The following is a 143177-nucleotide window of genomic DNA, read 5'->3' as shown; positions in this document are numbered from 1 at the left end:
TTGTATGTGAAGAATCCAGAGCCTAAGGACCAGATCTCAAAAATGATTAAAATTTTAAGTGGGGAAATGGCCATTGAGTTACATCTGCAGTTTTTAATACGAAACAACAATACAGACCTCATGATCCTCAAAAACACAAAGGTAAGAGGCTTTGTCTTGCATTCATCCTGTGTTTGTTTTGACCATGTTGCTGTTATTTTACAACATTGTCTTATGTTTCAGCACGACCTCCTTGGGTTTTGTGGATACAAATATGTGTTTTAGTAATTTTAAACTTGAATTTGTGAGGCTGAAGAGCTGGTTGCACCCAAAGAAAGCCATATAATCAGATTGTTTCAGCTTACAGCTAGTATGATCTAATGACAGGCTGCTATTAGCATGTTGATTTTTTAAAATTTATTTTTCTGATAGAAACTAATCTTTTCCTGACCACTTTTTTTGGTGGGTTCATTTTTCATCCGTTCAGTAAGATGGGCAAAACTCACTTTCCAGCTCCATGTCTGATCCATTGCAAATGCTGCTGGCTGGGAGGAAAGGGAGGGAGTCAGCCAGGACTGTAAGTTACAGGTGTCTTGGTTGAGGTGTTACGTGGGCTTAAACCTACAGCTTGGCTAAAAGAATTCTGATATGTGCTAAGAGACCAATTTTTCCATGTTGGAGACAAAACCGGTCAGATACTGTAATGTAGGCAGTGCTAGTGAATTGAGTAACTGATTTGGTTTTGGAAGATGTTACTCAAGGGTGGGATAATGAAAACTTACAGGTAAATTAGATTCTCTTAATCTAAATGATTATTAGAAACCATAGGAGAAGTTTTTTATATGTGAAATAAGATGCACATCATCGGTAACAGTGTTGGGGGTTGCTTGTTAGTGTGTTCATCTATTTCGGGAGGCACTTCAAACGTATTGGAAAATCTTTTCCATCTACTGGTTAAGTGCTCAGGAGTGATCATACACAGTGTTCTGGGAATGGCTTGAAAACATCAGCAGCACACTCTGCAGTGCTCAGTTCTGGGAAACAGAAAGGGGGGATTCTCCGGTTAAGTTGCAATTGAAATAATCACATCTCTGACAGAAACTCATAGAAAGGATTGTTTTGCATGGGAAGGATGGGTTGAGGATATATTAAAGTGCATTAACAATCTATTAACTGATTAAAGGGAAATTGCTGGTTAAATTGAGGGTCATTGCAATCCATTTTTCTGGTGTACTGGCAGGCATGTTAAGCGACCTGAAGCATATCTTTTGCTGACTGGTAATACTGATTGTTCTTGTTCTTTCAGGATGCAGTGCGGAATTCCGTGTGTCATACAGCAACTGTTATAGCAAACTCCTTTATGCATTGTGGGACAACCAGTGACCAGTTCCTTAGGTAAATCTATGGCAAGGAAGCTCCAGTGTCATTCAGAGGTGTTTGGACAACATTGTTGCCCTGCTTAATTTGATACTTCCAAAACTGGGACTGCAGAAGTCTAATGGTCTTAGAGAATTGTTTCTTTTTCTCTGTACTCACAAACTGGCTTTATTGGACTGCTAACCATATGAACAGTTGGAGGGTGGAGATCTGGAACTTCTTTCTGTTTACCAACTGGAGAATTTCTGAGATCATGTGTCTTTTTTTGGTAGAGACTGACAGTGCTGAATGACTCTTGGAAGGGAAATATCGGGGCTGACCTTACAAGGGACTTGAGGAAAGCTCCAGAAGCTGCTACAGTTTCTCTCAGAGAGTTGGGCTGCCTATTGAGCAGTTGTTCTCCATGCCATCAATATCACTCATATCTAGAAGCTTGACTAAAACCAGGCAAAAATCAGAGCTGATGAAGGGGAGAGAGGTATAAAGTGGGGATGTGATTAACCCACTTTCCTTCTGGAGCTACTTTCTGATTTGAAAGCAGGCATCAGTGCTCTGAAACCCTGCTTACAGGATGAGGAACAGGCTGTGTGAAAAACTCTGTATAACCTTTCTCTTTTCACCTTCTAGAGACAATTTGGAGTGGCTGGCCAGGGCCACTAACTGGGCTAAGTTTACTGCTACTGCCAGCTTGGGTGTTATACACAAGGTAACCCTCCATTCAGTTCTCTCTGCTCAGTATAAATACTTGACTTGTGAACACTGAAAATGTGGAAATGGGGATTCTGAACGGTGCCTTCAGTGTACGTGGCACAGCAATAACATGTTTTGAGTCTTTGCACTAAAAATCTGTGCTTATATTATGTCATCTGATATCCAAATAGAATTAATGGCTTGTTTTGTCGAGAATCAAAAAGGTGTAGGATAACATGGCTCAAGGAGAGAGTCTTATTCCTAGCTCTTCTCTTCTTTTGTGAGTTGAAAGATTCAGTAGTTTCTTGCTATTAAAATTGCATTTATGTATTTCTTAAGTTTTTTGGGGGATTTTGGGACATACCAAAGTCTTTACTGCAGTAAGCTTCACTAAGGTTGAATGGTGACCCAAGTAGTGGTCATTTGCTTCAAATTGATTCACGGAGAGGGTATATTTAAAGCATTTTTGAAATAACAAGAAGTCTTTGTAATTGTTTTGTGTGCCTCAGCCCTCATTAAAGTGCCCTAGTGAATGAATTGGTGTAGCTTCAGGCCCAGTGTGTCCTGGTTTAGACCAGTGACCAAGTGATTGGTGAATACTCGTGTACTGTGGTTACTGGCAGTCCAGTACAGAGGGATTCTTTGCTGATTGTTCAGCACTGAAACACTGATTCTTGTGGAGAAAGTAATGGCTACAACATGTTTTCTCCTGATGTGTTTAGATATTATCGTGAAGTGTTTTTTTCACCTTTCACTTCCCATTGTCTTTCCTTCCTACTGGACATACAGGGTCATGAGAAAGAAGCATTACAGCTAATGGCAACTTACCTGCCCAAGGACACCTCTCCAGGGTCAGCCTACCAGGAAGGTGGAGGTCTCTATGCCTTGGGTCTCATCCATGCTAACCATGGTGGGGACATCATTGACTACTTGCTGAACCAGCTGAAGAATGCCAGTAATGATGTATGTGCCAGGTTCAGTAATGAGCCTTTGTTTTGTTGGGAATGTGCACAAGAGTGCTGGCTGGTTTAGAAATGGGGAGTAGAGGTAATTAAGACCGTGTTAGTAATGTGGTACTTAGACCTTCTCTGAGCCTTAAAGATTGGATTGGATTAAAGGATGGTTTTCACAACCTATTGCTTGACGTTTAGGAAAGATTTCTAGGAAATTCTTATATATTTGACAGTGACTGTAGCTTCATCATATTTACTACTTATTATATCTACTTTGTTTTGCTAGTGGACCTGCAGTATTCGGGTGCTTTTACTACTTAAGGCTTAGCTGTCAAGGAAATAAGCCACAAAATGTTTCTGCTGCCCTGCAGTTTTAATGCATCTTGTACAATAAGTGTTTTACTTCACCACTTGACTGTTTGTAGACTTCTACAAAAAATATCTTTTTAAGTTGGGAATAGATCATTGTCCCAGCATGTTCCCTTCTTCTCTTTGTGGAATTTCGAATTACTTTTTTTTAAATTCTGTGAACAAATCCCTCTTGTCTTATTGCAAATGTACTGCCTTTCCTGTATCCGTTGTTGGAACAAAAGAGGTTATAGACTGTTTAAGTGGGTGCTGATTTACCTTTCTACTTAAAAGCTATAACTAGCCAGCTGTTTTTACACATGGCACAGATTTATGGCTTTACATAAATCACTCAGTGGGAAAAAAGACCTTGAAGTTACTAGAAGGTCTCCAGTGCTATGTGTAAAGTTTGTGATACTCGTTTATGGGCTTTTGAACCTCTGTTTCTATTCTATTTTCTGCCTCTTTCATGGGACCTACTGCTTAAAACAGTGAAAGTGGTATTTATAGCAGGTCAAGAGATCAGTTTGGGTGGCGTGGGGATGAAAGTTTGCAGCAGTAAATGGAAAGATGTCTACTTCAGCTGAAGCCATATTGCTCCCTGTCGTGTGATGACTGAACTTGCATATGCTTCTCTAGATCGTGCGACACGGTGGCAGCCTGGGTCTGGGTCTGGCTGCCATGGGGACAGCACGTCAAGATGTGTATGATTTGCTGAAAACAAATCTATACCAGGATGATGCAGTGACAGGTAAATGTTCTGCTTTCAAAGCAAATAACCATCTGAGGCCTTATCAGGCATCTGGGTCTTTTTGGTGGTGGTTTTTTCCTCCCCCCACCCTGGTTTTCTGCTAGCAACATAGATTGTTTCTAGCTGTGTTTTATTTACTAACCTTTTCCTGATCAGCATGGTTCTTTAGTTATGTGTCAGTCATGTTCAAAGGTCCTGTCAGGACTGGTCTGTGGCACTACGCCCAGTATTGATAAGACATGCTAGGTCTTTAAGCGGTCCATTACTTTGCTCTATTCTTTCCTTTGTCACATGCTTTTTATTTAGTGTGCCTGATCTCCAGAGCCATGTGCTTTTTTTGGGCTGAGAGACAGACTTGGAGAAGCTTGTGGCAGCTAGTATTGCATTGGTAGGGACTCACAGGAAAATGATCTCAGCATCTCTTGGCCCAAGTAAGAGATAACTGAACTTGGTAGGGAAGAGCACTAAATTGTGGCTGGCAGGTCATTACAAGCACATTTGGCTGTGAATAATGGAGTTACTGGGCAAGGTGGTGTCCATAAGCAATCGGTTGGCCTACATCTTGTGGTTCTCTAGATCCAATATTTACTACTTTTGGGAACAGAGTTGGTTTGATTTTTTTGCTTTTCTGTGCTTTGCAGGTGAGGCAGCTGGCCTGGCACTGGGGTTGGTTATGTTGGGATCTAAAAATGCCCAGGCTATTGAGGACATGGTCGGCTATGCACAGGAAACCCAGCACGAAAAGATCCTGCGAGGCCTCGCCGTTGGGATTGCTCTGGTCATGTACGGGAGGATGGAGGAGGCAGATGCTCTCATTGAGAGTCTCTGCAGAGATAAGGCAAGTTGAACTGGGACTCAATCACTGAATCTTTGTTACATCTTTCTCTCCATTTGTGAAATCTCCAGCTACAGTGAGTTGGCTGTTTTGAGCTTTAGAAGTTCATACGTAAGTCTGAAGTGGGGCTGTTTCACGAGTTGCTTCACTTTGATGAAAAATACAAGAACAACAGAGCCTATTTGTGTATTTCTTTAGCCTCATGCTTGGTCTTCATCGTGCTGTGAGCAGCAGCAAGGAGACATAATGGTTAAAAACTGATGAGGGTTGCTGTGGGTGGCTCTAGTAGTGGTCAACAGCAGATAGCAAGTAAAAAGCAGAATGACACAACTGCCATATACTCCTTGGCAGCCTGTGGCATAGTCCCCCTGACAACTCTGCTTTGGTGACTGTCCCTTTACTCATCCCAGATAAACAATTAAGCAGTGATGCTACCTGTTTGCAGATTCCAGGCCCAAGAGTAGAACAGATTTAAGGTCAGAATTACTGTCACCGTTTGGATGGATGTTGAATATTGATGCTTTCTCTTCCAGGATCCGATTCTCCGTCGTTCTGGCATGTACACTGTAGCTATGGCATACTGTGGCTCGGGGAACAACAAGGCCATCAGACGCCTACTGCATGTGGCTGTAAGTACTGAGGGCTTAGGAGCACATAGGGAGAAATTTGTGGTGAGAAAGTAAGCACGTCACTTTGACAGGCTTTGTGTCTGCAGTGTTAATATTCTGGTCTAGATCAGAGATTGGGAAGTGATGAAAACTTTTCATAGTACAATGACTAAAAGAAAGCTTTTCATAGTACTATGAGTAGAACTAACAGGGCCTTCCAACATTAGGACAAGTAGACTTTCAGCAAGAGAATATTCAGCCTAGTATCACAGAAAAGGAACCTATTAAAATAATAAAACATGAACCTAAAGCAGTTGGTAAGAGGCTTGCGGTGAATAGTCTGTGTAATGATGGGCTGGAGAAAAATACAATTTAATCTGTAAAAGATGAGGTCTGTCTGCTCTTTGATCAGCTTACAGTCAGTGTGTGAACAAGAATAAGGCTGTTGCAGCTAAGGCTGTACATGATTGTTAACTAACTTTCTCTGTAATCCTTTTTTCTTGAATAACTGCCACCTGACCTGAAATGTTGCAGAGTCCTCAAGTGTTATAACTATATTGTGAATGTCCTGTTTTCCCTTTTGTAGGTGAGTGATGTGAATGATGACGTGAGGCGGGCAGCTGTGGAGTCACTTGGTTTCATTCTGTTCAGGTACAGTATCTTCCTTGGTCACTTCTACAGCCTTCAGTTTGATGTCTGTTACTTCTTCAGGAAATGTGTGCTACTGCTTTCATAAAATGACTCAATTGCTAACTGATTGAGTGTTGAAAAGTTAAAAAACTGAGAGAGAATAAAACTTGGTTCAGAATTAGAAACCTTCCTTAATGTTCAGCAGATGCTTAATGAGTCTTTCTGTTGGTTTCCAGATTTATGGCTTAATTGTCTGAACAGAGTTAGATGAAGCTGACAAATAGAATGAAAAATTAATATTTATAGGATTGAGAGTTAATGAAGAATTAAATATATCATGCTTGTGCCAGGCCTCTTGAAGGCAGCAGTACTCAGACAAATATATCTGCCTAATGGCCATCTAAAATGTTCCTGGAGGTTGTGACTTCAGGTAAAAAAACCTGAAGAAGGACATTGAAATAGATTTTGGTTTTTAAGTTTCCACTGGTAAACCCTGACAGGTTACTGGGATTACATTGAAATGTGAGCCCATCGTGAATCAGTCACAATGTTTGCTTTGGTTCTCTAAAGTGAAATCTGTTGCTGAAGTAGTATTTTGTACTGCTGTACAGTTCCCTAGCTAAGGGGCATTTGAGGTGGATTTTTTGTTTTTTTTAATTAGGTTGGGGAATTGGAAGGCTCCCCAAGGACTACACCTTCATCTGTTAATACAGTAATCTGTGTAATCCGAGCACTGAGCCAAACTGCAGCCTTTGAGGGTGTCTGAGAAGAGGTGGTGCATCCTTGGGTCCACACTTGTAATTTAAGAATCTGTGTTCACATCTCTGTGTTAGTGGCTGTCCTTAAAAGCAGGATGAGAGGTTCTTAAAGATGGGATTAAAAATCTGGGCTACTGATGTGAGAGGTCAATTTGTCATTTACCATTTGTTCCTCATGTAGAAGTGACTGTATCATCCCATTTTATCTGAAGGATAATCTGGCAGCAATGGGATGTGGTTTACAAACAGGATGGATTCTCTCTGTGGGCAGCAGGCGTCTCCCCAGCGCTTCTGCTCTGTTGTTTCCGATGAGCACAGCTTGTTCTGGGCTACACAGCAACCTCTGCCTCTCCTGAAGCCAAGGGGTCTGTTTAACTGACTTCTGCATCTGTGTACAGAATGAAAATTCCATGCAGGCCTTCCATAGTTTCAGGCATCTTTTTTCCAAACAGGTTGTGACAAAGCCCTTTTGATCTCAGATTTCAGTATAATTTTTCTTTTCAACAAATGAAAACCATAGTTGGACATCAGTAGCTCCTACCAAAATGAGAAGGTTTCAAGGCTCTGAGCTAAACCATTTACCGTGTGCTGGCATCTGGTTGGAGCAACATAGTTCAGGACATATTCTCTCCATATCCAGCAATGAGAAAATGAGGAAAATGAGTGCCATCATCTTTGACTCTTTCACCTGCTCTGCAGTGGTTAAGATATTATCCTACCTCTTCCCTTCCCTTTCTGGAGAGGTGCAGTCCAACACCTACCTGTACAGTAGGGAGGAGCATTTCCTTGTGAATTCCAGTGCCCACCTTACTTGGTAGCCAAGGACTAAAACTTTTTAGCTGATTATTACTGGCAAAAGGTTTGGGTCAGGCTGTTGTAGTTGCCAACACTTTTCACTCGATGACTTGCACAACATACATGATGAGTTGTTTGCTTTAAGACACTGCTCTGGAGGGAGCCCTTGGCTTGTCTAGCTCAGACCCCTGCATTCCCATGCAATGATGGAAGGGATTTTCTGCTCAGACAGCCCCACAGAGCACCCCTGGCATTACTCTCTCTAGTTGTAAACCAAAAGCTGTATTTCAGTTCCTGGAAAGAAGTGTCTGTCTGCGTGGAGATCTGGGTGCTGGTTTTACAGTCACCTTTCCTGTTTGCTGAAACTGCAAGTTGGTACTAACTGTGCTCTGGTCCAGCTCAACACTGCAGGTGTGCAGAGACATAAAGAACAAGTGATTGTGAGTCAGATTTCATTACTGAAGTGACACTTCTTTCTTAGTACTGTTGTTTGTTGAAGTCTAACTGCATTTGCTTGTCTTAAAGGCCACTAATACAGCATTGAATACTGTCAGCAGTCAGTTATTTGTCAACTGCTGGGTATACAAAGCTTTTGAATGAAGTGTTTTGTGATGGGAGGTGAGCAGGTCTGTGATGCAGTGGGCTAAGCCCCAGAAATTTATCTTCTTGTAGATGAAGAAACATGGCTGGAGCTCCTGTGAGAAGAGTTCTCATTGAATTCTTTGTATGTGGTTACAGAAAGGGAACTGTGAAGTCAGGATTGAAATAAGAGAATAAATTTGTTTAATGCATTCTAAGTTTTTCTTTGGGAATTCATGGCATTAGTGCAGGGTTGAACATGCTGGAGCTGTGAGTTCATCTGCTGGGTTGTACACTACAGCAGCAGGAGTAGCTCAGACTTGTCCTTCTGTCTGTTCCTCCTATAGGAATAATAAAATCCATGTAAGGGTGGAGGTTACCCAGTCAGAGAGTGGTAATTTCCTTAAAGCACCATTGATTGAACATGACAGAACTACAGCCCACAAACTCACTTTGTGGCATAAGTACCTAGTTGTTTTTTTCTCCTGCAGTTACAACTATCTGTGAATAAATGTTCTTCCTCTTGGATTTGAACTAAAAGTGTTGTAAGCATCACAAACCCGCTATTTTTAGGTAATACATTTGCATAGCAGAACATTCTGTAAGGCTTTGCTGTCCTTGTTTACTTCTGTGAGTCTTCCTTGCTAGCACATACATACAACCCTGTGTACATTCAAGAGCACATCTTGACTTTTATGGCTACAGTTAATGAAAACAGCACAATATCAGAGTAAAACGTGGTAGAACATAACACAGTAAAACATGGCATTTAATTTTTAGAGCAACAAGGTTTTGCTTGAACTTGAAGACCAACTTTTTGATATTTTTTAAGCATGGAAATTTTTTTTTCTCATGCTTTGAATTACTGGAAAAATCCCCAAAAGAATATGTGTGGCTTCTTCATTATTCAAAATTCATGAATCAAGGTTTAGATTGGATGTTCTAGTCCAAGTTTTTAAATTTTACGTAAAAACTACAAGCTTAAATTTTCTAGTGTGTTATGAAAGATACCAAATTACCCAGTTACAGCTTGGTGTAAACATGAAAAGTTGGTGAAATTCTTGCTTCTGCAACAGCATCAGTGGCTGTGTTTGCTCAGCAGTTCCTCTGGTACTTAGAGGGTCAGCCATGTAAGGAACACTTGATGTGCTCTGGGCATTGCTCAGAACATGAACTATGCTGCAAGACTTAAGAAAGGTTTAGGAGAGCAGGGGTTAGTGCTGCTGTACCAGTTACACTCTGGGATGTTGGCTGCACGCTTGCCTGGCTGTGGGAATGTCTGCAGGCAGGTCACCCAAGACAGCAGAGCAGTATCAATCATACTGCTTGAGTTTCAGAATACATTGCAGGGTCCTGTTCATATAGTACAAAAGTTACCTTCCTTGGCCTTTTCCTGGGCTCCCCAAAGCTTTCCAGGGAACCCTGTAGGTAGAAATGAACCTTGACCAGCGGTGGTGTTGCTGCCAATTCTTGGTGTTAATTGTTTAGAAGCAGTCGGTGGGTTCAGACTGGGGATGGAAAACACAGCTTGCTGGCTATAGGATTTGGTGTGGCTTTTTCCCCCCTTGGCTTAGTGCCAAACAAAAATTAGGCACTAGTTATATATTTTGCAACAGATCATTTTCATGCCGCTGTATTAAATTATCAGAAAATACTCTGGTGCAAGGGAATTGTTTCGAAGTCTCCTCCTCCTTTCTTCCTCTTCCCAACTAACAAGACAGTCAAAATAGTACAGCATAAAGACCTCTGACTTTACATCTTCCCTCTTTTAAAAATGGCCACTTCTTACAGGAAACACTTCAAAGTAAAATGTTATTGTAAAATGGTAGAGAGGCATGAGTAAAGCTTGAGATGTTTGGAGCTTGCAGGGTGGATGCAGGGCTGGACAAGAAGCTGTATTGTGAAACAGCAAGCAGAAAAGTGATGTGTTGACTTGGCTACTGTAATGTGTTTCTGTTTTCCCAGTCCTGATCCTTTTGCCAGTGATCATAGATGACAAATTTACCTTATTGTTGATATTTATATATTGTTCCTTTTTTCTGCTGAAGTGGTTTATAAAATATTTGTGGCTACTGGAAAACAGCATTTAAGGTGCTCGTGATTTCTGGTCAGCTTTTTTTTTAAGACTATTATGATGAGATGGAAAACATGATAAATTTAAGTGTTTTGCTTTTTAGAAATGGAAACAATTATTTTTATCTTAATTTTTACCACTTTATATCATGAGTTGATCTTTGTTGATATGGCAGAGTGAGATGTGATTAGTTTATGTAGTCAGCTTTATTTTTATGTTGTTAGAGCAGTGCTGCAGTGTATCTAAACACTTTAGTTTGTATACAAAATGAGGAGGTAAATGTTTTATGGATAGAACAAATCTGATTTGCGAGAAAGCCTCAATGTGGGATGCACCAGTGCTTCAAAGCACGAACTATAAAAGTTTAATGCTCTCATAGGAGTTGTGAAGTCCAGGGGAGTGAGAGTCATGGGGAAGTAGGACTTAAGTTGTAGGATGCTGCTTTTGCCATGGTGCAGTATTGTTGGGAAAAGCCTAAGGGCAGGAGAGGGAACAATGCAGCCCCTAGAGATTCCCAAAAGGAAGGTGTAGTCTCAACTGATAAGTGTAGACTATCCAAACATGGAGAACTCTGCATGGCTCGTGTTCAGTTTGTCATTTTAGGATGATGCAAGTGAAATAATAATGTTTCCTGCTTTTGTATTCTTTGTGTTTACATAGCCTTTGGTATTTTAACACTATATATTTGTTTTAAGACAAACAGATCAGATACACTTGGATTTTATTCCAGGAAGACTTGGACAGTTTGTTTTCTTTAACTCCTCTGGCCTGCCTTTATCCAGATGGCAGAGGATCTGGGTAACTGAGTATGAGGCTGACAGTCACTCTAATGTGATCTCTACCAGTGACTTCTTCAGTGTTTTAATTGTGAAGAAGAGGAATTTAGTGAAACATACCTGCTTGTTAATTCTTGCATAGGAAAGCTTAAAAGGGTTTTGTTTACTCTTCAACCCATTTTATCTTTGTCTTATTCAGTCTTCCTGGGAGAGGAGAATGAGAGTCCCTTTCAGTGAAAGGGAAGTAACAGAAATCTTATTATAATCAGAAGAAACCACAGACTTTCAATTAAGTCTTTTTGGTTTGAAAAAGCCTTTAGCTGCAGGTCTGAAACTGGAAACAAAGCTGTGTGTCTTTACTGACCAAACTGGAACATGTTGGAGAAGTCTCTTGGCATCTGGCAAAATTAATCAACTTCTAATGAGAATTATAACTGTACATTCAGATTGCACAAATACATTCATTGTTTCAAGGAATACAGTATGACATCTTGCATTGGTTCTTCCCCTGCCATTGTTTTCTCTTTGTTCTAGACTACTTATATGCATGAGATTTTATTTACTTTGGAATGTAGGACTCAGAGCCTTTTATCACTTGAGAGCTTTTGAAAATCTCAGAAGTGTTTCAACTTCCTCCTATAAACTGGAATGTCTACACAGATAAGTAAATTAATGATTGGTGCAAACCTGACATAGTTCCTTCAGCTCAGCTCGTACCCTACTGAAAACTCCAAAGTTAATCCTTCAGGAAGTTGCTTGCTCCATAAGGCCTAAAATAGTGCCTATAATAAACCTATAAGCTTCTATATAAAGATTTCAGATCACTGAATCACAATGTGCATGAGAAGAGAGAGAGAAACCAATCTACTATGTTCTCCCACTCTAATTGCAGAAAAATATTTTCCTTCTCTAGGACTGTACACACAAAGGTTTTCTAACTGGCTAACTGGACATATTAAGCAGTGAGAATTATAACTAATTTGGTTGTTTGACCAAGTCCTTGAATTTGCTTTAAAACTACCGTTCAGTAACTGAACTTTCAAATTAAGTAATCAAAAATGCTGAGATTCTTTGAGCCTTTAAATGAAGCTGACTAATTATTTTTTTATGGCAAAAACTTCCTGTTGGATTTTTAGGGAATACTGATATGTGTCTTGCAGAATAAAGGGCTCATTTGTTGTGTGGGGTTTAATGAATTTGAAAATGAGTTGTCAGTACCTGTGTAGGGCATTTGTAAAGAGGAAGAAGCTCCTAATTTTTAAGAGCATGACGTTGTTTTTCAGAGATTGGAAAGGACCTTGATACCTGGATGCAAGGAATCTGAGCTGTGGCATGTGTTGACATGAATGATTAAAAATAAGAGTAAAAACGGACACTTTAGCAAGCTGTCTTTCCTATTTTTGTACCTAGCTTCCCATTTTAAAATGAAAAGGCTTCCTCTTCTTCTCTGCAGGGCAAAACTCTTCTTTTTCCGTTGGAGAAAACAGCGTGTCTCCTGGGAATGGACACTGATAGTAAACACCATGGTGTCATGCCCAAGCAAAATTATGGGAGTTGCTTCTCTCCTGACTATTGTTTTTGCCATGTTGATGGTTGCCTAGAGAGGCAAACGGGTAGTGAAACAAAGGCAGGCTTCTTAGCAGTTGTATGTAGGCATCTTTATCAATATGAAGAAAGAAATCTAATGCTCCCTGGTAATATTAAGTCAGTGCTGAGAATTGGCCAGAACTCCGGGACTCCTGGCTCCAGCTTGGAAGACAGAAAGCCGGAAGAGCTCTGGCAAGTGCCCTGTTCCTTGGGCTTCAGTGCCCCACGTTGTTCAGTTGTGCCTTTATGAGGTTTACGGTCCTTACCTTACTTTGCTTTTAAGTCTGATGTTACATACAGCAGCCTAGAAAAAGATTTAGGAGAGTAATGCCTTTGCTTTCTTATACCAGCTTGCACCGATACGGATTTTTCCGCAATAGGAAAACAGTGTAGAAAAACAACACTTTCTGTGAAGCACTATAAAAAAATCAGACGTGCCTCTTGTGTGCTGGTGAACAGCTTTATGGCATCAGCCTCTCTTCTCAGTGCCTTGACTTCTGCTTGACACTGGGGTTTTTTAACTGTGTTTGCATTTGAAAATTGATAGTAGTATGGCCTAATGTGATATGGTTAGGAAGAGTTTTACTCTTGGAGGATGTAAGATAAGTGATTAATACATTTTTCTAGATGCCTGTAAGTTTTCTGATAGAATCTGAACTAAAGGCTTGCAGCATACAGAACCCAAGATGGTTTAGTACTGGCTTCGTGAAATGCATTTTCTACCACTTTTGAGATTAGCTGAATTTCTTGCTTCTCTCTTTCTCAGGGTAATTAAAGGCTGGGATTTTGTTTGGTTGCCTTTGCTTGGTTTTTTTTGATTGGTTGCTTTGGTGAGAGTTTTGTGTTTGGTTTTTTGTTGATTTTTGGTTTTGTTTAGTTTTTTTAAGATAATCCTTTCATTTGCATTTCAAGGCACTTATTCTATTAGTCTTTGAACTCCATTATTTTCCTCTCTGCAAGACTGCTGAGTCCTTATGTCCATGACTGTGCTGTAATTTTTAATTACATAGACAGCCAGAACATTGACTAAGTATCTCCTAATGTATTTTAAATAATTAAACAACAACAAAAACAGAGTACTTGTCCACCGTTCTTCTAAATTGTGTTCCTTCCCGTAGTGCTTGGATGTTGCAGATCAGCTTTGACTTTTGTTTGTCTGGCTTTTCTGTAGTTTAAAAAGAAATTAAATATGCCAGATAAAAGTTTTTGTGATAATGAGAAAAGTTGAACAAGGTAACTGTGTAAGTTATGGAGTGTATAGAGGCCACAGAGCTGGCCAGGTGGTTGACTTGGCATGGGCCAGATTCTGAAAGAATTGGGAGCATTTTGCTCCCAGAAAAGGAATCCCTTTTTGTTTCTTTTGTCTTAAATGGGAATTTCTCCTGTAAAAATGTCCTTGTGTTGTACTACCAAGTGACTGCAAAGCTTATTTCTATTATTATTTAGGCTGCTATCTTTATGAAAGAAGCTAGAAGTTATAAGAATACTCTCACTTCACAGCCAGTATGTAAAAATATATTTTACAAATTTGTGTTACCTAAAGATGGTGCTTTAGTCCTGAGCCGCTTGCCTCGCTTGTCGATACCACACAAAGTGTTGTCCTTAGTTACCATACAACAAACTTGTGCTTTCTTACAGTAGCTTGCAGTGACTCTGATTTTGTCTTGCTAATGAAGGTGACGTCTCTGTTCAGATCTGTTCTTGTAGAAACAGTTGCTAAAACAAGATCTCTGCCATGCTTTATTTTCTTGTTTCTTAGTTGTGCATCTCTCTTCCTCTTTCTTTTTGCTCTGTCCTTCTGCTTTCTAAGGCTGTTACCTGAAGTCTCAGCTTGTTTGCTTTGTCCGTGGACAATGTCTTCTTACACTTAGTGTGTTAATTGGAATGTTCTTGCATTCTTGCTGATGTGTTTCTGTCTATGGAGAAATTTCCTTTCTCTGTTGGAAGACTGGGTTTTTGATTAGTCACTTGTCCTTTTACTTGAGGTTTATTGTTGCTGACTAAATTCAGTAACTGGAACATGTTGAGCTTCTATTTACAGTTACTAGAATTGAGAAGTCAGTATACTGGCTTGAGGAGATACATCTTTGTTGGGTGAGACTTCTTCAAGGTTTATTTCCTGTTTGTGGAGTCTAAGCACTGATTACAGAGGGTCCTTGAAATTGTTCTCTGTGGGACATTAAGGGCAAATTGCTCCTCATGTAAGACAGATTGCAGACTGACAGCTGTACAAGAACAGGGTCAAACAGAAGAGAACTAAGTTACCACTTTCTTTTTTCTAGATGCTGTGAGGCAGCTGTCATGTTTCTTCTGGAAAGGGAAAAATTAAGTTTTTGCTGAAATTAGATGTTTGTTGCCTGCTATATGAACATTTTTTGTTTAATTAATGTGGATTTTTTTAAGTATCAAGGAAGTTTTCAAAGATGACTTCTTACTCTCTGACTGCTGGGCAATAACCCCTCAAGAACTGTACTGTACCTGTTTGCCTCTTGGTGTTATTCCTCAGGAAGGCTGGGTCCTGCATTGCAAATGATGCTTTTAAGTTTTTTTGCTGTGATCACTCTGTGCATGGATGTGGTCCCACCTTTACCTGGTCTCAGAGCACCTGCTCTAAGTTAAATAAGGCACTGGTCTGTGATGTTTTCAGCTATGTAGCTGGAAGTTTTGGAGGGTTTGGTGATTTTTTGATGCTACTCCCTCCCTGTTTGAGCTTCAAAGTAATCTAGGTCTTATCAAAAGCTTTTGATTCTCAAACATTTTTAAGAGTAGGTATCTTTCATAGCTATAGCAGTCCATCAGTTCTGGTTTTTAAATACAGAATCCTCCTAAACAAATTTTGGTTGCTTAAAGAGGAGTGAGAGCAGTTAGAGCTTTTTCTGACTTAAATGGCTACTGACTATCACCAAAAAGGAGAGGAAGAAGATAACTTTTACAGTAAGTACCACAAATGTATTTTTAATGCTTTCTCCTGGAACTCTCTGGCAGTTGCTCTGTTTGCAACTTGCATATGTTTTAAATTAAATATATAAAAATAGATGTTAGAAGGACACGTTATCTTTAGCACTTTCTGTTCTGCAGATGAAAAAAACCTAAGCCTTTTGCTCTACATAATTTTAGTGTGTAACTAAAGAATGCTGAAAACATGAAAAATGAAAACAAAGCCCAAGCTGAAAATCTTACTAGAAATGGAAACTATTGAAAAAATGGTGATCTAGGTGTTTGCTGTAAGAACTCCAGTACTTTGGGGAAATCTGGTTTCTTTTCCCAAAGAGGGATGGTCTGGAACTGTCAGAAGCTTCTGATTTCCCAAATGACAGACTTTGGTAGCCCTTATAGGTTGTAAGGACTGATTCTTTCTCTGAATTTTGTGCTCATATAGAAGTCTAGAGCACGTTGGAGAGCATGCAGATTGGGAGCTGTAATTCTGTGATTTTATTCTATGATTCTATGGCTCCAATCTTATGCCAATTAGTCCAATTAAATATTTTTGAGCTAAGATAAACCACAATGAACTGTTGTCTCTGCTGCCTCTTAAAACACTTGCTCTTATTTTCATTTGAAATAGCTATTCTGTCTGTGATTTTTGTACTTTCTGTGAGCTACATGGGATGGGGGAAAGCTTTTGCTGAAGTTTCCACAGTCATAAAAAAAGAAGTCTGTTCATATAAGTTATAGGGATGTTCCAGGCACTGCCTGTCCTGTTTTACTCATGATCATTGATCATCTATCATTCTGATTTTATTAAATATTTCATTTTCTTAGCATGAAAAGATAAAAGGGCAGTTTTCTGCAACAAATCTGACAATATTGGGCTTACGCATGTGTGAGTATAATGGAGATGGAATCCAGGTGGGTGAGAGATTCTGCCTGCCCCTACAGTAAAGAGATGATTTCTGCACATGGAATGTTTAATCATGCCTTGTGGAATGTGCATGTCTGGGAGCACATGTCACGGTCTCTGGGAGCAAGTGATTCTTCTTGTGGTTTACGTACCCTGAGAGAACAAGAAAAGCTCGTATGTGGATACTCAGTCTCAGCAGAGGAATGTATCTGTAGGAGGGAATGCAGTGAGCTTGTGGGCTGGTCTGTGGACAGAGATTTAAATTAAAACCAACGATCTTGCATCCTCCTGCTACTTGCATTGTAGACCATCAACCTACAGAGTTTTGTCTTCTTGCAAGAGTGAGTGTTATAGTAGTGTTTGTACAGAAATGCTTTTCTTACAAAGACGTGCTTTGAAGAGACTGAAGATGATGAGAACTGAAGTCACATACTCAAACTGATTTAGGTTTTATTTATTTCCCTCTTCCTTAGGCTACAGTTCTGCATGAGTCATTTTTCATGGAATGAAGTTGTGGTTGCCACCATGGCAACCACGGGGTTGGGGTTAAAGTAGAGGAGTCTTTGGAAGAGAGGAATTAATATAAATTTATAAGATATTGCTTGCATAAATAACAGAAAACAATAGTATTTATACCCTCTTATAGCACAGTTATCTAGAATAATACATACAGCAATGCTATATACAGACACAGCTGCAGTTCCACTATACGTAGCTGACTTGTTCTTCTGTTTTATCAGCTTCATTCTCAGTGAGCAGCAAGGTGTCCAGCAGAATGGCTGATGATGCCTGCATGGGTGAGCTCCTCAGCCTCATTGGGCTCTGGTACATAATGGGGTTAATCCCGTTTCTCATCCCGTTCATGACAAAGAGCTTGGAATTTTCTGCCACAGAGCTTCTGAAAGAGATCCTGCTGGAGCGCTTCCGCAGGGCCTTGATAGGCTTTATGGTCTGGTAGTTGCAAGTGATATACCTGCTGAAAGCCTCCCTAAATGTTTTGTTGAAGAGTGTATATACAAGAGGGTTCACTCCTGAGGATAGATATCCTATCCAAACAAATATCTCCAAAAGCTTTTGGAAAACCTCCTTGTTGCAGGAGTTGCACAGAACTGAACTTATGTTTGTTATGAAAAATGGGCACCACATCAGCAGGAAAAGAAAAAATACAATCCCCAGAACTTTTGATGCCCTTTGCTCATTGGTTATGGTTTGCATGGACTTCCTCCCAATTGTAGATGTCCTGCAGAGAGGCATGTCACTGGACAGAGTCTGGTCCTTCCTGGAGCCATTTAGCATGGCCACCTTCTCCGGTGAGGAGGCGGGTGTTGTGTCACGCTGGAATACTGTGGACACTGTTGACCAAGTGAAGCGCTGGGGCGGTTTGTGGATCAAATAGGCCTTCTTGCGCAGCACTTGGATTGTCAGAAAATAGGTGACAATCATGATAGCGAGGGGAATGAAGAACGCAGCCACTGAGCCGAACAGAATGAAGTCATGGAAACGATCAGGCATCAGGACACACGTGATGTTTGTGGAGTTGCCGTTTCCGTCTTCGATGCCTCTGATAGGGATCGGGATTGCAATGCCTACAGGAGAAAAAACAAGTACTTCAGCATGTGGTAATTGCTTGCGATCTCTTCATTGGGTCTGAAGCCTTGGGGTTTCTAAAGAAAGGTAATTCCTGAGCTCTGGAGCAGGCACAGGGTGACAGACACCACGTGAGTCAAACAGTACTTGTAAGACTTGGCAAGCTGAGCTTTAAGAGTGCCCTTTCTAAGGAGATTGGACCTAACCCTTAGTGATTGAGGAAGTGGTATAAAGTGGCCAACTTTTCAAGTGTAAAACACATGAATTGCTTTGTCTCTAGTTGTTGGAATTAGTATGGCTTTCTCCTCCAGTGAAATGTATTTCCATAATGCCATCCTTTTTTTTTCTCCAGAGTAACCTTTGCACTTTTTGAAGGGCAGTTTTGTAAATACATAAATCTTGTCTTTCCTTCTTAAATTAACCAAGTGACTGGACACAGACAGCTGATTTTTTTCACTCTGCTTGACTCTTTCATATATACAAGTAGTTAAATAGTTGCCAGAATTATGCAGTATGTGTTTGAGATGGATTTGTTGTTTAAAGTCTCCTGCATATTTAGGAGTGTTTAAATGAGGATGGCTAGCTCTGTAATTCACCACTCGTTTAAAAAAATGTTAGCAGTCTTGTCTTTTAAATGAATTTTTTATAACCATTAAATTACAGTCAGCACTTCATTTGCCAGCAGTCTGACATTACAACAAAAACAACAGGTTCCTTGCTGTCTGGTGAAGGTTATTTGTGCTGTTTTCTGATACCACTTAATGAGATCTAGGGATTTACTGTATTCCTCTGCTGCTCTGCTTACTGAAGTTGGTTGAAGGCAGTGAGAAAAATGGGTTACCCTCTAGCAACTTGATCCCTTTCTTAATTAGAGGCACCTTCAGATACAGCAAACATTTAATATAAGGATTGAACCAAATTAACCTTTGATTTGGAGAATCTGGCTCAGCTGCAGAGTAGGTTTGTGTTAGATAAAAAGAAATTGAAAAGTACAGCAGTGGTTAATGGCAATAAATCAGACATTAAAAGGTCAACTTGTAAGTGTCTTGTCATACTAAGTTTTCCTTTTTTTTTAAAGTCAGAAATTTTGGGTTTAGGCACATTTACCTCATCCACAAAGGTGGATGTACCCATTCTCCTATGTGTCGTATGCCTTAATAAAGAGAATAATTTTGTTTTCTCTTGCACAGAGCATACAGCACTATGGCTGCCTGCAGTGTGCCTTAACTTATTTGAATTAAATGTTTCCACATTTGGCAGATTTATTGTTTCAAAGACAGGTGAAGTGTTGCATGCACATCACAGAGATGCTAATATCATAAAGGTTTGTACATTGTTATCCTTTATATAACCTGTTCAGGGTTTGTTGTTTTGGGGGTTTTTTTTGTTAGATAATAACCTTTCTATATGCTGTATTGGCAGTGCATCTTAGTCTTCAGTGTGGATGTTCCCAGCCACTCATTTAGATTTCAGTGTTTGGTATAAGTAACTAAAACCTTTCTGTACTTGCTTCATGGGGCAATTGTAAGGCACAGATTTTACCAGCATCTAATCAAGGCTTAAAACTGTGTTTGGGACAGAATATACCACCACAGGAACATGAATCTTGCTTTCCTGGGAGACCTGTTATGCACATGGATATAGTCTTCTGATTTTGGAACTTTCAGGACTATGAAGAAAAGTGATGATTATCCTGACTCAATCCTTGGCCTTTCTGGTGAGCCTGATAAGGAGCAGCAGTTCAGGCAGATTTCTGTGATGTATCTATATGTGATCCAAGAGGTGGACTTAGGCCAACCTGGGTGTTGGGGTCTGCTAATCAATAATACTTGACTAAATTTTCCATTTTGCCCAGCTTTCACCTGTTGTTTTAGACATGAAAAGCTTCTGTGTTCCTTTTCCAGTCTCCATGTCTCACATACCTATTGAAATGAGCCAAACCACGATGATTTTGATGATTGTTGTAGCCCATGAATTGTACTGACTAGCCTGGATTGGCTTTTTTATCGCAATATAACGGTCTAGTGAGATGGCACAGAGGTGCATGATGGAAGCTGTGGAAAAGAGGACATCGAGGAACAGCCAGATAGGACACAAGGCAGTTGGTAAAGGCCAGGTATTGTCTGAAAGAGAACAGAAAACTCATTAGAATCTGAGCTTTTTGAGAATTTTCAGTGTGGCATCAGTGCCTTTGAGAAGTTCATAGTACTACAGGAACTGAGCTTTGCCACTGCCTCAGCTGGATTCTGTCTTAGGTTTTAGTTAGCTCTTAACTGCCAGGGTTGCCGCCATCGTATTGATCATCATATTGCCTTTCCCTGCCTTTCTGTCCCTTTTAGATCAGAAGTTCTTTGTGGCAAGGACTCTGGATTAAAAAGTTTATGAAAAATGAGTTCTTGCAAGCCTGCTGCTAAATGATTATATTCAGCTGTTTCTTCTTGATAGTCCTATGATTCAAGATTTTATTAAATGGAGAAGATAATGGGTCATAACCAGTGTATTAGTCAGTCATTGTAAAATCACGGTTGAACCTTAGTGGTGATTTTGAAGAGTCTAGTTCACACAGTTTTAAAATGAATTTGCTGTGTCACTTGAGCAGATACAGTTGAGCACTACAGTGGCAAAGCAGGCCTGTTCTACTTCAGTAATGATTTTATAAAAATTGAATGCTTTCATGAGTGTCCTTTTTTTTTTTTTCTTCTCCCAAGAGCAATGGCTTGGATTTTAAGTCTGACATTCTGTTTCTTACAGTAGTTATCCATCTTTAATGTTAATCTTTATAGCAAACATAGGGTCTGTCAACTGCATGGTGCCCGAGGTAAAGGTTTCATAGTGTTCAGCTTTCCAAAAGGCTCATATTTTTGAGAGCTGTGTCTCCCCTATCAATATCTACAATACCAAATGAAACTCTGATTATTTTTTCCTTAATTGGTTTATTTTCACTCGTTAGTATTGCAATCCAATGCTAGGAGTGTTCATTTTGATGTGCACTTCAGTGCTGTGTGTCTATGAGGATGTTCTGTAGTCCTCAGGAAGAATGTGTGAACAAGGAAGATTTTTCTGTTTTTAATGGTAGAAGTTGATCTACTAAATATATTCTCCTCCCTCATAAAATTCAGCCATGCTCAATCAGTAGGCACATTAATAATATTGCCAGAGAAATCAGTTCTTTGTTGAATGATCATAAAGGGAGAAAAAAAGAAGACATTTCTAATAAATCAGATTGGTTTTAATTTCCTTGCTTGGAATAAATAGATCTGTGTGCTGAGAGTGCCAAATGAGCTGGACTTTTGTAATGTCCAGCCTTACCAATGTGGTAACGTTGCAGTAGTTTGAGACAAAACAATTTTTCACAATATGACTGATAGAAATTATAATGGCGTTGCCTTGGCTTGAATTATAAGCTCCAGAGTACTGAAAATTTTATAAAGACACACATAACAAGTATTTGTCTACACTGTTACCTACGCTGGGAAACCTTCTGTGTTAAACAGAAGGGAATGGACAGATGGAGCCCTGAACTGATCCTCAGCCATCCCAAAGCAGAGGACTTCAGCTGAGGATGATGTAGGCAGTGAGGCAGAAGGTAAAGAGGCAGTCTGTTTTCAGTTTATTAACCAGGTAGATTTTAGTATCTACCATACCTATTTCCTAAAAATAAATTTCATTGTTGAAATTCTGCTTCAGAAAAATTTCTTGTCAGGCAGGTATGAGAAAGTGGTAATTAGTATATTAGGAAACACTTACTCATCTTTAATTTTGCTGTCTGCACTTTTAGCTGGCAGTAAGGTGTGGTGCATTTCTGAAATGGATTTCCTTTAAAAAGGAAAGCCAAAAGTATTCTGGCTCATGTAACCAGCTCTAATAATAATAATAAAAAAACAGTTAAAAGAAATAACTGATTTGATGGGCTTGAAATGTTTTTGCTCACTCCAGAAAATTAAGACAACTTCTTCTGAGTTTGTGATGAAGGATTAGTTCAGATAAAACATGAACAATGGGAAGTGTGGTCTACAACTTGAAGGATGGCAGATAACACAGCTGGACTTCCAAGTGAGCAGCTGATACTTCTTTTAAAGAGTACGTGGGTGCCACTCCCTTGATTATAACTCCTTTGTGTTCTGGAGAATCACAGTGTGATAAATTCTTTCATTTTTTAATTAATTTACTGTTTAAAGAAGAAAACCCTTGATTGCCTTGCAACAAAAGGCCCTTTTCCTTTATTTAAACTAGTTACATATAAACACTGATCTGATGCAAGCAACGTTGTATGTTTTTAAGTTGTAAGACCTTTTGTAAGTTGACAAGTGCAACTAAACAGAGCGACCTTATATTTTCTTTATTTTTGTCTAGTTTTGATCTGGGTGCTCAAAGCAGTAAGGTATCATGTTCATGATTATGGCATTATGTCCTACTATATTTGCATGTATGAGATGATGTTTCTTTTCCAAACAAAATCAAAGTAGACTTTAAATGATAAGAACTGATAAGTTCTGATAAGGACTGAAGATGATGGTTATTATTTAAATGAAACAAATATGAAACTGATACATCAAAGTCCAGAAGAGTCACATAGTTGTCTAGGATTCAATCTGTGGTGTATTTTGCTATAGCTTACTTTGATTTGTTGGTTACACCTGTGTTAGAAACTCTGTGCCTGGTGTTTGAGGGACTGCTCTGCGTTGAGTTATTGTGCTTTCCTGGTGCTGGTGGCAGTGTCTATCACAGTTGGCTTAGGAATGGGTAAAAGATGGAATATTAATTTCCCTTTAGGACTCAGAAAGCATCTCTGACCCTTGAATGTGATAGTGATGTGCTTGGTTGTTGTCCTACTTTATAACTCAGAAGGTAAAATGAGTATGTCCTGCAAGAGGTGATGCAAAGCCATTAGCAGGTCATGCTTAGTTTGGACTGTTACGAGTTCTGATTCTCCTGGTAGAGATCCACATTGTTGGAGCAGACCAGAGCATTTACTGGGCTGACTGGGATTCTCCGTCCCTGAGATTCTCTTGGGAATTGAAATGCTGATGTATGATTGGATTTTTTAAAATTTACTTTTAAATGCCATGGTTACCCAACATATGTGCCTGCCTGAAAACTTGTCTGATTTCTCCAACTGTCAGGTGGTATAAGTTAAAAAGAAATTCCTTTTTCCTACAAACTTTGCCTCATATCCTCCAAGTACTTCAACAGTGCTGCTGTTGCAGATTTTCCTTATTTTGAGTCAAAACAAGATAGAATACATGCTCTAAGATTTGTCTTGCACCTTAAGAGAAATAAGATTAGTTTTTACTGCAACTGTCTACCCTTGATTAATCTTTATTTAAGAAAAGCTTTATTTATAGGAAATACCTTAGAAATGTGTAATCCTTAAAACAAAGTACAGTGTAGAAGAGCTGTTCTTGCTGTAAGCCAAAAGGTTTTCGGAAAGCTTGAGGGAAAGCACTACTTGTGTACATGTAAAAGCATGATTAAGAGAGCTCTTTAAATAGACTTAGATACTGTTTGTTCTTCTGCTATAAGGGCTGCAGAAATGTGTTACCTGTAAAGAAGGGGCTGTGTTGCTGTTAGATAATAATGCTTTTGCTGAGACGGAAATGGATACTTTCAACCACCAGCTCCTTTAATCGTAAACTTCAGCATTCACATCGGGGGGTGTGTGTCTGTAGCTGTGTGTGGCATTCACAGTCATGTCACTACTGGGCTCTGTGGGCTGCCAAGGCTTTGTGTCTCCAGGCTGGTCTCTAGTTTTTTAAATTTAACTAAAGTAATGGTTTGGTTTTTTTAATTATATTTGCTTTGTGAGAAATAAACCTTTGTTTTCCTACTTACTGTCACTTATCTTTAGATTTGAGATTTCGGAAAGTAGCCCTTGATTAAATAGTTTCCTCTGGTAGTTTGCACAAGCGAGAAGGGAAGATTTGTTGTTGTGGTTCATCATCAGTAATGGGGGAAGATGATTGCTTGTGATAGATTAAAATAATGGTTTGCAGCCTAGGACAAGCAGCATTACCTTCTGATTTTAAATGGATGACTATCAAGAGTACAGAATATATTTTAAAATATGGTACATGTACTATCTCAAATCAATCCATTGCCCATCAAGCCAGACTTCTTCCTGGTGCAGGCTTTGCAAATGGGAGGATCTCTCAAGTTTATTTGCTAATTTCTCTATCCAGTGAATAGCAACATTTTTGCTTTCCTTCTGTAGTTCTGAGTGTTAGAAATTTGGGTAACTGTTTTGAAAGCTGGATTTCAGAGAATGAAATTATCTCCTAGTGGGCCCGCCTTTTTTTTTAAAAGAAATGAGAAGAATTTAGAAAGGAATAAAAGCTATGAAATGTTTATGTATTCTGACACTTGCGCTCCTAAATTAAAATTGCTGTGTGTGCTTGTACCAGAGTACATTTTGGTTGCTCTGCTGAGAATAAATAATGTGCTGAGCATGGCATTACACCTGGGAGTGAGTTACAGATTCATTTATTTACTTATTTTTAAGAGAGTCAGCTCTTTGTTACAGAGACAGTCTATTTCTGATGATTTTTCTGTAAGTGTACCGATATCTGTAGCAGGTTTTGAACACCCTGTGACACATTAATTTGTGCAGTCGGGATCTTAGTGTGACTGCACTTTATTTCACACCTTTTCCCTCAGATATTCTCCACATAATTAGATATCAATCCCAAATCGGAAGCATAATATTTGTACTCGGTATCTAGAAGCTGCACCCGGCTCTTTCATTATTATGGAAACATTCCTGTGTGGAAGTGCCAGGATTTAGTTTGCTGTCTGGCTATCAATGACTATTCTTTGTTCAAGTAGTTATCTGGCTAATGTAGCTTCAAGATTTAGACTTCTCATGTATTTAAATGTCTGTTCTAGCTTCATTCCAGTAACTCCTCGTGTTTTGCTCACACTTTGAACTCCTATAAACACCTCAGCATCTTCTCCCAGTTGGTGAAGAGGCAAAGCAGTTTTCTGGTTGGCTGCCAAGGAGAGACTTGTGTGTGAGAAATTTGAGTTTTAACCACTGTTATGTGGAAGGTGGGTTGCAGTCTTCATTAATTAGAACTGATTTTACTACCTTCTGGTAAATTTCCTGCATCATGAAAGATGTTTTTGTTTGACTTCTGAATTAAGATTCCTAGCATGCTTTAAACTGTTGTAACCAGGGCATAGCACTGGATTAATTGAGAGATTAAGGAGCAATAGTCTCTTTATAAAGTTATGAAGAAAAGATTGGTGAGTCTAGCAGAAGAAAATAATTAAAAAAAAATCCAAACCATAAAAACTCCTCCACCACCAAAAAAAGAACTCCACAAAATCCAGAATTTGCCTTCCCTTTATGTTGATTGCAAGTCCATACTAGTACTGGTTGTGATTAGTAGTTTTATTATTAACGAGACCTTTAGCAGGAATTAAGCAGTTACAGTATCTGTGTGTATATATGTAAATTCATATCTGCTCTTTGCCTCCTTATACATACTTAACATATCAAGGTTTTCTATGAGTAGCTGGGTTTTTTGAATTAAAAGTTACTGTCTTAGTTATGTACATTCAGTTTTCTTTTTAGAAACTGTTGCTTGAAAAAACCATTTTATTATCTCAACACTGAATTCTGAGCTCCAATTTACATTTCTGTTTAGGGAGAAGCAGTCTGTATTATACAGAAATTCATTCTCAAGGCATTTAGTGAATAAACACATTTGTTAATAAAGTGATACCAGTTTTCTGCAGCAAACAAAAGCTGCTGACAGCCTTTCTGAAATAAAGTTTATGATGTGTTTACTTGTTGCTCTGACAACTCTTAGAGCCTAGCCTAGGAAAAATGAACTCCTGCAGCCGTTCGTTATCTAGGGCCCAGTGGTATCTGTCTATACCTTAAAGATAATTATGTAAATCTGTAAGTTTATTGGAAAACCTGCCTTATTGGGTTTTTTTCCATTTATGATATGAAAATAAACCATTTAAAATGTATTCTAAAAGGAACCTTAGGAGTAAAAGAGAGAGACTTTCCCATGGAGCTGCCTCTGATTAATTGTCAGAAGCAATATCTGAAGTAAAGCTGGGCATGAGAGACTTTAGAAAAATCATACTTATTCTGTAAGGACTAGTGGGAAAGAAAATGTCACACCCAGTGTACATTCAGGTAGAAAAAAACCCCCTATTTTATTTCATATGAAACAGACTAAATGACAAACCTGAATTACAAACATTAGGTACATGGATTGAGACTTCCTTGGCTTGACAGATGAGTTAATTCTTTGTGATGCTTTACAGACCCGCTGCCTCAAGGGTGGGAGAAAATAGATTTCTCTGAAACTGGTACTGGTAAAGTTTGTTGTCACTGATGGTGCCAGGGACCATCTCTGCTCATGGAGCTTGGAGTCAATACCCAAGTAAAATCAGGTGCCTGACTCCTAGAAAGTTCAAAACCTGTTCAGTGTCCTGAACAGACACTTAGTCTTAATTTCAAGTTTTTTAAGAGAAGACTGCCTACAATTAGTATGATATCCAATATAAAAATACCAGCATTGTGTTGATGTTGTTAAAAATTATATTACACTGTACAAAATGTAATTGCCTGTGTCCAGCTCCTCTTTAAATCAGTTCTAAGTCTCGGGTGATTTTGGAATGGTTTGTTTCAAAGGAAGGAATATGCACAGTAGTTGTACTTCTCATAAAAGCATTAAGCTCTGTTAAGGTGAGAGGGAGAAAAGATTTAGCAGCTGTTATGCAAGTGATTTTTTAAAATTGTAATGGTGGAAAGCAAACAGTTTTTCTGTTTAAATTAGACCTCCCCAAATTGTACCCCATATGCAAACCTGATGAAACAAACATGCTGTACTTACCAAATAATATTATGAGGAGGGCAATGGGCATCACAAACAGACCCACGAGCAAATCTGCCACTGCCAAGGACGTCAAAAAGTAGTTGGTAGCATATTGCAACTTTTTCTCCAGGGACACGGCCAGTATGACAAGTATGTTCCCCCCAATGGTGGGGATTATCAGCAGGAGGATCAGCAGCGCTGCCCAGCGCACTCTGTTTCCTTGTTCGTCACTTGGGTCGTCCTGCTTGGGTGCTCCTGTTACTGAGAGAGCCGACAAAGATCCATTGCCAGCTCCAAACCCGTTCAAGAAATGTAAAGGATGGGACATTTTTGTGTCCAGCAGAATGTGTTCAGGAGCTCTGTTTTGCGCAGGAATCGTGTACGGTGCAAGAGTTCACTGTTCCTCTCTGGTCCAGGATGGTCCTGAAGAAAGGCCAGCATGGTCAGTATAGTGAGCTGGTCATCTGCTATTTTGAGATACTGTGACCATGTCCAAGCTGGTATCCAGTTTTATTATCCTGTGCCTTGCTGAGTGCAAAATAGACTTAAAAATGAAAGTCCTGTCTCGTGTCCATCTCTGGTAGGGTTCAGTGGTCTGGTCTCCCCTTTGTAGCGAGGTTCAGGTTTCAGAAGATTACAGGGGAAAATTCAGTAGCTGTGAACAGTAAGCAGTGCATTAGCTTCCTTTTCTTTTTCTTTCTTTCTACAGCAGTAAAAAAGTGATAGATGAATCTCAATGCCAGACAGTTCCGTTTAGATACAGCGTATGTAGATTTGCTCTTTGTGAGTACAAACTGATGCAAAGGCAGATGCTCGAGTTGTGTGTTTGCAACTCCTCCTCTCCCGAGTGTCTTGTCTCCAGCAGCGTGTGCGTAGGCAGGCAGCAGTTCCCATATTTCCCCTTATTAAGAATCCTATTTCTCCACAGAGGGTAACCCAAAAATACCTTCAGAAATTATGTATGAGATTTCCGTTTTAATCTCTACAGTTCCTAATTTATCAGGTGAGGGTCAGGAAGCTGCAGACAATAAAACACTGGTGACAGTCTCAAGGGGACCGTAAAGATTTATCGAACTGAGACATCTAAATTTACCCATTACTTGAAGGGGTGGGGGTGAGTAAAACGCTTGTTTTTGTAATCTGAGCAGGGCTTTTATTAAGCACAGCCTGTTCTCTTCCTTTCTCTTTCTTTCTTTCTCTGTCTCTTCTGTGTCTCTCTCAACTCTGCTAACGACTTAAGACTTGCATTTCCCCCTTCAAGCAGAGACTCAAACAGCTGTTCCAGCGTTAAACTGAGCAAATTCTCAGTTACTGAGAAGATTTGATGTGTTGCAATATTCAGGTGAAGAAAGCCTTACCTCTTTCTCTGCATTTTAGTAGAGTTCACTTTGCATCCAGGAAGATCCTTTGTAATTTTCTTTTTCATCACACGGTGAATTTCGAGATTTTTTACTACTTTCTAGAAAACAAATTGATCGTTTGCTTTTTGCTGTTATAATATTTCTGAAGCTTGTTTCTTCATGTGTTTTTGTTTAGCACTTATATTTCTTCTATCACCAAGATTAAGAATTTGTATTTTGGGAAAATAATATTTCTCACCAAGATATTTTCTCCAACTCTGAAATAGAGAGGAATCTTTCTTACCACATTTTAAAAAAGATAGAAATAAGGTTGTGTTCTTTTTTGCTGTCCTTTCTCTTCCATCCTTTGTTGACTTTATTGAAGTGATGAGCAGAGTCTGTGTGCAGTTTTATCTTTGTTCATAAGCAAAGCTCGCAGTTTGCTGCTGCCCTTGTTTGTTGATTGACTCATTCCAGCGTATCCAGCTTGAAAGGCAGGGAAGTGAGTGAGTGGGGGGTTTGTCTGGAAAAAAGCCAGAGCGAGTTGATTGAGTCAGTGCTCCAGTGCTATAATGTGTGCTCCTTGTGGCTGTGTTGTATCTCTGTGCACCGCACTGGGTGTCTGTGTCTGTCTGTGTGTGTGCTGCTCGCTCTCTGGGCTCTCTTGCTCACTTGCTTTTTGGACAGAAGCACAGTTAACCCTAAAAAGTTCTGCTGCCCTGTAAACACTCTAAGCTTTTTCTTGCCTAATTTTGTAAAAGCATTGTCTAGCACACTGTTTTAAGCATGTGCACTGTTACTTTAAAACTTCCTTCATGCAACTGCTTTTTATTATCCAGAGTGTTCTCTTTTGTTACCTTTCAACTTTCAGGCAGATCTGTGTATTGTCTCTATCGTCATCTTATAGTTCTGCATTAAAATGGAAATAGAGTTCACTTCCAAGGACATTAGCTGCAAAATTGGATAATAATTCCTTGAGTTTAAGGCCAGAAGAGACCATGAGATCATGGTCTGCCCCCCTGTATGACACCAGCCATTACATTCCATGAATTGCTAGTGCTCACCAGCCTTGAGCTGGAAATCAACTCCTCAGTGAACTGTGAATCAAAAAATTCATATCTTTAGGATGCAGCTACTGGGGGGCCAAAGAAAGAAAGCTGCTGCCAGAAATTAATAGAAATACTTTACTTGAAGTGTGTTCAGATAATACAAGAGAATTTTCAGTAGTTTTCACTTCTTTATTTTTCATGTTTAAAGGAAACCTTCAATAAGATTACATGCTGTATTCATTTACAATTGACTGTTATTCTTCAGAAAAGTATCTATTAGAAAAATAAAGATTCATCCAGCTATGGTAGTTCTGTTTTCTTATCTGGCTACATCCCTGTTGTCACCCCGACAGTACTGAGGGAGTAGAGCACATGAAAACATGTAAAAAGTGAAAATTGAGACAGGAAAATACCTTATTTGGCTAATGAGTATTTGGATTCAGTTTTTCTTAAGCTCCACTATGTCTAATCAACTTCTGGTTTATATTTTATAAATCTTGAAGGCTCTCCTGATGTTAATCTAACTGTACTTGAAGTCTTCACCAAGATTTCCATTGGATTAAACACAGCCAATGTTCACTCTTTCTGATTGTACAGATGAAGCTTGGTTTCAGTCATCATTGTCACTTGAACTGGTTTTTTACATTGTTGAAAGGTGACTGGAATTATTGCCACTTTGTGGAGCTGGAGCTATTGGCAGTGTATCTGCATCATAAACGGAAAGCAATGTTCCAGAGTAAAACCACTAAAATATAGTAAAAGACAGATTAATTGTTTATCTTCAGTAGGTGTATGCCACATGCAGATCTTCATGTCACATCTTTGAATTTAAAGAACACAAAAATTCTCTAGAAAAAAATTAGATAATGCATCTCTCGGGACTATCTGCTAATCATCAGCATCAGTTACTGCTGCAGATCTGTGTCAGAGCTGAACCATTATATTGAAAGAGTTTTATGGTTTTTTATTTTAACATTTTCACAATGCAGCAGACTCTATCCCTCCATCACTTCAGAGTGGAGGAAGTACCAGAGTTATAGAAGTGTAATTTTGTCAACTTGAGTTCTGTATTACCTCTTAATAAATTTTCTTCGCAGATCTTACCATCCAAGGAACAGCACTGTTGGCTACAGCAGGAAAGGGTTGTTTTGGTCTAAGTGAAAATCAAGTGTTTCTGCTTCTCTGGAATGCCTCAGTGGATGTTATAATGTCACCTATATAGCAAAATCGTCTTTTAGCCACTAGAATGACTAAATTAGATTGGGAAGAGGGAGGCATCTTGACAAAGCACCAGCTGCACTATTGCTTGCAGATTGTTCTGATGAAAGCTGTTGAATGCATTCATATCTAATTGAAAAGGAAATGATTTCTTTAAATACAGATAAAGCAGTTATCTTAGGAAGATATCAGTTATCCTTGCAGAGGAAGATGATATCATTTTAGTGGCGTGTAGGCTTGCATATCACGTATACCTGCTTGGTGCATTATTTAATTTTAGAGAGCTAGAAAACTTATCTGCCTTTTGTGATGTTTTTGGGGGTTTCCCAGGTTTGAATCATTTTTGAGAGACACGTCCTCCTCTATATCTATTACAGGTCTGCAGCAGGTCTTTCACTGCATGCTTCTGGCCAAGCTTTTGTGCAGGCTGCTGCTCTACCCCCATATCCAACTCTTCTCCTGTCTTAATGGTGATAAACCTTAGACTCACTCCTGGTCCACTGTAACCAGAATAATTGAACCATGCATAGATACTATTTTTGTTTCCCACTCCTTTTTGCTCCTTCTGTTTTCAAATTGCCGGTGCTATTTTATTTGAGTGGAGCCACGTCTCCATTAGATGTGAGCTGTCCCTGGTGAGTGTTGTTCAGGCAGTGCATATCCCTCCAGTTCGCCAGCTGTGGGCAGTGCTCAGCTTCAACCTCCTGGCAGTGGGAGGCTCCTAGAAGTTCTTGCTTAGACAGCTAGGAGGCATTTCAGAGAAGAGCATTGTGAAGAAGGAGGCTATGCTGCACATGAGATAGTTGTAGGAAATTCCTGGCTTGGGAATAACTGGGGTCATTTTTGTCCAGAGAGGGAGATGGGGTGTTTAGTCTACACTGAAATATATTGGTTTGTTGTGTTTTAATCTGCAGGGTTTTAATCTTCTCTGTATCCCCCCTTTTGCTACACACACCCCCTTCAGAAATGGCTGCAGTTAGATATCTGCATTCCTCCTTTATTAACTCATTCATGGATGAAATTAAACTTTTGTTGAGCTTTTTTTTTTCTAAATTATCACTACACTAATAAAGCAACTTGTGGAAATAGTTCTGTATAAAATAATTAATTCATGACCAATAGTTTAGAAAGTCATAAATATTTAGAATCTTTTGAATTATAACTGGGGACACTTAATGAGGAATTTAGAAGATATATTTGACATTGTTCTTCAATTCTCTGACATTTCATTTTTCAATGAGTTGTATAGTCCTTAAATATTTAGACTAAAAAATAAATGTGTGTTAGTGATGCTTCAATTTTCAGTCTCAGTAACAAGACCAATGTGATAGCATTTTTGCAGTATTCTGTTTATTTACTTATTGATGCTACCTTATATATATGCAGGGTTTCATGTTTAAATATTGCTGAAATATAAAGAAAAATTGCAATAATGCCTTAACCTTCAAGATGTACAGAATTGGAGATAAACTGCACAAAGGTATTTGGATGTGATTCTGACTGGACTGTGATATAAGAAACTTCAAGTGGAATATGCTCCAGGATATGGGAGTCTGAGTTTTTAGTTTGTCCTGTTGCATGCCTCTTGGGAAAAAAAGATTAAAGTGGATTGTTAAACAGAGTTGATGCACCCAACAGTGTTCCTCAACTTTCAGCAGCCTAAGGCTCTTGTAGGCAAATCTTACTAAGAACTGTGATATCTGCAGATGTTGCAGTTGTAATGACTTTTTAAAAAAAAAACAAAACAGTATTATAGACTCCTAATAATGCTACAGTAAGAAATGTATCTTGGTGAAAAGGAAATACAATTTCACAATTCTATGCAAAGTATGGAGAACCTTCTGTGGTCAACACCATGGATTGAAAGGGAAACTGTCTTCTGTGTCCTCCTGACCTGGGTGAGTTTGTTCTTAGTAAGAATCAACATCCTGGTTTTCATTTTGTTAAGTTTTGCATTAGAGGCTTAAGAAAAATTTTCTTTCCTCTCTCTTTAGAAGTAATGAAGATCTCAAAACTCTCTTTAGTTTCTCAGAAATTCTAGGGCACTTACAAGCGCTTTATCAGCTTTCATAGAGAGAATATGACATTTGTATATATATAAATGTCACTTATATTTAATTACATCCAAGGAATGAACATTGACAGGAATGAGTTCAAAGTTTAGGCTAAGGTTAAGGTAATTGGGCAGGAGTTAGGCAGCTTCTTTATGTTCTCTCTCTAGTTCTGGTTTCTAGGAAGATTTGAAATCCTTAGCAGCGTAGGGTGTTTGTTTCTTGTGGAGCTTTCGAGAGCAACCAGTTGATGAATAAAACTAATAAAATGCCAGTGATTATGTTTTGCCGAGAATCTCTTATTGCTGTCTTGGTGCATCTTTTTTTTATGGTTTTGTTTGACTTCTGAAACAAACCAAACTGGATCTTGGAGGAAGTCCTTCATCTGCAGTCCATTTGTCACAATGGTAAAACTTACCCTGGTGTAGGGTGGAAACAAAGCTGTAGCTGACTACTGTGTTAAAGTTCCATAGAATAAACTTTTAGACATTTTTGGCTTCTTGATTCCTTTAGTTTCCTGGTAACAGAACGAAGTCAAAGCTAGTTGTGAGGTAGGGTTTTTTTTTTTTGTAGACAGGTCTGGGTTCACTGACGTCTGTGGTTTCCTGGCTTAGGTAGGAGCAGCTGAGCAATTTTCACATGAGAATGAAGGAAATAATCAGGCCATTCTTTTGTCATCATTTTGCTGTTGTAGTAAAATGTAATTGCAAAAGCAAACTGCTTGAGCAAAACCAGTGTTAGGAAAAAAGGAAGGAACCAGTACATTAAAGATAATTTGGTTTTTAAAAATAGACATGGCCTATCTTTCTTAGATGCAGAGCCCAGTTTAGAGACATGCCTTAGGGTTTAATGTAGGAATTTTTAGATGAAATTACTGGACTGTGTTATGGGAAGATCAGACTAGAGGACTATGATACATTGCTTCTGTCCTCAAAATATATTAAATATACTCCAGGCTTAGAATTTTTACTGTTACTTTTAAGAGGGGAGGAAAAGTTTGGCTCTGGAGATAAAACTTATGCCCACAAAATCTCCAGATGTTATCCTGGTATTTCATGTGATGTTACTTTCTGTGTTTAGCTCGCAGTAATGACAGATGCCCGTATTAGGAGTAAGAATAGTTGGGTTACTGAGTGTTGGTTGTGACAAACCATTTATGTTTTTTAGAACTGTTTTTAAGTTTTCTCACACCCTTTGTTATCTCTCTCCCTCTCCCATATCAGAGGTTTCTACTCTTTAACCACATTGACTGAGCCATCAGCAGAGAGGCAGAGGTTTCCAGGAGGGAGCCAGAGGGGTGGACTTGGTTTGGGAACTTGCAAGGGGGTTGGTTCCAGTGAAGTGGAAACTTTCTCCATCAGCAGGAGGACCTGTGTCTCTGGATTGCACTGAATGTCAAGTCAGCAGCTGGAGGGCTGTGCTCTCAGTGAAGGGTGAAAGATGGGGCAGGGGAAGGATAATGTGGTCATGTTTTAAACATATTCCCCAACTAGCTTACCGGTTGGAAGTAATGCCACAGGAGCACAATTGCAGCCTGTGACTGCTTATGAGGGCATTCAGCTTTTCTTTTGATCACTTCACAGAATTGTTTTGGATTTTATAGAATTTTATGAAGCGTGGGTTTGGGTTTATATGGGCTGACCTTTGGCAACAGTGTGTAAGACTTTGTAAAGCATCTCAGCAATAAAAGAGCAAATGTTACTGCTTAGACATTGATGCCAACAGTGCTTTTGTGCACTAAAGTCCTATTCCTCTGATAGGCACTTTTGCAAACTCTTTAGCTTCCTTGACCCACTTGTGGACCTGCCTTCTAGATCTCTGTTATTTGGGAAGACACTTTTTGAAGGCTGAAGGTTCGAAAAAGGTGTGTTACTGGGGAAAGTGGTGGGACCCGTTAAGTAGCTATAACTCCTAAAGTGGATTTACATAAGGCCCCCTGTCATTTAAAATAATGGCAACAACTAATTTAAATCTGACTAAGAATTCTAAAATCAACTAGTGTACATTAATCCTGATTTTATAATAAAATCTGTGTTGAAACTGAGCCTGCAGACACAAATATGTGTCCAAGTTGATGATTCTATGAAATCCAGCTTTCTGAACAAGAATTTAATGATTAATGCCTCAGAGTGCATAATCACATCTTTGCCAGAAACTGTTTTTCTCTTCTTTGACTTACAATCTGCCTGTTTAACATTTGCTGTAGTAAAATAAACACAAAGGTGTTAAGAGTCTTTGTGCAAGAGCCAAAGTTGTCTGTGCAGCTGAATGCTTGGGCTCATTTATTATAGGATTTGTGTCTTCTGGTCTGCGCATCAGCTCATTTTTAAAAAAACATTGTCAGCATCCAGGCTGTTATTTGAGCAAGAGGCTGACAGGTAGTTTTAAATGTGTCTTTTAGTTTATAGTCTTCACTTATACTGCTTGATTGCAGGACAGTGTTGTTCTGTTGCTCAGCTCATCCCCCTTTCTTAACATTTGTCATCCTGGCTGCATCTTAGAGGGAGCAGAGTTTCCTGCAACTTTGTGTTTGCTCCTCCTTCTTTTATATGGATTTTTTTTCTGCTGTTTGGAATGAGGGAGGTGTGTTTAAGATGATGGCAGTAGGTGGGATTCTTTCCCCAGGTGAATGTTTTGGGAAAACATAAAAAACCAGACTGTTGGAAGCAGGGGTGAGGTAGATCTGGGCACTTGCTGCCATTACTGTTGAGGGGTTGAGTAGCCTCTGAAGCCTGGGTGTCTTTTCAGCAGTTCTGGAAGAAGACTGGAGCCTGTGTGGTTGATGGTGCTGCCTGTCTGTGATCAGCTGGAGTAGGAGAGAGGAATGTAAGAGGAGTTTAGGACTAGTTATCAGAGGAGACACTTTCCCAGTGTTGAAATGGGAATAACTAGAGTAAAAATTAATTGACTGTGTGTGTAGAGTATAACTGAAGTATGAGTGTGTCATTATATGGGCATGTCTTCTGTCCCCAGTCACAATAAAAGAAGAAATTAACTAGATTGTTGCTTAAAGTCTTTTTTATTTCTGTTTTCTACGATTCAGCTATTCATTTAAATAAAACCCATGCTGAAATGTACTTTATAATGGTTTTTCTCTCTCTTGAGTTGTTGAGTGCTTTGATAGACGCTTGATGGCCCTACTTGACACTATAATTCCTATGTAAAACAGGTGCTGCTGCCACCCTCCAGCTTCCATCTTTCAGTGTAGCAAATGTAAGAAGGGAAGCTAAAACTAAGGTGCTCTTGGCTTCTTCCTGTGTACATTTCAGTCTGAAATCAGTTTATAGTTGAAATAAATGGCTTGCAAGACTGCTTCTAGGATCGTGAATGTGACAATTAAAATGCTAGTCTGGGCTGCAAGACACAATGGAGTGAATAGCCAGATGATATTCACTTTGAAAACAGATATAATTAAATCACAGTGTATAGTTTCCCATCTTTCTTTTTCATGAGCATGCACTTGCCAACCACATTCCCACATTGCTCTTGTGTTAATGGTGTCATGGAACTGGAAATGCTGAAATTGGCAGTGTATGATATTTTCAAGTGGTTTGTGTGGCATCAATTTTAGTGGAGTGATTAAAATGACTGTGAAGACAGGAAGGAAATTAGTATATCCACGCCTGTGAGTTCTGCCCTACTTCTGAAATACTCAATATTTACAAAACTGTTTGCATTAGCAACATGTGCTTCTTGCTGTAGGAAATTAAGATTCCCTCTCGTCTTCCCCAGTGTGTGGCTGGAAGTTCTGTTCCTGTAATGACCAGGAGGACACTTCCCAGCTGGTGAGCCATGCAGCACATACACCCATTTCAGATCTCTTAAAAGGCAGCAACATCACAGCATGAAGGAGGCAACGGGGGACATTGCTCATAAACTGATTGGAAGTGTGTGTTGTGTCAGCATCTCCTCTCGTGGTTTGATTTACAGCAGTGGGGGGGTGAGGAGGAGTCATCAGAAGCCATGATTGCAAAAGGGAGTTTGAGACCCACTAACCTTGAAGGTTGATTGAATACTGGAGTTGGGTTTTGTATCTCCTGATGGAAGATTTAGTGCTGTCTCTCATGGAGAGTAAACTTCTGCTAGTGGAAAGTCTGTCACAACATCATGATTTCTAGAGATAAAGACCTCAATCTCAATAAATATATCATTCTACTTGGTGATCTCTCAAAGGCGTAAAATAAGCAATAAAAAGGAAGACCTCAGTAGTGGGAACTGTGTGTGATATCTGCAGTGATAGGGAAGTTTATTAATCTGTGCACATCCCTGTTCTTCTCTTAGCCCATTTGTTCCTCCCCTCTGGTTACATTTTGAAAAATTCAAAAGGATATGTATGAAAGGACAATATGAAATTTTCCAGTATGAACAGAGTGAAGTCTCTGTATTTTGAAGCACCATACCATATTTTGAAGAACAATAATAATAAACAACACTCTTTTTTTGCCTTTCTTTAGGACTCCTGAGCAGTGTCCGAGCGTGGTTTCTTTGCTGTCAGAGAGCTACAATCCCCATGTGCGTTATGGGGCTGCCATGGCTTTGGGGATCTGCTGTGCAGGCACTGGAAACAAGGTGAGGGCCAGAAGCATCCATGGCCAAGACTGTTCCTGCTCTCTCCTGCCACAGGCACATTTGTATGTTACCATTGCACACACAGATAGATTTCCTACACATGTACACTGCTAGCCAGCTAGAGTACAGCAGTACTTTAACTATTCTGGGCATAGACATTCTTTTCCTGCTTGTTCAGTATAGATAAAAGTAGAAGCAAGTTTTCATGCATTATTGCCACATTCTTGGAATTTTGTCTTCAAAACTTTTCTTAGAGTTTTCTTACTGTCAAGTTGCCACTGAACTTTAAATGAGTGTTCAGTACTCCAAAATCAATACTCTTTTGCCTTTGGAGTGCCAGTGACAGGAAAACAGCAGGTGTTTTGCATAACTTCTAGCTCCTTTCTTCTTTCCTATGATACACCATTCATGGAAGATCCATGTAGAAAAGACAAGTGCAGGTGAAATTTAATTAAATGTATTGTTGTTTCACATGTGTAATTAAAAACCAGTAATTTTATTCTCACTTTATAAGTGTCAGTGGAGGTTCATTCTCACAGATGGTAACAGGGACTTTTTATGGTAGAAGGATTCCCACTTCTGCTGTGGGAAGTGAGCACTCATTGGAACAAGCAGGAAGTAAACTTGGGAATAAGCTCCCTCTGCTTCACCCACATGTGTATGTAATCTGTAGTGGTACAGAATCACACTTCAGAACAGGTGCACAGACTGTCCAAATGAAATTGATATTTTATGCTTCAGAGTCTTCGATAAATCTGTTGCTTATGTGTCTCATCCCTTCCTCATCCTGCGTTAAACTCTTGCTCTGTGGCTCTTGCGTGAGCACTCCCCAGTGTGTCACTGGTGCTGCCAAAAGCACAGAATGCTGACGTGCACTGCCTGCCAGCTTCAGCATCTAAAGCATGCAGGCTTGAAAGCAAACTGAAAGTCCTATTTTTATCCAGGTCGCTTTATTCTCGAGTGGAAGGTGGAATCAAGGAGCTAGTTATTTTTAACCCACTGCATCTGACAAGATAATTTAGGTGGAAATGCTTTTAATCGCAAAAATAAGTCTTTTTATTTCCAGATGCATTGTGTGATGACCTAAACCATTTGATTACATGTCTTCCAGAGCTTATATCACTAGGTTTTGAAGGCCCAAATATATTCAACTTTGGAGGTCGGAAAGTTCAGCTCTTTGTTATAGTGGATGTTCCATCCATGGTACTGAATGCTTGCCAAAGAGTGAATGAGTCACCTTCAGGTGGAGAAGCACAGCCTCTAACATAGCTCAGATGGCAAAAGCAGTCAAAGCAAAGGCTTGATATTATTCTAGAAGTGGTTCTGTATAAAATGAGCTTCTTTTTAAAAGCCTCACCCTCACAGAAGTAACAACAAGAGGGGTCTTTGCTGGGAGTCTCATGCACTCAACTGCATTTGCTGGTGTCTTCAGTGTAAGTAAGAGCACTGTATGGACAGGAGAGATTTTCATAATCAGTGACTTCATTGAAAAGAATAGTTACTAATAGGTCATTGTGGATCATATTCCTGTTGCACTTAGCTGGGAAGTTACTGAATTTGAAGAAGCAGAAGAGCATTTTGAACTGTGCTAAAAACCTAGATTTACTATATGGGTGCTCAGAGATAGCCTTACTTGTTGTAGGTTTGAAATGTGTGCTGTCATGTGATGCTAAATGTTACAGATTCTAACAACAAAGTGTAAGGCCAAGAATTTGGATTCTAATGTGATGAATGCATTTGTTGCTTATACCTGTTGTTTAGCTGTTGCCCAACTTCTGCAGGCAGATCTTGTTCCATCCATCCATCACTTGTTTTTTAGTGTTTGGGTTTCTTTCTTCCTGGTTTTTAGATTAAAATCTAGAGAAATACAGATTTCTGTTTCACTTACCAAGGACAGGCAGAGTATTTTAAAAGTATATCTGATAGTGTCAATCTGATAACCTTCCACTGCAGTACTAAAAATAAAAATATTAACTTTGTGACTCCTTATTTCTTCACTTGTTTTAGGAAGCAATTAATTTGCTTGAGCCAATGACAAATGATCCTGTGAACTACGTGCGTCAGGGAGCTCTGATTGCATCTGCTCTTATCATGATCCAGCAGACTGAGATTACCTGCCCAAAGGTAGGGTGTCATACCTTACATACCAGCTTATCAGGTGGGAAAATGGTCTTGGGTGCCAAAACTTTGGTGCTTGGCACTGCACGTAAGCACTGGCAAGAGAGTGCACGTGCCTTGTAAAGAGCCAGATCTGGATGTGCAGCAGGAAGCTCCTGCAGGGATAAGAGCACGTGCTCTGAATGGGGGAGCCATGCCTGCTGATGGAAACATGCCTGATGGATGACTGCATTTTAACTCTGGACACTGCAAGAATAAATGCTCTTTCTTAAAAGGTCTCAAAGCATCCTGCAATGCTGTGAAAGTGACTGTCTTCCATTAGCGTGCACTGAGGCCTGTATGCTCATGATTTATGTGATCACTGTTATTTAGTAAAGACATTGGTTCTCATGATAGTAAACTTAGTTTTGGATGTAGTCACCCTGCAGGAAAGTCTTGTTATAACTGGTTTTTTTGTAGTTAGTCTTACACTTTTCAGGTAAAATAATTTGTGCAGTCAGAACTGGCTTAGTGGCTTTATAGCAAATATATTTTTTAATGGAGTTTTCTGCTCAGAAAGCAAAAAGGATTGTGTATGCTGTGTTAAGCTTTTAAAAGTAGGTTGCCCTGTGAATGTGTGACAGATGATGATATGCAAACATTTGTACAGACTGAAAGTCCACATTAAGAGAAGCTCTAAGGTTCCACGTTTCACCTGCTCTGGTGAGTGCTGAGGCAGAGCAGTAGCTGGTGCTTCACTACTCGTCTGTTGTATATGGGTTGCTTTTATTGATGTCATTTTAGAAATTGAACTGTGATAAAAACAGCCACCTTTTTTACTACATTCGAATGAGGAGAAAGAAAAAAAACCTCTTTGTCCAGTGGAAAATTTTACTTGGGAAAGTCCATGAAGGAAATCTACAAATACAGGTGCAGGTGTTTGGGTATTTCTAAGTCACGGAACATGAAGATTTGCTGGCAGACAGTTTGTTTTTTTTTAAATTATTACCAAAAAAAAAAAAAGGAAAGAAAAAAGTTTTCACTGAGCAGAATCTGGGAACATTGTTTATATTATCAGAATTGTAGTTCAACTGAATAAGCCAAGAAGAGCAGTTCCATTGAATGAGGCAGTGGAAAACACTAGACTTCTGTTGGATCCCCTCATCTTCCAAGATACACAGTATCTGTAATGTGAAGTTGAATTATCTCTCTATAAAAAGAAATTAATTGTTGGTTTTATTGTTTCTTCCTCGCTCAGGTGATTGGAATGCCAGGCCTCAGTATAGGAGATCAGGTTTAATTATTCCGCATTCCTCTAATGCTGCACAAATTGTATAGCTCTCCTGTGCCTCAGTTTCCCACCTGAAAGAATTAAGGATGAAACGTTCATCTATGAAAGGGCATTATGAGAACAGATTAATTTTAATTTGCAAAGTACCCTGATCCTCTTGGGGTCGGAATTGCAGACTGCTCTCAGTCAGTCAGACTTTTAAACTGCTGTGGGTCACTGGCTGAGTCTGACTGTTGGAGTTTCAGGCTTTTTGAGATGATAAGTGAAAGAGCCTGTTTGTCCTAAAGAAAAATGTAGATAGAAAAAGGGCTAGGAAAAATACAGATTACTTGAGTTGTGTAGTAAGGCAGATCTCTTCCCCCAAAGAGGCCTGGTAACCTTGACTTCCAAGGTACATGATACCTGGACTTGATAAATGGGTGGTTAAAATAGCTGGACAGCCAATACAGGATGAGATGTATCGTGTAGGGCTCAGTGGCTTGTTTCAAAATGGACAGAAAACTGAAACAGCTTTATGCCTGGGCCTTGTTTGTGCCAAAATTTGTGTGTTGTTACCTGATATAGATACAAAAGGCAATTCATTGCCCAGTCATAGAAGCACTGCAGGTATTAAAAACCAAACAAAAACAAACCCAAAAATTACAGATTATAAAATAATAAATAATCCCTGAAATATGCTGCCAATTTAGGAACTAAGTACAGAATATACAAATTTTACTTGTTTTAAATACCCCAAAAGTTAGTTATAACCATTGTAGTTTCTTGCCCAAAAGTAAAAGGAATATTTTGAGGATCCTGCTGCCAATTAAGTTATTTATTATCCATGGGAAACTTTTTTGGAGCTCTCTGCCAGTCTGAAAAAAAAAAAATTATTTTACTCCAGTGTGAAAGGGTGGAGTTCAGAAAAGGAGCCATTTTTGGATTGCAGGGACATATTTTGATCCGATTAGATTCCTAAGTGACACTCTGAAGCACTGTGTGCCAAAGGGTCTAACTTGATGGATGTGGGTATTTGCAGTGTTGAAAAACCAGCTGGGAAGAGGAGTGGGATGATTTTCATATCCCAGAAGCTGTACAAGTGGTCTTGATGGGGTTACAGAGAAGATAAATTTTATGTATCACCATCTCACTGCTCCTAAATACTTCATGGTGCTTTGCATGTGAGAAATGGTGATTTTAAGAAAGATTGTGGAATATGCTCTGACCAGCTTCCCATCATTACCGTTCAGTTTTTTCTGTTCTGAGATTTTATACTTCTTTTTGTAAACTTATCTGTGAGCTTCGGATTAGAAATACTTTAAATTCTCTGTTGATAATTTGGGGTGAAGACAGTAGCAAACAATCTTCCTTGAATAGATTTAGATATAAATATTATTATTTAGATATTTCCAGATGTAAAATACCGTCAGAGTTTTGAGAGCTGAGCATTGCAATGCTGAAATGCCAGGAATAAACAGAGATTTAAGAAGCAAAGTATTTTGGTTTAAAAGAAGCCATTTTTATTGTGAGAGAAAGTAGATGTATGCCTTTGAATCAACTTTGCTATAACCTTTCCTTTGTGTTCATTCTCCTCTTTGTTGTGCTCACTCTTTGTTTAAATGAATAATTTAAAGAGTTTATATTTAAATAAAGAGTTTAAATAAAGAATTGCCATTATATGGAGGCCCCTTGAACTTGCAGATTGCTTAAGTGCCAAAAGGGGTAGCAGGTGTTGAGTAGAGTTGGTTTGGCCTCTTTGGAGTTGAAACACAATTCCTCCGTATGCAGCCAACGTGATTTTTCCTGACCTCTCTTGATACATTTAAGAACCATATTAGTGTAGGATATAAAATATTAACAAGTTTATTTTGTGAAATGGAATCCTAAATTACATATGTGATGAGGTCATTGTAACCGAAATCAATGACAACTTCATTATGTGTTTGTGACCTGCAGGGCAATTAAGACAGCAATTTCAGAAACAAACTGCATGTCTTAACAACTTGAAAAAGTAAATTCAATTCCTGGTTTTGTGGTAGGATAGTCATCTTGGTAAAATGAGAAGATAAAAAACAAGGTCAAGCCTTTTCCTCCATCCTTCTTGAATCATATTGGCCTGTTATCTCTAAGATTTCATGAAGAAACCAGGACCATATTGCTGCTGGGATTTTTTTTGCCCATTTAGATGAAACACTAGATCTTTTTGGGGTGCAAGAATGATTTTTGCAATATTCTAGGAGCACCTTCGCAAAACCTTTATGTGAGCCTGTTACAGTTAGATGATTCTGCACATTGTCTGCTCCTTCAAGAGAGCAAATGTGTGCAGAATAACTTCAGCTTTTGAAGATAGAACATGCAACAGTTTAAAACCTGTTTTATTAAATTTTATTAATGCTCTTGTTCTTAAGAGCTTGCATTTACCAAAAGCATTTTGCACATCACCTGCCACTGTTTCCTGTAATTAACTGTTTATAAAGTCTTGTTTTTAACAATCTCATGGGCTTGATGTGCATGAAAGTTGACTGGTAGAGGGAGAAGTGGTAATCAGCCTGATAAATGACAGCTCTTCGTGTTTGTAGCAAATGGTGCTGTATCATTCTTATATCTTAAAGTCTGTGTTGTTTCCTCAGTGTTTCCAAGGTTCTGTGTTTGGTTTCATTTGAACTCACTGCCATGTCATTTTGGCCAGCAGAATGGGGTTGTGTATTGTTAGTAAAGATGAAATGAGTCACTGCCTTCATTTTAGTGTTCCTCCTGGAAGTTGCCCAAATAAATTTCTTGGTAGCATTTCCAAATGCAATAAAATTTTTGAAGTGCTTGAAGATTTCAAGGGAGAAACACAGCTTGTGGGTTTCATAGCATATAAATAAACTTATGCAGTAGTTTGGGTTGTGCTTGTTGCTGTGCTTTGAAGGAAAAATAGTAGCAGATTAAAGGGCTATGCTAGACAAACTCTGGCAAGTTTTGCTTCAACAGCTTAAGCAACAACTGTCTGTTGACATCTTGCTCCATTCTGTAGGATTTTGGTGCCCCAGCACTTTTTCCAAAGAGGTGGAGCAGTGGCTCCACATGAGGATAATACCTTCCTGAAGCACTACAGCCAGAACTGCCAAACCAGACTTTCCCCAGCAGCAAGGAAGGTTTTCAGCTGGGACCTGACCCAGTCAAAAATCCCATTCCTGTGAAGCATTTGCTTTATAGAAATAGCCTGAACAAGCATGCAGGCATACTGTGCATTTGAGTGTTGAGACAATCCCTTGATCTGGGTTTGCCTGGCCCTTTAGGCTGGGTGGGGTAGTCTTCCACCCTTTCACAGAACAATTTTGCTTCCACTGATGTTTAACTCTGGAAAGGGCATGGTTGCTGAATGCATTTTGCAGGATTGGCAGTGATCCATGGCTCACAATGCACAGGTATGCAGAATTTATTTGAACACAGAATGCTCTTGATACGGCACTACACATTTTGTATTTTTGTAAGTAGATGGTATAAGGACTATTTCTTACTGTAGCTGTTCAGTGCTTGTTCACTGAACGCCTGCTCGCAGCTGATCCCCTGCTGTGACCTGTCCCTGTCACCTCGAGATATGGCAATTGATCTGCTCAGGTTTGGCAGCCAGATTTCAGTTCCTTGGTCCCTTGCAGTTGTCTGTGTCCCGGTCACCTCACTGCCCTGCACGAGGTCCTGGTGCAAAGCAGGTGGGTTCCTGGTGGTTTTGTGTGCTCTGGACTAATGTCCATGTGAGTAGGAGCTGTGGAAGGCATAGAGGGAAAGGGTGCTCATAGGGGCAGTGCACCATGACCAGGGAGGTGGATGACTTCCCCTGCTAGCCCTGCCTCGCCTTTCCTGAGTGAGGCATTCCATCCCTCTGTTCTGAGGTGCTGCCCCATCAGACTTCAGATGCCAGCGTGAACATCAGCAGTTCTGCTGAACATCTTCTCACTCTACCCAGGGTTTCTCTCTGTGAAGATTTGATTACGGTGTAAATTCTGGATTACAGTCCAACGAATGAGCTTTGTAACATCCTGCTTTTATAAATATTCCAAACCCAGAAGCTGAGCCCAGAGTCACAGGAATGATGTGCTCTAAACAGAGGCACTGGAATCTACTGCTCAGCTCAGCTCAGCTCAGGAATAGTTTCACACATTGCTTTCTGTGTTTCAGTGTAATCAGTCCCAAATAACACCTGAAGGCTTTGGATCACCTGGTGTGCATGTGGCTGTCTTTGACACTGCATGAGCCTCCATTCCAGGCTGCAAATGCAAACTAAGATATTTTTCCAGTGTACAAGAGGTCAGGCGTAGGAACCAAACCATTTATATTGAACATGTAAACCTCAGTGTAAACTTTTATAAACAAAAATCAGGAGAGCGTGAAAATGCATAAATGGAGTGAAGCAAGAGCAGAGTTTGGTCTGCATATCCAGAATAAATCCTGCATTGTGTGTGAAATATCTCTCTGCCACACATCTGTCCATGTGCCTGCCCTGAAAATGTACGTTGCTCCTTTTTTTAGTTTTAATAATTTCAAGGAAATTTAAGTCACCTCCTTTTGGGGACAGGAAGTAGTAACTAAAAACTTTTTAAAGCAAAAGGGAATTAATGAATAGAGAACTAATATTAGCACACAAATTGTTGGATTTACTTATACTGAAAAATGGAAATAGCTGCTTTTTTTCCCTGCCAGTTCTAATAAATGCATCCTGCTCCACCAGAGAAGTGTTGTTTTGTTCAGCTTCACTGCTCCTGTTTGAAAGTGGCTGGTTACTCTGGAGCTTCATGGTGGTGAGGTTGTCCATTGGTATGAAACAAATAAAGTAATTTTAATGCAGTCATATTTAGCAGGCTATGACTTGCTTGTATGAGTATCAGTGTCTTCTGCTGTCACAAAGTGGCTTAAATCTAAGGTTAGATGCCATCAGTGCGGAAGGAGTTGAGGTGACAAGTCGTACAACTGGATTAGTGCCTGAAAGAGTGAAGTCAGGAAAAATGTCAACCTGAGCGTGTCTGTTCCTTTAGGATACCTGTGTTTTAAGTGGTGTGATGAGTTAACCTGCATTGAGAAATGCAGAAAACACGCAGTCTTAATCTGCCTCTGTCTTCTTTCCATCCCAAATATTGAGCATAATCTCTTAAAAGTCTGGTCTCAACTTCTTGCTGCCTCTGGTCAAAAATTCACACGTGAAATGTGGTGACATTCATTGCTATCATTACCTCAGCTGCAGGATTACCTCATGGCTCTGATGTGCTTTTACTGGGAATCTGATCTTGTGCCATGCTGAGAAACCCTGGCAGTTTGATTTGTCCCCTCAGACAGCTCTTCATTCACTTTTAATATTTTATTTTTTTTTTTACCTCGAGGAATTTTGGTTTAATAAAATGTTATTCCCAGCACAGTTCTCATGTCACTGACTCAGTTGTATGAATGGATGTTTTTTCACAGGTGTGGAAACTTTCTGTAAAGTGCTTTGAGATTCCCCAGTGCACCCTAAGACAGGCCATGTGTGGTAGGAGGGATGCTTGGACACTGCTCCTGGTTCTCTGTGCTGCCCACCCTTGGCACAGCTCTGGAACTCGCAGTGTCCTGCAAGGATGGGGACTGGCAGTTTGCTGGGTGCTGTCCTGAGTGTCGTAGTCAGTGTTAAAGCCTCTTTTACAGGTACAATTAGGCACTGGGAGCATCAGAGGCTGTGCAAAAGCACCTTCTTAGTGGTGGTGTTGCAGCCTGGCCTCTTTGCCTGCAGCAGACAATGTGTTTCACAGCTGGAAGGAAGGACCTTTCTTCAGGCGTTCGTCACTGAGCAAAGGTCACTGGTGTCCCTGGAGAGCACAAGCTCTTTGGATGTGAAAAGTGTCTGCAGGTTGTCTGGTATTAGGGTTTTATATTTGGAAACTTTAACTACATTTGCAATACAAGGAACTGGTCAGTCTCTCTCTACTGCCATGAGGTATGAGTTTATCCTCTCCTCTGCGGCTGCAGATGTAGGTAGAGGACTTTGAATAGCACAACAGAGTGGACCAGTAGTGAGGAGAAGCTTGTTCAAGATATCTTGGAAGGGCACCTTTTGAAAATACCTCCTTTGCTTTTGAGTATGTCAAGTGAAGGCTTAGTACATAAACAGAAAAAAATGAAAAAGAAACATCACATGAGTATCTGGATTAAAATTAATTTAAGGAAGAGGTATAAAAAATTCTTCCAGACATACTGTGAATGGAATGCAGCTTCCCAGGCTTTGGCTGGATTGCAGATTGGGATTTTCAGGTCTGCTTTTTCAGCTATATAAATTATACTTGAGCTATATTGCTGCTCCACTGCATATAATAAAAGACAAGTTATTAATTTACAGTAAAACTTTAGACATTGCTGAATATGATACTGTTCTCTCTCTTCAACCCTTAGTGAACCAGTGACAGGTGAAGCTGTTCAAGGCAATGATGATAATATAAGCGAAGGTTTAGCAGTTTCCCTTACTAATGTGCACTTAAGATACTGTGGTGAACATAAGCATGGCATAAACTGTTACTTTATTATATGTTTTCATTAATGGTTTTCACTTAAAAGGTAGGAGTGCAGCAGCAAATTGCTGATGATGCACCATAGGGGCATTATCGATACAGCAGAAATATTGTAAAGGAAAATTTGAATAAGTTTGGGGTTTTCAGCAGTAGGAATTGGAGGCAATTTATTAAAGTGCAGTGTCACTCACCTAAGAACATACAGTAGTTCTTGCTACAAACTCATCGATTGGTCTTTTATTCCAGTGTCACTTCAGGGATTCTCAGGGTGTTCCTGTAAGGCCTGCAGAATGTGGTTTGGAAATGAATGTCCATTCTGACTATTTTAAAATCACTATATGGGTATCTTCAAGTGGGGAAAATCTCTGTCATTAATTATTAGTGGGATGACTTGTAATACCAGTGACTAAAGCTGTTGAAAACATAAATGTCATCGTAGGATGCAGAAATCCAGGATTTCTGGGGAAAATCTCTGTCATTAATTATTAGTGGAATGACTGGTAATACCAGTGACTAAAGCTATTGAAAACATAAACATCATTGTAGGATGCAGAAATGCAGGATGCTTCCATTAAAGATGGAATATTTGACTTGTGCAGTCAGTTTTATAATCTCTCTTTTTTTTCCTTTTTATCATTTTTATCCAGGTCAGCCAGTTCAGACAGCTCTATTCCAAAGTGATCAATGATAAGCATGATGATGTTATGGCAAAGTTTGGAGCAATCCTGGCACAAGGCATTTTGGATGCAGGTAATTCCCCAAACATTTAAAGCTGTCAACATTTCTTAAACTTGTTTAGCTGCAATCGCTGTAATAGCAAATTTCATTTGGGAGATGAGGTGTTGGGTTTATGCCTGTTATGTAATAGTAGCAAGAAATCTCAAATTTCAAGTTATTTTAGCTAGCTGAAGAAATAAACTCTGTTTTGTAGTTTCTGTCAGGAGAGACTCAGCCCAGTCATTGGGGCAGAATTCATGTCCAGAAATCTGGAAAAATACAATACTTTTTGTCTAAGTGTGTTTTGGCACCCTGTATGTTAATTTATTATAGCATGATAGATTGCTTCTTTATTTTTCTCATTAAGCACCTACTCCAGAAATTTGGAAATCATGTGGTATCCAGCCCTCATATTTCGCTTTTTCTGTTCAATTTTACATAACCAGTTTAAAATATATATAAAAGTTTTTTATGTATATGTTTTTAATAACTAAGTTTTGCTACTTTCACGAATGCTAAAGAGGTGTTGTACAAAGGCAGCACAGTTAACTGCGTCAGTGTTACGTCAGAAGACCCAGTTATTTCACAGCATCCTACTACCTTCTTCTAGCGAAGGGAACATAATTTTCTAGTGAAGGAAACATCATTTTCTAGCGAAGAAAACATTATGTTAATGACTAAATGGTGAGTCAGGAATAGGATTCTCTAAAGGCATCAGCATTTCACAAGAGCTGAGTTGCAGGGCCAATTAAGGAAGGTTTCTGTAAGGAACAAGGACAGGCAATTTTTTGAATTTTTCCTTCTGATGGAGTTAAGACTTGTACAGTGCTGTGTCTGTCAACGGCACCCCTTTTCCAGGTTTCCAAATGCAGTTTCTCCCACCTGGCCCCTTGTGCTGTGGCCTTCTCTTGCCTTCTTATCCCCTGCAATAGGCAGAAACAAGCTGGTTTTTCCTGTACTCTGAGATCAGGGTTAGTACTGAAATCACATAACCAAGGGAATCTTAGAATTTGTCTGTGGTGTGGCTTGGGCACAGCACCCTGTGGTGTGTGTATGAAATTGCTGCATCTCCAGGCTGGGTGGTGGGGGGAGAAAGACTTAGGGCTGCCTGCACCTGTCTGCATGGAGGCATGGTTAAAAAGTGTGGTGGGCATGTGGCAGTCAGGCCTAGTCATCACGGGTGACTAGGGCTGCTTAGGGAGGAAAGTAATAGGAACCACCTTCTTGATCTTTTTTTGCCTCCTGAGTACCCCTTCTGGAGCTCAGACTGAGCAACATTCTTGGCACAACACTGTTAGAATAATTTTGGTCATTCCCATACTCATAGTCCGTTGCTGGGAAGCCAGAGCCCAGCTGGCTCTGAGATTTTTCTCTCAGCAGTACAGACCTGCTTTGAATTCTGACCTCTAAGAATTCATAAAATCATAAAAATGCAACTAAAACCTGATTTGCTTCCTGTGGCATTCATGTATTGTATAATGACTTGGAAACTAGAAACATCCAATACTAATAAACTACATGTGAATTTATGCCAACTTTACCCTCTTTATTTCTTGCTGAGTGGCTGGGGGAAGGCTGTAAACTCCCTTTCTTAACCTATTGCCACTTTCATTAGAGCCTCCTGAAAGAACAAATTCTTTTTATCTTTCCCATAGAACTGCAAGTGCTTATCTGGAACAATGAGTTATAGAATTTAATTATCACTGCCAGGAAGAAAAGGTTCTTTGTGTTATCTGCCATAGTTGGGGCAATTGAGTTTAGGGTTTTTGTTGGGTCTTTTTTTGTGAGGGGAGGAGAAAAGCGTAATTCTCTTCCAACAACAGGCTTTGATTAGAAGTGCAAGATTTCCAGTGCATAACTGGGAAATGATGCACTGCAGGTGGGATTTTTGCTCTGGCAATGAGGCAGCCATTAGACTGGTGGTTTAATGGAAGGAGCAGGGTACCTTGGAAACACTGAAGTGGAAATGAAGAATTTGGCAATTGTCTAATTGATAGGCCACAGCAGCTGCATTTTTACTTTAATAAAATAAGAAAATATAGACGCTTTAAATTTAACTTAGGGTTTGGGGTTTTTTTTCCCCAAAACCCTCTGAACTTTTATAATGCTTCCCTTCATGGTACAAACATGTTCTCTTGTTCCAGGTTTTCTGTTCTTTGCAAAATCATTATGCTTTATATTCTGAAGTGTGAGTTGTAAAGGGGATGTACTGATCTAATCAGATGTCAGCATTTTACTTGCTTGAAAACTATTTTACCCTCTGGAGTCTTGGCATCTTTGGTTCTTAATGCCACATTTCTCAATCAGTGAGAAGAATGAAGGAGCAGCGGTCCTGTGTGGAAAAAACCAGTCCTATCCTATCAGAAAAATCCTTTTCTTTATATTTAGGGAAGGTTTGGGTGGTCAGTACAGTGGTTTGAGGACAGAGAGCAGCACTGGGCAGTACAGACTGAAGACAAAAAAGCTGTTGACAGCCTGGTGGTGAATGTAATGGATTCCTCACAGTTTGGAGATATTTTTAATTAGTGATGAAAAAGAAAGTGTCATTCAAATTACAGAGGAAAGAGTTGCTTATCTCTTCATTGCCATCTCTTCAAAGAAGCATCTCACATGATGTTTTCTATTTTGGAGGTTAAAGACTTTAGTACAAAAAATAAACATGCAGTCTGCTCTCCCATGTCTTGAATTTGGTGTTACTGTTTCCCGCCTTTCTCCTGCCTGTCCCTGTTCATGAACTCTCCATGTAAAGTTGGGACTAGCTCTGTGGTAGTTAAAAAAAAGACATTATCCTGTGCTCATGTTTTTGTCCATTATATTAGAGCTACTTTGTGTTTCAGTGCCCATGTGAATCAGGTCACTGGCACATGCTGAAATCAACTCTGCTGGGGTTTTGATGGTTTGTCCTGTGAGATTTTGACATTCCAGTGCTGCTGTTCCCAGTCCAGGTTGTCTTCACTCATTACATAGATGAAGTGGATTATAAGGCTTTGCTGATAGAGAAAGAAACAGTATGATGCTGCTTGAAAATGGGATGCTGCCTAGGCCAGGGTTGGAAACTAGTTTCCAAAGTCTACAAAGCATCTTTATTTCATGACTGTTTTGCTGGTGTGTTGTCCTGGGCTACACTGCCCTAGTATGAGCAAGTGCCACCATGACTATGTAGAGTTTATATACCAAAGTATGTAAACCACCAGTGTCTGTTTGCTGCACTCCCCCTCCGGTTAACTGACATTCAGCTTGGGCCAGCAAACCCTCAGAGCCTTCAGAACAGCCACTTGAATTCCAGGAAACCTTGTCACAGTGGCAGTGTGAATTCTGGGAGATGGACCTTACAGTACTACCCCGGGATCCCTGAATTTTTTTCTTTTGTGTTTTTTGAAAATTTTTTTCCAGACGTCATGTCACAGCTTTCATTCAGCTGAATGTCTGGAACGTGTTCCCTTCCAGGCTGTCAGGGCTGCTGTTTAATCATGAAGATAAATCACAATTGTGCAGTATTATGTCTCCCCACCTTTCCTGCTCCCTGCAAAACTCCAGGAATGAGGGTGGGCTGTTTGTGGGTATAAGACAGCAGAAAGAAGTAGCATGACAGCATCTTTTGAATATGAAATCTGTTACTCATTCAGGAAATTCCAGAGATTGGATAAAGGTTAGAATTCTGAAGATTAAAGTGCAAAAGTTTGATAAAGTCCAGTTAAGCTCCTTGTGCAACGTTCACTGGGCTGCTTGATCCAGAATATCTGCAGATATTCAGGGCCTGGCCTGTATACAGTGATGCAGTAAAGAAAAGTTCAATGTGAAGATGGGGGAGAAGACCAGAAATTTGAGTGTGCAGTGCTTGATATATTTAAGAGTAGCACAAGACCTCAGGCAGTCCTTCCATGGTTCTGTGGCAAATTCAGGTGAAAGGGCAAGAGATTGGTGTCAGAGAAAATAATAAGAAGCAGAGCAGACTTAGCAGTAGTAAAAGACCATGTAATTGTCTTTCTCCAAAGAGGCAGCGGGAAGTTCTCATGTCAAACAGCAGGAGATCTATTGCTAAGCAAGGAAATAGGATGTATGCAGAGCATCCTACAGTAGGGCATCAAAATCCTCCATCTTCCAGTGCTTCTCCTGGGACTAACACTGACAGATACGCAAGATGAGATTACTGCTTCAGTCAGGGCTTTCATTAGTTTTGGCAGCAAGAAAATAATTTTGTTTTTCTTTAAAACTCAGGCAGTTCCATTGCTGCCTGGCCCTACTGAGGTGGCTGTTTGTGTGAGACAGGAGAATGCTGCTCCAGTTTGGGATTTTCAGCTACAAAGTGCCCTGAGTTTGCGATGAGTGGGTGTTTGTATTTTAACGAAGTTAACCTCCCTGCACCTGGTCTTGTCAGCGGTAATGGACTTGCCTGGTGCCCTCTTCAACTCAATTCACTGTGTTCATCAGAGGACAGAAGATCAGATTAACACTTTCTCACTCTGTCTGCAAGCCCAATCTTTCAATTTGGTTTCTAGCTGGATGTTTCTGCACTACATCAACATATGGAGTTGTTTTGGTCTCTGCTTTGCAAGTACAAATCTAAGACTTGGTTGTCTGGCAGAGATGTAATTTTGCTGCAAAGACTGCAGGAGCTTGTCTCTGTGCAGCTTAGATTGATAACCTCTAGAAGCAACTTCTGAAGTTGCTGCTGTTTACATTTTTTTCTACTGAGATGGTGTAGGATAAAAACCTCGGCATATTTCTTCTGAATAACTGATAGTTCAAAGAGGCAGCCACAGAAAGAAAAGTTTCTGTGTGCACTGCTTTATATGCAGTGTCCTCGTGAGCATTGTCTTGGGGATCATCTGTATGCTGTGTTTTAGAACTGCATATGGCAAAGGTTTGCCTTTTTCTCCCCCTCTCTTTGCCTTCTGCATTGTACTTCTGTTTAACCTGTATCCTGGTAAAATGAGTGTGGAAGGGCTATATTCACTGATGATATTTGGGTACTGTAGAGCAGTTTGGTCCTTACACTGCACATCTGTTTCACTGAGTAAGCTGAGCTCGCAGTAAGGGAGGGAGGTGTGTTCCAGGGGAGAAAACTGGCAGCACTGTGGCCTGGACTGTGCTGTGCAGCCCCTTCACAGCAGCTGTTTGAGATGCATTGCTCAGGTGTCTCTGGAGTACCCAGGAGTGCATTCATTAACTTCCTCCATTTTTGATTCCTTACAGGGGGCCATAACGTAACTATCTCACTGCAGTCGAGGACAGGACATACTCACATGCCTTCTGTGGTGGGGGTTCTGGTCTTCACCCAGTTTTGGTTCTGGTTTCCCCTGTCACACTTCTTGTCACTGGCTTTCACCCCAACATGTGTCATTGGCCTTAACAAGGATCTTAAGGTACGTAACGAGCAGTGATAGCTGCTTGGAAGGCTTGAGTGGTCTGCAAGGCTTGTGCATGGATTTATTGGTTTTCTTTGCCTGTTTCCAGCTTGTTTGTGCCAAAAAAGTTTCTAACTGGGAGAAATCTGAAAAGCAGGCTTAAATTGCAGAGCTGGTGGTGGAGATAGGGACAAGAAAAATGTGGAAAGCAGACTTGGAACACTTTACTTCAAAATAGCTTAAAAAGAAAGGAACTTTATTGAGTACATGTGGGGAGAGACCGCCCCATTATCACTCTTGAAGGTCAGGGTTATTTTTTAAAAAAGCGTGTTGCCCCCCTGGCCTCCCAAATAAATGATGTGATGTTCTCCCCTAGGAAAGCTAGCAGTGGGAAAAGAGGATTTGTTTGGATTCCTTGGGGAGTAAACATTAAACCGAGCAGTCAGTACTGCGCTTTACTTATGCATCTGTTCTTCCAGCCGATCAGCTGTGGTATGGCCCCTGTAAGCTGTGTACCATGCTGGGTCTCCTGTGCTGGAGAACTGAGGTCATAACTTCCACAAAAAGCTTCTGGATGTGGCACTGCAGGGGTGTGCAGATCCCTCCCATCATTGCCTTATTCTGGGATGCACAGAGCATGCATAGGGCTGGCTGCTCCCAGAGTCCCTCTTGGCCTCAGCCAGCTGGCTGGATTGCAGCCCCTGGACCAAAGCCTTAGGGCTCTAAGTTGCTTTTCTTCACCTGTCTCGGACTGAGCATCAAGTCCATGTACACACAGCACAGAATTCTCACTCTGTTTGAAGACAGAGGTTTGCATTAATTTTTTTTCCCCTCTGCCCTGAAAACTTTACGGGGGTTGCATTGCTGCTTGTCTCTGTGCCTTCCCAGTGGTGATTGGCTCAGCACCTTTTTGCCTGCTTGGCTGTACTGCCATTTTGACTCCCTCTCCTCATCCCTTAGTTCCCAGGCAGCATACCAAAGCTAGCAAGGAGCTGGCTGTATGTTATGGGCTGCACCACACCCACCTTGCTTCCTCAGAACAGTCCTGGTTCTATTGTTGCTCCATGATATGTCATGAGAGACGAGAGTTGAGATACTGCAGAAATTAAATCAATTTAAGAATTTGGATTGGCTGTCAAAAGATGCTTTCTGCCCTTGCTTCAGTAGCCAAGAGTAAGAATATGTGACACTGGTAGCTCACCCCTAAATGTGCTTTGGCAAGAGGGGAATGTCAGGCAGTGCTTGGTTTGCCCTTGCGTGCACTGACAGAGCAGATCTTCACTTAAATCTTAAACCAATTTTGTGTTAATACACACAGACCCAGCAACAACATCAAAACCACAAAACCTTCGAAACAATGAAAACAAAGCATGGTGTGAATAGCATGGAGGGTATGGAGAGGGCTAGGAGAGCTTGCCAGAGTCGAATTATAGAATAATTAAATAACATTGTTCTAGTTGAACTGTTGCCACTGATAACAGTTTCTCAGCTTCCGGAGGGGGAAAAGGGGAAGCTTGTATTCTTTAGAGAATCTGTGTTTGTCTCTGCTGGAAGGAAAATGAAGCTAAAGTAATTATTCTGCTGTGGATTTTTTTCCCTGTCTTCCTTGCTTCTAACATGTTTTTAAACTCTTTGTCTTAGATGCCAAAAGTCCAGTACAAGTCCAACTGTAAGCCGTCCACATTTGCCTACCCCCCACCTCTTGAGGTACCAAAGGAAAAGGAGAAAGAAAAGGTATTTGGGCTGGCTTTCTGTGTTGTAAAGACTAACCCCTTCTCCCTCCTAGTATAAACATTGACTTTGGTGGTACTAACAGGGCAAAGGAAAAATTGGCAGGCGCTGTAGTCTCTGAAGGAGAATTCTAGGTAATTTTTCCTGCTGTGCCTGGGACTGTTGCTGATTGTGGCATACAAATGCTGTGCTACTAAATTGCTGGAACCTCCCTTTTCTGAAGTGGTCAAGCCAGAAGCATTGACTAAAAAAACTGCTTTCCATGCCCTACTGGCTTGTACGTGTGTGTCAGTGTTGTGCAGCATCTGGCACAGCAGGGCCCTTGTCTGTGACTTGGGCTCCAAAGTGCTGCTGCAGTACAGCTGTTGAGAATATTGGGTGGGACACTTCTCAAATAGTCTGTTATCAAAGGGTGGTGGGCCCATGTGCTAGAATAATAGCTGTCAGGTCCATGGACTGCAAAAAGGTTAAGTGTGGAACTGAGAATATCGAGGAAGAGATGAAACCTGTGGGATGACAAGCGGGACAATAGTGGAAGCAATTTGTGTGCTGGTGCAGGATGGTAAAAGCTGTTGAACAAACCATGGCAGCAGACAGAGCAACCCTTAGGGAGCAATGGCAGCAGTGGAGACCTCAGGCACATCATGCTGATGAATGACACGGTGTGAAAACTGTAAAACATTTTAGCAGAATTGAATGCTGGGCAGGACAGAATTCCAAGCCACCAAAGAACCCAGAAACTAAGTCTGTTGAAAGGCAAAGCTCACTGGTCACAGCTGCTTTCTTGCCTTTCTCTTTTGGCTCTTCCCTGGTCAAAAGGTAACATGTGCCAAGAGCCCACATTTAGCCTCGCTAGCAACATGACAAACACTGTTGCTCCTTGTCCCTCTCAGAAAGTTACTGCCATTTGTTCCCTGGCCTGGGGAGCTGAAGCTCAGTGTACAGTGCTGTGGTCACACTGAATGCCTCCTCTGTTGCCATATCCAGGTTTCCACTGCTGTGCTGTCCATCACTGCAAAAGCCAAGAAGAAGGAAAAGGAAAAGGAGAAAGAGAAGAAGGAAGAGGAAAAGATGGAAGTGGTGGGTGGAAACATTGAAACTTAAATGTCTTCTTCCCCCCCATAAACGTGGAAGGTGTGTCAGGAAAGCTGGCACCCCATCACCTGTGCTAGTTCTGAGCAAAGCACTGACACACATTGCAGTGTTCTGCAGACACTGGTCAGCACCTTTACTCTGTGTATGTGTGTGTGTGCACTGTTAAAAGCAAGAGGTGCTATTGCTTGTGAATCCATTACTTCTGAGAAATAAATCTTCCTCAGTATTAAGTAACTGACTTCCTTAAAGGCAGAAGCTTGTTTTGACGAATTTATGTGCCTTTAACAGCATGAACCTTATGAGTATTATTTCATTGCTTACTGTTTCTAGACCCAGGGAAATTTTATCTCTTATCTGTATACTTTTCTTATTAATGTAGAATAGTCTTAGTAATTTCATGCCCTTGGTAGCTCTGACCTTTTAAAAAGAGGTCAGTGTTGCAACAGTTGCTTTGTGGTGTCTAATTCAGTTGAGAACACTGAAGAGTTTAAGCTTTCTGGGTTTCTACATGCTTAACCTCTTATTCTGAAATGTTCAGCAGTCTCTTATGTGCTTTGCCCATCTATCAAAATGCCAAACATTTATCCACACACAGCTCAGAACCAGCTGAGGTTTGAGTACAGGATCCATATGTTGCTCAGTAGTTATGGTGATTCCTTTAGTCCTCTGATGATTTCTTTCAGCTCATAGACCTGACACTGGAACTTGTCATTCTCATCTGTGAGTAATGTGTCATCCTGGAGCAAGATGAATAATGGACAAATGAATGCATGGTGGTTGCTGTAGTTTGGAAAACATATGGCAGCTAAAATTCTTGCTGTACTGACAAAAGACCCTTTCTTTTGTGTTCTGGTAACAGATGCAAATATTCCAGGAACAACTATAAGTTGAAAATGCATTATAGACTCATAGAATTGTTTAGGTTGGAAAGACTTCTAAGATCATTGAGTCTAACTGTTACCCCAGCAATGCCAAGCTCACCACTAAACCATGTCCCCAAGTGCCACATCTGCATCTTTTAAATACCTCCAGGGATGGTGACTCCAGCACTCCACCAGGCAGCCTGTTCAAGTGCTTGACAACCTTTTTGGTGAAGAAGTTTTTTCTAATATCCAATCCAGCCCTCCCCTGGCACAACTTAAGGCCATTTCCTCTTGTCCAGATCTTTCTGCAGAGCCCTCCTACCCTCCAGCACATGAACACGCCCACTTAACTTGGTGTTGCCTGCAAACTTGTTGGGGATGCACTTGATCCCCTCATCCAGATAATAGATAAAGATATTAAACAGGACTGGCCCCAGTACTGAGCCCTGAAGAACACCACTGTGACCAGCTGACAACTGGGTGTAGCTCCATTCCCCAGCACTCTCTGGGCCCAGCCATGCAACCAGTTTTCTACCCAGTGAACATTGGACCTGGCCAAGCCATGAGCAGACAGTTTTTCATGGAGAATGCTGTGGGAAACCTTTACTAAAGCTGACAAGCTCAGTACAAATCTTTCTGATTCCACTTTAACATTTGTGTGAGAAAAGCAGCGTGGTCATAAAATTTTTGGCCTCTTTAGCTTAAGAAAACCCACTCATGTGGCATAAGAACAAAGGTGTATGTATAAAATAACCTTCCTAGACCTACATAAATGTGGCCATGTTGTAGGCACCAAACCCTATTCAGTTGGCCCAGAAAAATAATCATCTAATGCGTGCAAGGTAGAATCTCTGGGCTTTTTGCTCTTTTTTAAGTTTCCTTGTCACCAAACATTATCTTTTCTTTGAATTATTCTTAGAATTCTATGTACTAAGTAAAACTTGCTGAACAAATGCATGTTTCTTCTAAAATTTCTACAACCTACAGTTAAGTGCAGGTGTGAAGAGGAAGTAATATATTAGAAGGGATTCACATATTGTGTCTGTGTACGTGTCCAGATGTGTGAAAAATTTTCTTGGCTGAATCAAGCAGAAAAACAAGGATAGTAAAAAGGGAGCTTGCTGCCACCTGCTGTGTTTGAATGTTTTGCCATTGTCCTAATGTTTTAGAGGTGTCATTGCTTTCCTGTTTTTCTCTTATACCTGTTACATGACTAGTAATCCATAGCTTCCAGGGGATCTGCACAGCAACGAGCAGCCACTGTGCCCAAGAAAGTCCTGTCTGCTATTACAGGGCGTGCCATGCATTCAGTGATGTTCCTGATCATTCCTTATTGGTTGTTCCCATCTTTTCTGTGGTCTTTTTTGTTTGCAACTCAGATGTTCCTGAGCAAGAGGGAAAACATGACCCACGTTCTTAAGTATGTAAAGGATGCTGGTTTTTTTCCTTCTGAGCTTTTGCCTCTAGCTGCTGAGTCATTGGTAAAGGAGGGCTGCACTGCAGTTCCCTAGGGAGTCACTGAGGTCAAGTCATTTTGGGTGAGCTGCTATGAAATGTAAGTGACAGCTCTATAGCTGGGAAAATACAAGGGTAGCTTTGGCAATTTTTATGTGCTCAGTAATGATATGAAGGACTCTTCAGTTGTGTCAGAAAGTGGTGAGTGAATTTACAGAAAAAGTCTGAGAAAAGGAAGGCAGTGGTAAACAGTTCCTCTGCCAACCTCTCACTGACCTTGCTTTTGTCTGCAGTTGGGAGTGAAGCATTGCCTTGTTGAGAGCACTTAGACCCACTCTGGCATTGCCTGTGCCAGCATATAATAAGTGTTAGTATGTTCCTCAGCAGAAGAATGGTTTCTCACCACACTTTGGAATAGCTGCCTGGTTGTTCCTTACCCTCCTGAGCTATGAAAGGGTTAGAGGTTACTGCCAAAATCATGCTGATGTTCTCCTCCCCTTCCCCAGGATGAGACTGAAAAGAAGGATGAAAAAGAAAAGAAAAAAGAGCCTGAACCCAACTTTCAGCTTTTGGACAACCCAGCCAGAGTCATGCCTGCTCAGCTCAAAGTTCTCACTATGACAGAGAGCTGCCGGTATCAACCTTTCAAACCAGTAAGTGTCACCTTCCCAGTCCGTGTGCTTGACAGAGCACTCCCAGTGCTGGGCTTGTGCATGAGGACCCAGAGGTTCTCTGTGTACAGGAGAACACCACTCACAGCTGGTTAGCACTGGAATGTGTTGCAGAGATTTGCAGCTTTGCTGTTGTCATTTGCTTTTTAATGTCCCTCTCTCCAAATGATCACGTGCAGTTCTAGCTGGGGGAAAGCCAGAGCTGCTGCAAACCTTTTCACCATGCTAGTGCTGCTTTATTTTTCTTTCATCTTGTCAAATGCTGCAACGTGGAAACCAGTCAACATGGAAACTTTGTGTATTAATGACATTGCTGGAAACATAAAGACTGAGCCATGATCTTTACAACTAGATTGAGAAGTTGTACAGGTTCCTTATCAAAACAGTGAAATATATTAGGACTTGTACTGGAGCTTTATTATCCTGCAGTGTGATTTATACCTAAATGGAGGGTTGTTTTCATTGAACAGATTTCCTATTCAGTTACATCTGGCCTTAGAGAAGTGCCTTCAGCTCATGTTAACATAGAGAAGAGAGAGCATGTAAGATGGAAAATGAAAAAGGTCTTTTAGCCCTAAGCCCAAGGGGTAACTAACTTTTCTGTGAGATGCTCAGATACATTGCAAAGCTGATAAGCTCGCTCATGAACTCTAAATCTCCTCAGTCAAATTCTTCTGCCCTTTATTTTTGTTCAAGAAATAACACCCACCCTTGACTTAGCCCTTTTGCAGGATTATGCATGGGGAAATGGTGTTCTGAAGAAGTAATATTTTTTCCCAGGAAAACAGTGATATTTTTAATAAATTGATTTCCTGGAATTCCATCAGCACATTGGAATTCTCTGTGCGCCATCCCCTTCCGAAATGTCTCCTTTAGGAAAGCTGTGGAGGGGTTTTTTAGTCTCTACCCTTTAAAATGTGGAGGTGACCCAATTGCTGTTTGGATTGGAAGGATCTGCTGTGCATTCCAGTAAGTGTCCACTCACTGAAATGTGGACATACACAGTTGTTGGCTTCAGTTTCAAAAGAAGCAGAGTCCTCAGTGGGGGGGTGCAGTTTCCTGCCTTAAAGTCCCATAAACAGGTTTTGAAGAGAACAGAACAGTGCAGTTTTTGCTGGGATTAGGGTGTGTAACCAAGGAGGCTCTTGGAATGGAGCTGTTCTGGACCTTTGCTCTGCTTTGGGGAATGCCAGAGTAAAAGGCCTCTTTGAAATGCTGTTTATGGCCTGTGTGGCCAAAGCCCTGATCCCAGCCAGGCGTGACACAGCACTGCCTTTTCGCACCTTGTGTTCCAGTCCTGGAGGCACACAGATTTGCTTCAGCCTGCCAAGGTGTTTGGTTGTGATCTTTGTAATTAATTCCTCTTTGGTTTTGCAAGGTTCTGCTAATAGGATTCCTCGTTTGGTGGAAGCTGGTGATCAGATTAGTCTCTGTTTCACAGAGCCTCCTGGGAGGCAGGCACACAGAGGCTTCACTAAGCTCTGTTAACCTGAAAAGAGGAGCCTTTTAAAGCAATTGCAGTTCAATTAGTTTTCATGTGGAAAGCCCCAGACTGGGACTGGGGTAAAGGTGTGAATCCAGGTGCCACTTTCTATCAAACCAAGACCTAGATGGTGGAAGGTAGCCTGGATAGACTCTCTCTGTTCCATCTCCTTATCAGGCAGAGATCCAGGTGTCAGATGCTTCACTCTCTGAAACTCATTCCTGCTGAGGCATCTCATATGGCCTAGGATAGACTCTGTGGCCAGAAACACTCCACCATGAAGCAGAAACAAGCAGCTCTAAATGCTCATTGCACTTGTCTTGCAGCTTTCCATTGGAGGTATCATAATTCTGAAGGACACCAGTGAGGATATGGAGGAGCTGGTTGAACCTGTGGCAGCTCATGGTCCGAAGATCGAGGAAGAGGAGCAGGAACCTGAACCACCAGAGCCCTTTGAGTACATTGATGATTAAGACATGAGGTACAGTGTAGTGCGCAGTCACCTTTATTAATCCCAAGGAAGAAAAAGCCTCTTTGGATCAACTGAAGCAGTTATCAGCACCCAGCACTCTTGTTTTAGCTCTTTGACAGCTTCTGTGTCAGATTCTGAAACACTCTCTGTCCCAGTCCCAAGAGTATGGCAGCAATTAAAGAGAAGTCCACAAGTCCACTCTTCTGGGTCAGGCCTGACCCAGTTGTACTGGATATGGTCTCTAATCTGGCAGGCTTGGCTACTCTTGAGTGGAGTCTGGCTGGGCAGACTTAGAGCAGCTCATGGAGTCACAGGCAACAGCTGAGCTGGGACTAGTCAGGTCCTGAAAGATGGCCCTAGAGAAGCAAGTAGATTATGTAACAAAGCTGTCATCTACTTGACCTCAGGATTGGTCAAAAGAGAACTACTGCTCTGCTTTCTGGGGTTGTCTTGTCTTCCCAGCAGTTCTTAGCAGAATTTGAAGACACTCCAGTCATGGGCTCCGTGGTGCTGTCTGAGCCCAACATAACAATACTGATAGATCTGCTCCAGGCAATGAGTTCTCAGGTTCCTTGGTTAAAGTGCCTGAACTGATGTACAAGTTTCTCACTGAGAGGCTTTATTTCCAAATATGGGCTGGCATGTCCAAGGGCTCCCACGAGCAAAGATTATCCACTTGAATTGGTGGAAGGGCAGGAAAACAAACTGCTTGCTAAAAACTATAAATGTCACATCAGTGACAGGCTTGGATGAGTGTGTGGAGCCAACCACAAGAAGCCTTAGTTAAATACATTTAATTTTCTGGTTTATCTCTCTCCCTCCTCCAGGGTCATGTCCTCTAAAGAAGACACTATACTTGATATCAGAAAGACAGACATGAAGACCTTCCTATCAAGATCTGCTGTTCAGTGCATGCAACCCCAATCTGTGCTGAGCTAAAGCTGATAGTCCGTGTTTTATGGCTGAAGAACAGATATATGCTATTTAGTGTACTCTTTCACAAAACCTTGTTTTCAAATAAATATATTAAAAACTCTTGACAGAAAACTTGCTACTTAAAAAAAAAAAAAAAGGAAAAAAAAAAGGAAGCCAACTGGCCCTTCACCTGTTGGGCTGTAACACTTCAAAGGGTATGAGAACACCACACAAGAGATTGCAGTCCTGGTCTGCTCTCAGCCAGACACTGGACAAAGCTCCATTGTTCTCCCCACTCCCCATTCCTCCTGGAATGAGATTTTTACTGTATGTGTGTGGGGACTATTTTGCTCCACGTGAACATACCACAATCTCATGTGCATTGGTAATAATGGAAGACAAATCTTGCATATAGGGCCTGGGAGGTTTTCCAGCAGATGGTTTATTTTGGTGAATGTTACTATAGCAATAGGACAGTCTGCCTTGGTTCTCTGCAAACCTAAGGAATAGAGCAGAGGTATGGGACTGAAAGCCAATTTTGAGTCCTAGGCTGCAGCCAGAAGTCCCTCTAGTTGAAATGTCTCTGTAAGGGGGTGGTCATAGCTTGTAGTTCTCAGAGTGATCCAGATCTGTTTTCCCATGGAGCAGAGCCAAGAATGAACCTGAAATGGCTACAGACAGTGTTCCTGTCAGTAAAACTGGAAACAAAGAGGGAATTGCTGCTCCAATTCCACGGTATTTCAAAGCAAGACCTGCTGTTGTGGTGCAAGAAACAGAAGCTGGACAAATGTACATCATCCAGCTCTTCTGGTGCTGTAATCCCTTCCCTTTGAATGGACACCTGTATCCCTTACATGTTCTGCTGATGCCAACCAGTGTGGTGCTTTTCAGGTAATTTGTTAGTAATGCCTCATGTCATAAAATACTGTAGAGAGGGAAGGACACTGGGAGGAGAAAAAACTCCGGTCATTCAGCAACCTGCCAGATTGGCCAGATACTGCTGGGAGATTTTTAGAGTCCAAGTAGAAATGCTGGGAATAGCCAGCTCAGAAAGACCTAAAGTCCTGTACTGGTGCCTTGGCTAAGCTGTGAACAGTCTTCTGCTTTTCACAGGACTTTTTCCCGAGTTTTTCTTATTGTAACAGATGTTTCAAGGTAACCAATATATTCCTGGCACTTGCTACAGATTGTCAGTGTGTCTGTGGAAATCTGTAAGTGCAGAGCAGTTCCCACTGAGCCATGTACTGCCTGGGGCACCATGGAGGACTCTTGATTCTTGTGCTAAATGATTCTCTTGTGCCTGTAAAATCCCTCCTGCCACTGGCACCGATGTGTCCCTGGAGCTCCCTTGGCACAAGCAAATGTAAAAACCTCAGATAGCCCCAAACTGATTGCTGAGCTGCTGCTCTGGGGCCACGTGGTGAGGTTAAACACAGACAGATTTTTAGAGGAGATTTTAGTGAGTGTGGAAGAAAAAGGCCATGTTGTCGAGGCTGTGGACTGCAGAGCACCCAGGTCCTTCCCAGCTTCCCCCACAGCGAGCAGCCCCTCACCTATGTGTGCTTATGCTCCCTGTAAGTACGTAAAAGATAAACCTCTTCCACCCACACCACAGCTAAGGAAGATGCTGGTCCTGTGCCTCAGTGAAACATGTCTAGCTCAGGCTGGTTTTGTTCAGGGGCACTGCTTAAGAAACTCCAGACAGCTCAAGGACAAGAAATCCTCCTATGGGGTGCTTTTGAGAGCTTGTGCTATGAAACAACATGTCTTGACTGCAGAATGATCTCATACATGTGATTTTTTTTTTCCTAATCTCTACATAGTTCTTCAGTTTACTAATCAGGCTGCTGAGGATGCTGCTGTGTGACCACTTGAGGTGTCATGTGGCACCTGAATGAGGTGCTGAGCTTTGCTCAATTGCCAGAGTATCACTAGGGAAATTTGGAAATGGCCAACCTGTGATGTTGCAAAAAAAACATGTGAAGAGGCAATATAGCCCCAGGAGAGTTCAAATAAACCTGTAGGCAAAGCCTGGAAATGTTCTGGAGATACAGCAGGAAACTGCTAGAATGATTAGAAAAACATCAAGGAAACTTCCAGAAATCTTCTGGAAAGGTGCTTGAAAACCTCTGAGAAGGCTCTGGAAAGCTGTGGGATCCTGCCCCCATGCTAAGGCAGTGACCAGTTTCCCTGGAGAAAGTACTCAGTGCTTTAAATACCTTCATTTGTGACTCATTAGCACTGATTTCTGAGGAAGTGCTGCTCTCCTGGGCCTGTCTGGGGATGCTGCTGAGGGACCCACCCTGGTTGTTTGCCAGGGGCTAATTGGGCCCTGATGCTCGTGGGTTTGTCAGAGGGAGAGGCCCGGATGACAGGAAGCATGCTTCTGTCCCTCCTGACTAATGGGCTTCAACCCCCTTAACCCTGGTGAGAAATAAATCAGTTCTAAAGCACGCTGCTTCTGACAGATCCCAGAGTCCCTCCAGGAGGTCATGGGTATCCTTAGCCTCTCCTTTCTACTGGTTAACTCGGTGCAAGCCCCCTGCTTGGCACCATGCTGGGCACCAAAGTGGGGGTGGAGATACTGGAAGTAAAGCTCCCAAGGCAAGGGGTCTTCAAGGAGGTGGCCAAAAACCCCCTGGCATTGCTACTCAACCCTGGCAGGCACTCAGTAGGTCTTGTCCTCTCACCTCTCCCCATGACAGCAGTGCTGCCCTCCCTATCTCTCCCCTCCCTTCCAGGGCCATGCAAAGCTCTTCCTCCTCACCATTCAGCACGAAATTTGGGCGCCACTGATAATGCTGATGACATTGGCCATTTATCTCCCTGCATCCTGGCGGCTGGAGCCTCCTCCACCCTCACCCCTGCCATGTGCCAACCCACCCCAAGCTCTTCCCTTGCTTGCTGCCCTCAGTGTTGATGAGGGGTTGGGTTTTCAGCCCAGCTCCAGGCCCCCCTTGACCCTGCAGGAGTGGCAGGATGGGAGATTTGAGGAGTGCAGACGTTGCAGGACTGTGCAAGGCTTGTGGTATTTGCTTGCAACCTCTGATGGGATCAGTGGGCGCCCAAGAGTGCCAATCTTTCCCCAGGATGGTTTCACATAGAAGTAAGAGTCTTTGCTCTTGCTCCCTCAGTGAAGATAACTGGTTTGGCAGACCTGGTTCACTGCATTTCTCCAGCTGGTGGGATTAGGCTGGCCCATGCTCTGTGCTTTTGGAGGAGATGCTGCTCCAGCTGCTGGGACTGGCTTGACTTGGCCTCTGAAATCCTGCTCTGTGTGGGCAAATGTTCCAGCTGGCAGCAGCCCAGGTCTGGAGTTTTGTTTTGAGGTCTGTACTCCAGTTCCTGGCATTGGCTACACAGGTAAAACTCTGGGTTTTGCTCAGAAAAAATACTGTGCAGATACTCAGGTGAGTCACTGGTGTCTCTGCCAGCAATGGGGGAAATCAGTGTTACCTATGTATTGCAGAGAAGTGACTCAAGGCAGATTTTCTTTCTGCCCAAGCCCTTTGGAGATCAGCTAATCAAAGGTCCTGCAGACCATAACTCCAGACATCCCAACCCTGTGCACTTGGTCTGGTGGGCCCTGCTGCCTGATACCATGTCCAAGTGCATGGTTAAGCAACATGTGTGTCTGGGGTTTTTCTTTGTGTTTGCAAAGCACGAGCAGAAAATGGACAGTGGAGGGTCTGTACTTTAAGGGTCCAAGCGAAGCAGGTCCTGGTGAGCAGGGCAGGGTGCTTGGGGGGGCACCCTGGGGCTCACTGCCTTGGTGCAGGCCTAGCCAAGGGGAAGGGCAGTTGTTTGGTGGCAACAGCATCCCCGTCCAAGGGTATAAATAGCAGCTCTGGTGACCCAGGGAAGAATAGCTGCATGGGTGAGGTTAATTGTCAGCAGAAATTATGGAGACATTGTTCCTCCCAAGATAACCTGCAAGGGATGAAGTGTGGAGCAAATTTTTCCCCTTCAGAGTGGAGGAAAAAGACCTGAAATATTGGTGCCTTGTCTTTGTTCTCAGCTTTAGGCTGGCTTTCCCATTTAATTGTTTTTCTCCATTCCGTGTCAATGAGAACTAAGATGGATTAACTTTTTGTTTCCCCACTATGTCCTCCTAAAGGAGGAGCTGAGATAGCTCCTGCAGGGCTGGACAAATTCTCTGTTTACTTTAACTTCACACTGAAATCTTTTTTATTTTTAGCTTAAGCCTGAAACCTGGTGCTGAAAATAATTAGCTGGAAGCATCTGCACTGGACAGCAGAGTTCATGGGCTTGTTCGCAGATGAAACTTGCTGCTTGCTGTTCTTGTGGGCCTTGAGGTTTTTCGATTTGTGCCTGCATGATTGGGCAGGTGGCAGTTGGGCTGTGTCAGTGGCATGGGACAGGTGGCCATTGGCCTGTGTTGGTGGCAGCACCAACACTGTGTCGATGCGATGAGGACAGTGAGGTTTGTTGGGAATGGGGATGTTTCTCCTGATGATGAAGCTCTCTGTCCTGCTGTTTCTGTGCACCCGGTTTCCAGACTATTTTCTCCACCTTATTGTTTTTTAATGGAGCATCTCTAGCTCTTTCCTTCTCCCAGCTCCTTGCCATTTTTGGCTGGACAACCTTACTGTTACTGCAAGCCAGCCCTCTCACACATTGGTATTTGCCTTGGCTGGGGGCTTAATGACTCGTGTTTGGTGAGGACATGCCAGAAAGCCCAGGTGGGGCTGGGGCACTGAGCTGCTGTCATCACACATGGAGACATCCCAGCTCCACAAAAGCAGTCCATCTTTCCTAGTTGTCAGCTCCATTCCTGTAAGGATCTCTGAAATGCGATCTCTGCCACAGCTGGAAAGGTACTACAGGCTGATCTATTGGGATGGAGGAGCAGAGAAAATGCTGGAGGACTCCTTTCTTCCTCCAGCCTGGGCTGGGCTTTGGCCAACCCACACCAGGTTGGTGGCAACAGCAAGAAGGTTTTGTGGAGGTTGGAGAAAGCAGCACCTCCTCTCCAGGTGGGAGATGTGAGGGATGTGAGGGGCTGACATTGCAGAGGAATAGGTTGAGTCCTGGATGCTCTTGTCCTCATCTGTAAAGTCCTGCTGGGAGAAGAAAGCTTTGGCTCCTTCAACACTGGACTGCCAGGTGCCTGAGACACTCCTTCACCATCTTGCAATGCAGCTGAAAGGAGCTTTTCGGGGACCCACCAGCCAGTCCTTTCTCCCTCCCTGCTGTGGATTGAGCAGGCCAAGAGTTTTCAAGATCTCAAGGAGAGCTGAGTTCATCCTGTCATCTCCTTCACCCATCTCATGACACAAAATGAAAGTCTCTGTTGTGCTTCTCCTGGTTGGGACTTTGCTTACAGGAAATTACTGAAGAAAGGTCTGATTTAAATGCCCTGGGCTGGGATGACCACATGCTTCTGGGAGAGGCAGTGGAGAGGTGAAACTTGAGGCTCAGCAGCAGGCAAAGAAGTCCCATCCAAGGGAGATAAAGCAGCTTTATGGCAGTCTGATGCTGGGGAGGGCAGAGGTTTTGCACCTCCATTGCCTTGGTTTTCCGTGCAGAGGGCCCTGGGGAAGCATTGCTGTGTAATTCAGTGTGTGATCAGCATCTGAGCTGCTGGGCAAGGGCCCTGCCTAAGCACAGCAAAGCCAGTGTCCAAGCAAACCTCTCTGACCCCCAGCCAGGCCCAGTAGGAGCCAATCTGTGTTCCAACCCAACCAACAATAACGTGTCATCAACTAAAATTTCAAGTGAACTTCTTATTTATTTATTGCCTAAAAGCTCCTTCAAAGTATTCATTGAAAATCCAAACCAAAATATTGTTTGGCAATTCAGAGCTGAAGTTTGATACAGAAAATAACAGGATGTTTAAGCTTTGAAAAATATTCCTCTCTTGCCTGCTTGCTTTTATTTTTAATGCAACCACTTGGAAAGGCTACTGCAAGAAGAAATTTCCTGCAAAATCTTCTACTTGAGCACAGAGAACAGCCTTCTGTTTTTAAATCAAGCAACAGGTTGATCCAGTCTGGGATCTGCAACTGGCAGGGTCAGTGGCCCAGCCCCAGGAATGCTCAGCCTCTGGCAGAGGTGGCAGTGACACCTGCCCCAAGGAGAACCTAAACTGTGGAGCTGGGGCGATGATGATGAATATCCTTACTTGGATACACAGGACAGTGAGGTCCTGCTTTTCGGGTTTGAGGCACAAGCTCTGTGTCTTCCTGACCTTACCCCAGGTGTTGGCCAGAGGGTGGGTGTCCTCCCCCTGGGCAGCACCTCCCTGAAGAAGTTCCCTCCCCAAGCACCACAGGAACACAGCAAAGCCTGTGCAAGGCAGAGTACACAGCAGCCTTGTCTGCTCGATGGAAGGGGAATTCTGCAAGAATGGGAGAGGAAAAGGATGATGATAAACCAAAGCCCAGATCCCACACAGCCCTTCCCACCATCCTGCCCAGGGCTCCTCAAAGAAGAAAGACAGCTGGAGGTACCTCATCCTGGAAATAAGAAAATCTGTGGAAATCCCCTTCTTTCCCCAGGGGCAGTGTCTGATCATCAGCAAAACAAAGCAGGAGAGAGGGAAGAGAATGAAGCTGCCTTTACAAAGGAGGGCAGCTGCAGCTGGTCTGCTCCAAAACCTTGGGACCGCCTCTCTAAGAAGAGTCTTTTCCTCCTTTTAAAAGTTAGAGGGACAGGTGACAAACAGGAGGAGTTCACAGCCCCATCCCATTCAGAAGGACCCCAGAAGGCTGCACTCCCAATGGTGGTGAGGGGGATATAAATGGTCAAGGGACCCAAACCTGCCTCCCCCTGGCGCTGAGCCAAGTGCCTGATAAGCTCCAGCATGGTGAAACTCAACATTAATAGTTAAGGTTTGTTATTGTGGGATCTCTGAAAGAGTGTACGGAACAGAAAGAGGAAACCTCTGGCTGTAGAAAGACTCTTGATATGGGTAAATCTAGAGTATATCTACTGTTTGTATTATTAGAAGTTTAATATATATAAATTTTGTGCTTGTTTGTAGATATAAAACTTTGGTATTCAGTATATAAACCCTGAAATCCAGAAATCCCAATTGCCAGCTCAATCATGTACCATCCTGACCATTTAACAGTGCCCACAGGAACTCCAAAGCTAATTTGAATGCTAATTGTCACACTCCTGGGGAGCAATGAGAACACAAACTAACACTTTAATAGAAATTTCCTATTGCTTCCTAGGAATTCCCTCTATATAGGTGCTTTCTATAAAATATCCTTCTGCTTTCCAGAAATTTCAATGGACTTTCTGTGGGATTTTCAGAGGGCTTTCTAGAAATTCACACCAGATTCTAAGAATTTTCCATTAATTTCTGGGAATTTCTTTGTGCTTTCCAGGAATATCCTTGTTCTTTCTAGGAATTGCAGAGAATTTTGTAGGGATTATGGAATGGAATTCCAAGGTCCTTTCTGAACAGTTTGATGTGCTTCCTAGCGATTCCTGCCAGCTTTTGCTCAGTTTTCTTCCAGCACTTTCTAGGCCTTTCCCTATGCTTCCTGGAAGTGCTGCAGAAGGGGGGAGCCTGAAGAAAAATGGTGACATTTCTCCTGATTTCCTGGAAAAGCTCCTTTCCCAGAAGGATTTCTTTAGCTGAGAACATCTTCAAAGCAAGCTGAGTTGGGAAATGAGATGTTTTCAGGGGCTTCTGGCACAGACAGAGGTTATGGATGAAGTCACCCATTCCTGGCACCTTTCCATTCATCACATGGAACGCAAGTAAGAAGAAACTGGGTGATTTGGCACAACCCTGGCTCAAACCATGACTCTGTCCCTTGCCAGGACAACTGTAATTTGATGAAGCAAAACATGGGTGGTGAGAGGGGGCAGAGGATTGTTAAGGCTGCTTCTGCCTTTCATAAGGTATTTAACACCTTCCTTCCTTCTCCCTTTCCTATCCCAAAGAGCAGCAGTCTGCCTCAGTATTTTATTCACAAATACCAACACAGTGCTGGCTGGCCAGGGAGCAGTGGTGAAGTAACTCCCACGGGTCATGAATGGAACGCTGGTGCCCACCCACCATCTGTCATAGCTCTGCTTCCCATCACCTTGCTCTTTCCAAACTTTTCACCTCTTAAGATGATAATTTTAGGTCTGGCAAGAATGTGCCAGGGTGATTTTTTTTTTCTGTCTTTTAAATATTGTTTTTGATTGCATAAGGAGAAGATTGTCCTTAGATCATGAGCCAAGGAAAGCTGTGCCCTGAACTGCATGCACCCAAGCTGGTGTTGGCAAGTTAAGGTTTGGCTGGGAAATGGTCTTGGTGGAGAGCAGTGTCTCTGAGCTGGCTGGTGAGATTAGCTTTTGGGACCTGTGAGGTCATCAGGTGTCAAAATCCGGGGTGGGGTGGTGGGGGCAGATGGAAATCTCTGTGTTCAGTTTTTGCAGTTGCCTTCAGGAGCCTGGATAAAGGGAGATGGATGGTGCTGTGCTGTGTCTGGGTGTGGAAAACAAGGCTGCACAAAGTGATGCTGAAACCCTGGGCAGGATGTTGCTGGCCATAAAACATTTCACTGCGTCGAGCAAATATTTTCTAGGAACCCAGCGTTAATGGCAAGAGGTTCATTAACACCACTGTTAACTGAAGAAGGGACAAAGCCTCGATAAGGGGCTTGGCCAATCCTCCTGTTTGCTCTGGTGAGGCTTCCATGAGGTAAGGACCCACGGGGCTGGTTCTGGCATCCCTCATCTCGGCTGTGCCAGGGCTATGGATCAGGCTCCTCACGCCGTGCTCGGTCTCAGCAAAGCTCTGCCCTGCTTGCCCAGCATCTTTTTCAAACGAGCCTCCTAAGCTGGGAGGTTTCAAACGAAATTTCCAAATTAGAAAGCTCCTGGCCTGCTCAAGGTGGGAAGGGGATCCAAACGCATTTGTTAAGGCCCCGAATAACTTTTTTAAAAAAATGAAGCTGCCCCCAAACTCCGTGGAAGTTACACGGGAGAGCGAGAACCTCCTCAAGGCGTCAGCGGCACCGCCGCCCGCCAGGGGGCGCCGCCCGCGGGGGGCGGGACCCTCCTTTGTCACGTGATGCGCGCATTCCCGGGCTACGATTGGCTGAGAGGGGTCACGTGCGCGGGAGGGGGCGCGGCGCGGAGAGAGGCTGCGGTTGCCGGGGAGACCCGGACGGTGAGGGAGGGGGGAATGGGACACGGGGGATGGGGATTGGGACGGGGGGAGTGGGACAGGGGAGACTGGGACAGTGGGAATGCGGGACAAGTGGGAATGCGGGACAAGTGGGAATGGGATTGGGATGGGAATGTGGGACAGGTGGGATTGGGACGGAGGAGTGGGAATGGGATTGGGATTGGGACAGCGGGGATGGGGATTGGTGCAGGGCGAACTGGCATGGGTGGTTTGGGACAGGGGGAGTGGAAGAGGTGGGATTGGGATTGGGACAGGGGAGACTGGGACAGTGGGAATGTGGGACAGGTGGAATTGGGACAGGGGGTAGTGGGACGGAGGAGATGTGGGACAAGTGGGATTGGGACAGGAGAGATGTGGGGCAGGGGGGCAAGGGGGATGTGGGCAGGTGAGGGGGGATGTGGATAGGTGGGACGAGGGCAGGGTGGATGTGGAGACAGGGGATGGGGGCAGGTGAGACGTGGCAGGTGAACTGTGTTTCTGTGGGTGTGTCTGTGTGTGTGTGTCCTCGTGCTGTTTGGAGATGCGGTGGCTGACGGGCTGTGCTGTGTGAGCCCTGTGCTGCCACTGACACTCCCGTTCTTTACCATTTTCCAGCTCTATCAGCGATGAGGCGTAGCAGTCACGCTTAGCAATGGGTGACATTTTAGCGTACGAGGCTGAGTTACTTGGACTGGTGAGAGAGGTTGGTTTTCTCTCGTTATTTCTTTTCCTTTTGTTGTTGTTGCTGTTGAAATAAGCAAGGCAGAATTTCATAGCCAGACATTGTAACTGTGGTCTACATTCTGGAGTTTTTATCTGGCCAAGTGTTGCTACAGTCTGAAATCATACTGACTCCTGTCATGCTCTATAGGTTCAGAGGGCTCAATGTCTGTAAAATGTCAGCAGTCAAACAGCAGATCAATCAAAAATTATCTATTGTTCATTGGAAATGAGGCTGTCATTAAGGGAGTAATGAGGTTGATTACATCTGACAAGTTTGGGGCTCAGGTCCAGCCTACGGTAAAGGTGAGATCTTTAAAATCTTGCTTGGCTGCCACCTTATTCCATGTGTGTATACAATCAGAAACATATAAAAACCCTAGAGCTGACAAAGCCCAGACAAGTCCTGAGACTACTGATCTCCATGGTTTAATGCCTAAGCAGTATTTTCCAGCTAGGCACTCCTCTACCCCTATTGCCCATAAGAGGAAATCAGAATAAAGTGTGAAAGAATCCTGTGAAAAAGACAGTGAGAGACAAGTGTTGAAGGGCAGGTACCTCTATGGCAGTCTGTGCTTCTGGATAAATTGGCTAAAATGGGATGTTTATGAATTAGAACAAAGACACAAACTGTGATCTCTGCTGCTTGTTGCTTCCTCATCCCTTTAATTGACCCTGTGTTGGTAGCCTTGCTTAGGGCCCTGAGTGGACACCAAACTGAATCCCTCTGCCCTGTATGATCCATCCTGTTGCAGATTCCACAGGTGCTGGTGCTGCAGAGGGGTGATCAGGAGTGGCAGTCAGGAACTGGTTTGTCAATGTGCAGTTTTTGGCACTTATGGATCCTCCTATACAGAAACTTTGGCATTTCATGGGTCATTCATTGAAGCATTAATCATCTAAAAAATGATTAATCATTTATTTTGAAGCATTAATCATCTAAAAAAATTTTTGTTCCTGCATGTTTTTGTCTTGTAGTATTTGGATTTCGCAGAATTTGAAGAAACAGTGAAGGTATTTAAAAAGGAATGTAAAATAAAAGGGAAGCCACTCCCTAAACCAGCAGATGTTTCCTCAAAAGATCCATTGCCTGTTCAGGTAATGCATCATTTACATTGAGTAATGCTAAAGACAGTTAAAGGCCACTAACGACCCTGTGAGTTACTACAGCAGTGAGATTATCTGAACTGTCTGAGCAGATTCTTGATTATTTGAAGAAGTCTTCTAGCAGTTTTCTTCCAGTACAGGAACCCTCAAGTTTGGTTATAGTGTTTTTTTTTCAGAACTCCAGTCCTTTTGAACACAGTAGTTTTGATTCACACTACTTTTAGTTTTTAGCTTACCATAGGTTGAAAAGACTGATTTTCACACACTCTGAGCATTTATTTTTCCCTTACAGTAAAGCTGGGTTCCCAGAACTTTTGAAAATTTGGGCTTTACCTCTTGTATTCATGGTTGCTTCAGGCTCTCAAAGATATTAAAAATACATGGTGAAAGAATACTTAGGCAGTCATTGAACTGTGATAGATTTTTGGATAAAACCTTTAATTTGAGGTTTTCAGATGGCACTTGAATTCTTCATTCACTAAATTACTGCTGTGCAAATGTAGCTCTTCTGTGTTTGTTTTTTCACTGAATGCCTTTCCCCTTTGCAGGAAGATCTGCTTGCAGCATTTGAAAATGGTGAGCAGAAAGTTTTCTTCCAGCTCTGGGAGGAGCACGTTTCGTCTTCAGTGCGAGACAATGACCCCGTTGCTCAGAAGTTGGAGTTCTATCTTCACATACACTTTGCCACCTTCCTCTTGAAACAAACTATGGGAAAGCCTGTAAGTTTGGTTCACAATTCAAACCTCAAATTGCTTTTGTTTGTTTTGCTTCGTTTATCTGTCTTTAGTGTGAATGAGGATGGGATGGTTTCTAAGAACACCCGGAGCATGTATCCAGTTTTGGGCCATAATCTGCATTTTAGTTGAACCAGACCCTTTGTATTGTGAAGTACAGAGATGGAAGTTGGAGCTGCCCGTATCTTGGAGCTCCTGAAGTATTTTAACTTGGAAAATACCAGCATGCCAATACTTTCACATCTGTAATTGCAGAGCATAGAAGATTCTTAAAACACTGACTTTGCTTCCAGTTTGAACTGTAGCTGTGAGTTAAAATATAATAATTTCTGATGAAATGGGGAAGCTGAATCTTGACCAGCTCAATATATCATATTGAAAAATATAATTCCAAGCTGTAATAAAATAAAATCTCTCTTCCATGGGACTTTTATGATGAAGAGACATTTAAGTAGCCTGTACTCAGCCAGATTAGCTGGGACTTAATAGCTCCTGCCTTTCACCTGTCAGCTGCTACAGGAGTATTTGGATGCCTTTTGTGTGTTTTCCAGCCTCTAAGGAACTTCTGTTCTGTGTGCCAGCTTCTCTTCCTGGTGCTGTGCACCAGGATTTTTGTGGTTCTCACTTATCACTGATATAAAGCATGTCTAGTAGGTGTTTCCTCTTTGCCTGAGTGTGGAAATGGCATTTTGCTTTAGAAGTCTAGCCTGAAGTGAGCAGGAATGATTTATGTTCAAAATTAATTTTCTGTCTCTTCTTTTGTTAGACCTACATGACAGAAACAACAACATTGGTTGAAATTTTCTCTTATGACTGGTTAAAACATGATATAATGTTCTCTAGTTAAATAAATGTTGGATTTTGGAATATCAGACTTGGTATTAATATACTTGGGTCTCTGCTTGTATTTTCCAGCTTTGCAGTGCATTCAGAGTGGTAGTTTTCTAAATTAAATATGCTACTTTGTTTCCTAGGACAAAGCTAAACTTGAGGAAAGGATTTCACATTTTAAGGCATACCTGGAAACAAAAGGAGCTGCACTGAGCCAGACTACAGAGTTTCTTCCCTTCTATGCTTTGCCTTTTGTTCCAAACCCCATGGTACACCCTTCTTTTAAAGAACTTTTCCAGGTAAGTATCTGTGTTGCATAGATGGTATTTATGATGACTTTTCTCATGGGGTGATAAATATTCAATAATGTTTAGTTTGGTGTTTACCTTTATTGTTCCTTTTAGCAGAAACTGTACAATCCTAAAAAAACATATATTTAATGGAGGAAGGGTTGTGAGAGTGCTATCAATAACAGAGTGCCATCTTAAATATGTATTTTATATTTGCTTGAGTCTTGAGTGGTATGCCATCTTTGTGTCCATAAATTAGCATTGCTGCCTCATCCCTGAAATATGAATGCTTCTGGGAATGACTCTGTAGTAGTTCAAGTCAACTTACTTGCTTTGAGGTTGTTGCCCAAGACCACTATCTGTGTATATATAACTGCATTTAAAGCATGATATTTAGGCATAAGGAGACCAAAGTGGTTTCATTTAATGTGGAAAAGAGAAAGTCGATTTAGTAAGTAATCCTCTTGAAACAGAAAACGAATCAGTGTTGTCTGTGTTTTGAGACTCTTCCCCCCACCTCCCAAAAAAAGTGCTGGAAGAGCATAGCTGTGCTTTGTGGTTTGGTGACTCTTGCCACAGGCATTTTTCCTAGTTAATTTTTTTTGTTGAATATGTTTCAGCCTTTACATTTGAAGGAATGTTTCAGAGTTGAGTTCTTAGACTTGCATGTGCAAGGTGAGAAGAGAGTGTAGAAGTTTGGTGTGCTTGAATTTCAAAATAGATCTCCTTTCCAGGTGCACTTTCAGTGTGATGATGATCTACAGTTATCTGCTGATGAAGGGGTAATAAACACCCTTACACTGACCACTCTCTGGGCAGATGGTTAGGAGATGACTTTCAGAGCTGGGGCTTGATGTTCCAAAGTATTGGTGGCAATCCCTGTGGGGAGGGTTATCTGCTGGGAACCCTTCCCTATCTGACCATGTGGGCAGTTGTGCTGGCCTGGCTAAGCAGCTGTGGACAACTATTGTGGTGCAAGGAGGTGCCTCCAGCCCCCATTGCCACACACTTTTTGATATCAAATCAAAGATTAAGTGATATTTGCCCCTGGTACTTTGGATGTACCAGCTGTTGAGGAGCTCCAGTTTATCACCAAAAAAGGCATATACTGCCATTTTCCTTTGGGACTAGCTATAAATAATGAGATGGACTGGTTGACCTCAGAGATGGGGTATGCTTACTCTTTTTTAATTATGCTTAGCAGCTTTTTTTTTTTAATGCCTTATCTGAGACAAGATTCTCAGGTTTATTCATAGTAACCCAGTGTCCAAGCTCTTAGTCCACAGTCACTCATATTTTCTTGTGGGAATTGTACAACTCATTCCATGTGAGTGTTGAAACACAGATTGTTTTATGTTTGAGAAAGAGCAGCAGTGAGTCACTAGTCTAGTAAGCAGTGTTCTGATGGCATATATTTTTCTCAGGCATCTGATGCTTTATATAGTAGGAGTTCCTGTCAGTTTGTGTAATACATCTTGAAAAATAATACACACTCCTCTCTGTAGGAGACAGGGTTCCTTAGGTAATATACAGTGTGCTGTGGTACACTGCTGTCTGGATACTGAATTGGTAAATGCAGCAAGTAAATTCTGTACATTCTCCAGCGTGGTGAAATAAGGGCAAATCTGAGCTGTGAGAACAGCTTGCAACATAAACATATACAGCAGTAAATTTAGGAAGCTCCTGTTACTTCTTGGAAGATAGAGCTTTTTCATCTGTTGGCTAGCTTTTCCTCAAGCAGAAACTGGCTTCACTGAAGGTGTGAAATAGAAGAAATGAGTATTTGGTGGATTCCTAGGTGAATTTTGGCTTTTTTCCTTAGCTGTTATTTTCTTGTGCCTATGAGACACTACGTCAGGCAGAGAACAGCATTCCAGTTAATGGTGTTGGTCTGTTTTTTGTATATGAGTTGTTTTTCTCCAAATCCTTATTTTAGAAGTGTTGTACCCTGATCACCAATGTCATGTCATGATGCTTGCAACAGTTATTGACAAAATATACAGTTCCCAGGTCTTGTTAGGAGTGAAAGATGATGAAAACTGAGCACTGCAAAATTATTCATTTTGTACTCTATTTAATAAATGTAAAATTCATATTAAATTCATATTAATTTTTTATCTTTTTCTCAAGTTGCTTGTATTTAAAGGTACTTCTACTTTCGGGGCAGTTGTTGCATGTGCCTGCCAGGCACCAACACTGTGTGATAGTTTTGCACTTGAAATAAAGCCACATTGTGCTTCTAGAACTCTTGTCTAGAAATAATCCTGAACTCCCATCTAACTTCTTTAGGCTTTTATGGGTAGTGAGCAAACACATTCACTTTAGTAACAGTGAAGGGGAAATCTTTTCAATCCAATGCTGGCTACCTTCTAGTGGAAGATTGCTGTGATCCAAACAGTACTTTCTGCAGAGTGTACATATTTGGTGAACAACTGTCTTTATTTGTTTTTCTTTTCAAGGATTCTTGGACGTTGGATTTGAGGACGAGATTGGAAAAGTTCCTGTCTCTGACTCTCAAAGCCAGACAGACTCCTCGGCTTCTCACTTTATTTGTATCCTTTTGAGAAAACACTTTGATGATAATTAGAATTACTATAAAGAGGCAATATCATTTATTGCAAGACTGTGCTGATAAGATTTATTGCAGAATTGCAGTAATGTTACAGTTCAGTGTTTTTATGATAGGAAACACTGTTTATATTCCACATTCAAAAAAAATTTTGTAAAAGTTATGTAAAGACAATGTATGGATACATAGAGACATATGAACCTGCACTTTTATCATATGACCATTCTTTGTTTCCATGTATAAAGTGCAGCATACTTGAAGGCACCAACCTGACCCGACTTCTTTCTCAATATTTCTAAAGCTGTTAGTCTTTTAAATTAGCCATTTCAGGGTCTAGCTGAAAGTTTTCCAGGGATTTTAAGGATTCCGAAAATTATTGGTTCACTGAATGGCATGTGCTTCAGACTGTATTGTTTTTCTAACAATACTGTTTAAGCTGTGTTGTCAGACCTAATTTGCAAACTAACTAGCTATATGGCAAATTTTCTTCTCCAGTTTTGGTCTTTACAGTTAAAGGTAAGGTAGACAGAATGGAACTGGAGTCTCTGTTTCTGGCTTTTTTTTTTTTTTATCAATGCAACATAAGTTGAAAGTCCTTTTCCTGCTATATCCTACTTTTTTTCCAAAGCAGCATGTTGCTATGGTGGTATTCAATAACAAGCTGGAAATTAGATCCCTTCTGTTTCATACCTGCCCATTTACCAGGATGAGGAGAAGCAATCAAAACACTGCTTTCACTCCCATATTACAAATGTTTGTGTGGGAGTCTGCCATACAACAGTTGAAGAAAATTTTCTCTTTGCTTATTCCTCTTCATGGAGTAATGGACTGAATCCTAATTAAGCCTTGGATATTTCTTAGATATAAAAACGTCACTTGCCTTAAAACACTTGTAGGTTGATTTTATGTAAAATCAGCAGTTTGACTTTTCATTTTGGTATTTATGCAGTTAGACTGGAATTCCTATATCTTATATATCAGGGCTGGATCTAATGTCTTTAAAGGTCAACCAAAGGTCTCAACACTCCATGCAACATTCTGCTTTGTGCATTTAAGAGATTTTCATGTATTTATTGTAGATTATTTTATTCTTCATCTCCTGTGGCTGTTGCCTGGGGCAGCAGGACTGTTTGGTTTGGTTGAGTTTGCCAGTTGGTTGAATTTCTCATTCTGTGTCTCTGGAACAAACATGTACTGAAAGGATGCACATTTTCCTGAACTGCTCCTACTTGTGCAACAGAAAGAGAATGGACAATGCAACAAAGGTAAATGCTGAGATGTAGTAAGGATAATCTGGAAGATTATTAGGGGCTGTGATAGTAGCAGAAGGTGTGCCTGCAGGGATGGGGAAACTAGTAGTGTGTGGCAGAAAGTCCTTTGAAATCCAGACCCCTGCCTTGGGGTTACTGCTGGACTGCTTGAGCTCAGAGGGTTGAGCATCAAATAGGCATGTCCTAGAAATGGGAGAGGGCCTAGTAGTGGGATTTGTATTTAATGTCTTTTCTGTCCTGAAACGTGGTAAAAAATAGTGGAGAACTCCATAAGAAGTGCATACCAGCTCTCCACTTTTAGTTCTGATGAAATTTGCCTCACATTGCTTTCCCTTACCCGCTTGTGCCTATCTGTATCTTCCACATTTTAAATCTCATACAGTTGTTCTGATCACTGTCTGATGATCTTAGACACGTCTAAGTTGATTTCACTCATCCTGTTTAAATTCCTAAAATAGTACATATTAGTATCTCCTGAATAATAATGTGTTAATTTAAATGTGACTGGCTGATGTGTTGCATTTTGAGGTGCTGCTTATATGCACTGAAGTGTGTGTGTGACGTGGGGCCCTTTAAAAATAATGATGCTGATGACACTTGAAATATGTGCCTTTAAAAATCAGTTCAATAAATAGAACTTAGTTTCCAATACCTTGCATTCACTTTTTCACATGACTTCCTGCATACACTTTATAGGTAGAGATCTGTATGAGACCAGCTGGGTTCTTAAAATGACTTTTCTTCTCGAGTTAATTTAATCTGTAGGTTTACCCTGAGGATTTACTCTTTGTAGATTGAATTAAAGAGAAAGTTAGGCTTTCTTCTAGTGTGAGTTCCATATATTTTCTTTGTTATTTTCAGCTTTGTGTTGCATTAGACTTTCACGGAATATTAGAAAGATCTTTGTGGATTTTTATTTTCCAGAAGTTACTCTTTTTCCTCATGATGGACTTTCCTGAAGGCAATAATTCCATACTCTGATTAAAAAGAAATTACTACATGATTGTGCCTGATTTATTTTGGGCCTAATTATTTTTCATTTGGGAAGGTTCTGTGCTTTCTACAAGTACAGGAACTGTCATGGAATTGAATCCATGCAGGTCAGCCTTTATTTGTAGATCTGTTATGTGCCTCGGAGGTTGAGTCAGTTTGGACTTTTCAAAAAGGTTACTTGAGGACTGTCTCGTATGAAAGTTTTGGATCCAAGAGGTTATTTTTGCAGTAACTGCTCAGCTCACGTGGGATCCACAGCACTTCCTCGCTGCTGGAGAATGTTTCCTTTATCAGTGAGGGGGAAACGCAGAGAAAATTTATAGGCAACACATGAATGAAGAGCAGTATGTCAGAGTCTTGGAAACAGCCTTTTATAAATAGTTGCCAGTCATCAGTCTGACATGCTGAAGTACTTCAAGTTTGGGTGGGGTGGTGCAAATGCTCTTGCGGGTGCCCAGGAGAGTTCTGTGTGTTTACCTTGCCTGATTTACCTGCACAGTCTGGCTTTTTACCCATTTGCTAAAAAACTTCAATCCCTCTATGACTTTGAAAGCTATTTGTGTGGCAGTGGTGCTTAACTTACAGCTCTCCCATATGTTTTCAGTTTGGCTGGAAAGGAAGGAATTGCAGAATGGTTGGCATCTTGCACTGAGAGCTTCAGACCTTCTTTGTGTCCTCTGTGCTAACAGGAATGGAGGGAATTAAGTATTTGGAAGGGTGTTCAGCTGCTGTTCCCTTCACTGCCTCATTACAAATCTGTGGATGAGTTCACAGCCACTCTTCCACTGTTTTAAGGAAGGGGAGGGTGGGAGAAGTGTGTCAGACTGCTGCACAAGAGAAAGTGAAGTGTGACCTACCTGTCTGTCAAGATTTGCTAAAGTCTAAATGACTGTTGATGTGGAAATATGTCAGAATATGGATAGTAATTTTTATGGAGATGTGATAAGCAAGAAGGAGACTCCTGCCTCTTCTGAGAGCAAGGTTTCAGTGTCACCTAAGGAGCCCCAGTGTCTGGCAGCTCTTGGGACCTGCAACTCCTCTGCTCAGAGCTCTGCTGCATTGTGTGCAGGAGCTTAACCTGGCCAGTGTCAGTGCTTCTAGCAAAGTATGTGAGGGTAGGCTGAGATTAAGAGAGAAAGAGACAGAGCAAGCACAAGTTCAGGAAGCCTGTTTTAGGAGTAGGTAAGTTGTTGTAAAGGAAAACAACCAATCTCTCACTTAGAACAAGAAGCTTCTTATGGAATTATGTGCATATGTGTAACCACACATGAGAAAGCAGGCAAGAATACTGGTAGAAACACGCAGTAGTACAGCTGATGCTTGGTGCCAGCATCTTCATTTGGCAGAGTGACAAGCTTTGCTGTGTGTTACATCTTCCTACACCAGGAGGTTAGTCCTCTGTGCTGTATTTTCCTCTCTTTTCCTCCGTGTATGAATAATGTTTCATATGAATAATAAAGGTCTAGAGAGCTTTTTTTTTTCTTTCTCTGATAAGCTTATCATGTAAAAAGGATTTGTGAGTGTTGGGAATTGTGTTTGGGAAAGAGAGAAGCCACATGTCTTGAGTTACCCTCTGATTCCTGTTATGGTGCAGTCTGATCACTTCTGCAAGGTGACATAAATGTAAACTGAAATGCCTCTGAAGGGCACCAGTTCCTTTTACCCAATCTTGACTCAGAGGGTAATGATTTAAGCTTTCAAACAAGCCACTAAATACTGATTTTTATCTGGGCTAGTAGCTCCCTGATCCGTCTAAGTGAATGCTTTTATTGGGATGTGACTGGAGTGCAAAGGGGAAACGGGGCAGAGCAGGACCAGCTCTTCCAACAGCCCTCTGTGCTTGGAAGAGGTATTGTCAGGGATGATCTGCACTGAGTTTTGGTTATGTAGTGTTTTTCCTACTGACTCTAGTTGGAAGATGGATTTTCCTCACTGGAAATTTTACCCACTGGGCAGTGAAAAGCAGGCAAACTTTGAGAAGGTTTACGCTTTGTGATTTGGTGCTTCCAACTTTCCTCTGAGTGAAGTCACGCTCTAGATACATCCATTGGAAATTTCTGAATCAAATGTGTTGTGTCACAGTTAAATAAAAATATATTCCAGTTTGCTTGTTGAGGCAATGGAATAAAGTGCTGCCTTTTGTGCCATGGTTGCTCTCTGAATCTGTTAGTTTAGAAAAATATTCTTGTTTTGGGGCTGTATCATATTAAAGCTGTGGTAGCAGTAGTGGCTGTGGAATGAAGATAAAATCAGAGTTGAATTATTATTATCAAGGCTGAATAATTTGGGTTGCCTTTGGAAGCTATCTTAACTTCTCTGAGTTTTAAGTTAATGAATATTGATTGCGGTTGAGATGGTTTTAAGAGCTTACAGAATTGTAATAAGTTTGGTGCTCTCAGCAGGATTGCTTAATGTTACTGGGAGCTGTTCTAGTAGTATTTCATATTTTGGTTTTGGGGTTTTTTTTGAGTTCATTTGCTGGATTTGAACAGGATCTGTGGCTTGTCACAGCTTCTGTTGTTATTTCACACTGGATTTGGCTCCCTTCTAGAAAGTGTAAGAGAAATATCATTGTGGTAGTTTGATTTGCAGCTTGATATCAGGTGCCAGTGACAAACCCTGGAGGTACAGAATGCTGTGGCTCAAGAATGGTTTTCAGAAAGAAGCCACCCTTAGAGGGGAGGAGGCTTTGAGAGTAAAATAATTTTGTGGGGTTTTTTCTCTTAACTTGTAGAAGTAAGAAAATGTACTTTCTCTGTATATTCCATGTTTAATTTTAAGATTGTCCATTTATAGCTACAGTTTATAGCTAAAGTCTATTAACACACATTTTCTGTAAAAGATCCCATTAAAAAGATAATTTTTCTTAAATTTTCTGGTAGCAAAAATGAGCTGTTCTGCCATCTACTGCTTTTAGTATAAATGGGATAAAAAACCCAACGTATTTCAAAAACTCCAAAATCCATAAGATGTGACAAAAGTTTTGAAGCAGTCTCCTACATTTGAAATCATAGAAGAAGCCATGGTCCTAACACAGGACTTCCCCTCCCCATTTTTCCCTCTCCTAAGGATTACCACCCCGTGCCACCTGCCATGGGACAGCAGAGGTTTGTGCCCCAGTTCAGAGAGCAGTGGAGCAAAGGGGCAGATTTTGAGTAACTACACCATAATTCTCCAGAGCTTTTTTATCATAAGGTGTTATATGTGGAGCTTTTTTAAACTCAGAGCTAACTGTGCAGTGAAACTTTGCACTACTTAGAAATGAGGATCCCAGATTTCTATTTACATCAGTTATGTTTCCTAATACTTTGGTGTTCCAGGGACATATGACCTACATATTTATGGAGAAAGATAGTGAATCATGAGAGAGGGTAATGGTTTCCTAGAACATCGTGGGCAAAATCTGTTCAAAGCCAGGAACAGGAACTAGTTTTTCTGTTTTCCAGTTTTTATCTTGGCTATTTTGTTTTTCTTCCCTTTGGGTCTACTTGGACCTAAACTGTGTCATATTGGGCTGTTTGGAATGCTCTACCCTCACCCAAATTTTTTTTAAATCTGTGAGAAGGAATTCTACTTCTGTCTGAAACTCTGGAGTCAAGCTGATTCCTGCCCATTGTTTCACAGAAAATCCTATGGTAAATATTCCCTCTGTTTGCAAATGGGCCTGATGCCATTTTCAAAACACTAAAGCAATACTGGCTTCTCAGCAACCTAATTTAAAACATAATGTTCTAGCAAAATACAAAACATCAGCAGTAACAATAGGATTATTGTACCTCCCTTCACAGTTTTGTCTAGTCACAGAGATGTGCACTGTGGTACACAGCTCCAGATTCCATGGCTGAGTTCCATGTAGAACTGATTTGGATGAGTCTGACACTGGGGTGGAGGGTACAGATTCTGATACTCAGTTTGCTTTGGTCTGTAAAGTAATTGAACCTGAAGGAACAAAATGTGTCAGAAATGTAACAGCTATTATTAATAATTTATTTATTGAAAAAAGACCAATTTGAGTTATTTTCAGAAACTGAAGGTACTAAAAGTGACTGATACAGCTTACCATCAACCAGAGTCACCTGAAAAATTTTTTGAAGTAGAGAATTCCCTGCAACTTCAGTGAATTCAGTTGAAGGAAATAGCAGATGAGGAATTGGATAACTTGAATGCTTTTGTGTTGGATTTGGGGTTCTTTTGTTCTGTGAATTGTACTATTTTCCCCAAAAAAATCGAAGACTTAGTCTTTACAATAAATAAAGCACTACATAACCTAAATACCAATTCCTATACATTAACTGGATAGAACACCCAACCTCATGGTGTAATCTAGCAAACAGTGGCTTGAATCTCAGGGTAGTGTCCTTCTCCTGTTTTGGTGTTTTACCTTTGGAGTGGCTACTTGACCTTTCCAGTTGCTGGTCATGATAATGTTTTCTACCCTGTGTTACTTCAGTGAATGTCACAGATAGTGCATGACTGCTCTGCAGACAGCAAGTCCGGTTAATCAGCTGTGTGTTGTCATTTGTTCTTCTGATTCGATGCCCAGAGCCTCGTTTTGTCACGGATAACCTGGAACTTCTCCTAGTAACAGACCTTTAAACCAGTGTCTTCTTCACAAATGTGTTCAGTGCTGTTCACTGTCTAATGGTTATGTTACTGCTGTAACTGGGAATCAGTTGTTTCTTTGGTGATTAAGGCTTAATAAATACTTGTAACTGTTGTGATGAAATGGAATCACACTAGACGTGCTGAATTATCCTTGCAGTGAAATTCCACACCTCGGAAGTCAAAGTTGTGCCTTCAGAGCAGTAAAAATGCCTGTGGGTTCTTTTGTCCTTTTGTTTGAAAAGGTGATGCTACTTCTCTTTTGATTATTCTCTTGACAGAAATGTTGCAACATCTTCATCAACAGTTAGTGGAGTCTGAGCACAGGACCATGACCTACCTGAAACGATTTAACAAAATGCAGGCAGACTACCACAATCTCATTGGAGTCACTGCAGAGCTGGTGGATTCTTTGGAGGCCACAGTCAATGGCAAGATGGTAAGTAATGACTCAGATGGGTGCTTGCTTCCACACCCCCTGGAAAATGGAGATCAAAATGTGAATTAAGCTTTGTAGTTATGAGAATTTCTATTAGTACTGTGGCTCTTTACTGATGAAACACAGCACTTTAGATGAGAGGTTCTTCCTTTGACCCTGTGTGGAAGGATAAATGTAGTGCAAAAGATGAGTTGAATTGTGCTGGCTCAGAAATCTTGAAAAAACTAATCACCATCTCACAGGACACCTCAGATCTCTTATGAGAGTCCCCTTTTGAGCTGTGGCATCAGCAGTGATTAGAGGTTATTTCTGTGACTACTGACTGCAATCCAGCCCATCAACAGTTGTTGTGTGTTTAAAACTTCTGTCAGGTCTGGTTTAAGTTCCATGGTGCTGGAAACAATCTTCTCATCCAAAATTTTGGTGAGGAAAAGCCTTACTCTCTGTTTTGCTAAGCTGAACTTGTTAATTTAATTGATAAAGGGAACTGGGGTAGGAGAGAATGAGTTACCATGTGAAATGGGCCACACATATGTGACTGAAGAAGGTACAATTTTCTTATGGGTATTTTTTATACGAAGTTTATCATATGTTTCCTCTGTTGTGCTTCCTTCTCCGCGAGCATGCCTCTGTACTATAACTTCTGTGTAACCTGAAGGTTATTCTTACAGCAGATGTTAGTGGCCTCTAGATGGTTTTAAAGGAGCTGTGAATTGTTAGCAGGAAGAATGACCTGGGGTTTCCTGTGCTGCCTACTGAAAAGTCAATATATACTGTCCTTCTGCCATCAGCAGGAATGTCTTGTGGTTTGCTACTGTGCATCTGGGATCACTGACTGCTCACGTATTACTGCAGGGAAGAATTTGCCTGTAGGTGTGGATTATGCTTTACAGCAGATTAGGGAAGGTGTCTGCTCACATGGACTTCAGAAACAATAAACACATAGTCATTCATTTGCTGCTTCCCATTGCACACCTCAGTGCTCTCCAGGGTGATATCCAGTTACCTTCTGTGGGGGAGGAACCAGGCGCTGGTGCTGTTTTGTTGCAGATGCTTGTTTTAATTTCCTTTGTAAGCCTCGTGCGGGGCAGTCATTTAATCCTTCCCAAGTGTGTCCAGCTGAGGGTGCTCTTCTGTTATGAATCTTAGTTTGTGTCATTCCTGAATCCAGAGTGGAGCTGGATACTGAATAAAGTCATGTTGAAGCTGCAGCATTCTGAATTTGAAGGGTTTTGTCGTCTTCCTGTAGGTCTGGGAATATCAGAAGTGTCCCCATTTGTATTTCTATAATCTCGATGCTCTTGCCTCTGTTCTGGGGAAGTTAATAACTGTTCTGAAATCAGGCTGTTCTATTGTGGTGTAGATTTCCCAAAGCAAAACCCTAAATCCACTGAGATGTTTTGCATTGAAATGCAAAGTACTGTACTGTGTAATTCATATTTATTCTCTTTGCATTGAAACACAAAGTGTTGTACTGTGTAATTGATATTTATTCTCTCTGCTGTACAAGACAGTTATGTAAGTTCTGCTCTCTAGCTAGACAACACATCAACATATGATTGTTTAAAGCACAAAACTGCTTCAATTTTGAATTTGATTTGATTTGGAACCTTTTGGTTGAGGAAAATCTGTATGGAAACATAGGTGTGACAAATTCTAGTTTTTTTTTAGACTTTCTGAAAGTGTTTAGCATTAGTCTTGTTAATAGCATAACAATTCCCAGATAAAGGGAATTTACAGTTATTTTAATTTCTGAATGGAACAGTAGTTGCAGTATATTCCTTGTGCTCACGTCAATGAGTCTCAAGTGTGTGATTTCTTACTCTCTTTAAAAAAATCAACCAAACAACCTCTAATACAGAAATACTTGTCTGGTAGAAGGTGTAATTTTTACATAATCCTGTTCTTGCTTTGTTTCCTAATTTTTAGATCACGCCAGAGTATCTTCAAAGTGTTTGTGTTCGCTTGTTCAGCAATCAGATGAGACAAAGTGTAGCACACAGTATTGACTTCACAAGGCCTGGAACTGTAAGTAATAATGTTTGGGATTTTTACAGTAACTATCTCAATAGACAATACTACTTAAGCTGTATATTGAACAATAAATGTGAGATGGTAAAGACAAGACATAATGTGTTCAAGCTAATATAAGAACCTGGCAATACATAACGTTTTGTTGATCTCAGCTGCTGGTGAATGACATGGTTATGCATTCGTAGCTGCATAAGTATATTTAATTCTGTTGTTGTGAGGACAGTAAAACTTGTATCTGTTAAAATGGTAACTGAATGTTTTAAAAAAAACCAAAAATAAACCCTAAAGCTAATGTTCTGAGTGGGTTTGATGGCACATATTAACCAATTTAATTTAGCTAAAAGGAGGAGTGGTTGCTCAGCTCTGGACTCATGCTCTATTCCTTTCTGCTGTCAGTGATGTTCCTATAACCCTAGAGATTTGGCTTAGCTAGCTAAAGGAGAAGCATCACACAGGATCATGAGAGCAAATGAAGAAAAGAGGAGGACGGGAGGACTTCCCTCTTCAGTAAGAGCCAGTTGTTAGATGAGCAGTTAGAAGATATACCATAGCCACCTTATTGATTTACAGGATGGACTTTTAGCATCCTATCTAAGAATCTTTGATCTTATTGATAAGCAACTCAGGATCCCTGGGGTTGTTTTTTCCCCACTTCACCAGCCTCCGGTTTCTTTTCAGATGACTGCACTATACCTTGCTCATTAATATTCTGCTCAATCTCTTCTGCCTGAGCAGGGAAGGAGCTTTAGGGTTATTCTTCAGCAGCAGAACCAGTTTAGGATAGTTTCTAGCATCTATGAAACTATTCCTGTGAGATTCTAAATGACTTAATGATAGCAGAAGAGCAATTCAGTGCTACAACCTTTTTTTATACCTAGCTTGTTCAAATTATTCAAATAAGTGTTAATAGTAAAACTACATTAAAATATTTTAATAATAAAATATTGTGTGCCACTGTTTTACAAAGACAAGCCAAAATCATGAACTCTGCTTGTTGTTTTTGCTGTGGCAGGTGTTCATGTGTATTTGTAGTAGGAGAGCTTGGTGAAGAGTCAAAGGAAAAGCAGAAGAAAATAAAATTCCTTATTCTAACCAAGATTTTTAATAACAATGACACTATGGGTACATTTTGTTCCTCTTGGAAATCTGTTACAGAAAGATAAGGAGATAATAAAAATGTTCCCTTTTCTTCGCTACATGCTAATATTTTCAGATATCAATATTATTCCTTGTTGTTCTTCACGCTGTTTTAAATGCCTTCACTTCCCTGATAATGGTCAAAACTCCTCTCTCTGACTTGCCATGAATTTAGGAGGTGCTTTCTTATGCAATCTGCAAAAGCTGCTACTCCAGGGTTTGAAGAAGGATCTAGGATCTGTTTGTCTGGTACCTCAACATTATGGGCTATTTGCAATTCCTCTCTGCTCAGATTTATTTCTGAGACAATGCATTAGGTACCCCAGTAGTCTTCTGTATTTTTGCCATCTGATGTTGGGGTTGTATGTGTCTCCCCTTCCATGTACTGAGATAATCCATTCTGTACAGCCATGTGCCCTCTTCTCTCTGTTCCTGCTCTCTGCTTGGATCAAGACTTTTCTTTTTCTCCTGTGCTTTCAAGGTGCTCCATTTGCCCAAGGTTTTGCTCATTATTTTTTTCTTTCTATCATAAATTGATCCCTCAGTCTCCTGAACCCTTTTGGGAAGGGGCCAGAGGGAAGAGTGTCACCCTCATTTAACGTGCTGACTTGTTTCTTTATCTACTCTGCAGAGAGTGCAGAGTGGCTGAACCTGTGTCTTCTCTGACAAAAGCTGGCTGGGTTACTGCTAGGCTGCATGTTTTTCTGTACACCTATCACATAGCTATTTTAGCATAAACATCTGTCCTGATATGGTTTAGCGTTTGGGCATAGGCATGTTTCCTTCTGTGTGAAAAAAGAGACTTTTAAGAGTTTTAAGAACGATAAATAATCATTGAAGAAGTCTGTGGGCAGCAGAGTATGATCAGTATTTCAGCCAGAATCTCTGTCACTGGAGGTTTTTAAGAACAAGGTAGACAAAAGTTACCATTCACGAGGAGTGGTTGATGCTGCCTGACAGCATTAGGTGACCACTCACTCTCTTACAGCCACACTTCTGTTTGCTTCTACTGAGAGATTCTCCTCTGTGAAATGATTATTGATCTTGTGCATCATTATTTCTGCTGTTCTGAAAGTGTCTCTAAAAGCCTTTCTTCTCTGAAAGCACCTTTTCCACTGTACTTAAGCCACTCCAGCCACTTTAACACAGTCTCCAGCTGTGCAGATAGGTTAGAGAAAGATGATGTGTCAGTGGTGGATTTTTTTTCCTGCTGGAGGTAAATCTTTGCCTCTCTTTTGTCCCAAATTAGCCAGGTTAAACTGAGTAAAGCTGTGTTTTTCTAGCACAGTTGTATCTATTTTTATACTAGGCTTTACTAGCATAACTATTTCTGTGTGACTTTGTGGCTCCTTTACCCACACTGTTTGAGGTAGTTGCTGTGCCATCCAAGCTCTCTGGTGAAGGACCAGTCCAGTTATAGCACTGAGACTGTTTAGATTACGGGTTTCTTGACTGTTTCAGGTCACTCCTTGACAATGAGGTTATAGTAGCTACTGTGGTTGAAATCTAATGTCATTTCTATAAGCAGATCCCCACAGGCTGTCTGAGGCATTTAGCCAAGTTTTGGAGGGCTGATCACAGTCTTTGCATATAGACATTCTCTGTGTCATAATCAGGTTTCCTCATCTTATTCTTGATTGATGGTAATTTCTTCATTTATTTCCAAAGTAAAGAGTTCTGGTTTTATACACGAATAGCAAACATGTAGAAACACAAATAAGTGTAAGAAGAAAAACATACATATAGCCTATCTTATGAGAACAAAAATGAAACTCCTTTCTCATAATCTCAAAAGATTTCTAGCCACTCCTTGACTGTTGATCCAGGAAGCCAGATGAGATGGACTAAAATTCTGACTGCTTGCCACTAGGCCACTAAGCCATCTCATTACTTTTTCTTCAGGGATTCAAATACTTCATTGTTATACACTCAGATGTTATTGTTCTACCCTTAAGTGGTTTCAGGTTTTTGCATAAGTTTTGGAATAAAGCTGGAGGCACCGTGACCCAGACTAAGCAGTAGCACAAGTTCACAGCATCTGTGCTGGATTTGTGTTGGAAGGTTCCCTCACTTTTTGCTCATAAATACTTAGAGACACTGGAGTATGGTCCTTCCAGCTACTCCATTTCACAAACCACCCTCTGCTGTAAGGGACAGTCACCTGTATAATTGCAAAGGGAAGAAACTTGCAGAGGGGCAACTTGTTTGCTCATCCTTACCATTAGGTCTCTGTATAGGCAAGATGAGTGAGAGGTTTTTTTGAAAAAGTAATTGTCTGAAGAGTTTTGACAGGCATTAAATATGGTGGTTTGTTGTTTGGCTTTTTTTCCCCACTTTACCTTGGGTATTCAGGATTTGATCCTCTCTCACTTGACATCACCAGTGTCAGGGCCAGACCCTTAAATAAGTTGGTTCTGGTGGATCAATGTCTCTAAATAGATGAGCAGAATAGAAAATCATTAGCAAGGAAATTACTTTTTTGTGGTGCTGTCATGCAGCCTTAAATTCCTGTCTCTGTTATTTAGGGAATGAGTAAATGTGCATTACATAGTTTGGAAAGACGAGGTGCTTGAGTTTACAGTCAGCCATACTGGTACAACTGAGGGCACAATCCAGGTTTTGGGGCAGGTTCTGAGAGCAGAAAATGCTAAAACTGCAGCATTCTCTGAGATCTGTTCTTGAGCTCTACAGTGATTTTTTTTAATCAGCTACACTACACTGGTAGTTTGAAGTTATACAGGGAAGGAGCATTATATGAGTGCTGTTAACCAAAATGAACAATTGCCCAAGGAAATTAAGGAGAATACTTTAGATTATATCCTTGGTAGCATTATTTGTATGCAAACTTGATTTTTTTCCCCAATGCATTGTGCTCAATTTTTAATGTCAGGAGAGCAGTATTGTGTAATAGAAAGCCTTGAGGTCTCAGGTTTTGAAATTACAATAAAGGTGACATGTATCAGTTATTAATGTGTGCTGTTACTGTACAAACATCAGCTTCCTGGTTTGCCCCCCACCATGACTGAAGGCCAGTCCTTTCATACTGGAAGAAATTTGTATCAGGAGGACAAATCCCAGAAGCAAGTCTTACTAACTGCACTGGCTTTAAGACCTGAGGCACTAATAAGCAAAAGAATTTTCCATTGTAATCACACTGTGAACTCTTACTTAGCAAGGGCTTCTGATGTCAGCTTTGTGCTCTCTGATGATCTGGCTTGGATCTCATTCTTTTGCAGTGCAACTCCATGTCTCTTGCCATCTCTCTGACCTCCTGGGTCAGCTCGTGAGCCTGACCCACAATCCATTAACAGGATGCATCTGCTGCACACAGTGGGAGAGAGGCCACAGAACTGTATTACAGCTGGGAGATGTTTCCAAGGCCTCTCTAAAGCCCTGTTTTACCATAAGGCTTTTTTCCTAGCTGCAGTTGAATGTTATCACCACCTTCCATCATGTCATTTGGCATATATGGTCCTGAACTGGGAGATAAGAAACCTGAGAGAATTGTCAGAGCAAACGGTCTGGGTTTAAGAATAGGAGGCCAGAGCACCAGGCCTGACAAGCTGAGGAAACATTTATTTAAAGGTTTAATTGGATTCCCAACTTTCTGATATCCAGTAGGACAGGGGACTGATGTAGGTGGTGGTAGATTTGAATAGTTTCAACTACAGTATTCTATCACAGTACTATCACAGTTTCTTATATCTTTCGTACTCTGGAGACTTGGTGGTTTAATTTATTTTTTTTTACCTTTCTGGTAGTGATTTGTCTGGTGGACAAGAAGCATGGGTTGTGGGCTTTTTCTGTTCATTACACATCATGAAGCCAAGAGGATTCTGACTTTTTACCACAAACCTAGCACATTCACTCCCTATCAAAAGTAGCATGGGTTCAAGTCTTAAACCCAGAAAGAACCTTTTTGGATTGAAGTAAGATGTACACCTTCCTGGAATTTCTTGGATTAGTGATAAGGTAATAAGATTTTCTAAACTTTGGATTGAAGGGCAAACTGGAATTGTTTCTTCAGATACACAGTTTCTGTCAATAGTAGAGGTGTGTGTTAACCAATGGGGAATCTTTCTGTGACCTGAAAGCTGTGTAGATGTTTGCATATATTGCACCTGTGTCATGGAATAGAATAAATGCCCATTATGTTTTTTGCTGCTATTCAGTCTGATTATATTTACCTGTAACTACAATTAGGTGAATTAATGTCCCTTGCAAGTTTTAGGTCTCTTTTGTTGGGTTTTTTTTTTTTAAAGTTCTGTCACTGAACAAAATCACCAGCTACTCTGTAAAGTGAAACTGTCATTTACAAATTGTAAACCAAGAGGAAATTTTATTTTAATTCTTGGGATAACTGTAATGACTAGCACAGGCTCCTGTTTTTCTTGTGCTCTGTGCTTTTGTCCTCAAACACCCTTTCTACTGCAGCTGTGCATATGCCATCAAACCATAATAGTTTGTGGCAGGTGTTCAGCTTCTTACTCGTGAAGGTTTTCTGCACCAGGAGACCCCATGAAACCCAGGATCAGGGTAACTGAAGGTTTTTAGTTTGAGTTTTTAATCACTTTCAACCACTTAAAGTGGATTCACCAGGCATGATGTGGATGTACCCTCTTTCATTTAAAAATAATGTCTGCATTGCAGCAAACTGCATCTACGCTAAGTGAACTTTCCTTAGGATGAAATATATGAGTCTTCTGCATCCCTGTCCATGGGATGATTTTTATGTGTTGCCATTTATGTATGGAAATGAAGAAACAAACTCTCTCTTTATGTAAGCAAGAAGTTCTTTTTTCTGCTGATACAGTATATGATGCCTTTTTCACAAGTTGCTGCTGGGTTTTTTATTTACATGAATTCTTCATCTCGAAAGGTGAGATGTTGCCACCAGTAGGGGTTTCCACAAACTTTTCCTGTTACTGTCCTCAAATCATGGAATAGCTCAGGTTGGAAGGGACTTTTAAAGTTTGTTTGGTCCAACCTTTTGTGGTTTCCTTTATTGTTAAAACTTACCTTTAATGTAGTCTTTGTCCAGATGCCTATGTCTATTTTCACTGGCTCAGGTCATGCATGTGTTGAAATGTCTTTCATCACGATACAGGTTATCTCCTGGTTTCTTTTGCTCACTTCTTGGTCTCCATCAATGCTGTCCTTTGTCTTAAATTGAATTTTAAATTGTCTTCGCCAGGAACTGCCTATATGTGTGTATGGCACCATAGAAGTTAAAATATTCATTTGCATCAGGGAATTCTAAGTGTCAGAGTAATAAAAAGAATAATGTCCAAGATTTTTAAAATTGGTAAAGAATAGTAAGAACTTTATTTTCTGCTCACGGTGAAGAGTGGCAGGTTTCTTATGTCTTCTTATGTATATGTCTGTTAAAGAACAGCCTCATAAATACAGTGTTTATGTGCTTATTCATCTGCACAAAAATGTCCTCTAAAGTAAGTACTGGCAGGTTTGCACAAAAAGATTGGAAGCAAAGGTATTTAGCATTGGTCTTATTTCATTGTGTTGAACTGTGTACTTTTATTTTGAATTAAGACTGTTCTTTTCAGATACAAAGCTGTTCTAAGTGTTTTAGTCTAATTAAAGAGAACATGACATATTCTGTACTAAACTACTTGAACCATGAATTATCACCATCGTTTATTTTAGTAACAACATCTTAGGCTTCCTTCCACAGATACTAAAAACTTCCAGTTTTTCTTAGTTTATCCTTGGAGCTTTTTGAGATGAGGAATTGCTAATGTTGCTCAAACACCTTAAATTGTCTGTCTTGGCTTTTGTTATGTGCTGATCAGAAAAACCAGTCAAAGCAAGTATGGAGAATACTGGCAGCTGCTTTCTCAGAACCCGAGATCTGATTGATAAAATGTTCATTGGTATCTCCCTCTGAGCTGCCTCACTGAACAGTACAAGCCATATATTCACATACATGTGTCAGTGCTTCATATGTAGCTGTTCTAACTAATGATTACAGTGGAATAATATGCATACTAGGTATGTTTGCCAGGTGTTGAGAGGAGAAACTTGTAAATATATCACAAGAGAGACACACCAGTTTCAATTCTAAGACATACCAGGATGAGGATTAGGAGGTGACTATACTTTTCTTTTCAAAGCTAATAGTCTGTTAATTTTTAGCTGATTTTTATTGTTATTTTTTTTAGGACTGTACATTTCTCTGTGATTTATTTCTGTTAACTTATTTTTTTTAATCTTCTTTATTTTAATGTGTGCCTGTTTGCCCATAAAGGGATATTACTCTATGAGCCCTTGTGATGACGGATATGTAAGTGTCTATATCTTTATATCCTTTCACGTTGCCTGCTCAATCTTTCATGCTCTGTATTTCTCTTCGTTTCACAATGTGGAACAATTTTCTCTGCATTTTAACTTGTCATGACACTAACTGTATGGTTTATGAAGAGCCAAAAACTGTGCAAGGCTTGGAATTTCTGCATGGGGAATGGAATAGATGTTCTTCATAATATACATAATGCAGCATGTCAACAGAAGAGCAGCTTTGCCCACAGATTTTACATTAAACTTTACAGCTTCCTATAGCATGCAGAAAACAATTGTTTCTTCCATGTCATCATCTGTACATAGCATACAATGTCCCTGATGTGTGCCAACACCAGCTGATCCCACAACACCTTTGACAAAGCAAATAAATATTATTGCTCAAGGTAATACAGCAAGTTGAGTTGTGCTCTTCAGAGGGGTATCGTGTTCTACGTGTTTGTATTTTTAATTCCAAAAGTCAAACTTTCTTTCCCTAGTAAAGGTTATAAAATTCTTTCATACAATTAAAATGGATCTTTTTTCCTTGAAAACTGAAAATGCAAAATTATATTCTGTGTACTGCCTGTGACTTCTGTAACCCAGATGGAAGTTCATATTCTGGCAATACTACAAGTACACCATAAGTATCTAATTTTGCCCATATTCAGTGCATTCTTTGTGAAGAAAGGAAATGAGTTTGCTTCTAAGTAACTCAGTATGTAATCAATTCATGAAAGTGATTGACACCAATTCTAAAAAATGTCAGTCAGCTTAAAATAATGCATATTTATATTTTTATTGCTTTCTTCAGGTAAAACAAGATTTTGCCTTTCAAGAAAGACTACCTATTTTTCCAACATATTCATCACCTGGAATTACAGTAAACCTGTGTGGGCATTCAACTTTCTCCTTAAAACAACATTTTGTTTTGAGAAATAGTCATAGAAGTATTGAATGCAATAGACAATTCCTTATGTGATTCTTTTATCTTGATGCAGAGAATACTATTCACCTATGGTAAAAGATCACCTGTGTCAATCAACCTGTTCCTACTGATGACATGAATGTTCATAACAGACACCTTTCCCTTGATCTTCAGGATTTTGTTCCCTCACATAAGTCTGGGGTTTGATACTGAGAAAAGTTGATTACAGATGAGCAGTTATGAATGAAATTATCTCTGCTAAAAAAAAGTTTTTCCCTTATACAGATTAGTATAAAGTCTTAGTTAAATGTAACTTTATACAATGTAAAATGTAATAACTTACAGTGTAGAGTTGTTTATAAAATTTCTGTGAAGCTGTCTGACTCTAATTCTGAAGTGTTTCTTGAATACATGGATAGCTGTCGGCTCCTCTCACTGTTTATATATAGTATTTTATACTTTTTTTCTGGCATTTTGTCTACTCATTACATTATCACCCAGTATTACAGTGTGACTTTTTTATGTACGCTTCAGATGTCTTAGAGAACCTGTTTTATATGGCAAGTGGGAAGTTTTCATAACAGCATATCTCTAGTATAAGTAAGAAAAAAAATGAAAAACATTTGCAGATCTTCTTATGAAATAACTTTGCATAGCCCCAGAAGACCTGCCAGGTTACACAAGCTCAGAGTCTAATCCCTCATAGACTACACGTGGAGCAGTCTTGTTATTAGCATGTAACAAATGAGCTCAACATAAATTTGTGAGTTTTAATATGTAGAAATTTGCTCAAATTTTGGTTTTATTCATCACATATTCATCACTTATCTTTGACTATTAATTTGGAATCTGCATTGAATTTACACGGAATTCTTATAGCACATTTTCAGAATGGGAACTGAAGACAGAATCTGGCTTTCAGCTTCACCTTCAGCATATTATGAATATATACATCAAATAGCAAAGGGGAGTTGGTTTGAATACAGGGCTACAGTATTCGATAAAATCAAATTGTGGTCTTGGCTTGCACATGAAATGCATCTGTTTTCTTTTATAAATATTGATTTTTTTTTCTTTCCCTTTGAACTTCTTTGGTTTATTCCATGCTGGTCATATTCATGCCTCGCTTTGTTCAAAAATGAAGGGCTGCCATCTGTGGCTAATGTGCATCGTGACAGAATTATTTGACTTCATGTGGCACCTGGTTTGGCTTTGGCAAGAACCAACACAAACATAAGTCATACCCCATGATCCTACCAGAATGAGCTGTGCTTGGGCTGTTGTTTTCTTGTGTTTCTTTCCCTTTCCTTTAGACACTGAGCTTCTGCATGTGTTTCAATTGTGACAAATGATTCTGTCTCAAGATAGGTTTTGCATGAAAAGTATTTTGTTCAAGATTAAGTCTTTGAGCGCTGGGACACGCTGGGACATGGGAACATGTTTGCTTCATGTTCTTCACATGCTGTCTTTCACTGGTAATTTAAGGAATACTGTTTCTCAAAAGGTTAAAGTAATATTTAATCTGTTCCAGGAAAGGTAAGACTGGGGAAAGGGCTTGGAAGAAAATACTGAGGAAATAAATCTTGTAATCTAAGAAAACTGATAGTGAAGAGGAGCTACTAGGTCTGTTGTTTTTCTGTCTGTGGTGGCTGTGCCATAGGCATTCAATTGTTTAATAGCAAAATAATAATTTTTAGCTCTTCCACCCTGCCATTCATTGGTAGATCTCAAATCCCAGCTTATTCGAGAGATTGATGCCTGCATCTGCTTTCCAGATGAGAAAAATTGAGGCCCAGAGACATGAAATGATGTGTTTTGATTTGCCTGCAGTTGGTGGGTGAATCAGGACTAGCAGGGTATCTCCTGAAACCCAAGACAGTGCCTTACTCATTGTGCCACACTAGATGGATACAGATTAGCTTACTTATGACTAATGGCAATAATGCAGATATTTAAGGCAATAATGTAGATGAAAATGAAGAAAGGAAACATCTGCCTGTAACATGGTTCCATTCTTTCTGCTTATCAGTAGTACTGGCCATAGTCAGATTGTGAAATGATAACGCAGTGAAGGACAAACTAGCCTCCCAAAAACTTTTCACGTTTCTGTTTAGCCTTATTGAACCTGATGCAACTTTATCCTTATTGCTTTCCCAGAAACCCAGAAACCCTGAGAGCTTCCTTCTCCCTGAGCAGGTTCCAGACTGATTAACTGAGTCTGATCAGCAAAGTGACAAGTCTCTCCAGCTCAGTGGTGCTGCCCTCAGAGCTCCAGTGTAGGGCCTGCCTCACTCTCTGGTACCTTTCTGGTGTAGGTAGACTGCAGAGGCAAACCATATTAAATGCTTTGCTGTGCTCCATCTGCCAGCCTAAAAAACGAATTGGGAATTAACAGGATTTTGTCCTGCTTGATCTGATTGATTTGTAAATATCTGAATGTTTTTCCAGTTGAAGTTTCTGCAGTTTGAAATTTATAGAAGCTTGCAAAGTCTCGCACTTCCCAAGAAGTTTTATTTGTGTGGAAGGGTGATGCATGTATCTTTACCAATTACATATCCTTTAGTTAGATTTTGAGTGGAGCACGTTTTCCTAAGTCAACAAAGAGGTGGGTAAAAAGGACTTTGTTGAGAAGCAGAGAGCCTTTATATACATCTATATACCCCTAATGTCCTGCTCTTTTCTCACAACTGTTTTCTGTTTGACCTCCTCATCTTCAAGGGCTCTATCATTTCTTTTGCATTAAAAGAATTGCACTTTCTTTCCTGTTTTCCTCTAGTGGAGGAAGGTGCTGAGGAAAGCAAGGAAAATGATTTGTGATTTCATTGCACATTCAGGTACAAGATGTTAGGTTTTGACTGGGAAAACAGTTTTGTTTAAACAGAATTAACTCTTTATACTTACAAAAAATGCTAAGGAAAATGAATACAAATAAATAAGAAGAAAACAGTCTAGGAGTAGGTATGATAATTTGAAAGACTTGTATTGTGTAAGATAAACTATGGTGTGAGAACTGCTGTCAAGACAGGTTACTTTTGAGGTGTATGACCTGTTAATTGTCTATTGTGAACAAGTATTGACAATATAAAATGCTTTCCAATGTGCCTATAAGCTTATTTCACATCTAAGAGAGCAGTTCCTTGTATTAGGAGGGCACCCACGAGGTAGTGTGTTCAAGAATATGTCAACTGGTGTAATTCAATATTCTCTATGGTATTTCATGCTTTTTGTCTCCTAAATCCCACAGTTTTAGATCTGACAATAGACATTGATTATATAGCTCCCATTGAAAGAGCCTCGGTCAGAAGAAAAGACCAGTTTTACAGGCATAAGTGGTAATGAGAGATTTTTAGAAAGTGAGTAGAGAGATCAACACAAAGAGATGACATTGAATATTTTGCAAATATGCCATGTAGTTGACATCATGAATGCATGATATGAAGCACTTTTATGCCAGAATTGCTGCTTCCTGGCTAACTTACAATTAACTGTAGCAAAAAAATATTTACTGAAGCAGACAACTTTTATGTGGAACTTTTATATTGTGTTGATGTTTCTAAGCTCTGACTTGTTGTACAGTGGTGCCTGTATATGCACTGTGTCCCACTGCACCAGAGGGGATATATCCAGGATTAAACTGAACATATCTTAGGCAGAACCACGGAGAAATTACATGCTGTTCTATATTGGTTTTATCCATACTAGAATACATAGTCTTTTCTTTACATGTTAACATTTATTCTTAGGAGTATATTTTAGTAGCAACAGGCACTTGATAACATTAGTGTTGAAACAAAGAATTACAATAAATTTGGACACAGGAATATGTGCTGAGTCTTCAATGAAATATTGCAACTTAAACGTATGAACATTTATTAAATCAATGAATGTGCTTAGCAAGTTCTTCCTCAGTAGGCTTCAGACAGTAGTTTCTACTATTTTTTATTATTATTCTTTTAAAATGCTTGAAGTGTGGATAATTTGTGGAGTATGAGTGTGAGGATAACATAACCAGATCATAAAAGAAGAGGGTTTTTGCCTGTTAAGCACTTTAAGTGAAAAGAAAGATAAATACTGAAGTGCTCTTTCTTTAGCTGTGTTTCTGGGTTTACAGCACAGGTTTTATAGGAAAAGAACTGCAGAACCTCAGTGAAAGAATTCACTGTGGACCTCATTAGTAACGTTGATGTGAAATTTGGACTAATCTGTTGTAATTTTTTTTTTTCTTTATTTTTCTGATCCAGGCTTCCACAATGTTAAGAGCATCTTTAGCCCCTGTGTAAGTATTTGTTGCTGAGCTTCATTTCTGTCTGTGGAGAAGAGAAGGAGGGGTTTGTAAACTGAAGTGCATTGCCAGTTGTCTGCAAATGGAAATCACTCCCCCTCTGTGCTTCCTCTGATCTCACTGAACATTCATGCAAATACTGTGGGATCTGTATTCTTCTGTTGAGCAGCTTCAGTTCCATTCTAATTACAGCAGGATGTTGCTAATCCAGTAAATCTGCCATTCCACACCTGTGAGGTTGTTTCTGTATTTTTACTGTTTCCGCATGTTCCAGTCCTGTTGTTGTAATTGGTTTGATTCTCACAAATTCAGGAAAAGGGGAATTTTGAGTGCTTCAAGTTTAATTTTTTGGGGACTGACTTAATTAATTTAAGCTTATAATATCAAATAAGGATGGTATATCCAAAGTGAAATTTTATTAAATTTTTGAGACACTGTTTTGATCCTTCTGTTGTTTACAAGAAAAACAGTTATCCATATGACATAAAATTTGTTTTGAAAAGTGGTTAGATGGAAAGATAGTAAAACATTTAGTGTATTATATTTAAATACTAAAATTAAAACACTGACTGGAAGCAATTTTATTAAGGGAAACTTCTTTTGGAGTGTTAAAACTCAAAATAGCAAGATACTACTGATGCATGAAAAGTGGTCCTGTGTTAAATCTCAGGCTGTGAAAATCCATTCAGCCCCCACACACACACCACCTTTGTCTTGGAGAAGACATTTCTGTGTGTGTGAGGGCTTAGAGGTGGAGTTGGAGCTGCAGCTTGTTACTGCATCTGTTTATAATTGTGTGCTAAAAGCCAGGAGCTGCTGCCATCATGCCCTTGTGGTCCACACAGGGGAGGGGAAAGAAAGATGTTACTGTACTGTTTTGTGCCTCTAGAAATCACAGATCATCAGCTGGCTAGTTGTCAGTTTAGTGTCTGCAAGTTACGATGGTAAGTGAGCTGCATGCATGGTTAAAAAAATAAACCCAAGATTAACAAGTCTGTTGTTCTAACAGAGAATAAAAGTAACAAAAGTGTCAAAATGTGGAAGCTCTTTTCCTGAAGCAGACTTCCTGTTTTGGCTCTTCTCACCTCAGTAACATCAGCTGCGCTGAACAAGGAGAGAGAGTTTTGATGAAATGTCTTTCCCATTTGCATTTAGGAAGATGCAGGATGTGCCATTGTTGCCCTCTTTGGATTATGAGAAGCTGAAGAAAGATTTGATTACAGGGAATGATCGTCTCAAGGCCTTCTTACTGCAGGCTCTGCGCTGGGTAAGGAGAGGGCCTCTGGAGAAATAAAAAAGCAGATCCCTTCTGAAGGAATCCAGAACTAAGACCCATTTTGCAAGTGAAATGGTTGTTCTGGTGATCAGTTCAGCATTACAGGCAACTTCTCTCTTTGTCAGTGAAGTTTGCTAAGGCTCTTGAGATTATGAAGATAGCTCAGGGCAGTAGGTATCTGTTTGTAGAGTAACCCTGTCCTTCTCATCTGAAGAAAAGACAGATTCCTCACATGAGGAATTCCCAGATTGCTGGGATATTCAGTGGAAGTAATTTCTGATATATTTTCAAATAAATTGTTGTTGTCTGAGGTAGTTCCTTTTTCCATATATTGCACTGGTTTACATTTATACAAATATTGCTGTATCCAAGACATATCTGACTCTAATCACCAGTTTTTCTTTACAGTCAAGGTATTTTACAGGAGCCCTCCTTTTGTTTGACTTGGATTGTGTAATGACATTTCAGAAAAAATACAAGTGACAACAGGAAGTTACATTTTCCTGCTGAAAAGGAAGCTGATGGGTTCAAAGTGACAGACATGAAAGATGATAATAGTGGAATTCTGACCAAGGTGCAATGTCCGTTTTCACATAAAAACCCATCCATTGGGTCTGACCAGTGGTGGTTCTATCCCAGTGCTCTCTCTCAGATGTTTTAGAAAAACACCACATCTGTAGCTATTAAGAGGGGCTTTTTTAACTTCATGGGAAGTAATGCTGTATCCTTCCTGTAGGGACAGTAATGACAGCTGCTGCCAAGTAACAGTTTTGTAATGGATCGCTAAGCTGAGGTCAGGTCAGTTCATTTCATCTCTTTCCCTTAGATCACTGAGGCTGAATTCCTCCCCCCTATGAGAAGAGGTTTCTCGGCTATGGAGTATCAGCACCTTAAAAATATTCAGAGGTCATCAATCTACACTACCTTTTTTTTTTTCTTTTTCGACTGGTTTATTTTATTGTTATTTATTTTAGCGCTTGACAACATCATATCCTGGAGAACAGAGAGACACTGTCCTGCAAGCCTACATCAGTAATGATCTCCTGGATTGTCACAGCAACTGTCAGGTCAGCTGGAACTGAGAGTTGTCAGTTGTCCAACTTCTGTGTGATACTGCTCATTTCTGTCTATAAAGTGCTGATCATAAAATTTTATTGCTCTTTGAAAGAGGAGAAAAAAAAAGGTAGTAGTGTCAAACTCAGGTGATATATTTAACTTCTACATCCTAATCTTTAAATGTGGATGGCAAAACTTTGCATTACAAGAGCTCTCAGTGTAGATACAGTTCTTGTAGACAAATGGAAATTTATCACCTCTCCTGGTGCTTAACTTCTGTGAGTTGAGCAGAAGCCAGAGCCCTTATTTATGAGTTAGCTCTTGCTTATCAGATCCTGTTTGAGTGATTAGGTATTGTTAAATAACACACTCAATTCATTTCACTGATTTACAATAAGAACTCAATTAGTACTTCAGTCCCAATACTGCTGTGGAATATGTCATTATGCACCTGCAATAACAGGTTCAGCGGTGCTTCTGTGAATTTGAAATGGTTTGGTACCCTTCTATAGAAAGGGGAATTGCTGGTTTGTTGATTTTGAAAGGTTGTTTCAGTCCCTGATAATCCAGTACTGTTGCTAACAAAAGTGCCACTTGTTTTCATTTGTAGTAGTGAATTTAGTGCATATTTGAGTTCCCCAGGTGTTTGAGGCAGTGGGTCTACTTGTTATGTTGTGGCTCCATTGTCATCGCAACAGTAACTTGTACTTCTAAAAAAGTTAAAGGATTATTAAATCAATGATCGGTTTTTCTCCCTGTAAATTTCTGTAAGAGGGAAGTTATATTTATAAGTAATGCCTGAAATAAAACAGATGAGAAATAAGTTGCAATGTGGTGTTGTTTGTAAGTTACTGAGCTGCCTCCCACACTCTTAGTTGTCAAACAAAAGTGTTCTTATTCAGGTAACTTTACTGCATTTAAGTTCATCAACAAAATTAAGTTGTTTGCTTTGTGGGCTTTTTTTTCACTGACTGAATATTAATTTTAGATATCAGCTTTAACTGAACTGTGTTGGCTCATTGTAATTCCCACTCTACCCCAGTATTTTAACAGACTGAGCTGAGAAGCTGTAATTTGCTTGTTCGTTTTCCATTTCTCCCTCACCCCCCTGCCAATAAAAAAGAAATTTAAATGATATTGACATTACTTAAGATATCAATATGCATTCAAAGTTTATTTGCTGTGTAAATTTAATGAAGCTTTCAAAACAATACAGAAAACTAACTTTGCTTTTTTCCTTCTTTAGTGAGATATAATTAATGTTTGCTTTTTTTTTTTCAGAGAAGTGTCCTCAAATTATTAAATTCCAAGAGTGAGGTAGTCAGACAGTATATGGCAAGGCTCATCAATGCTTTTGCTTCACTGGCAGAAGGTAAAAGATTCACTGCAAAAAATAAGGTAGCATTTTCATCTAATGCTGGCTTATAGGTACTTCACAAGTGCATGTCACTGTATGTGAAAATTTAGAGCCTTATTTGCACCCTTTTTCTAGGGATTCACTGTCTTTTGTTACATGCATTCAGTATGTAGAAAATTTTCATTTTGACACAGTGTATTCAGCGTTTCTGACTTGTTCTGATGATTTGTGGTCTATGTGGGAACTTTAATATAGTCTTCAGTCTCTTCATGAGGGTTAAAAAGAAAAATCCCCATTAATTAGAGGTCCTGTGAGCAGACCTGGTACCAGGCTGTGCAATAGTGGCTACTGTGTCTGCTCCTACATTTTCATGGTCCTCACCTGAATAAATCTTTGTGCATCACTGCTAACTAGATGCATATGTATATCCAGCTTTCTATCTCCACCTGTCCCAAATTAGCCTTTGGTTTGCTGCTACTTTTGGAGCTAACTATTGCTAGGAACTGAAATCCCACTTAAAGTCAGTAGCAGCAGGGCACTTGACTTTCCCAAGCTCTTTGGACACCTCTGTTCTTTTCCTTGAGTGTACAAAACCATGATAGATCAGAAAGCATGTACTGAAAGAGGAACAGTGGATTCTGTGTGGTACTGATTTGGCAAGTGTGGGCCTCTAATGCCCCAAGTGTCTGGATTGAAGGCAACTGGTCTGCTACACAACTTCATTTGTGCAGGTGTGTTTGGGTTTTGGCACAAGATTGTGGCTTTTCAAGAAGAAACCGAGGTCAATCCTGCTTACGTTTCCAAGGAGAGGGAGCTTTTCTGTCACAGCTGATATCTCAGCATCTGTTCTTTCATCACTTTTTGCATCAGGTCGTGTCTACCTTTCTCAGAACCCAACGTTGCTGCGAATGCTGGAGGAGAGACTGAAAGCTGAAGACAAGGATTCCCTTACATGGGAGAATGTTCTGGGGGCTCTGCAGAAACTCAGCCTCAGGTGATGAAAGCACAGCATGTAGTGGTGACAGCGGGAGAGGAAATGCAGGCTAGTTAGGCTCTGTTCAAGGAGGAAAGAAGAGCACTTGATTTTCCCATAACAATCATCAGAACCCCTGATGGCTGATGAAAGCAATGGCATTTATTATGGAGGAGAACTCAGTTTTGCTGAGTGAATTAACCTGACTTCCTACCAGCTGTCCAGACTCAAGTAAATACACATCTCCTGCCACAGCCTCGTGTGCTTTATATGTGTTCCTTAACTGAACAAAGTGAAAATCTTAGTGTAGAAGCCTCTGATGATCCTACACAGAAAAAAAGAGTTGTGTTACATTCCAGACATAAGGTTTTCATTACCCTTTCTGCAAACATATTTCAGGGATTTCATCTTCATCCTGCTGATCCTCTTTCCTGGAGCTGTCTATGCAAGGCCTGTCTTGTTTCTTACTTTTGCATTAGCAGTCTGACTCAAATGCCCACCACAAAAGAAGTATGCAAAAGCAGTAAAGGGTATGATGGTGCTCTATTTATCAAATAAATATGATCTTAGGAACTCTGTTTTCATAGTACTCAGGAAGAATATTCAGCCCTAAATAGTTAACTAAATGTAAGTTAACTAAATCTAATTGTTTAACTCTTGATACTTTCATTCAAGTTTTTTCTAAATTCAGACTGCAAGTGTTCATTTGTTTTTGTTTGAGTTTGTTTGTTTGGGTTTGTTGATGAATGAGGGCTGCCGTTGGATTTGCTTAATTTAGAACTTGTCTGGATGAAGCACACATAAATGTGCTTTGTGTAAAATTCTGCACTGCTTTCTGACAAGATACCTTGTACGTATCTGTGATGAAAGAGAATAAATCTTCATACCCTGTTGCTTGAAATCCAAAGCCAATCTCAGAGAAAATGGTATTTCTATTAAAGCAGTTGTTGGTAGTACAAGTTAGTTTGGATTTTGGGATCTAGGCACTAAGCTGCTGAAAATTTGAAAGTTTTTTACTTTCTAAAGAGTAACAGTTAATCTTATAGGAGGTTAATTCTAGATTCTTGACGTGAGGGAAACTCTTTTAACATGTGGTCAGGTGCTCCCTTGTTTTGCTTAGTCCATGCCATAGGCCTGCTGCGATATCCAGCACTGAGAAAGTATGTGAGCTTTCAGGACTAAAACTAGGAAAATACCTGCTTTGATCTTTGCAATTTAAACTTATTGCCTCTTGGAAATAATGTTATTAAAAATTGTGTTCTTCAGTAAGACCTTTCTACCAGTATATAATTCTTTTTTGTATTGTAAAGCGTGGAATTTCAGTTGTAGAGCACAGTTGGCCACCTGGCACTTTATTCAGTGTACTCTTCAAGGGCAAATGCAGGTTGAGTTAAGAGAACATGTGATTTAAGAATCTCTAGAGAAAAGAGCAAATAAATTCAAGCAAAAAACCTCATTTGTCAAATCAACAGTACAAAAGTGCTACAGTGCTGTGGCTACCTGTGTCAGGAGAAGTAATTAATTTGTTTTATGGCGCTGTTGTGTGTAGCTGGTTTTTTAAACCAATTTTAAAAGACAATTGAAAATGCCATTTTAGGTGGAGTAAGAAGCCTTAGAAAACAATGAAGAAACTTACTTCAGCAGTTTGCAGGTTTAAAAAGAACAAAACAAAGACAAAGCCACCCCAACCTATCCAACAATGTTTTACTCCTCTAACCTATGGGAATCTGAATCTTCACTTTCTTCAGGCTTTGTTAATTACTTAGTTTAATGATTCTGCCAAAATGGGTATATTGGGGATTTTTTTTGGCAGGCTAGTGTGTTTTTAATGTGCTTATACTAGCTATAAATGTATTTGAAAACTATTTATGCAGTGATCTGATTTTTGTGATTTGTGATCTGATTTTTGTTTTTCAATCCTAGGCGTGCACTACAGTCTGCAATGATCAAAGATGGGCTCATTTTCTGGCTGGTTGATGTTCTAACAGATACAGATTGCCTGTCTGATTACACCCTGGAATATTCTGTTGCCTTGCTCATGAATCTTTGTCTACGAAGTGCAGGTGTCTTACATTTTGTATTACAACTTTATTCCAAGAAATGGAGAGAGAAGATTGTGAATCTTTTTTTTTCCTGATATACCAGGATTCTTTCAAGGGGCTATAATCAGTAGCAGCGATTTACATGACCAGAGATATTTGAGTGTTATAACTTATGCTTTTGAGCAGATCTCTTTTCCCAAGAATCCCAATTATGGAGGTTAGCTTCACCAAACTCTAAAGAATTAAGCAAGGAAATAAGCAATGGAACCCTATAAGATTTGATTATTTTTTCATATCAGTGAAGGCTGCCATTCCTACATTCCAGGCCCACTTTTCAAAGGACACTTTGTGTCCACTTACACAGTCTGTGTAAGAGATTTCTTTGTAAGCAAGAAAGAACTGGGTTGAGGAGTAAGGGAGAGGAGTTTAACCTTCACCTTGTGCAGTGTAATACTTACCTGCTTCACTTCTGCAATGCAGAGATTCTCCCCAAGAAAATAAGGTCCTATCTATGCCCAAGAGACTTAAAAGAAGCTTAAAGTAAATTTCCTTTTAAAAGGGAGAGTAAGGTAAGGGGTGGAAAATCGATCTGCTTGTTGTAAACAAAAAAATGCCTTTGTTAAACTTTTTCAACTTTTTAAAACCCCTTTGCATCCTGTCCAATATTACAACTGCATAAATCCAGAGTAACTTCACTGATTTCAGCTCAATTATTCAGCATTTGGCAGGAACAAGCAACAGTATTGCTCTGTCTAAACTAATAAAGAAACTTACTCTGATCTGTTTTATTTTTCCAAGCATATTTATGTGTTCTGCCTTTTCAGGGAAGAAAATGTGTGCAAGGATTGCAAACCACGTACTCAAAGTTCTCTCTGATCTTCTTGGCCATGAGAATCATGAGGTATTTGTACAGCAAACTTTGGGTTAATGAAAATGTGGAAGGAAACAATAAATATTAAAAAGAAAAAAAAAACAAGAAAGGAAAAAAATGGAGAAAGAATTGCTTTTGTTTCCCTTGTTAGACCCTCATGTAATTAAGTTGCATGAAATTTTCCTAAAATTCACGATTCCTTAAATTTTATTTTATTGAACACTGGTCTTTCTAGCCATAAGTGGGCAGCTAAGAATGGAAGTCTTTTAAATGCATAGTTACCATGCAGTCCATGTGCCTTCTTGATTGTAGTTTCTGATGCTGTTTAAATTTCATCTTGCAACAAATCATCTCAAGCTTAACTAGTTCATGAGATGAGCAATGTGTGGTGCAATTCCATTATGCAAAACATCAGGTGCAGAGAAGCACATTTGCTAGTAGTTTTAAGGAATGCTAAAAGAAAACACTACACTCCTGACATTCAAGCCCTAATATCTTTTTATCTGTGACTTTCTGTCTCTGGACACGCTTTTATCTAAGATGCTAAATTGAACTACATCAGAGGAAAATGCTAAAAATTATTGGTTATTTCTACCTAATACTTTTCAGCCCATCACTCTGATGCCTGATGTGTGATATAGAAAACATTGCTTCAGCTGTCTCTGCAGAGGGGCACTTCTTTAACCATGGAGTAAAATTCAAGGCAGGAGAAAATGCAGGCAAATACTGTACAGACTGAATTCAGGGAGGCAGAATTTTTACCAGGATATTCTAGAGTGATTCTGTGATGATTGTGCAAAGTGTCTGGGGACTTGTGCTAAAAATGAAATATGAACTCTAGTGTCTTATGTTTACATGCAATGACTGAGTCATCAGGGTTTTTTTGTTTAAAACTTGAACTGAAAATAGAGAATAAATTTCAATGAAATGCTTAGTCTGTGTTTTGTAAATTCATTAGAAGATGTAGATTAGTTCTTTACTTTTTATTAAGATGAAACTTGACATACCTTTATTGGACTCTTTCACTAGCTTGTTTTTTGTGAATGATGAAAGTTTAATACAGTACATATTAATACAAAATAACATCTCAGTCCCTAGACTGGAATACTTAGAAAATGCTACCATATTGTTGAAGTCTGTGCCTTAAAATGACTTTGAACTTTCTCTCGGGGTTGCATTCTTACAACCCAGTTGTCTCCAGCAAAGCTGACAGAAGTTTTATTATCAAAGGTAGAAGACAGTGCTCTTGGGTGTCCGGAGAGCTTCCTGAGGAGCTGTGGAATCCTTGTGTAAATCCCAGTCCCTTATCTTCCCTTGTTTCCCCTTGCTCCCAGTCTAGCTCATTGTTCATTTTTCCAAAGGTATAGACAGGATGACTGAAAATCTTAGTGCTGCAAAAGTAACTGGCCAATTGAAAGGGTCACATAAATGCTGATAAAACGTGTTTGACAGATCTGGTGGCTTTCACTAACCATATTTCAGAGCTTTCATGCTGGCTGGCTTTTTGCCTCTCCTGAGGGACAGTAACAGGCAGCAAAGTGTTTGAAGCTGCTACAGCTTTTATCATCCTGCCTAAGGCTACAATGTTTGAAGCTTGTCTTGAGTTCATGCTGACAGGGTCTTGTCCCTGTTCTTTGTCCTATTTTTTGTAGTGCGACTAGTGTTTATCAGAAACTAACCTTTTTCTGCTTTTCTCTCCTTTTTTCTCTCTTTTTTTTTTTTTCCCATGGCTAAGTCAATTTGCAAGAATACATTTTTGGAAGGCAGAAGGTTTGAAATTGGCACACAGCAATACTGATTTATATCCGTATCACAGTATATTTGCATCCTGAAAGTTCATTGCTTCCCAAGTGGGAATTTTTGCAAGTCCTGTCTAGCCTGGCCTAACTCTCTGAAGTGTAGTTGTTCTGCACTTTCACTCTTACATTTTGTTTATAGTTAACTGGGATGAGCGTAAGCGTTTTTCTTAGTGATACGATTATTTCTTCCTCTCAGATCCAGCCATATGTGAATGGAGCACTCTACAGCATTCTTGCCATCCCTTCTGTCCGAGAAGAAGCCAGAGCAATGGTAAGAAGTGCTGCACGGAGATCAATGCCTGTGCCAGAGATGGCCCACACAGGCACCTGCTGAGCAGGACATTCTGAGAAGGGAACACACAAGATACTCAGGATAGTGTGAATGTATGTCACAAATGCTTTTGCCATATTTGCTGCTTTTTTTCCCAGAAGTGGACCCCCAGCAGTGTGAGGGATTCTGTCTAAATTATAAATTAGAATATTTTAGAACAGTGTGTCCTTCCAGCATTTTGTACATTCCAAGTGGCCCAGGAGATGCTTTCATCTGCCCTGCTACTTCTTCCGTTTATGTAACTCATTCTGCACCAGTGAGTAGCCACTAAAAGGATGAATTCCTCTTACTGCTTTTACTTCTTCCTGGTATAGGTGTAGTTAGTTGTGGAAGGCAGCAGGAGGAAGGTTTTAGAACTGGGAACTGATCTCCTGTGGAAGTTAATCTAGTGGTAATGACTGTGTTTTAGCTTCTGGATTTGAAGAAGCTGCTCCTGGGATAGCAGCATGTCTTTGTATCTGAAGAACTAACCCAGAGAGTTATGCAGACATAATTGTTGTCAGATGTTTTACCTCACAGAGTGCAGAGGATTGGAAGTCATCTTAAATGATTAAAGACACAACATCAGCCCTATAAGGAGCCATAAAGAGAGAGCAGGTTTAATGTCAGAGTGGGTTCTGCTTTTTTGTTTTCCCTCTGAACCTTGCACTGTTGTCTCTGTGGATGCAAATTTGCCCTGTTCTGATGACTACTGTGTACTGAGTTCAGAAGGCAGAAGCAGCAAATCTATTGAGAAAATTTGCTGTTCATCACGGATATGTCTGTATTTAAACCTAGAAGCAATCTAGACAGCTTATTCCTTTTGTGTAGGGTGCACTTGGAGCTGGACACAGTGGTTTGCTTCACACTGCCTCTGTTTTTCCTGACAATAAAAAAAAAAGAGAGGTTTTAGCTAACAAAACTCTTTCAGTGTGATCACATGAAATACTGATCTAGCAATGTTTTCTGCTACATCCAGGGAATGGAAGAAATTCTGCGCTGTTTTATCAAGGAAGGAAACGCAGAGATGATCCGACAGATTGAATTTATTATCAAGCAGCTCAATTCAGGTCAGAAGAACAGATGCAGCTATCAGAGCTTTAAATCTTTCACAAAAGCCATAAAAAAACTCATGTTTTCACTTGGCGTTGGAACACTCAAAGAATAACAATACTGTGATGGTCTGAGAGAGGGTGAATAGTGAGTGTCAGGATTTGAAAGTCAGATGTATTTTAAAATTTCCTTTTATGTTACAATTATAAAGAAGATATAAAAGGCTGAGTAGGTCTCAATTCCAGAGTTTTGGGACTGTAAATAGAATGACCTTGACTGTTTACTTTCATGCCAGTGGCCTCACAGTAATGAGAGACTGCTGTCAACTGCAAAAATGTGATACAAATTTGTAAAACAGGATTTAGGGACTAGGTCTGCCTGTGCTCATCTCTTGCTCTCTTGAGGTGTAGCTTTATCTGAAATGGCTTATCAGAGACCATCCTTTTAGGAGAGTACGTTGATGTAGATGCTGCGTTAATACAGACAGGTATGAGGATGTAGAATATTTATTCTATTTTCTGATCCTTATGACTGAAAGGAAGGCTGAAAAAAGAGAGAGCAAATAATGAAAAGGAGATTAATTCTGATTAAATCTTTCCATACAGTAAACATAGAACAAGTTTGACTGCTTTCTTTGGCTTTTGGAAAGAGAAGAAATTACAGTTCTAGCTTGTAAAAAACATTACAGTTGTAGCTTGTGACAGAACAAATAAAGTATTTAAGCACTGTATTGCCACTATACAAAAACTGTTCATCAAGGTTATGGAATTGCTCCTCTTCTACCTGGGAATGGTGTTTTTAAGAGGCTTTGTCTGATTGGTGAGTCCAAGTAAATGCAGTTTTCCAGCATAAGCCTGGCTGCTTTTTCCAAGGAAATAATTTTGTCCAAAAGTTACAAGAAGTATTCTACGTGAGTACTAACTTTTTATGTACAGAAGCAGTATAATATTGAAGTGTTTGTAGGGAGAAGTAGGGTCTTTTATTAAAAATTAGTTGAAAAACAGACAAACTAGCAAATGCACATCCTTCCATTCAAGTCTTGTCAGTAAATGCAGTGAGACATCACAGTGGGTTTTATGAGAAAATAAAAACTCCAGAGTGTTTATATTTCTGCCATTTTTCAAAATATGAATTGATTTTGGTGATTTCTAGAATGCTTTATAGGAGCAAATGATTCCAATAGTTGTCTGGAAAAGGATGGGGCATCTGTATGAGAAGCAAGCTAACTCTTGCTCTTGTCAAAGTGGGTAATAATGAGATTCTGTTAAGTTGTGCACGTACAACTGAACTTACACAATTTTGTGGTTTTTTTCTTTTTAGAAGAGCCATTAAATGATGGTATTGTGTCTGATGATGAAGAGGAAGAGGAGGACGAGGAAGTAAGTATAAAAGCCTTCTGACACCTTTTAGAAAAATCCTTAACCTTCTAGCCAGAAAATATTTATGTCAATAAACCAGACTTTGTTTTTTGGTGGATTTCAGTTTTGTTTTTTCCTTTTATTTAGTTATTCTTGCTTTAGTAACAAAATTGGATCTGTTTCCATTACCTTTTCTTCATTTGAAGTCCTGCTGTTTTCTTTTGGCAACTCACCACCTCTGTGATAACTAAAGGATTATAGCTTGACACAAGTGAAGAGATGAGGAGTTACTGTAGCAGTAGAAATCTTGCTTTCAATCAGACCCATTTCAGCAGTTAAAAATAAAGGAAGCAAATGAACCTGTATATTACCAAAATAGTTTATAAACAGGTTGTCACTTTTTCTTAAAGTATCACTATCTCTTCTGGGTGTGACTTCTTTTACTGTTTAGAAACTTTGAAATATATTTAATAAATTGCCTGAATGTAATGAAGAAAAACAGTAATTATACCTAAGGAATAAGTCCCATGAGAAAATAAAATTTTAAAAAATGAAGTAAGCATGAGAAACTATATCATAGTAAAAATAACATGGTTATCTAGTTTGTGTTTTGGCACAATAGTTGGTGAACACAGTGAACTAATCACCCTTGTGACTGCCTAAATTTAGAACTATGTGGAAATTCTAAGTTTAGAGCTAGAAGGAAGTTTTGTTTAACAATCAACTCTCCCCCTTTTGTTCTAAGGGGGTACAGTTAACTTTTTTTAAAATAGAATTAGATTACTGTAATTATTTCACCTCCTGCAGTCCTGAAGTCACTTTTTGGTAATCTTTCCACTCCTCCCACCAAAATCAATGCTTGCCCTGCAAGATTGGCTTCCTGGGGACTAATCACTAGAACTTCCCTTTGTTTGAAATGCTGCTTAACACCCTTTTAACTGATATTCCAAGGCTTTGAGTGTCTTAGATGTATCCTGAGAATCCAAGGTGGTGGTGCTATTGCTTGAACTTCAGTATACTTCTTTGAAGGATACTGTCTTTTGGTGGGAAAGCACATAGATAATTAACTCCTTCCTGAAAGGTGTGGCATTGAATTGCATGATAATGTTGAACACTTTCATCACTTTACCTACTCTTGGGAATGAAAGGATGAATTCTCCTGTTCAGTCATACCCTCTAGATGAGTTGCTGCTGCTCACAATCCCAGCCAAGGTTCTAGGTCAAATAATTTTGAAATGCGTTTTTGCCACTGAACTACCATGTGATTAAAACAGGCTTCTGGCACTTATTATTTGACTCGAAAAATAACAGTAGGCTTTTGAAACAGAGAAGTGTCCAATTCCAATTTTTCATTATCTTTGCCAGTATATTAAAAAGAAAAAATCTTGTTAAACAAAGTGTAAAACTTTTTCTAGTGTAACATTAATTTAAACACATTTTAAGTCCTTATTGCTCCTGGGAACTATAATTCTGTTCTGCTGCAAGGACGCCTGGTTTCTTAGTCCCTCAGTTTAGAAAATATACTTTACAAACAACATGGCAGCAAAATGTTGCTACTTTGTTAAATAAACAAAGATTTGTTGACTCACTACCTCAGTGCTTGGAGGCCTTTTGTATTTTGGAATTGCAGTGAGTTATTGTTCTCTGATGGCGTTCTGTGATAACATCTGATATGGTGATCTGGCAACCGAAAGTTCTGGAAAACTTTATCACCAGTCTTGCCTTTACTTAACTTTTAAACTACTGCAGACTGAATGCATTCAGTTGCTCAGTATGGATACTTACACCTTTAGAACTTAAGAAACAACAGACATTCTTAGGAGCCTTAGTTTGCAAGTTTTGCCCCAGCTTTTATTGTTTCCAAGAAAGTTCCCCTTGCTATTAGAATTACCTTTCATGAATTTTGTTGCTTTTATCTGTGTTTAATTTAGGATGAATTCTCTCCTGGCTTTGAGCAAATCTTGTGGTAATGACTACTTCCTCCTAAACACTGTGGCCAAGATACAGTTGAGCCTGTTAGAGTAAAATTCTGGGATTTCTAAGAGTATCATACACTCAGAAATTTAAGATTCTGTACTGTGTGACACTGGAGCATATAAGCCAAATAAAAAATATAAATGTGTATACTCTTATTAGAAATAAATTGGCTTTTGAGTTTGTCTGGTGAGCTTTAAGTTCACTAGAGTAGAGCTCAGGATACACTGACTCCTGGAGCACATACCCAACTTTGAAAGGTTGCCATCTGGGGTGTGTTGAGACCCACAGTCGGTGTGTGTTTTCTGGTGCTTAATACTCTCTTGACTGGTCTGTTAAATACTAACTTAATTTATCTTCAGTATTTGATCTTTACATTTTCTTTTTATTTGACTTGGACCATCGTAAAAAGCTGCTTGTAAAAGTGAATATGTGATACTGCAGCTCTAATTCAAAAGTTTAGTTACAAGCTGGAGCTGTGTTAGATAACTGTACAGTGATGATTTATCAGACACCCTCTGATCCACCGTCACTCAGCACCTGGCAATAAAATCAGTAAACTGCAGTGTGAAAATACACTTCAGCTAGAGAGCACATCAAAAGAGAGAGAGCTTAATCCCAGGACTTCAAGCCATTACATTACAGGGCTTTGCTGCCAACATCTGCTGCAGCCTGTGAGCAGTGCTGAACAGGGCACCAATTGTGTTATTTCAGTAGTGGAATGATGGCACGTTGGGCAAAGTTCTTGTTTTGTACAAGGAGACAGAGCAGGGACACTTTCAGGCTCAGTTACCTGTTATTTTAAATAACATCAGGGAGCAAAATTGGCTGCATTAACAAACCATGTAAAAGAAAATTCCATCAGACCTATTTATAGAGCTCATCTGTGCAATTTCCCCCTTCCCCCCCCAAGTACAATATATTATGGACTTCGGAGTGTGAGTTTTTGTTGTTTTTTTTTTTTTGCTTTGCTTGATACAGATGATTGTTGCCTAGTCTACAAGTGTTTATCTTTCTCCCATTATCTGGGTTATTTTTCACACATACCCAGATTTTCAGGTAATTAAGAGCTGATGGTAATTTATCTTGCCTTGGAGAGAAAGGCAGATTGAACATCTTCCTGAGGTCCTATACAGCCTTATCTTCTATGGCTGAGCATCTAGAGAATACATCTTTAGGAGGATAAAGAAGATTAACAATCTGGTAAATTACAGAAAAACTAAGGTACAGAAGAATTAAGTTTTTTAGTAAATCCATACATGAACAAATACATTATGGAAAAATTTTACTCTAAACCTTGGAACACTGTGTATTTTTGCTAGTATTTCTGTTAAGTACTGCAGTTCTTCACACGCAGGCATCTAATGTCTCTAAAGTTTAACTACAGCATCAGAAACACCTGCACAAGGCTGTGGGATGTGACTTGGGACCTGTGAGAGGCTTGTGCCCTTTCAGAGCTACAGTGGAAGACCAGACAGGATATTTCAAAGCAGGACTGGATGGTGCCTTGGGCTACTGAATTGAGCCCTTTGTGTCTGTACTTTTTACCTCTGCTTGACATCTGTGAATGAGAAGGTGATGAGCAATGAGAATAACTAAATCAAAAATTATGGGGTTTAAGCCATTTGATACAAAGTTCAATTAACTTGAAAAAAAAGGCAAGCCTGCAGAACTCTGGGGAAGCCAACACCTACTTGTTCCAAGCGATGGTAGTCTTGTTTTGCACCAGACAAAGACTGGAATTGGTTATCAGCCATTTCCATTCTAGGAAATACCTCCTCTGTACACACTTCCAATGTTTTTCACTTTTTTTTGTAGAGCACCGTCCAAGCATCCATGTTATTGGCTAATCTTTGTGGCAGAGGGTATTTCTTACTTTGACTATGTAAAGCTAAGTCTAAATCTCACTAAATTGAAACTGCTTTTCATTTTCTTTGTGCTCTGGGGCTCATTAAAGTCCAGTGGCTGTTGTTTTTAAAGGAGTTTATGACAGGCTCTCTAAATTACTATTACAATATATCTTATTAGAATGATTTCTGTACTTTTTCTCATTTAATTTTTCTGACAGTCATTTACATTTGTCACAACCTGTTTCAAAAGCAAAGCACATTTTCTTCATGTGGAGTGGGTCTTATTTAGGGTATCTTGTGCAAGACAGAAGAGAATTCTTTTTAGCAGCAAAACACTGCCTTGTTCTTGCATTACTAGTTTTGGTTTGCTGGAGGAGTCCCTCAGACTTTAAAATTTCCTGACTTGTTGATCTGTAGGAGCTGCAGAACTTCCATGAAAGATTAATTACCCATAGTTATTCTAGAAATAGGTACTGGAGAGTGAATTCTTGGTAGTTTTTACTTGAAGTTGATTACATTTGGGTTTTGTGTACGATATTTATATCTCAAAGTACCGATTCCAAGATATTTGTACCAGCCCCATATTATCAGCTTTAAAGCTTCCTCGCAAACCTGCATGTTGCTGTTGCAGGAGGACCATGACATCCTGGAGGCTGATCTGGACAAAGATGAGGTTTTGCAGCCTCTGCTGGGAGAGCTTGCAGGGGAGAAGCTGCTAACAACCGAGTACTTGGGAGTAAGTACCACTCCTTAGACTATTGAAATAAATTAATTTGCTGGATTAAGTGTTTAATTTCTGTAGTTTCACCGCTTTCTTCAATTTGTTGCTTGAAGAGCCAGGTGCTACCCACATAGCAATATGAATCTCTGCGTGAGCTGCTGTTCAGGAGAAGTAGAACAAGTCTGGGAAATGAGCTACCCTTTCACAGGGCGTGGTCAGGCTGTGGCTTAATAATAAGCTACAGGCAGCCTTAGGGTTCTAGTGCTACATCAGCGACGCTCTGGGCACACAAAGCAAAGTACTGAGCAGGTTAATACTGGAACATTCTGCTGGTCTGAAATTATTTTGAAAAAAAAAAAAAAGAAGTTGAAAAGTTAACTGCTCCTGCAGGCGTTATGCCGGATCAAGTATTGTCTGTCTTACTTCAAGCGGCAAAAAGCTATTAAGAGAAAAAGCTTAAAGTTTGTATGAATGCCATTTAGTGTGCTGTGACTAATCTGAGATATTCAGAGGGCTGAGCACTTCTCCTATGAAAGCAAGCTGAGGGAGTTGGGATTGTTTAGCCTGCAGAAGAGGAGGCTCCAGGGAGACCTTATTGTAGGGTTTTAGTCCTTAAAAAGGGCCTACAAGAAAGCTGGAGAGGGACTTTTTCATAAGAACATGTGAAAGGACAAAGGGGAATGGCTTTAAACTGAGAGTAGATTTAGATTAGATATAAGGAAGAAATTCTTTACTGTGAGGGTGGTGAGGCACTGGCACAGGTTACCCAGAGAAGCTGTGGATGTCCCATCCCTGAATGTGTTCAAGGCCAGGTTGGATGAGGCTTTGAGCAACTGGTCTAGTGAAAGATGTCCCTGTCCATGGCAGGGGAGTTGGAAATAGGTGATCTTTAAGGACCTTTCCTATCCAAACCATTCTATAATAAATGCAACTCTATGCCTTCCAGATCCCAGAGTCCAATGCTGCTGATGGAAACATGACCTGAGATAAAATGTCATGGAAGAGCCTACAGTGATTCCAGGCAGTTTTATCTAGTGACACCAGAATGGGATATAGTTTCTGATGCAGTGTTTCTATAGAATGTTCTCTGTGGCTCCAATTACTTGTCTTTTCACTGATTTATTTTTTTTCTTCATTTTCTGTGTATCAGATAATGACTCATACTCCAAAAACTAAGAAGAAGCTATTTTCTGGTGTCCATCAGAGTATAGATGAGCCTCTCCAGAGACCTGTGACACCAGGTTATCACAGAACTGCCTACCTGATGTAAGTCCAAACAAATGAGACCAAGTTGAGTTTTCTAAGCTCCTTTAAAAAGCAAAACAACAACAAAGAAAAAAACCACAACAGTGCCTAATAAATAAACCTTCCCTACCTAAAAGTGCATTGCCATTGTCATTCCTTAAAGATAATTTCAAAAAAAGGAGTGGAATACTGTAGGCAGAGGAAGATCCATTGCCTGAGGTCACATACTTGAAATAGTCGAGTGCCTTAATTTCTGAGATGATACCTGTCCTCCTCACTGTCCTGACCATGGAAGTAAAATACCAATGAGATTTCAAATTTAAATTATTTTTTTACTTTCAGTTCCATTCAGTTTTGTATTTGGTCAAATTTAGGTAGCTACGATACAGGCAGCTGTTATTGTGAGGATTTCATGTTTTCATTTCTGTGGATACTTAATCTGAGAGACTACATGTCTAACAAAGTATGAATAACAGGTACTCAAAAGTCACAGTATCAATATAGCCAAGTGTGTTAAAATGAACAGGTAACCTGAAACAGAACAGTGCAGTGGAGTTAGATGTGGTTCTTAGAAGAACCCATCAGCGCTGATGATTGTCCCATGTCATCCCCCCTGCCACTGTTTGCTTTCACATTCATATTTTCTTAAGATACATTTCCTCCTCTTTTCAGTGTGGAAGATGGATACAGAGGACTGATTCAGGCTGTAGTTACACAGGTGTAGTTGAATCTGACTGAAGTCTGTTGTTGTTTCGGACAAGGAGTGGTCGCAACTTCATCTTGCCCATGTTTATTCCCTCCTACTGTCTCATGCTGGCATTAGCATTCCTACAAGCAGATGATCTGACTAGGAGCCCTCCTGAGCCATCCAAATATGTCTTTTTGGCAGGTGTACTGTTTGTATGGGATTAAACATATCAGGTTACCAGGACCTTAGAACAGACAAGTGTAAGGTACCAGATCTGGGCATGGAAAAATGACCGGATGACATTTAGTTTTTTAAAAAGCCAGATGAAGGAAACGTACACTTACGAAGCAGAAAAAAAAGAATCTTTGGCTATCCCAGGGCAGAATTTGTCTTGCAGTCTTAATTTTTATTCTGAGTACTAGCCTGGATAAAATGGCATCTGTTTGAACGTGGCATCTACTTCATCTGCCTGGCATAGCCTGAATGTGAATTTGGTGTTCTTACTTTGTGTCCTTTCTCACTGTGGTCAACCTTCTGCACCATCATAATGTCCACAGCTTTTGCAAGACCTCTCCCTGTGTGTTAAATCTGTGTGTTTGTATGTCAACAGAAACAGCAACTAATAAATATAAGCTCATATTAGTAACATAGTGATTATCTAATCTTTTTCCTGCAGTCCTCCAAAAGAGCTGCAGGCCTTAAAAATCTAGACTAGCTAAAATATGACTAAACGTATGTTGCCACTTTACTGTGGGGTCAGTGTTACAGAGTTCAAGGTCCCACTTTCCCGGTGCAGTATTTATCCCATGGTGGACTAGGAGACCTGGACTGATTCTGTGGAACTGGCTGTTAGGACAGCCTTACAGCCTATTTAGAAAGTATTTTTTCAGGAAAAAATATTAGTTACCACTGAAATGTCTAAGCATTACATTCCTGCTTTGTAAGCAGAGAGAAAACCAAGCTTGTGAGAACGAATTGACTTTCTTATGGGAAGTCAGAAAAACAGTGGCAGACCTGTGGGAGTGGCTTTTTATTTCATGGTGCCATGTAGTGCACTGCAATTTACGCATCAGGAATAACCTCTGGAAGCGATCTCGTGCCTCTCTTTACCACCACCTACCCGGGCAGTGTGTTTGCTTAAGCGTCCCGGGGTACTGGAGTGACGCACATTTTGGTGAAACTTGAATCTCCTCAGCTGAACAGTTGTGCAGCTCGTGCCTCTGCAAGATGGCTTCAGGTCACTGCTGGAGACGAATTAAAAACACATTTCTGCCATACTGGTTCTGGTAGCTTTGGGTCTAAGAGAAGTGTTAGTTTGAAGGTGTGAAGCAGCCTTTACAGGTTGCCCCACTGTGCAAACTAGGAAGGAAAAATGTAAACGGCAGAAATCTAACGAGGTGAAAATATCTGAAAATTAATTTCCCTCCTGCTCTGGCCAAATGGTAGAAATAATATGAGTGTTTGGTGCTCACACGTTTTAAGTAGGAAACAAGTGATACCACCCTGAATGAGAAGCTTGTCCTTTCTATCCAGCTAATTTGTGCACAAGAAAACTGCAGTGAATAGATGAAGACATTCTTGAACTACGTTTTATAGCAAAAAAGGACAAGCTTTGATGGCTTTTATGCTGTTCTAATTTTAGTACTAATTCATTGACTAAAATGAGGAAATGCTTGCTTAGGAATTATTGCAAGAGGAAGACAGTAAAATCTTATCTGCCTTGATTTGAAAGCAATATCTGAACTGGATGTATTTAAGTGGCTTGTATCAGATGAAAAGTTGCGAAAAATGTTAAACACTTCTGCCTCATGTACAACTTATCTACCTGATATCTGAATTATCTGAAATTTTTGATTCATCAGAGTAGTTAAACTACATTAAAAATTTGTGTAAATGCTTCCATTCAGAATTGAAGTGAATGTAACTTGTTTGAATTTCTTCATGTGACACTCCACATAATATATTCCGTTTAAAAACATCATGAAAGAGGAAGCAGTTGGAGATATTATAACGTATCTCTTTGAGTTGTTGGTTCAAACCTCCAAAAGGAGGAGGAGGGGTGGAGATTTCTAGTGCTGAATAGAAGTATTCACACAGAAAATTAATGCAGAATAGCCACTGCACATGTAGCAGCTATTCCATGCTAATTTTTCTATGACTTCCCAGTGCAGACAAGGCTGTAGTTACTTCAGATGAATTGTCATGGGATCCCTGTATGGACAAGCTCTTGCTGTATGGAGCTGAGGGAGTCAGGAAATACTGGAAAGCTGCCTTCTTTCTTTTTATTTTTTTCATTTTCCCTCCTCTTTAAAGACTTGCTGGCTGAGATGACTCAAGGGGGATTGAACTATTTAATATTCTGCTAGCTGTTCCTTAGAAACTGATTGAGCTGTGAAATCATTAACTGCCTCCTCGGACTGCATCGTTTTCACTAGAGATATAGTTTAGTTACCTTAACCTGATATTGGGCAGGGAAACTTTCTGTGTCTGCCAACTTCTTTTCACACATTTTTTCGCACTGCTCTTGCTTTTGCTGTGTTTTATTGCTTACTATTAAGCAGTTGTGTTCCTGTTCTGTCCTTCAGCTGCTTCAGTTTCTCACTAATCCACCTCACTTGTGAAATCAAGAGTTCTACTTCTCACCTACTTTAAGTCTGTGTTGCATACTGCTCTTTAAAGTGAGATCCTTGTAATATTCAGGAGTGAATCTTAAATCCTTGAAAAAGCTAATTTTTGAAGATCTCTCAGGCCCATTTCTATAGTCTTTTTCTTTAAGTGTCATGCTGGTATTTTGGATCTTCAGACTGCAGGGAGTTATGGTTTCCTTTCCAGTTACGGTTTCCTTTCCTCAGCTCTTTTATTGCAGTAGGAATTGCAGTAGGAAAAAATGTTAATTTCAAATACATCTGATGTCAACTGGTTTAGGGGAGCTACAGTCAAGCAGTTATGTCTTTAGCACTGGTTTGCAATATGAAATATAAAATAATTTCAATATCTACTATGTCATTACAGGCAATTAGAAGAAATTAGAATTTACTCTCATGTAACTGTACTGTAAGCATTCACCCTGCATTCTCCTTTCTCCTCCAGGCCAGAAAACGATGCCAGTTCTTGTCACGATGGGGATGAGAAGCTGCAGTCTCCTCCGAGTGGTCATTCTCCCATTTGTGGTGGGAGCCAGTCCAGCATTTCTGACCTCTGCATTTCCCCTTCATGTAAGGGTAGTCTGTGAATGCTGTTGTTAATTGCTGATGCCTTTCTTGACTGGGGCACCTGTTGGGGCCCTGGCTTGTGTATTGTAGATTAAGATTTTTTTGTTATAGTGTGGAGATGTCCCTCTATTTATAGACCCTGTGTCAGTCTGCAGGACCTTGGTGCACACAGTAGACTTTGGCTCGAGCTGAGTGAGTCTGTGGTCAGCAGACACCAATGGTTTCACTTGCCTGGCTCCATCTTGTTTCCTGTGGAAGTACCAAGGATCAAACCAAGGGCTTCCGATGCATGAAGGATACTGTATTTCATTCTGCAATGTCCTCTGCCGAGGCAAAGAGCTGCAGCCCAGAGACAGTGCACTTCCCAACGGGCAAAGCCCCTTGCATGATCAAATATACCCTTGTTTGGATCTAAATGAATCACTGTCTGCTGGCACCTGCAGGCTCTGTTGGCTGGACCTCTGTGTTAAAGTTGAAGGCAGCTGCAGTTCTCTGCTTAGATTTGCAACTGTATTCAGACCATCCAAGGTTGTGGAGGATGGGCAGCCTGATGCTGTGTAGTTGCATTGTGGGTGATGCTGCTAAAGATTCTGCCCTTGCAGCTTCAGCTGAAATGAATGCAAACTCAGCTGGGCCTGAGAGCTCAGAAACATGTGGTGGAATTTAAAAGGGTATAGACTTCTGAAATACTTGATTTCTGAATTTCTGATATGCACAAGATCATGGAACTTTGAATGTGAGAGTTTCTGCCTTCTTGCAGAGATTCATTAACATTTTCTAGTTATGGATTTAAGGCAAAATGTTCAGCAATCTTAGATAAAGGATCTCGCAGCATATCCGGGACAGAATTATTAATAGGTTGAAACAAAGTGTGCCTTTACTTTGCTGAAAAATATGCTTTGAAGCAGTAAGGGAAGAGCATACTTTTTACTTTCTCTTCTATTTTTTTTAAATTTCCTAAAGGAAATGAAAGGGATTCTGAGAAAAGTGACCGAGGCCTTGCAGACAGGAATTTGCTTGCATAATGCCTTAGAGCTGATAAATACAACATGCTGAATGGAAGCTGTATGATAGAAGCAGGTGAAGCTCCTGTCCAAGATGGGCACTTGAGTGCTTGCTATTGTGTAGGAATGAGAGTTTCTGTCCTCAGCTTGCTGTGCGCAGTAACACCTTGAGTACAGCTGAGCCCATCCCAGGGCTGCGACTCAGGTCAGCAAAGGTTGTAAATTAGTCAAAAGCATACTGACTTGACAGTTTTCCTATAGAGAAGAAAATAAAGAATGCATTTTTACATACTCATGCTTTGTAAAGGAAGTTAAGCCAAGAAGATATCAAAAGTGTTCCTATTTGCTGTTTTAAAGTGTAATTGGATGCAATTCCTAATGTGTTATGCAGCCATTCAGAGCTCAACATGCCTTCTGAACCACATCTTGATAATATCTTGCCAGTGAAATGCATTCACTCATCTCTGTCACTTTTTCTATGCTGCTGTTGCTGTCTGATAGTTTACTTGTAAAGCTTTGTGAGGAGTTTTAAACAGAGAGCCTCAGTATGTCAGCAGTGTAAATGGTGTTAATTTTTGGTGAATATTGATTCAAAGCCTTCATGCTGAAGAAGTTCCTACACACTTTAATGCTTCATATTGCCAGAACTTTGCTTGCAACCTATGTCTAAAAGTTTATCTGTTTTCAGTCAAAATTAAATGCAGATGGCTACTAATAAGACTACTGGATTATACTCTTTTCTTGTAGGAAAATCTTGGAGGTCATAATATAGAGCATATTGCAAGTTTACATGCATTATAAATGTGAAAAGACAAACAATTTTTCTGTGACAGAGGCAATTCTATACATTTCTCTACATATTCTTACAGGCTATAAAATAACACTGAGACTACTTGAAGGATTGCCTGAGTTTGGTTCTGGGTTTTTGCAAGTAGCCAGTGATATATGTGCTTGTCTTTCTTATCTTTTGGGACTTAGAAATGAGGAGTAGGAGAAGAGAAGTGAAAAAAGAGACCGCACTGCTGGACCCCTTGGTTGTTATGTCAGTGACAGGACTTTCATTCTACATAATGATAATTGAACTGGGTCTTTGGATAGCTCCTGTTTTCCAAAGGGCGGTGGGGTTTGTAATATTTAAATCAGAAAGGCTGTAATTTAAGACAATGGAAAATAAACCCTTTCTCTTCTAGTGCCTTCTAAGATACAGCAGGGAACAGTACATGACAGAAAGGTGTAAAAATAATTGTACTACTTCTAGAGGCCCTCATCATTCCCTGCCAAACATCTTTGCTGTTCAATAGATATGCAATTTATTGAGTTCTGATCTTGGTCTGATGGTCGTTCTGCAGCACCAGAAAGCTGCTTACTTCAGAATATGTGTTTTCCAGGATCACATGAATGCTTTGGGACTCAGTTTCATGCAGGCAAGTCATGAAATGAGTAGTAAGAGATCAAGAGTGAAAAAACAGAATAAAAGCTTCATGTGAACAATTAGTATCATCAAGCTCATATCTATCTCAAGAAGGCTAAATTTAGCCTCAGGAAATGTTGATCCTATTTTGTTTTCTAAAAATAAGAACAGTTCTTAATGTCCTCTATGCCTGGAAATATTCAGCTGTTCTTGGGTCGGTCTGAATTTGTCTGGGTCCGTCCTCCCTATTTGTCACTTTGGTAAATCAATAATTGTGGCACTTTTCCTTTCTTGTCTCCTGTGAGCAGAAAACTTGTGGACTAAAGATGAACCCTGGTTGTCTTACTGCACTTATTATGCTGAATGTCAGACAGAACACGTGCTGGGCAGAGAAATGCTTGTCTGACAGTGACCTGATCTGCATTCATATCAGCATGTGAGAGCAAATCAGGACGGCAGCCTGTCCTGAGCACAGCAGGAATGGAGCTAGGCATTTTCCCTAAACATTCATTGAACTTGCACATCTTGATAGCCTTGTGTCTCTCAGCAAACTGACTGTACTTCACTTCCCCATTAATGGAGGAAAGCAAGTCTGACAGAAGTGTAAAACACTGGGTTTTGTCTGCAGTGGCTACCTGTTACTGTGGATACAGAGAAGTGCAAGTGGTTGAGTTGCTGTGATTTTAATAAGGTAGTGGACATTAGCTAATATATGTGAAGTGATGGTCTGCATGCTCCTATCCCATTGCTACTGCAAAGTGCAACCAGGTTATTTTCCAGCCACAGAGGGCTGGAAGTATCACAGTTGCAGTTGTTTTGCTCAGGTGATGAGTTGTAGTGCACTGCCACACTAACTCAGTAGCCTGCTAATACCTCCAGGACTTCATACAGCAGCAACTGCGACTTGATTGTATTTCTAGTAAAACTGTAAAGAGAAAACTGCTCCCTGAACTGTGTTTCTTTTTTAAATAGCAGTTGAAATGAAGTCATCTGAAGTATTCTCACCAGGCCAAAGAATGGACCGAAGCATCCCAGCTGATGACAATATCTTGTCTTCCCAAGACTTCACTGAGGACAGCATCAATGGGCAATTGTATAGGTATGATTTATCCAGAGGATATCTAGAACTATAAGAGGAGTCTGATGGGTTTTACCAGCTAATTCCATGCTGCTGTAAAGACAATCTGTGAAGTCATTTGATGTATGATGTAGTCTGGCCTGAGACAGCTGTGGTGGCGCTTGCCAAACAAAATACCCTTAGCTGTGCCAGAGGCAGCTGTTCAATTTCGAAGCATCTGGTTCAGAATGGGAGAAATCTCAAGCAAGACATTATTAATGAACTTCACATGCGTGCTCAACGCAGTCTTCTGCAAATAAAACTTCCTGATTGCTTCCTTAGATGACTTGACTCTAGCCCATGAAAAATCATTTATTAAAGAAATAGGTAGGACTGTGGGAACAGGGCAGGAATTAACTTGCCGAAGGAAGAAAAATGAAGCATTTAAAGTGGGTTCAGGGTGTTTAAACACTCTGAGTTGCTAGCACTGCTGACCAGAGTCTCTGATTTATCCTCTAGATGGATATAGCAAAGGAGGCAATATTATGAGGTCACCCAGCAATGAGATTCAACTCTTCCTTGAAATTATTCCTGTTAAATGAAAGGTCTTGCTCTCCTTATCCTGCTGGTACCTTGAGCCCTCTGTGAAGCCTTTGTCATGTGTACAACTGTGATGTTATATATTGGATGAGAACTAGGAATTCATTAGCAATTGGACCAAGGTTTACCAAAGTTTTCAGGGCCTGCATGTGTCCTTCAGACATTAACAGCTTTTTCCTATAGCGAATTTGATTGGGCCAAGTTTTAAACAGTAAGTGTAGAGAAATTTTAAAAGCAAGTACATTCCAGGACTAAATCACAGAACGGGTGGAGATGTGTTAAAGGAAAGGTTTTACTAGCTCTTCATGGACCTGATTTTTCAGAGGTCTTGATGATTTGTGTCAGTTAAAGCTCTAGAACTTCTGAAAACTGGACTCTCTGCCTATAACTTTGTTTCCTTCAGGTCTACAGATGCCTGTGTGTGGTTTTGGGGTTTTTTAGGAGGTTGGTGTGCTTTCGATTGTTTGGCTGGGAGGTTTTTTCCCAACTGAGATGTTTCCATGGTGAGATCTGAGAAATTACATATTGTCAACAAATTATCACTGGTTTCAGCTGAAGTACTTAGTAGTCATACCTCTGTCCCATCATTACTGGTTTTATTTCTGTTGTCCGTTGTAACAGTAGCTGAGCACATCATAGAAAGAGACCATGAAAAGTTTATGACCAAATTGCTTCCTTTGTGATGGAGAGAGAGATTATTTGTCAGGCTTTGGCTTGCAAAAAACAAGTCAAATTGGCAGCATCTTGCCCCCCACTTTAGTGAGGTGATTTGCTTCTCTACAGTCATAACCTGTTATTAAAAAGGCATGTCCCCAGTGATCTTTAATTTTTCTTCATAAATGTATGTCTAAATCTCAGTCATGGATGGACTTGATAGAACTGAAAGCACAGGTGCAGTATCCTGCAGAGGAAGATAATATCTTTTCACCTAGTACTTTCTTAGAATTAGTAAATCGTATTTCCAAATGCAGCCTCGAGTTACGGATATGGGAATGTAGCCATTCACACAGTCCAAGCCAACACCGGGTTTTCTGTGTCAAGGGTCTTTTGTTAATATGTTGGTGTTGCAATAGCTAGACCTGCCTTTTCATTCTTTCACTCCTGTTGTTCAATTTGTTTGCATAACAAACAGAACTAATAAATCACTGCTTTGCTCATGGTTTTGTCCACTGTAAGAAATGTCTCCTTCCTAGAGGCAAATACCTATTAGGTAAATACCAAGACCTTCCTAAAGAGGTATTTATGAGAAAAGGAGGACTGAGTTGGAGTGGGGAAACAGAAACTGCTCTTTCCCCTCTTACTTACCAGTATAAATTGGGAATTTAACTGCACAGAGATAAGTGAAATTCAACAAAATCAGTCTGAGAGAAGAACGAGACCCTGGCAGTGACATTTCTGTTGCAGTTGTTTTATTTCCACAGGAACAAATGATTATTCCAACTGATGCATGTCAGACTGGCAGCTGCCCTGGCATTGCTATTCCCTCCCTGTTGCATTTTGATCATGTAAGAATATAGCACTATTGTGCTTTTTAGCCAGTCAAGGATAAATTTATAGCGGACTTGAGTTTACAGTTGTGACTGATTGAAAAAGCACTTTTTTTAATTGTGACTGAGTCCGGTATTATCATAATAAAGAACTTAAACTCTGCAGGGCCTTCTTAGATCTGTATTGGCTTTGCTTTTCTGATGATCTGGTAGAATTGGTCAAAAGTCCAAGTGTATTCTTGGAGAAAATGGTCTAATTCACCTTTGTGTGTTCCTGTCTCATCTCCTAATTGTTGAATTAGGAAAGAAACCCCTCATTTGTGGCTCAAAAACTGCTTTGAGGCTGTTGAATCTCCCTTTTTTATCTACCTAAGAATATCATAGCACACATAAGATTATCATGAAGAGGACAAGTGAATTGAAAAACCAATTCACTTGAATTAGCTCACTTTACCGAAGTGAGTAAAATGACAAAAAAGCAATAACAATGAGACTGTTTTATGGAGAGAAAGATATTTAAATATTTCTGTGGTCCATGCCTTGGAGTTCTATGTAGACGATTTTACTTTTTTGAGTTTGTTTTGCTGGTATGTTTCTGCTGCCATCTGCCACCTCTTCCTTTGAAGTGAGACAAGTGTTAACACTTGTAATACTCGTAGGTAGAGGGCTGCAGAGATGGTTCTTAGCAGAGCAGTTGTTATCGTATACAAATGCAAAATACAGGCAGTAATGCTATTTAAAATACAAAAGGAACACTTGCTCAAATCTCCCTGCAAGGTGAAGTAGGGCTGTGGAAGGGCTAATCAGCACTGACTCAGCAGCATTCCCAGGGGAGGAGGAGAGATTAAATATCTTTAAAATCCTCCTAATCACCCTTTCTGATTGTCACAAAGGGTTCTTTTGGTGGAGTTAGTAACACGGAGACATTCCATTTTAATCACTGCTCTTTGGATGGCACCTTTTTGGATCTCGTTTGACTCTTTCATTACCTTTTTTAAATATGATGAGCTTTTTCATGTAACTATTAGTTCAGTTCAACTTTTTCTCCTTTTAAGAGAAAATCGAATCACTACTGCAAACATTAATATAGATTCAGAATTATTTTAGAGCCTTGCTATTTCCTGGTAGCCTCTATTTTTGTACCTAGGAAGGAATACATTCTGGGAGCAAGGAAGAACAGTGTATCCTCACACATTATTGACTAAATTTTGAAGAATGGTATTCTTGCAGCACATGCAGACTGTGAAATAGCAGCAGATGTTTTATGTTCTCAGTGTGAACAAGGAACCTGTGTGCTTAGGGAATTTATTTTATAGATGCCATCACAGCTTTTTGCTCTTTCGACAAAGCCTTCAGGGAGTTCTACAGATCTTATCTCAGCCAGGAGCCAGGGAGGCTGCCTGTGTCTACCAAAACTGTGACCTATACCTGGCAGAAATTATGGTGTCTGTGCCCGAAAAGGATGTGTTCCTGTGCTGTAGCATATCTGTGTATTTTTTCCACCTCAGAATGAGTCACTGAATGTGATAAATACAATGGAAAACACGCTAAAGATCAATTACTGATTTACAGGGAGCTTAACTGAACCTGTTCAATCCTGTTGTGCAAAGAATGAGGTTTGAGTAGGATAGAGAGGTCGGCAGAGCCAGGTTAGAGGCTTCACAGTGAGTACATATGCCAGGGCAGTACCTGTGGTGCCATGTTCTTCTCCATTTGCAGTCTCCCTGAATTTTGAGCAGCCTGTCATGCTGTCACAGCACAGCATGTACTGCAGGTTTCACTTGGTTGCAGACTTACTATGCATACATATTTCTCCATGCATTGCTAACCCTTTCCATCTCCTCCTACAGCGAGTTTCCCTCAGCCTTCACCAGCAAACCTAAGATCCCTCGCACTCCGGAAGGGCAGAGTACCAGCCCAAGAAAGGGAAAGGTCCCAGCCATTGCCCCCCAGTTCTCTCAGTCTGGACCCCAACAAACAAGCTGTCCCAACTCCTCAGGATCATCCACAAGGAGCAGACAGAGTAAGTGGAAAAAGTCATCATTCTATTTGTCATTCCTTGGGGTGGGAAAGGAGGGAGCACTGTAGAAACTCGTTAGGAATGAGGTCGTAGGCTACTAATGTGCCAGGAGTATATGACATTGTACTTGTCGTCTGCAGGATGTACAACCATGTAATTACACCCTGCTGAACACTGCTCTTATTTCCAGGCTGTCATGTGAGCAGTTACAAGACGTGCTTTTTCTTTTCTCTGGGTGGAGAAAAGTGGCCCAAATTCTCAGAAGTTGTTTTGGAAGTTTCTGATCTCAGATTAGACTTTCTCTAGATGTCATCAAACTTTTTCCTTTTCTTTAGACACTTGTTCACTCCGCTGTGTAACTTGTTTAACGTTCTTGAATTTGGATCCCTGGGTGTGTCTACACTGCAACTGAATGTAGACCAGAGTCAGGCAGTTCAAAGATGGGCTCAGGGCAGCCTGGTGAGCAGAGAACCAAACAAAGTGTGCTGCTTGTGGCAGTCACCATTCTTCTGGAGGCTTGTACTTCAGAACCACATGGCTGTGTTGTGGCCTGAAAAAGTTTAAGCAGTACTAGTCTGCAGGCGCTTCAAAAGAGAGGAGGGCTTTCATTTGAGGTTGGAGGAAAAGGATGGACACTTGCTTTAAGCCAGGCAACACAAGCCCAATAAAGTGGAAATGTTGATCTTGAATATTCACACATCACTAAACACATGGTGTGTTAGCTGTGGAGGTGTTTTGGGATGGAGAGGGAAGAAAGATGCATTCTTCAGTAATTATTAAGCTTTTTCCCAGGAGTGTGGATAGGACTAGCTGGGTTCAAATACACCTGTGTCTCCACCATCAGTGAAAATGGCAGGAGCAATGTATATCCTTGTTTCAAATGCATTGTAACAAGTTCAGTGATGATTATTTTATCACAATGTAACATCAATTCTGTTCTTTAACTGTAACTGTTACCTTGAAACATTTCACAAAAACATAATAACTAATACCTTCCCAAGAAATTGGAGGTGTATATATATATGGTTAGCTCCTCATTACAAATATGGAAAATGAAACTAAGAGATTTGAAATAACCTAATAAATCAGTAACTGGGCTGGAAAGAGCATCCTAAATCTTCTGTGTTGCTCACTCTTTTGTCATTCCACACAGTTGCATGTGCAGGTAAATAGTGTGATTTTATTCAGGCAGTACAGGTGTCGCAATGGAAGGGAATGTCCTTGGTGGTGGAAGGAGGTTTTGACCTAGACATTACTTGCATGAACATTCCTGTGCTGAGGTAATACTGCCGGCTCTTTCGGCTTAACCTTTGCTGCATGTGCCCCATGTTTCACCTCTGGCATCAGTGCTTTCTGTTTCCTGTGACAGCAGCACTGTTCTGCCCTGACTGGCTGTGGTGTAACACCCAGGAGTCTGTCTCTGGTTCCTGTTTCGGTTCATTACACCATTGAAAAGAAGCCCTGATGAAGAAAGGAAAATCACTGTGTATGTGTGTCTGTGTGTGTGCACACAAAAACTCCTCCACATATTCTAGTTTCTCCAGGGCAGCTTTACATTCCTGGGTGTGTGTGTCCTAGGAAAGATGTGACATATACATCTTGGTTCTGGAGCAAGATCCTTTTCCAGTGGCACAGTGCATAACATATTTTATTTTCAAATTGCATTAAAGTAGGTCACTTGGGTTTCTCTGTGGATTCAGTATATGTGATTTGTTAGTCCAGACTCTTGAGCTCTTCTAACTTTTATTGGGTAGGATATGTCTTACAATATTCCTCTTCTTCGTCTGTGCATCCCAAAGCTGAATGTATAGCAGGCATCCCAACTTGCTGTGTGTCCATTTACCTTTTCTCCAAATTTTTATCTTGGGATTCCAGGTTATCATTTTCTGTGTGTCCACATGTGCCATGAGACAGACTTAGCATCAACATTGATGCTAATTGAATGTTAAAATCTTCCTGCTAAAAATAGCAAAGAAATTATTTTGCAAACAAGTCATCTTCCATTCACTCTGTGTATATGTATCCAAACTTGTTGTGTTCTTGCTGTCACAGAGCACCTGTTAGTTCTTGTCCATCCTGCTGGGGCTTTCACACAGATGTTTGTGGTTGGGAAAAATGAGATGAAAGTTATGAGAACCAGATTTTTAAAGGACTAAAAAGGGGCTTTAAGCTTCTGTGTTAAAACTTGAGGTTTTCAAAGGTGATTCTCAGCTGTTACTTAAAGGTGCAGGCAAGGTGAGCCCCTAATGTTTCCCTAGTAAAACTCTATGCTACTGGTCCTTTAATTTCCTGATTGACTCATCTGTAAATCCAAAATGGTATCAAATGCACAGATATCAGCAATCAGTAGATTTCAGCAGTTGCTGCCTCCATTTGCCTGCTGCATAGGTACATAGGTTTTTACATATCAAGAGACTCTGTTCCAGTGGAAGACTATCTTTAGTTTGTGGATTTCTTGGTATTTCTGGAGAAATGCAGGTTTTTACAGATGAGGGACATGATGAGAAAAAGATGAGTTTCTGATTGTACTTGCTGTGCTCACTTATTTTAGAGGCACATTTTTAGCTTGATTTTAATATTTATTATAGGTGTATTTTCTGGAAACAAGTTGATTTTATATAAACCTAGCTGAACTAGCTGGACTGCTCCTCTTGGAGCGTGGAGTGTGTGGAATGCCTGAGGAATGCAGAGGAAGCACAGGTACTTAGTTCAGCTACAGGCCTGGGGCTGGATTCCTGCCTGAGATGCAGCCAGCTGCTGTTAGCTGAGCTCTAAAACTGTACCTTAAAGCAAAACCCAAGCTCCTCCAAATAAAACCAACCATGCTGAGACCCACCGTGATTTCCACTTCCTAGCTGGCACAGGGATGGCACTGGCAGCATGACTGGAACATAGAGTTCCAAAAGGAACAAAGGGACCTCCAAATTTAGACCTTTTCAACTGTGTTCCATGTGGACATGGTTGAATGGTTTAATCTACCCTGTTCCTTATTCTGCATCTATTCAAGGCAACCCTTCATGGGCATGCTGAAGCTGTTTGCAGTGTACCAAGTTCTGTCTAGGGCACATTGGAGCTAGGGCAGTACAAAACTCTCTACCAGAAGAATGAGGAATGTTTTTTGTCGGGAGTGCGACTGGGCCCTGGTGACTCCTTTTCAGTTCTTTCTGTGTCCCTAGACAAGGGGTTGCCATAAATATGTTCTGCACTTTTAAGTTGCAGCATTGGGAGATAAAGTACCTTTCTGCATGTTTTTTGTGATGTTTGTGTCCCTGTACAGGTCGCACAAGTGTTGCCCTCAGGCAGCTCCTATCTTGTAATAAATCCTGCTTTCAGCTGACAGACTCTTTCTTGCTGTTTTTCTGCAGGCAGCCAGTCCTACAGGAAGTGAGAACAGTTCCTTTCCTCGAGAATCACCTGTCACATTGTTGAAGGACAGAGCCAGCTTCCTGTAATGAGCTTTACTGGTGACCTACGGAGCAGAGAGTGAGGTCGTTGACACCACATGGCATTCGCCTCGCACGGTGATTCCGGGATTATCTGATGGGATGCTGTTGTGGTCTTTAAAGCTGGCTAAGACAAGGGCCTTGTTATTACAATTCAAGGTCTCAACAGCAGCCCAGGGCTGATATGGGACATGGATATAGTCCCCGTTCCTCTGATAGTTTACTCTAAAGTGACATTGCCACCTTGAGAAGAAACTCTTGCTCTCTGCCTTCTGTGTCAGAGTAAATGGCCCTTGGAGACAGTATGTAGGGAGACAGCAGAGGAGTCTGACCAAACAAGTGTCTTTTTAACATATTGTTTGCTGAACCAGCCTGTCACTTGCTGTTTTTTAAATTATGCCTTTGTGAATGGGTTGGGAGATAATCTGTGTTCAAAGGATCTGCATTAGGAGGGACAGTGTACATCACGTGCAGAGCCTTTACTGCCTGTAGCAGTGGTGTGGGGTGAGATCTGTTTGGCCTCCAGAGACTAGAGTAGTCTCTGAAGTAGTACATCAGCTTCTGGTTGACCTGTAGCAGATGAAAAACACTGTGACAGTGTCCAAGGCAGCATCCATGTTCACCTCTGAGGATCTGATCAGCAGCTTTAACTGCAGCAATTACTCCTATTCCTTCGTTCTGCATTTTTTCTTAATTCTACTGTAACACATTTGTGGAATGAATAATCCAGAATAATCCATTTTTTCCACTGGAACAAAGAGCTTTGCTTCTTCATAGAAGAAACCATGAGAATGTGAACAGATCAGAAGCAACTTTCTCTTTACATGTGACTGTGGTCAATCTTCTTTGGTCTTTGTTGGGTTTTTTTAATGTTCTTTACTTCAGAGCAATGTCTGGTTTTGTCTTCATGGAATTTGTGCTGGTCTTTGGTGAATATGAAGTGCTGGCTAGGCAAGAGAGATCAGGAAGCCCTCCACCAAATAAAAAACACAGCATTTAGTTCTGCCAGTGGATTACAAAGCTAGTGCTCTTTGTTGTTCTTTCAAAAGTAACAGTGACCAGGAAACACTAAGTCTTCACTGGAGATTGGATTTTCAGTAGCATCCCCTCATGTGACAGCTGTTAGGACACATAAATGCAGTTTACATTGGAACTTGGCTGCTGCTGAGGCAGAGATGTACAAAAAGGAGGCAGACTTCAAAAACAAATGCTTTAACCAGTACAAAAAGGGGGAAGGTAAGGGTTTGGTTTTGGAGTTTCACCTTGAGAAACAAACAAGTGGTACACAGCCTGAAAGGTAAAGCAACTCCCGCAGTGACACTGCCTTCCCCTGCAGTGAGGAGTTGTTAAGCCACTGGTCGTTTCCATAGGACCAGAAGAAAGCTTTGTGCTTCTGCCGAGGTCTTGAATTGTGCCTCTTGGTGTGTTGTGGCAACTGAAGAGCCAAGGCCACTGATGTAGTTGCCATGAGACCCACTGAGTTCAGTGGTGCGGTGTCAGATGTTTGCAGAAAGGACTCCCACACACAGGTTCAGGAAACCCCTTTGGATAATAGACTTTAAATTGGAATTCGGACGTTTTGTAGGAGAAGACACCCTCTAACTTAAAATCTGGTCAAATTCATGTGGGAGTTACAATTTACTACTCAGTACCTTCAGGGTGTTCGCAGACCTAACACGAAGCAGGCAGAGTACAGGTGTTGCTTTAACTCCCAAACTACATAGGACATGAAGTGACTAGAGACACTGGATAGCCCCCATCACATTGATCCCCATGTTAGACAAAGAAATCACAGAAAATCGCTGACCTGTGCTTAGATCCATCTGCCTCCTCTCAGAGCTGATCAACACCATTAATGGGAAAATGTCCTCTGGTTCACAAAAGGGCAGTAATGGAAAAGCCGTAAAAGCTCACCTTGTGGTTTTCCAGGATAGGCAACTTTTCTCTTTCCTCTGAAATTCAGAGGTTTTTCCATCATGTGGTATCAATGGCCAGGTTGTTAACACTGAAGTGCTAAGCACATTCATTTGCATACACGGATAACACAGAATGCTCCAGCAGTGAATTTTATTTATTTTACAGCAGTTCTGAGTTTCATATTGGAGCAGATCTGATTCTCTGATGTGGAGAGCAGCTTTTGAAAAGTGTTGAGTACAGACTATTTTTTTTGGGGGGGGGGGGGAAGCAACAACCTCAAAACCTCACTGATTTTATAATGAATTGAGATCAGAATGTTATCACTCCTTTCCAGTCACCTGAGGGTGGTTGGTAGGTATGGCTACAACTGCTCCAGCAGATCAAGATTCGTGAAAAACCAAACTGCATCTTGCTGAATTGGACTGAAAGGAACGAACTGAAGTACGTGTGCTTGTGTGTTTCTTACTCAGGCCTGTTGCAATGCAGAACTCTATATGTACATGTTTCCATGTTCAACTCTTAGATGTTTTGGCATGTGAGTATGGAGTTTGAAAACAGAGAGTATTTTTTATATTAATGCATGAGAGACTTCATTTTCCAAATGCCTGAGAGAAACTGTGGATATGCTTAGAAATAATTATCAACTGAACATTAATTTGAGAGGCCAAGGAAATAACATGTCCTCCTTTCCCTGTCTTATTCACAAAAAGCCCCTGTGATGCCAGAAGGAAGGTTTGAAGCTAATGAAAAATGTCAGTTCTGCCTTTGTTCGTAGGACTCCACTGTTCAGGGGGGAGAGGACCCCGAATGCAGGTCAGTAGCACACACATAGCAAATTCAGCACCTCACTGAACAGTTGTTGAGTGTCTTTTGTATAAGCCACATAGAGGCTGCTGCCAGATTCAACACCCCCCTGGTAAATTCATAACAGGAGCAGTGGAAATTGCTGCCTCAACGGGAGGGTGTGATTGCACTTCAGCTGTGAATTCGTTTACAAAAAGCAAGTACAGTTATTGCATAGGACACACAGATCTGCAGGTGAAGTTTTTCTGGGACCAAAGTCCTGTGTGGTGCTACCATGCCTTTTGGATGTAACTTCCGTATATTATGTAATTTTATTTACAGACAGTGTTATTTGAGACAAACTGTGTAGGTATATATAGGTTTGCATAGAACCATCATTCTGTACGAATGCTTTAAAATTATCTGTCAGTGACTAGATAAAAACACTTCTAAAGGGATTTTTTCCCCCCTTCTTTCTCTTTCTGACATGTTTGTTTTTTGGGGTTCATGAACTTTCACTGTGTGCATTTCTTTACATTTCACTCTGGTTTATTATTGACAAATTCTGTCTCCAACAGTTTTATCTCCATCTAAGTGGAAAATACAGCTCCCTTCTGTTCAGCCTGGCCTGCCTCTGCAGAGGTAGCGTTGTTCACTCAGAAGTGTTGCAAAGCAGGTGTGAGCCACTCATTGTTCGTGGTCTCTCATGAGGAGAGCCCAGGCATGTGGGATGCCACCAGCGACATTGGTTTGGTGTCAGAAGTATTATTTGTTGTATGATTTAAGTGTGTAGGGAAAGACAAGCAAGGAAGTTCTCTGAAAGGGAAAATATTGCTGTGATGGGGAGGGACAGTGGTTGCTTGGTTTGGCTTTGAGTTGGTTCCTTTGAACAAAGTTTGTCTAGTCTTTATAAATCATGGTGGAGATTGCAGTGTAGAGATAAAAAGCACTGCGTTATGTTCGTGCACGTCTTTGAGTAGTGGTAGCAGACAAGCGAACAGGCTGCCTTCCTCCCAGGTCATTAAGTACATCTAGGCTTGCCTTTTAGCTTGGGGCTTGAATTAGTCTTTGAGACACAGCTTCTTGGCAGTTTGGGCCATGCTCACACTTGCAGTCTGGCTCGACATTGGAACAAGCCCTTTCCCGAGAAAGGAAATGCTGGAGTTGCACCTTGCTCAGTGTAATCTAACAAAGGAGTGTGTGAGCCCTGCCAGGCACCCTGGCTGTGCAGTGTGGCCCACCAAGCTTGAGGAGGTGTGTGGGCATGGCCAGCAAAGAGGGGATAGATGGAGCCTTGCAAACTTCCACTGACTCTGTGGGAACTGAGTACCAAAATACTCTGTGACTGAGCCATATGGGCTTCTCCAGGCTATGCTGCACTTTCCCAACCTCAGCTATTCATAGAAGTTGTAAAAGCAGTGGGACTCCTAATGAAGGGTGAGAAACAGCAAGATGTTGCAAGACAAACAAAACAGACTAAGGCCAGACCGTTCTGGCCAAGCTGTGTGGGAATCTGCTGCTAATAGATTTTAAAAAGAAACCAGCTTCTAGGTGCAGAAGATAGAACCTTGCCCTGCTGCATTATCAGACCAGTAATTCTTCTAGCCTGGCATGTTGTCAGTGGTTGGGACCTGATGTTTCAAAGCAGGTTTCTTCCCATCTCTGGGCTGCTTTCTGCCCTGCAGTGGAAGGGCATTGTATTCAGTTACAGGATCATGATCCAAATTTCCACATTTTGAGGACCTGGTGCTCTCTGAACAATAGGCTCAGTGGCACATTCTGGGACATCTAATAACTTTCTGGAATGCGTCCTCCTTTTAGTACAAGTTCTCTCAGCAGTGCTTGCATATGGTCCAAGTTTCCAAGAAAGTAGGGCAGTAATTTGTTGCAGTGAAAGTGAGAATCCTTCAAATAAGCAGGAAGAAATCCAGGTGACAGCTTTAGTGCTTTGTTCTTATGTTCTTCAAATATGGGAAATGCTGTTCTGATATAATTCTAAGTCAACAGATCTAGGGAATGTCAGTTGTTTTGTTCACTCTCAGTGACCTGGCAGCGTATTTAATTTAAAAAATGATTTCCATTATGCCTTGCTGGTTTTCAACTTTAAATGTCTTTAAAGTGTTACTTCATCGTATTTGTTTTTCTTTTAATAATGCTCAGAGCTAATTCTGTTAAGTAAGCAAGTAAACAGGACAAATAAAAATTAGTGGATACTTGAAACCATAAGGTTTGTGCTGTAGATGTTTAAGGTACCTTTTATATTGAGTTGTAGCTGACAGCTTCGAATGCTGAGGCCATTTACAAATCAGACCACTTGCTGAGGGATTTTAGGAGTCAAGGATCTCAAGGAAAAATTCTCGCCCTTGTAGATCCAGATTTCATTACAGGAACATAGTCCTCCTCCTCTGAAGAGTGAAAAAGTTGAGCTAGCATGAGGATGGGATGTAAGTGCTGGAAATAGCAGCTCTGTGCCAAGTGATACAGCTCCTCCTTTGGTGTGCCATGTGCCGGTCTGACTGCCCTCGCCGTTGTCTGGATCCGGTTGAGTGTTGGCAGAGGTTGAATGCTTCCTGAGAACAAATCACTGTATTGTTCGTGTGTGCTCATGCACTGCCTTTTGGGAGCGTGGTTCATGCTGGTATCAAGAAGCAGAACCATTAGCACCAAATGAATTCTTTGTCAAGCAGGATGTCTCTCTGAAAATTTTACCCTTTTCTCCAAGTGCTTTCCCCCTGGGCTGAATTTGCAGTATCCTACTGGACTGGCTCCTCTGAAGCAGGTGACTTTTTTTTGTTAACTCGGCTGATCGTGGCCTGTCATGATTTTCCATGAAACTGGCTCCTTTCTAGTTCTTCCTCATCCAAGTGAGCAGCTGGGAAATGAAATACAGCAGCTCTGGCACTTGAGGAATACAGTTCTGTTTCGATCAAGCCCCTTCCATCCTCAAGGCCTGTGGAAACTGGGCTGTTTAAAACAGCCAAAATTTCTACCCTGTCTAACCATACCAAAAGCTCCATGCCAGGGAGTTCCTAGTCATGAGCCACCACCTCAGGGAATGATCCACTGGCAAAATACAACAGCAGTTCTCAAGGGTCCCATCACTCCATGCCCCAGCAATACTGGCTGCAGCAGCCATCACTGTCCTGTTTCTGCCCAGATCCAGGGACTGGGTCTGTCCAGAGCAGCTGCACCAGTGTAGCCACACTGCAACTGGGGCAAATAATGAATTATGAGCCATCACAACTGGTCTTATGGCTCATAGTCAACCTCGGTGCTTATGTGAGACCATGAGGAGCATGGCCCATAACTAAGGCTTTTAGGCCCGTACACAGTAACACCAAGAAGGATTTGGCTTACTTCTCCCAAAATTTAGAAATTGGTCTGGTTGAGTTTTTAGTCATGCATACCTGGAGCTGGCCTGACATTTAGTGTCATCATCTCACTCAAATTCAGGACCTGGCCATTGCAGAGGATGGTTTCCCATTTGTCCAGAATTTGTTTTCCACATAGATGAAAAACTTTGAGTGGCTAAATGGCTCTTTCCCATATTGTAGGTTAAAACTTCAGTGTGCTTTGGGCAGGGGCAAGAAGAGGCATCATAAGGCTCTTTCTCTCTAACCCTTGTTATCCTGTGACTCTGAAGATGCAGGTGGTGAGGGTGCAGGTTTTCACAAAGCCGTGCTGAGAGTTACAGAAAGGTGGGTCTGAACCACTGTGAATTTCCACAAATCTTGTTGGGGCTCCCAAGGTTCTCTGAAACCACCTTTACAACAACTAAAGCAGAAGCCAGTGTCAGCAGTTGTGTGTCACTGCCCAAGTAACCCAGAAATGGCAGCAGTGACAACCGATTTCATCTCAAATCCTAGCGGGTGACTTGGCTCCTGGGTCATGGCCATGCACAGGGCAGAGACCAAGGCTTTTTAACCATAATCAATCCAGTGATCTTACACCTTTCTGGTGACAGTAACACATTTGTGTCTGTAGAATCCAATCTGAAAAAGATATTTCCTTGATCTACATCTCATTATTTTCATTATTCATTGCTAGTGAAAAGGAAATATGTCCTATATTTCCACCCAGTCAAGCTTCCCCTGAGCAGCTGTCAGGAGGCAGATAGTTTTCTCCTCACTGGCAGCAGGGGATGGTTTGAACCTTTGTGCAAAGCTGATAAGTTTTGTTCAGGTGCCTAGAGTAAGTTTCAGAAGGAATCTCAGCACATGCATAAAAATCTGTCCTTTTATCTTGCAACAGTGGCCTCTCTGAAGAAAGTCCTTGTAGTTTCCTGTCTCTGCTTCCTTCCGTTGCTCTAACTTTTTGTTTTGTTTGGAGGGGGATTTGCCTTATTTTTCCCTGCAATGGAAATTGTTCCATATGGCTGGATCGTGTTCATGCATTACAGAGGAAAAGGGAGGCTTTGAAAGGTGCTTGTCCCAGGCTGGAGCTCTTTGAAAACTGGCTGGATGTTTGGTTCTTGCTGGTTGTAGCCCCTTCCTTTCACCTGAACTACAGCCTCTTGCTGCAGCACAGACCTGATCCCAAAGAGATCTCAAATGAGAGCATTATGGTAATCTCTGGTATTATACAGGAATCTCCTTCCTTCTGTGCTGGGACTGATTAAAATCTCTCATTACCTTTTGACGTCAGTACTGTACACAAAACCATTTCCTAGTGAGAGCAGTTCAGTGCAACTCAGCCGTGAAGTGTTACCTGTCCAGGGTTAAGACTTCTGGGCTTCATCAGACACCTCTCAAACCATTCCTGAGCAATGGGAATGGGACAGTGTGATGCCAGATGAGCTGCCAGAGTCTTTTGCTTCTTTCTCCCAACATGGACAGTTGTGGTGGGCAAAGCAGGGAGTCTCAAGCTGCCTTATCTTCTGAAAAGGTGACTGGTCCTGCAGCTTGGCATGGTTACTGGTGTTGCCCACGTGCTGCTTTGAATGACTTTTCTCTGGGCTATGAGTGTGGTTTGTGCTGGGAATACCCTGTCCTTGCTAGGAAATCAGCTCCTGGGGAAATATGTCCTTGCTTAGGCATGCTGGAGATGATGGAGGGGGTGTTATCACCACAGCCTTTAGGGGTGTGTGGTGGGTTAACCCCAGTGGGCAGCTCAGCCCCACACTGCTCTCATTCACTCCTGCCCAGAGCAATGGGGGAGAGAAGCAGAAGGGTAGAAGTGAGAAAACTTGTGGATTAAGATAAAGATAGTTCAATAGGTGGAGTAAAAGCTGTATGCACCGGCAAAGCAAGATAAAGAATTCATTCACTGCTTCCCATGGGCAGGCAGGTGTTCAGCCATTTCTGGGAGAGCTGGAACAGTTACTCCATCATGCATAACTGGTGTTTGGGAAGACAAACATCATAACTCCTTCTTTCTCCCGTTTTTTAGTGCTGAGCACTTTGGCACACGGTTTGAAATATCCCTTTGATCAGTTGGGGTCAGCTGTCCCTGCTCTGTCCCCTCCCAGCCTCTTGTGCACCCCCAGCCTGCTCACTGCTGGGGCAGTGTGAGAAACAGAGCTGGCCTTCATGCTGTGTAAGCAACAGCTAAAACATCCCTGCCTTATCAGCACTGTTTTGGTCCCAAATCCAAAACATAGCACCATACCACCTACTACAGATAAAATTAGCTCTGCCCCAGCCACAGCCAGGGCAGGTGCAGGTCTGTTCCTCATGCTTTGCGTGGGACTGGCCATCAGATGTGATGAGTGGAAGCACAGTAAGACTCAGGACAGGCAGAAGCTCCTCTGAGCGCAGCTGGGCACCAGAGGAAGTGGGTGGGTGGCAGCAGCAGGAGGTGTGAGGTGTGAGGCTGGCACCCAGTTACTGGGCACAGGCCAGTGAGATAGTAGAAACTGGGGGTTCCTGAACATCTGTGGAGAGATCTCAGAGGAGGTGGCATAGAACCCTGAAAGGAGTGAGGGCTGTTTGTCATCTTCTCATCTCCAGTGAGTTCCTGGCAGGCACCTTTAAACCCCCAGTTGGACAGAATGGAGGAGAGCAATACTGCACTGAGAGGTGAGGTTCCCTTTTCACCAGTTCAGCAAAGGTTCCTGCTACTGCAGCAGCTCTTTCAAGTCAGCCTGAGCTGCTGCAGGCTCCTTTTCAGCCCTGAGGAGCAGAATATCAGTATTTTAATCATGAAGAGCTTTTCTTCTGTGTCTTGTCATGAACTGATGCCATAGATAGAGCTGTAATGGCTCCAAAGGCTGCTGCTGTGCCCGACTTTCTGTGCAGACATGTGCTCTGAAATGAAAGGAAGGGGAAAGCAAAGAAGCAAAAAGCTCTGGTTTGCTAATGTAGCACAAGATGGACATGACAGCTACATTTCAGCTTGGTTTATTACCCAGTGGCATTTGCATGCAGGATTCTGGAGTTTGACCTGTGTGGAGGTGTGTATGTACCAATGGGTTTGTATTAGGCTTAGCCATGGAGAAGGTCATACGATAGTCTTGGTGCAGTAAGGTCTGAATCAATATGAAATTAAGATTGTTCCTGTAAAGGTAAGAATCAGGAATGGAAACTTTACCACCACACCTACTTTCAGAGCTTGCACATCACAAAGAAGCTGAGAAATACCTTTGTGGCTCCAGTGTCCGGTGGTTGTCTGAAATGCAAATGTGATAGTTTAAAAGGGTCTCATTATTTTAACTCCTTCCGGCCTGAGAGAGCTTTGCATCTGCCTCAGGGGAGATGAAGAGATTGCAAGAGACAGAGCAGGGAGGATGTGGGGCTGCCCCTGAGCCTCGCTGGGGTGTGAGCAGCTAGGCTGGGTGGCTGCTGGGCAACAACCAAAAAGATAGAGATCAAGTTTTAGGGGGAGTCCTAAATCCTTATTATTTAATCCTTATTATTTAATCTGGGGGTCCCTTTTCATGTTGGTGGGGGGTGACTCTTGTGATCCCTTGGTGTCATCTCATGTGTTCTTGCAGCAGAGTGAAATCATTTGGGCAGGGTGAAGGTGCAAGGGCTGCCCTGGGGGTAGTGAGGGTGGAGATGGGGGAACCAGACCTGCAGTGTTGTGCTTATGGGGCTGTGGCTGGAAATTGTTTAGAGATTTAAAAGGTTGACATGATCAGTACTAGCTTCTGCTTATTATCCTTTCCAGGCAGAGTTTGAACCTAACATTTGTGACCCTGAGAGCTAGAAATAGATTGTTTGTCAGGATAACTGCCTGTCTCCCCCACTCCTGTGTTTCAGGAGGGAATCTCCTACATACTGTTAGTTTCACAGTGAAATTGCGAAATTTTTGATCCTGCATCTGCATAAACTTGGCCCTTGCTGTACCCACATCAGCTAAGAGCTGTTACACGGGATCTGGCTTTTCCTCCACGTTCATTGAACATTCAGCCCACGCCAAAGGCCAAAGATTGGGGCTGCACACACACCCAGCCCCGGTTTTCCCGTTGCCGTCCCACCCACAGCTAAAGGGGTGCAAAGTACCAGATCAACGCCTCTCCTCCTGCACGTCCCTTTTTCTGTCCCTTTTTCTTGCAGGCTGGATTTTGCTTTTTTCCTGCTGCTGCCTGAATTTTACTTTTTTCCTACTGCGTTGCTTTACGCAGGCAGCATCTGGTCGGGTTTCTGTTGCATCAGTGCCTTTGGTGGGTATTACTCAAACAATGTATTCTGCCACAAAGGAGCGGGTTCAAGCAGGTTAGAGCTGTCCAGCCTGGCCGTGCAGGAGTTGGTGACGAATAAAAGCTCCATAAATACCTTCTTCTGCCTCTCCCCTTCCTCCACACATATATCAATTGCTTTTCCAGATTATTGAGAAAAGAATCTCTGTGTTTCCTGGGTGTGAAATGTGTTGGTTCTCCCTTTGCAATCATTGAAGATAATTTTGCTGGCAGCACTGAGGCTTGGCCCAGGGCTGTGCTGTTGGATGGTTGATCCCAAGGCCAGTGGGAGCAGTGGAGATATTTGCCTCAGCCCTGGGAGCAAGTGGCAGGTGCCTCCAGATTGCTCCAGTGCGCTGGGACTTACATGGGATGTGGGACCAGCCCAGAATGGAGCTGCCAGCAGGGGCAAGGCTCCCCTCCTTCCCTGTCCACCCCAGTACACAGGGCCCTGCAGGGCTTCAGTGTGGGAAATGTTCGCTGGCCCTTTCCACACTTCAGCAACACTGGGCCTGGGAAATGCAATCCCTCTGGGCTGTAGGAATCTCAGGGCTCTGTATATATTTAAACCTTATCCATGAACCATTCCCCTGTGACTGCCACCACCCCCCTTTTGGTATCATAACATCTGGCACAGTTGCCATTGCCCCTGAATGGTGAGTCTCCTCCTACCCATACAGTCTCTGGACTGTGCTGAGGGGTTGATAGGATCCATCCTCCCCACTCCTTAACAAACCCAGGCGATGTTGGAAGGACAACTGGGGAGGAAAGGAGTGGAAAAAGGTTTTGCTGTGCTGTTTCTGCAGCCTAATGTAGCAACA

At 40.8% G+C, this 143177-nt stretch overlaps 3 protein-coding genes across 5 annotated transcripts in view; 2 read left to right on the top strand and 1 right to left on the bottom strand.

The window, feature by feature from the left end:
• Window positions 1–61993, top strand: part of PSMD1 (proteasome 26S subunit, non-ATPase 1) — a 69539-nt gene extending 7546 nt beyond the window's left edge. The window contains exons 8-24 of the mRNA XM_029960761.1: window positions 13–141; window positions 1286–1374; window positions 1984–2062; window positions 2836–3009; window positions 3987–4098; window positions 4740–4936; window positions 5467–5562; window positions 6128–6192; window positions 37115–37229; window positions 39237–39353; window positions 47759–47861; window positions 53025–53194; window positions 54818–54910; window positions 55895–55987; window positions 58827–58973; window positions 60801–60955; window positions 61774–61993. Coding sequence (XP_029816621.1) covers window positions 13–141; window positions 1286–1374; window positions 1984–2062; window positions 2836–3009; window positions 3987–4098; window positions 4740–4936; window positions 5467–5562; window positions 6128–6192; window positions 37115–37229; window positions 39237–39353; window positions 47759–47861; window positions 53025–53194; window positions 54818–54910; window positions 55895–55987; window positions 58827–58973; window positions 60801–60947 — 1926 coding nt within the window. The 3' untranslated portion in view covers window positions 60948–60955; window positions 61774–61993. The remainder of the gene's footprint in view (window positions 1–12; window positions 142–1285; window positions 1375–1983; window positions 2063–2835; window positions 3010–3986; window positions 4099–4739; window positions 4937–5466; window positions 5563–6127; window positions 6193–37114; window positions 37230–39236; window positions 39354–47758; window positions 47862–53024; window positions 53195–54817; window positions 54911–55894; window positions 55988–58826; window positions 58974–60800; window positions 60956–61773) is intronic.
• On the bottom strand, window positions 17030–27330 carry HTR2B (5-hydroxytryptamine receptor 2B). The gene is made up of 3 exons (XM_008924508.3): window positions 27021–27330; window positions 20091–20291; window positions 17030–18167 (listed from the first exon to the last, which is right to left on the bottom strand). Exons 1-3 carry the CDS (start codon window positions 27328–27330, stop codon window positions 17287–17289), a joined length of 1392 nt encoding a protein of 463 aa, XP_008922756.1. The 3' UTR covers window positions 17030–17286.
• An 8946-nt stretch (window positions 61994–70939) lies between the features above and the next one.
• On the top strand, window positions 70940–133054 carry ARMC9 (armadillo repeat containing 9). 3 transcript variants are annotated; one of them, XM_018074915.1, is made up of 26 exons: window positions 70940–71003; window positions 71616–71703; window positions 72699–72818; window positions 73376–73546; window positions 74536–74691; window positions 77142–77234; window positions 78492–78516; window positions 84399–84556; window positions 86486–86584; window positions 93993–94028; window positions 99191–99225; window positions 100387–100498; window positions 101482–101574; window positions 102845–102935; window positions 103791–103914; window positions 105817–105956; window positions 106760–106836; window positions 108802–108876; window positions 109895–109985; window positions 111289–111347; window positions 115782–115886; window positions 117022–117137; window positions 120895–121019; window positions 124407–124530; window positions 128426–128598; window positions 131961–133054. In XM_018074915.1, the coding sequence occupies exons 2-26, from the start codon at window positions 71653–71655 to the stop codon at window positions 131981–131983; spliced, it is 2472 nt and encodes an 823-aa protein (XP_017930404.1). In that variant the 5' UTR covers window positions 70940–71003; window positions 71616–71652; the 3' UTR covers window positions 131984–133054. The 3 variants fall into 3 exon arrangements, with proteins under 3 accessions (XP_017930404.1, XP_008922754.1, XP_017930405.1); XM_008924506.2 differs by having other exon boundaries at window positions 124404–124530; XM_018074916.1 differs by lacking the exon at window positions 93993–94028 and having other exon boundaries at window positions 124404–124530.
• Window positions 133055–143177: the final 10123 nt, after the last annotated feature.

This window comes from Manacus vitellinus, unplaced genomic scaffold (genome assembly GCF_001715985.3).
Source record: "Manacus vitellinus isolate BGI_N305 unplaced genomic scaffold, ASM171598v3 scaffold_29_pilon, whole genome shotgun sequence".
Classification (NCBI taxonomy): domain Eukaryota; kingdom Metazoa; phylum Chordata; class Aves; order Passeriformes; family Pipridae; genus Manacus; species Manacus vitellinus.
The sequence above is the reverse complement of the archived record's forward strand: the minus strand, read 5'-3'. Positions and strand labels throughout refer to the sequence as shown.

Excerpts from the sequence above, each read along its gene's own strand:
- HTR2B (XM_008924508.3), bottom strand. The coding sequence starts at position 27,330 with ATGTCCCATCCTTTACATTTCTTGAACGGGTTTGGAGCTGGCAATGGA. Across the intron at positions 20,292-27,020 it reads CCTCCTCATAATATTATTTG|ACAATACCTGGCCTTTACCA; the intron begins GTAAGTACAGCA and ends GTTCTCTTTCAG. Across the intron at positions 18,168-20,090 it reads GGTTTGGCTCATTTCAATAG|GCATTGCAATCCCGATCCCT; the intron begins GTATGTGAGACA and ends TTTCTCCTGTAG.
- ARMC9 (XM_008924506.2), top strand. The coding sequence starts at position 71,653 with ATGGGTGACATTTTAGCGTACGAGGCTGAGTTACTTGGACTGGTGAGA. Across the intron at positions 86,585-93,992 it reads ACTTCACAAGGCCTGGAACT|GGATATTACTCTATGAGCCC; the intron begins GTAAGTAATAAT and ends TTGCCCATAAAG. Across the intron at positions 102,936-103,790 it reads TTTTGCTTCACTGGCAGAAG|GTCGTGTCTACCTTTCTCAG; the intron begins GTAAAAGATTCA and ends TTTTTGCATCAG.